Genomic DNA, 144179 nt, shown 5'->3' with positions numbered 1-144179 from the left:
AGCATAATGAGATAAAAACCCATTCTCAGATTCTGAAAAAAAAAACATTCATGTTCAAAAGCAGAGCTAATTAGTTTGACCTCCGCTGTCATAATTAGCATCTATTTGGCAGAAAAGTGAGAAGCAGCCCTGCTTTTCAAGCAATCTATTATTATGCAAAACCGGGTCACTGAGAGGTTGTGCGGCTTTGTGCGGCTTGTGTGTTTGCTCACTTCACTGCTACTCCAACACGTTTAATGAGTGAAGTCAACAATATCTTTACGATCAAGTGCTTTTGTAAACACGTTTATTGATGAAAAGAACAAATGTATTCATGGCAAGAATAAAGGGATGTTTACACGGCAACGTTTTCAAATTTTTTGGGGGGGGACAAAAAATGTATATTTAGAAAAAAAGGTTTCAAAGTGAAAGTTGTGGAAACAACGCTGCGAATGTCTGTGTGTGAACTGTGAAAGCGGCAAATTGTGTAAATGTTAACATCATGCATGTTTATGTGTTAGGAATGCGCGAGTGTCCCTAAAATAATGGAGACACAGGACTTATTAAGAAAGTAAACGTACTGCAGCACTACGATTTATTTGCAAAACACATACACGCCAAACAAAGGGTATTACAAAAGCGCTTTTTTTTTAAGGTGACATCACCAACTACTGACCTGGCATGTATAATACAGAATTTTTACTTGTTTTCGAGGATCCTTGTAAATATCGTTTTGACATTGTGGCAGTGTAAATGTGAAACTGGTCTTGTCCTTTGTTGTTGTGTAAACGTACTTCTAAAGACTTGCATTTTTAATATCAAGAAGTGTTCACCCAAATATAAAAATGCTCTGTGATTTACCAGATGTATATTACTTTCTTTCATCAGTTGACCACAAACTAATAATTTGGAATCAACGCCTCATGTTATCTTCTTATATGGTATACTGTACTTAAAATGGTCGAGCTCCAAAAAGCCCATACAGCCATCATTAAAACAACCCAGACGACTCCAGCGGTTTAATGAATGTCTTCTGAAACAAAAATTTATAATGTAAACAGATATATATCTCATTGGTCCTTTTAATGTGATGTGACAAAACATGCATATAGTCACGAGACACACAAGAACCCGTGACATTCAGACTGTCATTTTGTATGTTATGCTATTATCTGACATAAGGTTTATAAACAAATATTATACCATAACATGTGCATCATTCCGCCAGTAATCAATAGCACGCAGAGCGTCACGAAAACCTTCTAGTGACAACAGCTCTCCCAGTGGGTTATTGGACAAAAAGGGCACACTTTCACTCTCTGGCCTTTTGTGATCTTAAACTCATTTGAAGAGCCAAGCTCTTGATGTGTGCTTTCAAACACGACTCGCTCTCTCAGAAATCCTGTGCTTAAAAGACAAAAGGGGCAATTAAAGAGGGTAGTGTTGTTGTGCATTAAAGGCTCTGTCCTCTCTTGCCGCCTGCTTCTGTTTGGATTATTACACTTTCAGTGGAGGATTTAACCAGAGGCCAGTTGGGCCGTCGCCTGAGGGAGGCCCCCCTGTTCAATGCACTCGAGATGCACTCCAGCCCCCCCCTGCTTTTATTGCCTGCCTTTCATTCTGCCAGGCAATCCCTCTGCAGTCAGAAAGCTCACAGGATAACCTGCCTCGGGCGGTCCCCAAAACCCCTAAATCAGCTCGTCTTATATGTATGCAAACCCAAAATGTGCCTCGCTGCCACCTGATATAATAAAAGAAACGGGAGCTTGTGTCAGCATGTGTCTGCTGTTCTAGTGGCCTGTGCGGTGAGTTCAGTGCTTGGCCAAGGATTTACAAATGTTAAGATAGGACATGACGTGCCAGTCAAGAAAGGCTCGACTGCTAAAAAGAAGACACTGTGATTTTAAACATTTCTATTGGCCGATAGATAACTTTGCAGACTTATACCAAGTTCACACTACACAACTTTAAACGTCAGCCGATCATTGTGCTGTTCTACATGACTTGCTTCCTGTGAAGTCTGGAGATTTTAAGTTGTTAATGTGTTCACACCACGTGAATGATCTGCAACAAGAGGTCACACTACACAAGCTGAAAACAAGTCGACTCTATCCGGTCCCCAAACCACGTTTGTTTTGGAACGGGAAATGACGCAAAATAACATTTGAACCAGGAATTGTTTTTTTCAAAACGGAGATCAGATAAAAAGTGTGCTTCACTCTCCATGTCTTGTGTCCACACTTTCCTTGAAGTCACGTTGCTCCTGCTGCAGATCACTCAGCTGTGAGTGTGAAAGTTTTTTCTTCCTGTGACCTTAACACATGGCTTGCTGTCATTGGCTGCAGCTCGTTGTGACACTGGACATCACATGATGTCGAGTCGGACGACAGCTCCATATATCATGTTAGATATTTGTCTGGCTTGCATCGTTGACTAGTTCACACAGAATGATTGGTGAGTGCTGATCGCACGCTTTTGCCCTCGATCACAGCCAGACCTGTCGGCGAGCTCAATGACTTGCAAATCGGGCTTAAAATGATTTAGTGTGAACTTGCCATTACAGAACAGAGCTAATGCTAAAATATTTACTAGTGTTTATCAGTAAATAAAAGTCAGTTACACTTCAGTATAGGGGGCAATTCTCGCTTTTAACACATCATTAATTACGACTTTTTCCTCAATAAACTCTTCATTTGTTGCTTATTTATAGTTAGTAAGGTCATATTTAGGTTCAGGTATTGGGTGGGATCAGGGATGGAGAGTATGGTCATGGAGAATATGTGCTTTATAAGTACTAATAAACGGTAAATATGCCAATAATAGGCATGCTTATAACAACTAGTCTGAATTGTTACCAAATAGTCTAATTGTCCAACAATCTAAACTGTACATGAAGACATCCACAGAAAACGCTCCAGTTCCATTTTTTCATGTTATTAAAAATATAGAAGTTTCTGAAAACACAACCTGCACCCCTACACATGAATATAAAATGAACATAACATATTCATAAGTAATACTTTTAAAATCTGCCATCTGTTTCTGCCTTCCTTGGGTTTGTAAAAATACCCCATGTCTGTAAATCTGTAGTACATTGTGGATTGTCAAATCCCAGCGTGTTGGAGCGGCTGATTTGGGTTGATGGTTCTATTAAAAGCAGTTTTCCAAGGCTGCTGAGTGACAGGTCTCTGCCAAGCTGGCTCATGTAGAGGGTAAATATTGCAGGAGGCCAGAGTCTCGGGAGCATGTGTGGTCGGGAGCTGTGATCTCTGATCCCGGGGATAGCACACAGCGTGATGTGATTGCTCGCCGTTGCTCGGTCCGACACGAGCATTTCACACTCTCTCTGCAACCCCAAACCTCTCCAGCGCAGCTTTGAATGTCAGAAACATACTCCTGCAGGCTCTCGTTCAGAGCAGCACATCACAGCTTTTAGCTCAAACAACTGCTTGTTGCTGATCACTCAACTCTCCCTGGGCTGCAGGTGAAAGTTTCCGCAGCCATGGTGTTCTGCTGTGTATTGTGGATATTTTAGGTCTTCATAATGCTTATTGCTGTAGAATGCAAAAACGGTCCACGGCAAGACACAATAAAATAATTGTCCCCACACTTCCAGCGTGAAACAGTTGCTGTGGCCCAAGTCAAGTACTTCATGCACTAAATGTGACCCTGGACTACAAAACCAGCTGTAAGGGTCCATTTTTCAAAATTACGATTTATTCATAATCCGTAAAATGAATAAATACGCTTTCCATTCATATGTGATTTGTTGCCATATTTTGCTGAGATACGCAACAAATATATATTTTTTAATTTTCACCCATACAGTACAATGTATTGTTGGCTATTGTTAATATACCCATGCTACTTATGATTGTTTTTTTTGGACCAGGGTCACAAATGAATTTGACACTTTGATGTGAAAATACATACATATGAGTGCATAACTCTTAACAGGAGTGACAATTGTTACCTAGACAATTACATACATCAAAGTACAACTCATCCTGGCATTTAATTGGAAATATACATTTATCGCTTGTCACATATTGTCAGGACATGGTATTAGCTAGAAATCGCAATACAAAACTTCAGAAATAATAGCAATAGTAATAATTATTGTACATTATCATTAATTTATGTATTATTATTGTTAATTTATTTATAATTGTAAATTAATTCAAACTTAGCTACAATTCTGAGGCAGAAATTCACATATGTAATTTTTAATTAGCAATTTTATTTAGATTTATTTATTTAATATTAAGTTGCACATTTTTGATCACTTTGCTTTACACACACGAAGAGAGTATATGCCACATATACTTACCAGTCAAAAAATGGCACAAAGACAAGCTCCTGAAATTTAGACTGACACAAAAACAGGGTGAGAATTATTGCTGAATTTCAGCATTTTTGCATCATTTGCTGCCGGCCTGCTGGTGAGATAAAGGCCTTTCATAACATGACGATAGTGGCATTGACAAGTTGCCCGTGTTACTGTGAAAAATGACTCACTCCGTCACTCGAAACCTTTTAAAAGATAAATAAAAGTGAAGAGGGCTGCCAAAATTAAACAATGCGTTCATATGTAAACACGCGAGCCCGGCACAGGAGCTGAGAAAGATACAAAGAGGTTGAATGGAACATGGCGAATTTCTCCTCCACCCCATTTTGATGCCCGTTTTTTGAGCACATGAATATTTTATGAAATGGGCCGAAACCGAAGCCATATAACATTCCTGCATTCCTGATGCTCGCTAGCACCGTAAGCCATAAACATTAAAGGCATGATTGAGTGCATTAAAATGAACTCATTCCAACAGCACATTGATTACTTGATGGAGAGTCCTTACTACAATAAATACGGCCAACAGAATATTGCCTATTCTGTTTGCATATGGGAAAGGACTTGTGGTACGGTGTTGGGGGGTTGTAAGTGGGTTTGTTTGTGGGGGAGTAAATCCTGGCCAAAATAGGCTCAGACATCCTGCTTGTCTCCTCAAATCTATCTTTTTAATTGATGTGTACATTTGGTCTCAGTGGGAAGTTAATTAGGTCCAGAGATTGCTTCAGGTATTGTTCAGGTAATTTAAAATGTCAGAATACGCAGAATGCCTGCTCTGACCCAGGTACCTCTGCAATATCAGGAGTAGCTAATTATTTCCCTCCTTTTGGTGGGCAGATTTTCTGGTAGAAAGTGAACAGAAAAAGAATAATAATTGGAAATATTAATGAGGTGGGTTTGTTGGACCCAAAAGACAGCAATATATCTCACTGCCAGTAAAATGTTTGCACTCCAGATATTTCTGGTTGAATTAACTGCTTTTGCTATAAAAGTGTTGCCATTGCAATAGTCATCAATTCTACCGTCACTTGTAGAATACTACAGCGACTAATATTGCATTCTTCGAAAAGGGCTGTTACTTGCTTTGCCGCTGTAAGTCGAGGGATACAGTGGTCCTAAAATGTATTTGGACACTTAAGTGGCACTTTAAAATGTATAAGCTTAATTGTTTGGGGACGCGCGGTGTGTGTAGATAGAGATAGCTAATTCTAAGGTAATATAAATAAGGCATTACGTGAAGTCTTCATTCACCCCTGAAGACATAGTATACACGTATATTACATTGCTTTTCTGTCAATTGATCCTCCAAAAAATTACACACTGGACCTTTAACCAACTAGTCTCAAGTTCCATTTTTTATTGGATGAAGTCTGTTAACCTTAAGATCACAACTGACCTGACAGAATAACTACAGGTGTGGTTCCTCACATTCACACAGTGTTTGCCAGTCAGAAACTTAATTTTGTTATAATTTAACAAACAAAATCATACAGGTTTGAAACGACAAGAGGGTGAGTAAACCATGACAGGAGTTTCCTTTTTGGGTGAACTTTCCCTTTTAGGTACATTTTATTGCATTTTTAGTCACAATGCCTATGTATGCATTGTATTTTTATATATTATGTATTTTAGGCTGATTTTTAAATGTTGTGCAAGTGTCCAACTTGTCACTGAAGTTTGATTCCTCGGATACACACAAATAATATGTATGTGCACCTGTTAATGCAAAAAACAAAATACTATAAGGCCAATGCTCTTGTTAATATTGGTACAACATCCACTGAATTGTCTGTTGCATCAAAACACAAAGCTATTAGAATGCTCACTATTATGACTTTTCTCTCCCTTCATGAGAAAACTTTACGATTCATAGATAATTAAACAATAAACTTTGACTGAAGGATAAGCTGCATGTAGAAAAATGTAAAGATTTGGTACCATTAGCCTGATTTTGCCCACATACCCAAATATCTCGAACAATTTGTGATACAGGCATCCGTTACCCATTACAAAATGCAGAGAAGAGTCTTGCATTGAATTTGTTTGCACATATTTAAATTCAGTGAATGAATGTGTCCAGGCCTTAGAGAAAACGATCGAACAAAAGTGATTTCATTTCTTATGATGTAGAATGTTTCCCTGGCATTGTGTTTAAATGAGTTGATACATAATTGGTTTAACATTGTTTTTGCTGAATTATAGATCCACCGCATCAGAGGAATGTGCTTTAACAACACACCACACCACAGTGGATCAATCGCTTTATATGATATATTCTTTCATTTGTACCTGACCACCTTCTTATATACTCAACAGCAATTTACGTACACTACACAACACAGTGTGGCTTCAAATAAGCACACTGTTTACTGTAATAAGACCCACGTGTGGATAAGATATAATAGGTGTAGTTCATCATCATGATCTCTTAAAGGGATAGTTCATTCAAAATTGAAAATGCTGTCATCATTTGCTCACCTTCAGGTTTTTCCAAATCTGTATACATTTCTTTGTTCTGATGAACACAGAAAAATATATTTCAAAGAATGCTTATAACCAAACAGTTCCTGGCCACAATTTATTAGCATAAGGAAAAATAACATATATATTTTTGTACTGTTGAACTCAATATAAGAAGAATATTGAAGAATTTAGGACAGAAAACTGTCTTCTGAGTACCATTGTAATTTGTCCAGAACTGTTGGTTACAAGCATTCCTCCAAACATCTTATGTTCAACCAAACAAAGACATTTATACAGGTTTATAACAACTATAGAGAGTGAGTAATTCATGACAGAATTTTCATTTTTGGGTGAACTATCCCCTTAACCTTGATTTAACTCTTTTTTTTCTATATGTATGAGAATTTCATCGGCATAATAAACGAAAGAATGCCACTCTGCCATTGTCATTCCTATTTAGTGAAGGGAATACTCATTCAACCAGCACATTTTTGATCTATAGGGAGAAAATGGCAAAGATTCTTTTATATTCAAATGAGAACATTATCATAAGGCGCCTGACAATTACAAAGTCGCTTCTGTTAGTGTCTCATTTGAATAGCTCATATCTTCAAGACACCTCCTCGGGACATTGAGTTGGGCTTTCGTCCCTGGCACGGGAAACCGCTGTAGTTGGGAAATGTCACACATGCAACTCCTTGATTCATCGTTAAAATAACTGTCAGGAGTGGCCAAGAGTGATACAAACACGATAGATTAATTAAGATCATTAATGCTGGACACTTGAGTCAAACAACATGCATATGGGTACCAAACACCCTTTTTTTGCACCATTCATCTTTTGTTAACCTTTCAAAATGGGGCACCTGTGGCAGTCTTTATGAGCGTGTGCGTTGGAGACAGAGACAGAAAAGCTGCCCCCGATTAAAGAAGACCAAAAGAATCAGACTCTAGCGTGTCAACATCTTTTAATGTGTGTATCAAGTCATTCAGGCATCTCAGGAAATTCAAACAAAGCAGAAATGACAAGCTAGTGTTTGGCAACTCAGAGAGTGAGGAATCAGAGGTGGGGGCTGCAGGGGAAACTTGTATTTCTCCATCATACTCTGCAGGGAATACATTCACTCCACTGTCCTCTTCTTAAGGCTTCTTACTACAAGACGTTTGCTCTGATTTTGCCCAGATTGTCAGTCTGTGCCAGTCTGCAGATTTGATCAGTTAGTGTGTTTCTATCTGAAACTTTCAAAAGTTCTGCAAGTGTATGATGTCTAGTTTAAATAAAATTTGTTCAGATATGTAGTGTATTCCAGCCATTAGTGAATTTCAATTAATATGTCTTTCAGTTTTTTCCTTTTTCATGTACCTCCCCTACACATGCATAGACACATAAATACGATTCTTTAAAGAACATACGTAAAAAACTATAATAATGCTAATGTTTTACAGATAAACCGTATAGTAACTACAGCAACTATTATAACTATTAATGAGATGTGACCGAGAAACTAGACAAGCATCAAAGAAAATATTTTGTGCTTATTATATTTTTAGTTTAAAAGTAAGTAAATTAATATCAAGGGCTTTGTTAAAGTGAAAAAAAATGTCATTATTTATTAACCCTCGTGTCATTTACTCACAATCTCTACAGTATATGCTTTTTTTGAGAAATTAAGAAAAATCTTTATTAATGAATTAATGTTTCACAAAAAGGTTCTTCGGATTAAAAAAAAAGTTAAGAAAGATATGGTTCTTTGTGAAACCAAAAGAGTTCTTCTATGGCATGGCTGTGAAAAAGCTTTTAAGCACCCTTGTTTGTAAGGGTGATTAAATGATGAAAGATATTCTTTACATATGAATTGAACAAAACACTTGGATTAGACAGATATTTACAGGGACGGACAACACCAGGCACCTTACATGAATAAAAGAATCAAAGAAATGCCTCATACAGGTATACGAAACGACGCGTATAAATGATGAAAAAGTTGTCATTTTATGAAGTGTTCGGATAAAAAACAATGTATTGCAATGTACTTTAACTTCTTACATGCACACTGTCCTTCTATACTTCAACAGTTTCCTCCTTAATGTTCTTTGGTTGAGCACTCCTTATCATCCACGTCTCCTTCCAACCTGGCTTGCTCTAGCCCGTGTGCTGTATAGGCAGGAAGCAGTGAGTCTGATCCAGCCTCATCAGACCGCTCCTCCAGGGGTGTCACGGAGGGCGGGGCAGGGGACTCACACCATATGGCTGACCGAAGCCCTGCAGCCTCCCCAGGGGCGATGAGCAAGCGTGCTCCTGATCAGAGCACGGAGAGTGAATGAGAGGGAGAAAAGAAGAGGCAGGCAGTGATAAAAAAACACATGAACACAAAAGCAGGCAGTACAACCCAGTGAGAGAATTCAAACTCTTTACATAACAGTTTGCTTTATTATTTTCAGATGTTTTATTTTCGCTTTACGAAACGTTTTATTTACTGTATATTAATTTACTAACATGTTACCCCTATGCTATTGTCTGGGGATTATTCATTTGATTCATTTGTTTTCCACTTTCAAGCTTACTTAAAGGTTAAACCCCTTTCTTTTAACAAAAAAGAGACATTTCAGATATCTTTTGTATATGTTTATTGTTTGGGGTCCATTGGGCCCTATAGCTAAAACGTTTTTTATTTTAAATACAGAAAAATACAATACAACCATTTGAAACAGTGACAAGTGTTCACTAGCAAAGCATCTCCACCTGTCACAGTTTTCCATATGAAAATTCATCACATTTATAGATTTTGTTTTGTAATGGGGTCTCTGAAACACCAACCAGAATTAACATTCACAACTAGTTAAAATGTTTCAAATTGGTTCCGATAAGAAAAAATCATAGTTTCTCAAAGCATTTCTCATAGTATTAGAAGGGCATTTGTGTCTCTCAGGTCCCCAAAAGAGCATGAGGTAAAACATCACCATCTGATAAACACATTCCCATAATTTACCTTTCTCCATCTCTTAAGAGTCTCTTTCATAAGAATTTGTCATATGGATTCATCTGTCTCCTTTCGGGCAAAAATTGTTCCCTCGGAGAGCCATTACCTGTCAAGTTAGGGACCCCTCACTGTCTGGGGGCTACTCAACAGGCAGCATCCCATCCCACTGAATCCAGCTGTTCAGGGATGAACCAACTTGCTATAAAATAACCACCCTGACATTTTGAATATGCTTCTGTGGGGCTTAGCAGAGCACCAAATATTTGCATGCCTTTTGTCTCCAAAGGCAAAGGAGATAGGGGAGAGTCAACACCGTTCTCCTCCTGAGATAGACACGTCTAAATGGGGCTCACATCCCCACACCCCCGACAGGTCTCTCATCGCCCTATGAAGCTCACCTCCTGGAGGGCCTAGTGATTGAGTGGAGCCCTTAGCCCAGCTCTTTTATCCTGGGAACGCTGCTCTGACCCCCCTCCTTTACTACTGCCATGGAGAGAAAGAGAGGGATGATGACAAGAAAACACAATTATTTTACGTGATGCTGCAAAACCGAGAATATTGAAATGACGTATTTAAGTCTCATTTAAATTGAAGATAATACTGATAATAATCAGATATGAAAACTTACCTAAATGTAAACTCATCATCAGGATTGTCCTAAACAAGATGTTTTTAGCTTAACATCTGAGATGGCTGTACCGTTATGAGTCAGAAATCAGTGTTTGTGGTGAGGACTGTTAGACAGAATGATACAGGGTGCTAGTCTTTATATGGTTTACAGGGACACCTATTGGTCAGGCCAGAGAAAAATGCAGTCAGAGCATGCTGTCATGAAGGGATGGGGGAAATGTCCAACTGTTTTGTTCATTTTAATAAGCCCAATGGCAATGGCCTGCCAATCAGTCAATATAGTTAAATGGATTTTCACATTGTTATTTAACTGCATAGACACTTTATATTTTGTGTTCTGTCATGAATTGAATCAACTTGTCATGTAATGGTGCTCATTTTGCTCTTTTTTTATTCAATAATAGCAATAACATTAATGGTGCAGTGAAGCATAATCACTGGAAATAAAATGTTCCCTGTGTGCCAATGGTATTAAAGAAACATCCAAAATGTGTATGTAGCCTATTTTACGTATTTAGAGCAATAGAATCATCTCATATTGTAGCATCATAGTTTTATTTATTTATTGGGTGTGTATTTTAATATATGTGACTGAAAGGATAAGGACTAAATTAGCTTTGTCAAATGTCATATCAAATACACTGCATTTAGGATCATCATGTGTAACACTTTACAAGAACAGTGTTCAGCACGAATGAATCCCAGAGTTAATATTAATATGATTATTCATGTTATTTCATTGTGCATTACCAAATGTAAGCAGATACAATGTTTGATTTCATGCAATGTAGTGAATGCTGAAATAAACATGAACTGAGATTGATAAATGGGTTAGTTTATTCTAACTAGCTTTTTGTAAAGTGTTACCAGTTTTTTAAGTTGAAGAATTGAAGCCAAAAATGAAAAAAAGCCAAAATGTCGTTATATATGAATATGTATTTTTTATACATTTAAGTCCACTGAACATGACACTTGATATTTGTATTTGATTAATATTTTGCATCGTGAAGGAATAATTGTAATTAAGCATTAAATTATTAATTTGTTTATTTTTAATTTGTGTTTGTATGTTTCATATTTATTCCTGTTTTGTTTTCATAAAAAAATGTTGAGTGTTGTTTCTGAATCCGTGTCTTACTATTTTGTAAACCTCAAAGATTCTCATGTTTACAAGGGATATCGGGACTAGTTTTAGACCAGCCTTATTTCTTTGGTTCAACCCCACAAAGGCTGTAAATGGAGCAAAAGAAGTCTTTAAAGAAACAGAAGAAACAGAATCTTTCCCAAACAGGACACTTTTCAAGGCTCTGTTTTTTATAACACGCTCATTGCGCTCAACAGGTGTCTTTGCCACCTCATCACCCTCCTAAATGACAGAGTCGTCTTAGAGACGTTTCATCTTCACCTTTTTTGGGAGTGTTACCTCTGAAAACACAGTGTGTACAATAAATGGAATAATTTATGAGTTGCCATTAAAAATGAAACTTTCTTACACTTTCTTTCCTTAGACTGAAGATGAGCTTTGGAATTCAACATAATGGACTCAAGATGCTCTGAAGTTTCCTTTCGCTGCACCTTTCTCATCCCTACCGGCGATGATGGAAGCCTCCAATTCCCTTTTGCCTTTCTTCAGAAAAAAGGCCACCGTTACTTTAATTACAGCAAGATATTCTCTCTCTCCCTCGCTTGCTCTCTCGTCTTTCTTTCGCTTTTTAAATTGACACTCTTATTCATTCTTACTGATATCATCTGACATCCAACTTCTCCGGTTTTGAAACCATCATTGCGTATATGACCAAGATTCACAACGTATTTCTGACAGCAGCCAAAAAGACACAAGACCGTGCGTTTATTTCCAGTCAAGTAACGTTATTTATTTTAAGAACATCATAATTCATTACTTCAATATACAAAATGTTTAAGGACCAGCGTAGTTAGATAAAGCGAACATGGGATTGAAGCCGCCATTCCTGTCAGATATTTCTTTGTCTCAATTATTCATTAATATGAAATTGTGTTTGTCTCAAGTGCAGCTTTGTCATTTCCTCTAGTGACACAGATACTGGTCGATGTCTCCATAGGCCCCCTCCCTTCATCTCCACCCTGTCAAATTCCTCAGCGGAGAAAATTCTTGATTTGTCTTTATCCTAAGACCATTTGTATTACTGAAGACTGCAATAAATAATACACTGTGTATGATAAAGCAGTGCAAAAAATACAAGCCGTGAGAACAAATGGCACTTCATCTTAAAAAATATGTTGTGCTCTGGCATTCACAAAGTGTGAACTTTTTGAGTTGTATGAAAAATTTGTTTTGATGTTCTTTTTCTGGAGGGGGTGACTTAACATGATCAAATCCATCCAGTCAGTTAACCGTATTAACAGATGTTCCTTGAGACGAATGTGCTGAAGTGTAATTACAATTTGGCTCCACAGACATTATTAACAGAGAATCTGCCTTTTTGGTTTCTTCTGAGATGGCCACTAGGAGAGGCAACTGTGATGTAAAAGATATTTCATGTAAGAGTCAATGAATAAAATAAAAGGGGTATAAAAGAATCTGCAAATGACCCTCAGTGGAAGACATTTTTTACATGTTTTAACCTCTCATTTTAGCTAGCATACTTTAATAAGCTCTTATTTAAATGCATTCATTAAACATGGCCTGACTGTAATGTATTTTAGAAACAGCCTTCAGTCGCTCAGATAAATGAGTATTTAGACAAAAGGGTGACCTAGAAGTCGACTGGAAGTGTGATAAAATCGTACAAAGACTTACGATTTTAATTTGTCATACATCACTTCAAAGCACAAAAGTATCGCTTTTAACTGCATGGAACTTTCGCAAAAGTTCAATGGAAAATTGTCCATTTCTACACAGTAAATTGTAACGTTTGATATTTTATCACCGTCTTCTCTGACTCACTTTAAGTATTAGTGAAAAATGTCGTTTTTGTTCAATACTGCATAATTTGCGCTGCAAGTGTTGCATATGCAGGTGAGTCTTTTAATGAGAATTCAAAGTAAATCAAACATCCCACACATTTTGTAGCCCATGTCTTGCCAAATTCCAGTAAGACTGGGGAAGATTTTTTTCAACTAACCCCAAATTATTCTGGATTAAAATATGTGTTGATCTTTATTCATATCAAATTACAAAAACGCCTATTAAAATTGTATTTATGAAATGATGAAAACGTAGCATCAAAAAGAGAAGTAACTTGTTATTTAAAACACATATACCAGCATACATAAATAAGTAGAATGATAAAATAATGGTTTAATACTGTAACTAACTACAGTCAACACAAAATGTATTCAGATACCTCAACATCTCTCACATAATCACAGTTTACTATAATTTAGAAAATAAAACATGACAAGAACTCAGAGTTATATTGATAATTTGTCTCACTGCTCCAGGTCTACATCCCCTTCCGTCACCTTCGGTCTGAAAATGAGCGACGCCTGGTAATTGCATCACAGCGAGGCACCAAATCTTGGAAAACCTTTACTCATTCGCTTTGGATAAACGCGTTTGCCAAATTATTAAATGTAAATACAATTTTTGGTTTGACTATATAAATAAAAATGATTATTAAAAGTGAAATACTACAATTCAATATATTTTTACATATTGACAAGTGATGGGTTGCTATAGCTTATAAATATTTTTTTACGAACATGATTTTTCAATCACATCATTGTACAATGTGAAATCTTAGTAGACAGCACACTATTCACAATAACTGTTAAACAATTCTAACTACTTCTCAAGCTTCTTAAATTAGTATTCATGTTTACACGTCTCATGTTGACCAACCCTGTCATTGTCTCAATTTCAGTCCCTGGCATCAGCAGGAGTTGAAACAGTGAAGATGGGTTAATGAAAAGGGATCAAAGAAGGTCATTGTATCGTAGTATATTTGAGAGAGTATGTTGGGTTTTTCTAGGCAGCTGGCAACCCTCGTCCCCAACGTTTATCAATTATTCCCTTTTCTTGAAGGTTTCCATGCCAAGGGGTCCAAGATAGTTCTAAAGGTTTTCTTTCAGCCACTTTCCATTTTTTTCTGCACTAAGCACAGCCCATTAGAGGCGCATGCAGCGTCTCAAAGGAAATAATTGTTTCTGTGACACTTCCAACTGCTCCATCGCCACTGGAAAATGACCCAAGCACGTATGAGTAGGCCTGTTAGATAAGAGAGGTTTTTATGGTTTTATAAGAATCGGCCAATAGAGCAGTGGGCTTTATATTTATTCAGATATCATTGTCAGTTATTTTTGTTCTCCTCTTTGTGTATTTAGTTGTTTAGATTATTGCCTGGCAATATTTAAGGGACTAAGGAGGTCTGTTTTTTTAACATTGTCTTTTAACTGTCTTTTAACCAAAACATGCAAACTCATAGGCATTTCACGAAGAGAGAGAGAACCGTAAAACGAATCACTTATCCCTGATTAAGCCTCTATTTTGAAGTGAACCTAATTGTCATTTAATTACACATGCACACATTCATTTTGCAGTTTTTTGCTCGATATGGATCCACTTTCCTTTTCAATTAGCCAAATGAACTGAATATTTACATAAGTACAAGGGCCATTCATAATTCATCACAATTAAACCATTTCCCAGTTACACTCTTGACCACCTGTTGGCATTCCTACTAAATATTTCAAATCATTTCACCCAATTTTTCTTAGTTCCACCGCTTTGATGTGTCGTTCCACATTCATTCCCCTCCTGGCATGCACTCCGTGGATATGCCAAGAAATAATCCTACTCGTCTCTTTCGACGCGGCTTGAAACTTTGCATTTTAACTTTTGTCTGGAGATCCCCTTTTCCTCTCCATATGAAATATCATCTTTAATAAAAGTGGAAGCGGAGAGAGAAACACGATAAATCCGCTCTAACCACACAGAGGAGCAGGTCTCATGGAGACTGATTATCGCCGTACCTCGATGTTAGCTTTTTTAATAATTAGAAGATGTGCGGCTGCTTTGGCCTCGATTGTTCTGTCAGGTCAGGCTTCAATGCACGTTTTGCCTTCCGGCTTCTGCAGAGCTTTGCACATGAAAGGTCTGTTAATGTTCTGCAAATGCATCTTGGGAGCGGACACCATGCAGATTTGGGGAAGATGGACGCAGTATGTAATGTTATAATGCATCCTGTGCCTCGCTAGAGGTGATGGGAGTTATGACAAAACATTGACACTAATTCTTTATGTTTTGCTGTTGTCAAACACTGTTGATTGAAAATCAATGCTTTGTTCTCAAAACAGCTTGTTATTGGATAACGTGAAGTGATAAACGCCATCAAGGTTGTGAGTTTGATTCCAAACAAACACACATACTGATTAAAAGTGTATAGATTTAATGCACTGTATGTCGCTTTGGATAAAAGTATCATAAGTGGTAGTTTTGCAGCCGGTTTACCAGTAACTTACTGTAGATTTAATCTAGAGTTTTGGTTTTAAACATAAACTTACGAATTTCTTATATTTTCGTTCGTAAAACGAGACTAAATCTTAGTTCCCTTTTTTTGTTATTGAAATGTATCGTAATTTAAGACATTTTAAATATTTTTGCTAGAAAACAAGACAAAAGTTCTTAGGAAGAATGTTTTTGCAGTGTTGCTGTGCTAGTGCCAGTAATGAGACCAGTCTCCTCTAGCTCATTTTCAATATCAAAAGTCAAAGTCGCAGACTTATGTACCCGCCAGATCTCTACCGTCTGCGAACGAACGACATCTTGTGGTGCCATCCCAAAAAAGTAGAAAATCCCTCTCACGTACCTTCTCTGGATCTGCTCCACATTTGTGATGATCTGCCCGCTGCTACAAGATCAGGCTATTCCGTAGGCATCTTAAAGAATCGGCTGAAAGCATCTCTTACGTCAGCGCCTGACCGTTCAGTTCTGAATTTGATCTCCTATCTGCTCTTTCTATAAAAAAATTACAAACAAAAACTTTGCTCTGTATACGGTGGTATGCTATATGAGACCGGTTTTATAGCGCCTATGCTTTTTGTTGTCCTTATGTTGTTCCAATTGCTTCCATTGTTCACCTCATTTGTAAGTCGCTTTGGATAAAAGCGTCTGCTAAATGACTGAATGTAAATGGAAAGTGTAATTTTGAACTTAAATGAGTTGAAAACAGCACTAATAGGAGAGTACAGGAATCTACAGTTATGGGCAAACCTGCAGCAAAACTACAGCAACGTTTTACAATGATTATGTGATGGCTTAACAAAGAATCTTACAGGAAGATATGACTGGTATGCATAGGTAGTCTAAATCAGACTGTCCTAGATAGATAGATATAGACAGACAGACAGACAGACAGACAGACAGACAGACAGACAGACAGACAGACAGACAGACAGACAGACAGACAGACAGACAGACAGACAGACAGACAGACAGACAGACAGACAGACAGACAGACAGACAGACAGACAGACAGACAGACAGACAGACAGACAGACAGACAGACAGACAGACAGACAGACAGACAGACAGACAGACAGACAGACAGACAGACAGACAGACAGACAGACAGACAGACAGACAGACAGACAGACAGACAGACAGACAGACAGACAGACAGACAGACAGACAGACAGACAGACAGACAGACAGACAGACAGACAGACAGACAGACAGACAGACAGACAGACAGACAGACAGACAGACAGACAGACAGACAGACAGACAGACAGACAGACAGATAGATAGATAGAGAGCAAATGTGGATCTATATTGTTTATCTTGTAATACCAATTGGTAAAGTAGTGTCGCTTATCAGATAATCAAGTAAAAGGGTAGGCTTGATAAGAAAAGGCTGCCGTCTACACCTTTAGGTTAATATGTATTTGTTTTGTTATGGAAAGTTGTTTGTGAATAACGAAATATAGAATGAAATGAAACTTCCTGTTTGAACAAACACAAGCTTTGAACCAAATACGCCCAACAGAATATTTATAACCAAATCAAATGTTAAACGAATTTCTTTAATGTATATAAAAACTATAATATTAAACTGAAACCAGAAGTGTTTTACATCTCCCGAAGTGGTCCATATGCACTCTTTCATATCTACATTCTAGATATCTGTACAATTTGTTGGCCAATCATTATCATCATTCTGAAGACCCTCGGAGACCCTCCTCGAAACGATGGTTATTCTCATCCATTCAGTCACAGTCAAATGCGGCCAGATTTCCAACTAATTCCAGATAATAACATTGTGTTTAATTAACATTAGACAATTAAAGCAGTAATTATTAATCATAGCCGTCTCCCCACAGGCACAAGACACAAAGACGTTTTTAATCTCATTACTGGAGTTCCTCCAGCACTCAGACTGGAGACAATTGTCCTCACAGGCATTGACTTCAATTACATAACAACACTCTTGCTTACGTCTTAATTTGAGAAAGTGTAGTGGTCAGAGGTCTAAAAAGATTTTTTGCTCCTAAGAGAGACTCGGCATATCTCCATTACCGTCTTTTCAATTTCGGGGGCAATTTCACACTGGCAGTTGTGTACATATAATGCCAGCCATCTTATGTGTGGTTCTCTGTATATAAATAGAAATCATTGATTGGTCTGATGATAGCTTTGATTCTTATTAGGGACTATTCGTTCTATGCCGTCGTGGGAATAAGCTATGAAATGCCATAGTGACAGCTCTGATTTGCCTCAGGGGCTCAATGGGTCTGGCTAGCCCAAGGTTATGTGACCTTATTCCATAGAGAGAGAGAGAGAGAGGGAGAGAGGGATGGAGAGAGAGAGAGAGAGAGATGTGAATAGAAGCTTTGAGTTCATAACTCTACCGCACCACCTGCTGTAGATCAGGATTATTGAAGGGAAATATCAATCACTTGTCTAGAAGCAGTATTGCTTATGAGTTTGATTTAGTAAAGAATCAGATCACTGAACTTTAGCATCTACTGAGGATGCCATATTTGCTTGGACAGATCTGTGAGTGTCTGGGGATTTATTTTAATGATGTAAACCAAAACGCTTGATTGGGGAAAAGAAAGCTTGGAGTTGATTTAATTTCTGTTTCGACACATATCAATGCATGAAAATTAGTGGAATCTAGTGATGTTGTTGTGAATTTGGAACCAGCACCTCACTCCACCCCTCCCTTTCAAAGTACACAGAACTAAGATGTCGCACATTTTAGCTTAATTGCTGAAGGAGATATATTTACGACATATGAGTGAGATTTTTAATGTAGGGTGATGTAAATATTGCAAATTACTTTCTTATTACATCATTGTGACCTTGTTATTTTAAAACAAATCTGTTTCACCTACCGATGTTGAGAAACATACGCCATATCCAAAAAACTATCCAGAATTTCCCATATCCTTCATCAAAATTAATAATCGTCATCATACATAATTTAGTTTTCATTCTTTAAGTACATGCCAAGTTGAGGATCCATTAATATGAAAACCCAATAAGAGTGTTTAATACACTCCCCAATTAAACTACAGAGCCCTATCAGCTACATGACAGGCCATCAATGCAAAAGCCCAAGAGCACGTAGCTTTCCAGTGTATCAGAATACCACAGTCCGCCGCTACCCCTCCCCTCGAAGGTGATCAATTTCACGGCCGTTGAGCTGTTGAGAGCACTCCGGCTGAATTTCTCCCCCCGTACTAATAGATGATGATGATGCCGCCCGTCGGGGCACTAATGAGGATGGCGGTAATCTTGATGCATGTTTTGGTCTCGGCTGTTGCTGTCTGCATGCTCCTCGGCCTGCCACAGAGGTGTACTGATGAACCCAAAATCAGGGCCTTCTTAGTAACCGCGCGTTTGGAATTTCAAGTTCCGTTCAGCCGCGTGAAATGGACACATCTTAATTAAATTGCCTTTAGTCATCTGAATGTTGAACAGCAAGTCAGTATTCCTTTGGTCGAGTGTAAAACCGGACGATTCTGAAGAACTTATCAGTGCTATCGGTGTGTCGTGATGTCTGGCTGATGCTCACAGACTGACAAAAGCATAGTCGTCCTTCTGAATCACCGGCGCTCCAATGCACCGTCTGAGCCATACAAGACGAACTACACTCAGTTTCCATAACATTTCTTGTTTCATTATCCTCTGCGGAGCGTGTCAGGAAAAAAAGGGAAAAGATCTGAACCTTTTCCTTTCTGCGTTCGAATTTACATCTTTTGCTCATTTCTCAGCGCCTGCCCCTCACCGGGAGGATTCTAATGAAGGGGAGAGCGAGAACTCTGCTGGGATCCACGAGAACCTGGAGACAGGAGAGAATGCAGGCCGGTGACGGCACAGCTGCTGCGATTTCCATACGAGTACAATCAGTTTGCAGACTTTTAAAGTGAATGTTTAAGTAGCCTAAGAGATAGAGCTTTGATTTGCCCTCTGATCAAGCGCGAGACGTCTCATTCAGAGAATAATGATTTTTCCCCCCTAATTTCACTGTGTTTCCTTCTTATCTCTGAGCTTACAGGTAGCGTAAAACCCAGTGGTATTGTCTTCCCAGAGTTCTGCGGGTGAGAAGGGCCTTTCTTCTGCCAGATTAGAGATATGCGTGCACGGAGAGGGGAGGGAGATGAGAGGAAGAATTGCAAATGGAGTTTGGGGTAGTCATTAGATGCTGGACAGGTTGTCAGTGAGGAGGGTCAAATTCTTTTGCTTGCGTTTTTGGGAGCGGATAGGCCACGGCTTTCTGACTAGCTATATTTAGATTCATTTAAAAAGATGTTAAGGATTATTTTATTGTGTAGAGGTTTATATAAATGTGCGGCTAGAAATGTTATTTGTGGTGAGAACAAGTGGGTTTAGATCGCTCATTGAGCTTTTTGCTTGCACTCTTTGAATTGACTTAAATGGTATAAAATGTCTGAATGTTGATGCGGAGTTAAATCAAGTCCAAAAACACCCTAGATTCAAATTTACATTGAAACTGATGAACTACATCAAAATGTAAGGAATGTCATTTCTGTAAAAAGACAAGTCTCTTCTGACATTACATTTCCCTGATATGCCGTTAATCATTTAAGTCACAGGGAATTTTCCAAACTTTCCTGTTGGACAAACAACCTTCACCGACTGGGTCTTTCCTAGCTGAACCAGCAGAGCCGTTTTGCTATAAGCTATTACTCTTTTGTACCCCCTCTATTTTTCTGAGGAAAGGTGCCTCACCAATTATTTTGAGATGGATGCAGGGATGCAGAATGACTAGAAGCATCAGGTTCTCTTATATTTTTTTTCCAGTGGTCCATGCCTTAGGTAAGGGCAGAATGGCCAGAGGCTACGGAAGCTCCCTAGGGACACACAGGGCTCATAAACTGTGAAACTGACATCTCTCATCTATTACCTCTGCTAACTAGACCTTTACGAACCTTGACAGCCCGTGCTACGTGCCTTTTCCCACCCTACCTGATATGTTTTTGCAAATACAGATCTCAAAATGTTTAGTACTGTCTCGTGAACTTCATGCACAAAAACCTTACACCAATGATACGCTTATTGAACATTTTACTTTTCGGTTAAAGTGATAGTTCACCCAAAAATGAAATCCTGCAGAACACAAAAGATGATATTTTGAAGAATGTTGGTGACCGAACAATGGCCACACCCGTTCGCTTTTATTATATATTCACGAAACCAATGAAAGTCTATGAGTTTTCTTTAAAGTATCTTTGTTTCTTCTGCAGAAGAAAGAAAGTCATACAGGTTGGAGATTATAAGAGTGTAAATTATGAATAGATTATTTGTATATTTCACAAACTTTTCTTTATTTTGTTATGTTAGGATATTAATCTCAATCTAGTAGCAGATGTAGTTTATGATTGAATTGTGGACGTGTGTCTCTTCTCGGTCACTTCCAGCATGCTGACGGCTGTGCGCGAGAGGCTAACACCTTAAAGCCTGGGCTAGCCGCGGCTGCTGTTCCCCTGGCGATGCTGTTCTGAATCCTACAAGCCTTGCAGGACGCCTGCAGGAATGTTCCTTCAATCACAGGGAGACTCATCACTCTCCTGTGCAGGAGGAAGCTGCTCAGAAATGCTGTCACCTTCATTTAGCCCCACGCACATACAAGTCCCACTGCGGCCTCTGCTTGTGGATTTTCAGGCAGCAGACACAAACACACATAAACACGCACACACCATCACACATGTGTCTTTCCACCAGAGCGGTAGTAGGGATATAATTGAACTTGACACGCACACACACGTTCAGTAACTTTTTGTGGCACAACAATTGTCCAAATGAACAATTCGCTTAAAAGATGGACAACGGCGTACATGTCGGCAGCTCAGATGAAATTCTGCTCCATGGGCACTGGCGGAGAACGAAAAAAAGTAAATGTATGTGAGAGATGAAAAGATAAAAAACTTTGAAAAAATACAGATCGCCGTTTCAAAGAACCGCACATTAGAAAGTGACAAAATGAACAATTCGCTTAAACGTATACATTGCAATTGTAGGACTGATAAGCGTTCTAAGGTACACTGTCATTTCAAATGATTCTGAAATGATGAGAAAATTGTGTAACTTGAGAAAAATCTTTAGTAGTAGAGTCAATTTATTACTAATTTAGCATATAAGATTATAGTCTAAGCATGTGCTAATAATATTTGTTTATTGACCGGACGAACAATTTGACATTAAACAGGGGCTTTGAAAGATCAAAGGTGCATGACACACACTGCTACTACAGAAAATGCAAGTGTTTAACTTAACCTAATATAACCTAAAACTATAACAAATTTAACCAAACAAGGTTTTGGTTGAGAGAGCTTGTCAACTTTGTGAGCAAAATAAAAAATCGCCATTGCATATATGAACATATATCTAAGTTAGCTTAATGTTAAACCAGCTTGCCTTGTTTTTTTATGTTTTCTAAACCGTTCACTTTTACACTGTAAAAACCACACAATATTACTGTAAAACACATTAAATATTATTTTATTGTACTACAGTATTATTATTTCGTTTGAGTTGTTTTGTACGTTTTGTGCTCTATAAAGTAAAAAGGTACACTTCTCCACAACAATTCAACATTTTCTTTTATTTATCTGTCAGCCATTCAAACTAAACGCAGTTACATAATTAAAATATTTTATATTTATAAAAAAAAATGTGGTTCAATGTTTTTAATGTTTTCATCACTCCCAGTATTGAACAGGGTCTTACTGGTGATGGCCTTGTTGGGAACAGATGTTTTGGGACTTCTTTAAATGATTGCGTCACTTTTCTCAAGAATTTTACCTGCTGATCAATTCAATCCAAAATCTCACAGCACATTAAAAGTTCACTTTGCCAAACCCAAAGTAAGCCGTGTTTTACAAAAAAAAGAACAAATCAGTAATATGTTGAATTATTATGATACAGTACTTGTGCAATGATTGAAGGATTATGCCGCATGTTGTCAGCAGCAATTCTGCAACTCAAACAACAGCGTGAAATCAATGAGACTGCGAAGAATGAAAAGAATGAAGAATAATTGGCTCCGGATCGATAGCGTTTGGAATATAAATCTGGATTTTGCCATATCAAGAGCGTTATAAAAAGAGTTTATTGGGGTATCTAAGGAGATCAATGCTTACAAGGTCACGGTTGTATCTGGCACTACTCGTGTCATTAGAGGCATTTTAATAATTCATGATGCCCAGAGGTACTGAAAGGAAAAAACAAATGAAGATTCACCAAACCAGGACAATGTTAATCCCTGAAATACTGCTCATGTGGACAAAACTGTTTGTCATGTCTTTTCGGGCCGCATGTGTTAAATCAATATAAGGAGCTACATTACTGCCTACATCTTTTCATTTAGCGCTCTTTCATGTTGAGGTATTTTGATTGTTTCCTTCATGTAATGAATTCCATTTCAATGAGAAATAATTTAGTGTAGTCTGGCCAACAACGACACAGAACAAAGAGAGACATTCATGAACAAAACAAACATATTCCTGTCTTGTGAGGGAAATGAGGAGAGATGAAATGGATTTAATTGATGTGCTCTGTCTGTACTTCATTAGAAAACGTATTGACTTCTTGAAGTATCTCATTAGCCCAGCTTATCCACGAGATCAATATAAATACAGACCAAAAAGTTTCAGGCAGGGCTTCGAAAATAAAAGACGGACAACGGCGTACATGTCGGCAGCTCAGATGAAATTCTGCTCCATGGGCACTGGTGGAGAACGAAAAGAAGTAAATGTATGTGAGAGATGAAAAGATAAAGAACTTTGAAAAAATACAGTTCGCCGTTTCAAAGAACCGCACATTAGAAAGTGACAAAATGAGACGGATAATGAATAAAGAAATAGTCTTACAATTGAATGGGAAGACTAAGAGATAGAGTAACATTGAGCTTTATTGATAAAAGACTAAATTATTTAACAGAGCAAGAATTTATTAAAGACGGGAGCTTTGACAAGCGCTCCAAAAATGGGGACAAGTAGAAATAGGATACAAGCCTCATGTTTTCCTTCTTACGGGCTTTGGATATACAAATAGTAAGCATTTGAATATTTTTATATCGTATAAGCTCGTCGCAGTGAATCCACCAGTGTTGAATCAGTCTCTAAAAGCACGATGAGGATAAAACACTGTATTTGTACAAAGCACATTTTTTCATGATTTACTTTAACTTAAAAATGTACGGAGCACTTTTCAGTCTCTCACTCTCTTTAAATTCGTTCACGGCTGTTACAAATCGAGAAGCCTCATTACAAAGTTTCATTTCAAATAAAATATTTGTGTGAATAATGTCCTGTTTCATTGTTCTGAGCCATATGAGAAGATATGAAGGGTTTGGATAATTAAAGCTTTTGAGGAACGACAGCAGAGATAAAGGAATCACGGGCTCACACCAGAGACCTGTGACACGCAGGATCACGGCAGGATGTTTCATGATTTTATATGAAGACAAACGTATTGCTCGGCATCTATATCTCAGTCTCATATTCAGTCTTGTGGTGTTACCTTAAGAAACCGTGTTGCCTTTTTTTAAATGTACATATAAATGTGCTTTCACTTTTCTGACTTTCGTCAGTTTTCAAGCGATTTAAAAGTCAAAAGTAAAGAAAGTTGTGAAGAATAGTACATGAGAAAATATGACTAATGTTTCTTTAATGGGCTGCTACTTGGTTTCACCTTATTGCAAATTCCGCTCGTAATTTTAAAAGCATTTCATGATGTAATTCAACACTCTTTTTTCCATTTGAATTTATTTGACACCTTATAAAATACTGGTATGCAGTTAATTTTCAATTGAAACAGCAGAAAGTTATCTTTTATTTCTAGAAGTGCTAGAAGTAGAATTAATTTCTTGACATTACACTACATTTATAATACTAAAGGTGTTTTTTCATATGTTGATAATGATTAATAAAAATTAATATAAAGGAACTAGCAATATGTGATGCTATCAGCATTAAAGGAACAGTTCACCCAATAATTTTAATTATGTCACTGTTTACAGTACTTATCCTCAATGTGATTCAAACCTGTGTAAATTCTTTTTTGAACACAAAAAATATATATTTGGAAGAATGTTCGCAATTCTCAGTTCTGGGATATCATTCACTAACATAGTAGAAACAATTATTGTAGATATGTTTTGTTCGGTTGAACACAACATGATAATATTTTGAAGAATGTAGTTCCAGGGCCCCTTTGACTACCATTTTCAATTTTCCTACAAAAGTGGTCAATGATAAGAGCTGAAAATTGCTAACATTTTACCAAATATCTTTCTTTGCGTACAGCGGAAAAAAAGTACTGTATGCAGGTTTGGACCAGCTTAAGGATGAGTAACGATGACAGAATTTTCATTTTTGGGTGAACTGTCCCTTTAAGACAATCTGTAGCCCTCTGATCATGAGATCATTGTGGTAAAATACCTTTTCTGTCTAAAATAGACTGTTATTCTTTCAGACTGGATACCTGGAGAAAAAGAAACATGTTTGGACCAACTTGCCAACTTTTTGAGTTTCTGCAAGTTTGTTGGCGAGCCATCTCAACGATAACCCCAGTGCTCTGCCAGTCCACTACAACACAACTCAGTGTTCACTTCACCGGTCAACTCTATCAATATTTAGGCCCACACCTCTCTCCAAACACACACATGAAAGTCAGTAGATCAGAATCTGAGTTGTTGCCACCTCTCCCACTGTTGCTAATTACCACAGTTTGCTTTGTGCAAAGCCTGCCTGCTATTCTGATTGGATTTGCTTGACAAATAAATAAATGATCAGCATGAAAATATAATGGCCACCCCATAACCTTTTCCTGAAGTTTGGTCTGCAAGCAACAGAGGGCCCAGCGGACATTCCCAGAATCCTTTTGTTCTTCTTTATACGTTTAACCCACTATGATATCACCTGCTCTCTGCTTACACACTTTAAGATGCCTTTCTATACCTAAACAGTTTATTTATAAGTAACTTTCTTTACGTGCGGTGCGCTGCATCTGCCTTATTCATCTATGTGGTTGATTTACAAGATACAGATTAGTAGGGAGTGTACATTTGTTTAAAAGTTATATATTTACACAGAAAGCAATTTCACTCTTTTACCCTTTTGTTGTCCTGGGAAAATACATTGCTAGAACGCAAACAAAAAGATTGTGAAAGGTCCCTGTTATTTAGTAAGCTTAAATGATAATTGCCTATGAAATATAAGGGTGATAAAGACAGCTTTTATTTAAAAAAATAAAAAAGTGGATTTGTATTTACTGTTGTATGTTTTTATGAAATATACTGCATTGGAAGAAGTTTTGAACATATCCTGCAAATCTTAAGAAGTGTGCACTCCGTGTCTTTGGTCACTGAACAGAATATTTTTGGATTGCACTTTGTTTTGATGTTCTGTGCTCTTGGCTTCCTAAAGTATGTCAGTGAGATGTTTTCTACCCTTGATACATCTAGGGTCCTGTGGAGGGACCTGTATTAGCATGTTATTAGCGTTACTGCTTCTACTTGTGTTAGAACCGACCATTCACCCGACGACCACTTGCTCTGCTCTTGCTCTTACTATAACTCTGTTGTTCATTTTAATCTAATTCCAATTTTAATGTGATACATTAAAATGAGTAGACAGAGATGCGAATTAAAGTTAAATGAACCCAATATATGTTTTGTGATGTTTCTCGTGGTTATCAACTTCAAGAAACTGACTGGAAAAACGCCAAGAGTCCATTCATTTTAAATCTATAGGCAAAGGGTGGTTATTCGAAGATGCTTCAATATTATATATATATATATATATATATATATATATATATATATATAATATATTATATAATATAATTTTCAATAATCTCCAAAAAAACTCTACTGATCGACACACAGGTCCATGAAGGTTTTAATGCTAGGCTTTTGTATCAGCTGGTTGGATGGATGCTTTTCCTAACTAAGGTTATGTCAGTATATTTTAGTGTACTTAGGTGAAGCCTCATAAAACCGCAAATAATTCCATTAAACAAAAAAGAAAAGGTCACAGGAGCTCAAAGTGTTCGTAAATCAACAAAAAATAAAAGATGCTGTATTGTCACCAACTGGTGCTTTATTATAGCTCTACTGTCGTTCTAAAACCTTGTATCTCCATATTTTGTGATTTGTATTATTTGCCATAAATGTTTGCCTTATATTCGTCACCCTTTATGTTTGTTACTGGGTTTTGCAAATATTTGACCAATAAAAAGTATTAAAAAGTTCATGTCAACTTTGACTTAATCGTTAAAAAGTACAGTGTTTTTTTCCCTTTCCAGAAAATCTGAGGTTTCAGAAGGAAAGCGATGATATGCTACCACACAAATTCCCGTAGTGGGTCCTTAGGCCAGCTCCATTATACCAGCCTGTCCCGCTGTGAGCCGTTTGGAGCCTTGATGGAATCCACCTGGCATTGACGCATCATACTCAGCACGTTCAGTTGTCCGTGTCCATTTCTTCGCCACTTGTTACAGGCGCTTACTCTGGTAACCTCTTTGCGGGGCCCTGACCGCCACGCGGCTGACTTGTGGGTGAGCGAGCGAGCAAAGCATGAGTCTCTTGCTTCAGCTCCGCCATGACTTTCTGGACTCGCTTGCTCCGCTAATTAGCTCTTTGGAGAGTTCTTCTCGTGGAAGCAGAGATGGAGGGAAGGGGGATGAACGAAACCGTGGCAGACGTGATGGAGCGACTTCATGTTAGAGAAAGAAACGGATAAAGAGAAAAAACCTTTGAGCCCGAAAGATGTAACTCAGTCTACCGCTTCTCCCCCCTGCTTGTTCAAAAAAGGTTTTAATTATAAAATGGATAGATTTAGGCAAATCGAGACAGGAACCAACTCTTTCCAGGCAGCTGCCTCCTTGGCTGCCGTTCCGAACAGCAAGTCTGCACGGCACGGCCGGAGGTTTCCTATCCCCGATATCTGAAAATCCTGGACTAGGTAATGAAGCCGAAACGTGGCCGGATGATTGGTTCTATCTGAAGAGCCCTGGCCAGCATGAAAGATTCACCCCGGCTTTGTCTTCTGGAGTGTAAATATTGTGCTAGCGGAATTTGAAAGTAGTGCAACACTAAGGTACAAAAAACATAGAGAAAAAGATCAAGAGCGGGTCTTACATCAAGGAGGACCCCGAGGATGTCTTTGTTGTCAACTTCAGAAGGGAAGAGAGGAGCAGAGGAGGAAACTGGCAGAAGGGGAAAAGATGCCAGAGAAAGGCTCAAAGGAGCATCTCTGGCCAAGGTGATCGGTATTCCTCGGCAGTGTGCCTCCTGGCTCTGAAGTGAGGGAAAGGAGCTGGCAGCCAAGCCAGAGGGCATAACAGCACAAACACCTTCAGCTCTGCGAACTCGCGTACTTACGCTCTACACATTACCTCTCTGGATCTCTAACACACACACGTGGACGCTTTAACACTGAATGATCTGTTATACTGACTGCGCATATTCATTTTACTCACACTTGGGTCGCTAACAGCAGCATTAAAGTAGTCCGTGTGGAACTTCATAATAGTAATTTTTCGTATTTTGCTGTTAGCAAACTGATATGTATGTATTAATATTTACCCTCCTCATTTTTGTCATCGTTTCTCACAGGATCACTTTCCATAGGCTTCTCACCCGTCGCTCACAATTCACAAAATGTTCACCGCTTTGATGGATAAAAACCAACCATGTTTATTCTGCCGATATTTATGAGGTGTTGTGAAATTCAAATGAATATTCACCTAAAGCACCTTGTTACGCAACGGTAACCTTGGGTTTTGAATAAGCATAAAAATCAATACAGATAATTAAAGCCAAATTGGTTCCATCATCGTTGCTTTTACTTCAACGACACGCATAATCTTCATTGTTATTCCACATCTTCTTACAGTTTTGTCAATATAATTCTTGCGCTTTCTTCAACGAGCACCTGAGAGACCACTCAGAAAACTTGGAAACATTCAAGGCTGGGACGAAATTCAATACCTTACCAACAACGTCAAGAAAGAATCATTAAGGCAACTCAAAATGTGGCTCCCATCGACATTCTGCTTAATCACACGAGCCTCAAAGTGAGAAAAGCACAAAATCTTTGCCAGGTTACGCCGCATCTTGTCCATCCACGCATCTAAATCCCAAAATCTCTCCCGAAGTCCTCGGCTCAAGGTTAAAGCATACGCATTAGTAGAGAAATTAAGTAAATAAATAAAAAGAGCAGCGAACAATTAGCAATGCATCAATATCGAGATCAATAGTGATGTGGGTAATTATCACTTCAGGGAGAGGGGAGATGGCCTTTCCCTATTGATGCTTCAGAAGTGCAGGGTAGATTACAAATACATGATTTTGCCATTTCGATACATAAAACATGATAAACAACACTAACCGTAGTGACGCTCAAGTTTGGTTTCTCTGAACTTTGCCGAAAAAACACAAAAATTGCACAGATATATCACCCTCATATTGTGAGCTGCTGTTGTTTTATTTTATTTTAGAGAAAACGTATTGTATTGCTTAAAACAGCATGTGTTTCAAATGTGTGAAAAAAAATATATATCTATTTCTCTGTTTTGTTTTGTTTGGTTTACAGTTAAAATAACAATACAGCAAGCTTTCTTCGGACAAATTCGAATGATCAAGATTAAAAAAAGATAACAACATACAAGTCTTTGTATAACCATTAAGCAATAATTGCAAACAACAGTGGTTAGTATAGGAAAAACCCAACCAACCAACAAAGTCTCACAAACAATGAAGTAAACTGATTTTAATGGTGCCCACAAGATAACTGATCAAAAACAAATGACAGGACCCTATACAACTACATACAATTCTACTGCAAACGCAGTTAAGACCCAATATTTATCTCATACCATTAAAACATCTCCAAGTGAAATGGAAAAACTGCCCTTATGCATTTGCTTGGGCTATCTGAGATGAATTTTACATCCATTTTATGCTTATTACAAGTTGTTGCACAAGCCCCTATCACACTAATTGAAAAATAACGGGCACGGAAAATGTAAAAGGCCATGTAGCCAAATCCCAAAGCACTTAACCATTCACTGGGCTGCTGTCTGCATAGGCTTTAATTGGCCGTCGGTGTTATTGAGCTTCAATTAAACATTACGAGAGGATTGTCTAGAAGAGCTGAGGATGTATAATTCATCTCTTTTTTCTGTACAATGTAGAAGCGTTTTTGATTAGCTAAATGATTCTTTATTTTTGGGAGGGCAGGTGACTGTGACACAAACAACAATTCAGCATTTTTAGGGTTTATATTATAAAAATATATTTGATGTATTAAACAAAGTAAAATGACTTATGATGGTGGAGAGCTTATTGAATGCATTTACTAGGGCTCTCAAACGACTAATAGAAATTAATCGAGTTCAGAATAAAGGTTTATGGTTACATAATGTATGTCTGTGTACTGTGCAAATACATTTTGTATTTATAAAAACACACACATGGATGAATATATTTAAGCAAAAAAATTTCGAAGAATAAGCATTTATATATATATAAATAAATACATATATTCATTTCCTAAACATGCATAAATGCACGTGCACATGTATGTGTTTATAAATACAAAATGAATATGCACGGTACACAGACATACACTGTAAAAAACAACTATAGGATTTACTTTCAAAAAATGTATAACGTTTCTCACACAGTTTTTTATAGTCAATGTTTCTGCGCAAATGTACACAAACAATTTAAGTAAATCTTACCAGTTGTTTTTAAAAGTGCAATTGTATAAACACAAACTTTTATTCTGGATGCGATTAGTCATTGGACAGCTCTATAGTACACATGTTAAAAATTATAAAGGTAGACGAGTCTAATGTCAAAAATGAAAAAAGTTAATTTTCTCATTGTTTCAGGTGCACGTTTTCTTTTGAATCTGACTTGTTTTATTCTTCTTTGCATCTCAAGTGTCACATCATCATACTAATAACGTCCTCTTGTCGTGTTTAGCCAAGTGCGCATGCTAAACTAACGCTTTCATGAGCAGCTGCTATTGGCATGACACTGATTCCTGATGTCACGTTGTGATTTATTTATTAAAGCAAAACAGGGTGTTCTGATTCAAATCTAATCTGTTCATCAGCAGCTCCAGAAGCTCGTGAAGGCCCGTGTCCATGTTTCTCCATTGACTTTTATATTATATTGTTACTAACATGGGCTTTAATGTAAGGTTAGATTTCCAAGCATACCCATTCCTCCTTCAATAATCAGTTAAATTGTATATGATGGATAGTATAGTCTTATACAGGATATCATCAATTGAAAACACAATAAATTGAACGGCAGGCAAAGATGACCTTAATCCACCAACATGATGAAATCAAAGTGCAACAGGATGGGTTTGACAGCCGATAGGAGCCTAAACACAGCTTTCAATTTTAATTTGTACGTGGTCTTACCATTAGCATGCTGGCTGGATCACTTTTTACCAAAAAGATTCACTAGATGGAGCAAAGATGCCTCTTAGAAAATCTTTCTGTGGATGAACGGCACCAGAGAAAGGTTTGCTCTCAAGGTGCTCTGTGATTCTGAAATGTTTATTCTTGTTGTCTTCTACCTTGTTCAACTTCAAAGGTGCATGGTGGTACAAATACACATGTCCTCAAATGCTCAACAGTGCTGTTGATGTTGAAAAAGGCATGTCTCTTTGATTGGAAAAGCTGTCAAGGGGCTTTTAAATTCACACTGTCCATTTCAAATAGGACATCGTCTCCCGAAGACATTTACAGGGAAGGAACTTAGCAGAAGTCATTTGATGTATTTTGCTGTTGATATTTTTTCCTTCCTATATAAACACGCATGAATGAATAATAGAAGTGTTTTAGATGAATCCTCATGAAGGATAGGCTACATGTTTGTGCAGCTGGAGAAGCAAACAAGACCGGCGCTTCTTTTGAAAGTGCTGCCAGCTGATCTTAACTCTTATCTGACTGGCACAAGCTTCAAACGCACTAATAGATTACTGACATCGGCCAGAGCGACTGCACATTCAAACTGAATTTCCATTTCTTTCCTCCACGTATCTCGATTTCTTCCGTCTTGTTTTTAGTTTAAAATGGGTGCTCCATCTGGTCAAACTTGACAAACTTAAATATACCTGTCAAGTGGTTTAAAGCTGGTGCATTGGTCTCTGCTGAGAGCGCAGAATTCTCAAAGGCTTTAATTAAAGAGTATACGGCACTGTGACTGTGTGTTTGCGCGTTCACTACGATGCGGTCTGTGCTCACTGCACCGAATCAAGGGTCTTGCTCTGGGACCCTGTGAGTGACTTTCATCATGTCTACTCTTAGTGCTATTGAAGATGACAGGGAATGTACAGGAGAGGGAGAGAGAATGGGAGAGCTGTCATTTACTATTGTGCTGCTGATAAAAGTTGTTTTTCCACAATATGTCTTTACTATAACATGACTTCATGCTTTGTGACCTTGCTGACCCTATTAATAGTAGAACAATTAAACAATTATTTAACATTTATTTGTGTTTAGTTTGTAATTTTATTAATCTTTCCATATTTCTTTCTTTTATTCGATAAATTAAAGTTATAAAAATGTATTTGTTTCATAAAAAAATCAGTGGTTCAGTTTATTCTTGTGTCTAACATTCACATCTATGTCTGCATTGTTATAATATTTATTATAATTCTTACCCTATTTAAATAAATAACCTGGGCATCAGAAAAAAAGTGAGAAATTTACTTCAAACTTCATCCAGTAAATAACTTTAAAAAGTCCATCACATAATACTAATTGAGTTAAAATTTTGAAGACCACTTTTAAAGGAGTCAACCCTGACACCAAGTGGTAATGAGGACAAATTACATTTTGCCTGAGAAACAGCAAGTACACGATGTCCTGCTGTATGTATCTACTTCAGAACCAATTGCCTGTTAGCATTTTTAACTCATAAAAAAATACAAAAACAATAATTTATCTCAGCTAGTGGAAGTTTGAAGACCTGTTTGTCAGGACACAATGATAATTAAAAGAAAGACGAGTCTTCAATTGAATGTTTTACGCAGTTGAAAATATGCAGTGATTTTTGACACATCCAGGCAAACTGCCAAATACAAAGACAGACTTGAACCCTTTCATAAAGGTTAAGACGTTCTCATGCTTTTCTCAGTGTTTTATAGTTTAACCGGATTACATTTTTCAGAAAAGAGGAAATTTAAAAGGTTTTTACCATCCTCTGTTTTCCAGAAACTATTGGATTTCATTGTATGTTTGCAGAATTGTAAGGCTATTTGTTGAAATGTCATATTTCGTGGAATTGAATTGTTATTATTGTTTAACATGTTATATTCTAACAATTCAATAATAACAATAACACCAATATTAATAATAAATAACAATGATAATTATTATTATTATTAGTGGTGGTATATTATTTTATTAGTATTACAATTTATTATTAATAATAGTTTTTTTTATTATTATTAACTATATGATTAACATTTTTAACAACTTATTTTTCACCTCACAGAGATTGTCAGTCTTCAGTATGGTGTCATAACCTCAATAAACCTGGTTGTGTATGCTATTCGGTGAAGTCTTTTCTCAAAGTCAATTTTTTTAAATCTTTAAATTACATTTTTTTACTAAATAAATGCAATGTGCAGCATAATTGCAGAAAACCCAAAATAATTAAGAAATAAATGGTGATTAAATTGCGGTTTAGATCAATGCTTTTGCCTTGAATGTTTGTTATTCATTTGTATTGATTTGATACAATCAAAAGCAAGTCCAGTAATATTGATATTTGTAATATGAGAAATGTACAAACTGAATAACTTTGAATTTAATCGTGACTTAAATGGTTTTGTGTTCTCTAAAATAATACATGGGTAAATTCCTGGAATTCACTTTTCATACATAGAGAAAATAATTTTCATATTTTTAGGAGCTGTGGGTCATTTGCACGTGACATGTTTGTCATAACCATTTACATAAAACAAGATAACTGTTTTAGCATTGTGACTATACATAATAACTACAGAAGGATTTGTTTATTGCTGACCAGAGAAGATGCCAAAACCGTTCCTTATAAGCAGCATTTTATTGACAGCTTTTACTGCCAGCAACAAAGTGATTCATGATGTCCCCATGCTCTGGAAAGAGCTTCGTGAGAGCAGGTAAGCAGTTAAGATTTTGCTTTTACATTAGGGTTAAGCCAGATACTTCAATAAATATTTCCCCGCTGTTCAATGCCAACGGTCAATTAAAACCTTTTCCAACTCTTCACTTAAAACCATTAACGTGCAACACATTTTGTGCAGCGGTCAATAATGGAGAGCAAACAAGTACAATTAAACACCCTGATTTTGAGTTCCATCTTAACGTTTTGTGCTTTTTGGAGAGGAATTAAAAGCTGATAATGTTCCATAAATACACGCAGATCCTTTTGTAATAGACAACATGAACTGCTTGTCACTGTTAGTTATTTAAGACTGTTTGTTTATTTCTGTGAGTAGGTATGGGGCTCGTGTTGCATGTAAACAAAGCTTATTTGACATTTACGGTAACGTCAGTAGTGATTTGGGGACATATTACACATACGTGACTACTTTGAGTTCGGGTTCGGGTAGAATCTTAGTTCGGGTAGAATCTTACATATCATTTAAAGTGGATTTTCATGATACAACTGCCATAAAAACATCACATGTGAGTAATTTTTAAGTAGTACTTCACCGTTTTCATCTTATTAACACACTTTTATTAATCACTTTGCAATCTGTTATATGGTAAAAATATGACTTAATAAAGAATACCAACACAGTTATCAAAATATTGTGTTTATATGTAACATTAGATAAAATAAGAAATGCTACGGGGGTTCAATTATGTCAAATACATAAAGAACATGTTTCTCTGCGCCGTCTATATTTTGTAAAAAGCACAAAATCCTCCTCAGGTTAATAAAATGCACACATGGCTTTTCAACATCCCTTTTCAAAAGTCACAGACAGAAGCGGTAAATTCCCCTCTGCTCTGGTTCGACTGTTTTCTTTTGTAACTCAGTCACCCGAGGAAGTTCTCCTGGGACCCGTGTTTGGCTCCGGAGCATTGCCCCGCGGCCATGCTCAGGTCAGGGGGCCACTGGTTTCCGTGAAAGTCTTTTGTGGGATTCAGAGTCCATGCTGGGATTCAGCCTCATGGAAAAAAACTCCAGCTCTGTACACTTCATATAGATATTGTATGAGTCGCTTTGCCCAAAGTAATCCCACACACATATTTATGAGCAGCCATTTTAACAAGAACCTTTAGGCCACCGTGGAGGGAACCTCTACACAAACTTGTGTTTATTATTGAAAGGCTTCCACCGGCTGCTCCCAAGTGCTTTAGCCTCTGTCCTCTGAAAGAACTCTGTCTTCTGAACTCGGACTTTTAGATGTTTTATTTTGGGTTTCAAGTTTTAATAATCTGTGGGTGCGATTAGTTTGTTAACCAGCATCTCAAAGGGGAGACTTGATATTGGTTGGTTGGTCAAGCAGAAGCTTGCAGTCTGCATACAAATAAATACACTAACAGAGCATTATTGGGTAATTAAATGAATATTTGGTATTCATTTGGTGCTTTTGCAAGCCAAGCTCAGGATAAAAGCGTCTGCCAAACACATAAAATCCCATCCTGACACAATCATAATTGAATCATCACCATAATAACACATCTGAATGATGTCATGTCAATGTATTGCAGTTGCAATATCTGGTCATGCGAATAAGAGCTTGTAAAGACCTCCACCGCACTGTGCAGAAATCTCAAGGCTCATTTTATGTGACAGGTTCCCATGCTTAGTCTGTGCAGTAAGAGATGACGGTGGTGCCCTGTTGAACAATACACACAGGAAGTGAAGCTATGCTCTCTCTCGTCATATGCACACAAACACTAACAGATGGAGAAAGAGACTTATTGTTTCAATTTAACACAGATCCGATTCAGATAAGAGACCCTAGACAGGGCAACACACACAATCCGATTTCTCTTTTTTTCGCATTTAGAAATGAACCTACACATGTTTGGATAATGACTTCATCCAAAGCTAATTTGCACATTTCAACCGCTCCGATCTTATTTTTAAACAACGTTCTGCTGGACCTGTGTCTTATGTAAGGGACAACGTACAGGCAGCTGGTTGTCATCTCAGAAATAAGCCTGGACAGTGTGATCAGGTATGTGATTGTATGACACTGAAGGGGCTTATTTCACGATAGCAGCCAGCTGCTTGTACATTATCCCACTTATTATACGGCTACTTGCCACATGAGAAAGAAACTTTTTAGTATTTCATTTTACCGAATGCAGACCTTCCGTGAGGAAAAGCCCTTTACTTTCAGTTTTAAGGTAGAAGCGACGTTCAAATGTCACAAACAGGCAATTTGATTTGTAAATATAATGTCATATATGTTTTTAAAAGACATATTTATATTTTATTGTCAAAAAAACCTCTCAAAATGATTCGCTGCATCCGGGTTACCGTGTGTACCCGGATTGTTATCTGGGAATATCGAATCTGCAAATGTCCCAACCTGCCAATCAGAATCATGCATTCCAACGAGCCGTGTATCAGTATACTGTTTATTCACTTATCAAAACAGCTTTTATAATAGGTTATTTACTATAGAAAGTGAATCCTCTTGACCATGTTTCCACCTTTAACTTGGTTGTTGGGAAAAGGGGCCAAAAAATATTTAAGCTAATGCTATATTGCAGCAGAGAGGCATGCAGACTGATTTGGATCTAAACTCGGAGCAGTTAAGGGAATGTGTGAAGTCCATTCCGGCACGGAGGAACGTTTGCAGCGGTCAGGGTGAGAGACGGAGCAGCAGCCAACAGTTAAGGCAATCCAGAGGTCAAGAACGGAGTACTGATAGCGCAAAGGCGCCCGTTACTCATGTCTAGTGTTCTAGAGAACGCGCTCAGCCAACCCGCCACAACTGTGTAAATACATTTAACAATTTTAGCCAGTCAGCTGTGATTGAAGCAAAAATAATCCATGACCTTCTGTTGTCAGGTACTGTAACTGTTTTGACAGATATGTTCTTTTCAGTCAAATGAGATCGTACCAGTAGAGTGATATTGAAGAATATAATTAATATTAATAGAATGTCAAATTCAGTGTTATACACATGGAGATCTTTTTTCTGGTAAAGAAAACATTAACATTAATTATATCCAATTATATCCATAAACATTTGGATGTAAACATTGTCCTTTAAGAGATACACATCAAAACTTTAGAGTCGACTGTTCATATGTTCTTGACAAACACATTTTTACAAAGAAAACTAATTCTATATACGCACACAAACACGCAACAGTAGCCAATGATTTCCAGACAACAGCAAGGAGAAGAATCATTAAATCGTTACTACTCGTTACTACAACCAGCTACTACTTTTTTGCTTTTTTGACAATCGCTACTGTGATCTCTGAAACCAAATCAACCCATTTTCGAAACCACAGAACAATTTCCCATTTGCAATCATGTAAATATTTCTAAAAGAATCGGGCATTTAAAATAGCAAATAGAGAAATGAGTTGTAGGACTGTCCGTTCTTACTTTAAATGACAGGAACTAAAGAACTGCGTCAGAAGTAAATGGTAGTGAAAGTTCTATAGCGATTACTGTAGAGACATCTGGATTCAATTGAGCTCTTTATGTGGCTCGAGCTTTCATGCGGCTGAATGGTTCTGTGGTTTGGAGGATGCAGTTTAGCTTAGCAGACCAATATCAGGAAAATTAATGGCCTCTTGGATTTCTTTTCTGCATTATCCAAAGTGTTCTGCATCACTGATTGATGTAAGTAGAACAGTAATGTTTATGCATCTCTCATTTGAAGAGAAGGAGAAATTTTGAATTAAGAAGATATTTTTGCAAAATACAAAAATAACATGCCTTTTACTTCACAAAAAAACGAATATTAGATTTATTTCTGGCACCCCAGCTGCCAGAATATTAAAATTTTACCATATTTTTTAAAGCACAGCCGATTCAATGCCTTAAAGGGATCATTTTTCCAAAAATGAAAACTTACTACAGAGACAATCCCCCTAGAGAGACCTAGGGTTAGGTGCCTTGCTCAAGGGCACAATGGTTGCAACCTATAAATCACCACTTCCAGGTTTGTTACAGGCAGATCTTTAACCCTTTAACTACAAGCAGCTCCGTCAGAAGTTTAATATGTGTTTCAATAATTTGTGTCATGTCTCTGAACAAAAAGCTGTTGTATAGTCTGTTTAGATTTTTAGGTACTTAAAAAATAATTTAAATAATGTCTCGGATAAAAAAATGTATTACTCATTGAAATAGCCTCTTTGTTCCTTTTCTAAGTTCACACCTTTTGCCATCAACATGATTGATGTTTATTAAGAATCTTCTCATGTAACAGATTCACAACTACAATACAGTATAGTACCAAAAGCCATATTTGGACGGTAAATGTTTCTCACAGGGACATAAGATATTTTTATCATTTACGGGGTATATCGGTGATTCTATCTCCGTCCGAATCCAAAATGTCTGCGTTATTCTCCCATCACCCGTGGAAAAATCACATGCCAAATAACCTACTGTAATTCTGTAATAACCTGCTGTAAATACTCACCAAGGTTTTGTTGTAATTTAATTGAAGTCCGAAGTAACATCTCTGAATTTATAAAATTGATCAAATACTGTAAATGGCAGAATAAACAGCACAACATGACTCAAATAACGTCACATCACACGCACACCTGAAGTGCCTATGCAAACGGAGAGAAACATTTTTTATACGGCAGAATGTGCATCCTTTTGTCTTTCTTTGTTTTACAAAAGCACAATATCTTAAAGTTATCGTGGGTTTACGCAAATAAATGTAAACCCTTTAGAGTTTCAGACAATCTGTATCTGTATGATGCAGGCTGATTCAGAGTTTAGCTGTTAAAGTGATCACGTACTGTTGATGCATCACGCGTGCACACATAACTTTACCAACTTACTTGACAGATTTTTTCCTTTATAATTATTATATACGTGAGAAATTGTCACGTGACTGAGCACATGAAAACTACACCGTGAATTTATGCTTGTCCGAATGCATTACTTTTTTCACCAAGAAGCCATGCAGGTTTATTTTTACAAGACGTCCTCACGAGAAACAATTACCGACCGAATAGGGCGAAAGACAATAGCTCTCTCTTTTCTCTGCGGTTCTTCTGGATTGGCAATGTAAATACTCTCTGCAATATATATTTTGGACTCTCAGACGTCAGATCTATTTTGTTCAGTGCATCACATTTACATTTTGCCATCAATTTGTTTTACTTTAGTTTTGACCCCAGATGTGCGCAAGGTCACATGCTCACTAAGGAACTTCATTTATCATTTACTCTATAGTGTGTACAGTATCTTAATTTGTGGGTGTTTGTGTTCAGCCCAGCAACTTAATTTAAACAATTTCTTAAACATGTTTATAAAAGACATGATGAGAAACAGAGAGTGAAGGGTGGGGAACGTCTCTTCACTCCTTTCTCACTCTTTTCTAAAGTCTAGACCATGGAAGATGCACCTAATGCCTATTTGGTTTTTGTTTCATAGATTCTCAATCCAGTTCTGTTATTGTTGCTGTTGGTCATCTTTCGCTATGCTGCTCTCTGATGTCCTCTGGAGGACTGTCTGGTGTAAACAGCTACAGGAAATGATGACTTTAGTAAGATGCACGAGGTCAGTTCCAGAATGGTGTGTTTGTGTGTGAGAAAACGAGCCAGGGGACTTTTTACAGTCATGTGCATGTTCAGCATGTAAATGAACAAAAACAAATATTTAGTTTCACAATGCATTGGCATTTGACCACTATGAATGTTTTTGAAAGATCTACACAATTTTTGACATATTGTGTATGTTATTAATATATAAAAAATGTATAACCTCAAATTCACCAAGGATCAATAACAACAAAACTTCTTTCTTTCATAGTGTCAAAGCCTTTATATGCCCACCCAAGAACAGGAAGAACACCGCACAGACGTATGTTTAAAAACACAGTAACCCATCCATGTTTCCCTTTCTCAGCATACAACAAACTGGGTCATGGTGTGCCAACCTCTGTCTTATGTTTGATGGTAAACCCCAGTGGAGTCTGCTGGATATGTAAACATCTGTTTGGGGGATTTTAGTCATTATGGAGATGCTGGAAGTGATATTGAAAGTTCTGTTTACAATCATTATGCTGAGTTCTCATCTTTAAATCACAGACATAATTATGGTCCTGATGAATTATGCAGGTTAACGGTTTACCTCCACAGTTTGTTGATTGTGGTAATTTCACATCTGGCTCATATAGCGTATATATATTCATATAGAGTTGGATTGAATTTAAAAATTCCATTCATGTTGTAATTGGTTTTTTAGCTTTATTGTTCTGTTACAAGGTCTGCTTTTATATTGCCGATAAGTAATCTGGGATAGGAGTTTAGAAAGTCTTCAACTCTACCTCAAATATTTCTCCGGATAAATTTGTCTCCATTAGAGTTTTAGAAGAGGTCTTAATGTCACAGACCAAGCTCAGATTTTCCAAGTTTGCAATCGAAAGGAAATATGATTGTAGATTTCAATACGGAGTTAATCATTTCTCACCATAGAAGAACAGATTATTTCACCCATCCAATCGACATTGATCAGCTTCATACTCAATATATATGCATTAATTTAGGAGTTCAGTAACCTGACATTGTGTCCCAGGGCATTGTTAAATCAACATACAACCCATATCTGTAGTAATAAAAACAATAATACAATTTCTCTGTGATCCTGCCTGTATTGGGTTGGATCTCTAGTGAAATTCTGGGAAGGGGACAATTGGCAAATCGTTGCTCAGAGCTGCGGAAAATCAGGCAGGGCAACAGAAGTTAAGCAGAGCCGATGTTGTTCAACTCAAATAAATGTTCAGTGCTCCTTAAAGGCTGAGGGGAAGATAAAGTCATTGAGAATGCTTCCATAACAGCCCTCTAATGACTTTGTGGTAATCGCCCATGTGGTAAACATCAAAACTTAACGTACACTGTTTGCAATCAAGGAAAAAGGAAAGAGAGATATAGAGAGCAACAGAAAGGGCGACAATTTGCAGAGAAGTGTACTTTAGAGGAAAACCCAACTCTTGACATGAGAACCAGCTTCTTATTCATGGGTGTGGGGTTTTGGGCCCCATTGACGGATTAGGCTCATTTGCCATTGTTTTTACAAAAGCAGCCCAAGTATATAAATTAAGTTTGGGCTGTTCTTGATTTCTAAGTACCTGTAGGCGATTATTTAAAAATGATAATGCACTACTGTTAATTTCCTTATCGAAAATAATGACAAAAATATACGTTGACGAAACGTAAAGTATGGCCATTAACGACAACTAAGACTATGTCAGCACGCAATATTGTTGACAAAATAAAAAATTATGAGAATAAAATGTAGTTATAAAATGTACCATAAAAATAGATGATAAATATTACAGATTATTGTGCTAGCCTCTGCTGTAGGACAGTTCATGCTTGCGGTGGCCAGATAACAGGAGTTCAGTTCCCCACAAAGGGATGAAAGGTTAGAAAAGTATAGGTTTTCTGCCAGTGGGTGACAAATTTTATGCAATCTGGCAACCATACACAAATGCGCTCACTGTGGTCAAGTTAATAAACAAGAGTTTTGCGATCTCCAGCCGGTCCGTGTTCTCTCATGAGAGCTGCACGAGCAGTGATGATCTCCACTACATTGCTTGTTTGCAATTGTGATTTCTGAATAAAGACATCCCACCTTGCGAAAATTGCGAGTCTGTCCGCTAGTAATTTTCGGGAGAACATAAAGGGAAAATTGAAAAATCCGTTATCAATCACTCAAACTTAGGTTGTTTCAAATGAACACAAAGAAAGAAATTTTAAAGAATGTTAGATTTTTAAGTTCTGGGACATAATAGAAAAAAATATTGTATTCTTTTGTTCTGTTGAACACATAATGAGATATTTAGAAAAATGTAGGAAAACAAAGAGTTCTCTGGCACCTTTGACTACCATTTAATTCTGCCCAATATGTTAGTCAATGATGTCCCAGAACTGAAAATGACTAACATTCTTCCAAATATCTTCCTCTGTGTTCATTGGAACAAAGTAATTTATACAGGAATGAAATTAAATAATGGCGAGTAAATGATGACCATTTTTGGGTGAACTATCCCTTTAAGGGAGAGGTTGGAAGTCGAATCCTATGCACTTATCAAACCTCTGTGGAAATACTTTTTAGATGAAAGTTTGTATTGACTAATGGCCTCTCCAGATTACACGATTTTAGCCCAATTTTGTATTTCGTAAATGACATGGGTGTCGAGACGCAAGATTCAATTGCGTCGTCTCGTATAGTTTGCCCATAGTAAATGACAACCAAAACTGCTCATGTGTGGTCACACGACATCACGGCAGAAAGACTAGCATGTAAAAAAAATCCCTGGTCGCTTACGACAGCTGTGACGCTGTAGTGACGTTGACCAATAGAAGCACACAACATTCGAACATGACAAAGTGCAGGAGAGACAGTGGTGTTGCAAGGTGGGATAATGCCATGGAGGAAAAGTTCGTTGAGTAATGGCAACCGTACTCCTGTCTGTATGAATCCCCTAGGGATTTTTTTCTTTTTTTTGCGCTTTTCTGATGCCAAAAAAGCCAGTACAAAACATTTTGCTTGAATTCTCATATCTACGGTTCATTTTTATACTGCAGACGCTTCTTTCCGAAAGTCAGTCAGTCACTATATTAATGCCTACTCAATGACTACACATAGGCAGTCAACGTCACCCACGTCGTAAAAGACGAGAACCCGTTCTCGTCGGGAGAACATGCATAGTCTGCCATTGTTTCATGTGAACAATATGTCAATATTTGCAAAGTGAAAATCGCAAAATCTGACACAGTGACATCAAAACAGATGAAAAAAATCTTGTAATCTGGAGAGGCCATTAAACATGACAAAAATGCATAGACATTTCGTCGACTAAACTTGACTAAACAAAATATCTCACACTTGGAATAGAACTCATCCTTTTAGGCCACATGGATGCAATTTTCGCATTGAAAACTGAAACTGATTCTGCTGATCTCTCAGGTTTGGCTAGCTGTGTTGAGCAGCCATATTGTATCTCATATATCTATAACTGGTAGCAGATGTTTTGAGTCGAACTGTTCAAGGTGAGGTGATACTGAAGAAGTTCTCTAGACTTCTTGAGATTGGTTAAACTTTATTTGTTCAGTGGTGAGGACCGAGGCAGGAACTCGTTTTGGGCTGTTGAAAGGTTGTTCAGGGTCAGTGGCTTATTTTCAGCACATGGGCATTTATTACAGTCTCCCTTTAACTTTCCATGACATAGTAATTGGAATTAGACGTTTGATAGTCAGTCAGTTATTGTCATGATCCTGCCTCTCCTTGTCGTGGTTTTCGAGTCTTGTGGCAGGATCATGTCAGTCCCATGTGTTTTGTGTGGAGAAAGAGCATTGTTTTGGTTTGAGAAGCCATGCTCTCTCTCCGGTGTCACGTCCTTTAGCCCCGCCCCCTTGTTTCCCTGTTTGCAGTCCGTTAGTGTTAGTCTTGTCTCCAGCCCTGATCCATCCTTCCCTTAGTGTTTCAGTCCCCTCACCTGCCTCGTGCAATCCTCCTGTTAGCTTTCCCTTAGTGTTTCATCCTTGTCACCTGTGGCCACTCTCCCTGTGTCATCAGTCCTTGTTAGTGTTTTCCCTTTATTAAGCCCCAGTTTTCCCTCTGTCCCTGGTCGGTTCATTGTCTTTTCGTCATCTCGTTGTCATTCACGTCACCTTGTTGGATTATTCCTGTCTATGGATTATCGTGTTTGTTCCTGTTCTAAGTTTGTGGATTTTGTTGATTTATTATTCAAAGGACTTTGTTTGTTTTGTTCCCCTTGTGGAAAGTTTTAGTTTACATTTTTGTCTTGTTTTAGATCATGTTCTCCCCATCGAGGGTCTTTTGTTTAAATAAAGTTTTTGTTATTTAACTCTGCTGCCTGCGTTTGGGTTCTGTCCACACACCGTGACAGAATGAACCGACCACAGAGAACCCAGCAGGCAGCCAGGGACCGTGAGCAGTCCTCTGCCAGCCAGGACCACCAGCATTGGTGGCAGTCGACTGCTGACTTAATTCAGCGGGGCGATGGTCCTTTCCAGCCTCAGGGAGATAGATCCCTTAGTGAGTATGCTCAAGCGTCTGTGGCAAGACGGGGTTTTCTGCCAGAGACGCTCATGAATGCCTACTTCCTGGCGGGCCTCGTTAAGCCTCCACCGTTGGAGGAACGGGAGAGGCTGATCCGGGGGTCCTTTCAGCAACTGGTCAGCAGTCTTGCCTCCAGCTGCCCCTCGGCTGCACGCTCTCTCCTGCCTTCGATCCCAGAGAGTCGTTCCCTGAGGATTGGGGTTTTGGGCGTCACCACACACTCTGCTCCACCACCAGCTAGCCTCCGTGGTAGGCGTGGACGGCGGGAGTTGTGGGACTCCCCGTCCGACTCATCCAGCACGGAGATAGTGGGGTCCCCCACCGCTACTCTGCAGCCGGCCACACGTCCTGTGAGCCGGTCAAAGAGGAAGAAGCAGAGGAGAGCTGCACCATCCTGCCCTGCCCAGCACCCGGTATCCAGCCCTGCCCAGCCGTCAAGTCCGGTGGTCCCGGTGGTCCCAAGTCCGGTGGTCCCGGTGGTCCCGGTGGTCCCGGTGGTCCCAAGTCCGGTGGTCCCGGTGGTCCCACCTGCACCCAGTCCAGTGTCAAGTCCTGCCCTGCCGGCCCTCCAACCTACAACCCAGTCAGCCTTGCCCCAGCCGTTCCCTACTACGGCCGTCCTGTCATGCCCTACCCCTTCTAGTTCCTCCCACTCCGTGAAAGGTATCCCTACCATGCCCAGGCCTTCCTATCCCATCCCTCCGCCCAGCTCTAGGAAGCAGTGTCCTGTCCCTCCTATGTCCCCACCCAGTTATGTTCCCAAGTTTTTCCCACCTATTCCGCCTCCCCCCTTCCCATTGATGTTTATTTTATTGTCCAACCCCTTTCTAGTCATGTCAGCCCTGCTCCTAGTGTGTTCTGTTCTGTGTTTGTGGTGTCTGTCCTCCTGTCTGTCAGTCTTGTCATGTTTAGTGTGATCTTGAAGAACTCCTGGAGGAGTTCTTTAAGGCGGGCGCTCTGTCATGATCCTGCCTCTCCTTGTTGTGGTTTTCGAGTCTTGTGGCAGGATCATGTCAGTCCCATGTGTTTTGTGTGGAGAAAGAGCATTGTTTTGGTTTGAGAAGCCATGCTCTCTCTCCGGTGTCACGTCCTTTAGCCCCGCCCCCTTGTTTCCCTGTTTGCAGTCCGTTAGTGTTAGTCTTGTCTCCAGCCCTGATCCATCCTTCCCTTAGTGTTTCAGTCCCCTCACCTGCCTCGTGCAATCCTCCTGTTAGCTTTCCCTTAGTGTTTCATCCTTGTCACCTGTGGCCACTCTCCCTGTGTCATCAGTCCTTGTTAGTGTTTTCCCTTTATTAAGCCCCACTTTTCCCTCTGTCCCTGGTCGGTTCATTGTCTTTTCGTCATCTCGTTGTCATTCACGTCACCTTGTTGGATTATTCCTGTCTATGGATTATCGTGTTTGTTCCTGTTCTAAGTTTGTGGATTTTGTTGATTTATTATTCAAAGGACTTTGTTTCATTTGTTCCCCTTGTGGAAAGTTTTAGTTTACATTTTTGTCTTGTTTTAGATCATGTTCTCCCCATCGAGGGTCTTTTGTTTAAATAAAGTTTTTGTTATTTAACTCTGCTGCCTGCGTTTGGGTTCTGTCCACACACCGTGACAGTTATACTGTTTAAGTACATGTTACTGTATGCTGAAGTGTAGTTTAGCCTACTTCAACAATAACTGAACAAAATGAAGTCATCTGGTCCTGTGGTTTTAAATCTTGAACACTGGGACCCAATAATGTTTTAAAACACGAAGAAGCCCTGGTAAAGAACGTGCTTGATATTATCAAACAAATGCAAGAAGACCAGTTCTCAACAACGGTGGTGCTGTGGTTAGCCGACATCCAAGGTGGCCGCAAAATGACTAATAATTTTAAATAAGAGCATTGAAATACATAAAAAAACTAATTTGGTTATTTCCTATAACGAATAAACAGTTTCCCATTGATGTTAAAAGCTGACTCAAAAAGTTTGAGTACCCTTTTCAATTAAAACATATAAAAGCTTGTTTCTAAACTTTCCAATTTTTGCACACATGAGACGGAGTGGTTATTACGTTCAAGAGGTCCCATGAGTATTTATTTAGGAGCTTACTCAGAAAGCATGCTCCAGATATAGACGTGTGCTCAGGCCTTATCACTCCCAGCAATGAGCATGTCTGACAAAAGGCAGATTAGGGAAAGGGTGCATCAGGAATGTGCCTCAACCTCAACTGATTTAGCTTGAGTGCTACGAGTTTACCTTGAGATTTAGAAGTTGCCTAAGGGCTTCAACATAACACCACACCAAAACTGAGATTTATGAATTGAAGACAGACCTTTCAAAGTATTTGCCTAATTTTTATGGACTCGAGAAAGTTACAAATAAACATTATCTCATGCAAACTACAGCTCTGTGAAATGTTTCATGACATGAATATGATTGTTCATGTCATTGCAACAAAAAATCTATGTTGATCAAAGGCGACTCGCTCTGTTTCCACTGGTGTCCAGCTGCTTTGTATAATGATATCCAGCTCTACAGCAAAACAGGTTCTGGTAAACAAGGAAAGGCAGTTTTATGTTAATTATGTATTATTAATTTGAGATATTTTCAACAATAATCAAGCTTAACAAAAGCTTTAAAAAAACTATTATCAGCAAATATTTATCTTCTCAAAACATCATACATGTTGTTTTTGGCTTATTGTAAAGGCCAACACATATATGCATCCCTATCCATCCTCTGTAATTCAAAACAGATAATAGCAGCACTTCTCATGACCTTAGACCTTCTGATGTCAAAGTCAGATGACTAATGTGATCTAACTTTCCAGAAGACTCTTTAGTCTAGAATATGAATCATGTTTTACTCCACAGCAAAGAGACAGATGAGGTTAAGTGGACAAGGAGATGAGATGTTTGGGGCTCCTTTCCAACATTCTAAGTTTTCTTCTGACGTCTAAAACATTTTCTACTCGTCACAGTTAAACAATACTGTGGGCATTGTATGAAAGGAATCAGATCCTGTATTGTTACTTTTAAAAAACACTAACGTTGTCAAACAGAATGGCAGAGCGGCTTTCACGCTTGAGCCATGTTTCAAAGGTATTGGTTCCCGTGTGTCACATGACCAATCACAATGTGACAGGTTAGAATATAAACAGCTGCGATGAGTTTTGAGAACTACATCAGAGGTAAATATTACCTGTAATGGCATTTCAATTTGTTTATCGAGTTTTTTTGGAACACTTAAATATAGTGCACTTGCATGTGCACCTTTTATAATATTAATCATTTTTTCTTTTAAAACACCATTAACTTCCATGCAGAAGCGTTGACATTCTGCCTAAGTGTTTCGCATTTGTAGGTGAACTTTTTCTTTCAATAAAGTTCTTCCTTACAACATCTCCGTGAACTTTTTCTAGAGCTGTTCTCGCCACAGCACCGAACCCTGCACAAGACACCACCATCACAGCCCATGTCAGCATGCCAATCACAGTCACCACACAGACAATGAAATTGGTCTTCTTTCTCAATTTCTCTCTCATTCTCATTCTCGCTCTTTCTTTTGTTTTTGGTGCAAGTGCCCCAGTTATGAAACCGCGTGCATCCCACTCAGTCAGAGGTTTGAGCTCCTGCTCCCTCCCACAGGGTATGTACCAATATGCACGGAGCACAGTTTCACAGATGCCATCAGAGAACAAGCATATGAATTACCAGGCAGCCTGCCATCTTTGAGTTCAGACAGAATTCCATTAATACCAGATGAAGAGCCCAAACAACAACAGCACAACAACATGAAAGTCCAAAACAACTGGGACCAGGTAAAGGTTTCATCATTTTACATATTAATGTCTTGATTAACAAAGACTCCAAACTCCAGTCTCTCTCTCTCACGCGCTCTCATGCTCCCTCTATCACTCTCTCTCTCCATCCCCCGAAAGTTGTGACACCGCTGAAACTACCGGCAGACTTGAGGAATCCTGTCAGCAAATCACGTTACGATTAATAAAAGATATGCCACTGTTGACCATGACTTATTTAAGAGCTATTAAAATTTCATGCCTACAATTAAAGAAAACACAATCGTTTTAAAATTGAATGGCAATAAATATTAGTATTACCTAATTAAGTCAGAATTAATACTAAGCAGGCTGCTTTGCTACGAATGAACGTTCCAATTATAAGATACGCATACAAAGGTAATGAGATGGGAAATGAAATGGCCCATTATGTCTGGTCACATGGAAATATAATGAGAATATACAATAGACGCAATGTGGATGTATAGTATGATATTTTCAGGAACATTCGGAACAATACAAAGTATTTTCCACCTTTGTACTTTGTATTGAATTATGTAGGCATTGTACGCTGTACATTAATTTGTACATTGTACATTGATTTGAGTGTGTTTTGGAATTTTACATGCGATTTTAGCACATTATAAATCATTTTGTGTTGGTTTTGTGTCAAGTTAATAAAATGGACGAGACACGGTTGAGTGGAAAGTGACACAAAATTCGTTGTCCTTAACTAGACGTGGAGATGTGTTCAGTTTTGAAGAGATTGTTGTTTTCAACATATCAGTTTCAGATTGTAATGGCAAAGTTTCTATAGACCAGGATATTCAAGCTGGGGTCCTGGAAATCCGCAGGGGATCTCCAGAAGGTTCTAAGGGGTCCCCAAAAATGTCAGATTTTTTAAAAAGTGTAATGAAACAAGTTTATTGTGTATACATCCTACATTACTCTAAGTTTGGCTTATTATTTGGCTTTGTAAACATAACGTTTTTTTAAACGTATTTAGTTTAAATATAGTGCTTTCAAATAAATAGATGGATATGTATTTTAGGAAGGGGGTAACCCACTAAAGGTTCATTACATTTTGGGGTCCTTGGCATCATAAAGTTTGAAAAAGTTGGAATCCCCTAAAAACCATTTGTAGCGCCTTTATTTTTAACAATGTAATATCAAAATTAAAATGACTTAATACACTTTATACTGTAAAATCCTAAGCTAAAGAGGCCAGATGGATATCCCTGACATCGAACAAACACTCACATGTCAATTTCTGTCAAACGATGTCTAATCTCCATGGATACAGAGGAGCAAAATGAGCTGTGTGTCAGCAGGTCAGTTTTTTATTAGAAATCAGTGCAGTTGCTGTATCAGCTCATTGATAGGATTGTTAGGCGCCTGTTGGTCCTTCTGATAGCAACCTTCCTGCACTTAGACCCCATATTGATATTGGCCCATTTTACTAAGTATAGCCGTACAGGTTGCATAATGGACACTAATGCAGTCATCCAGGCACTTTGCTTTGCGCGAGCGTGTTGTTGCCATCGACTTTCTTGAAGTCAGCTTTTTATGCATTGAGGGCTCATAATGAAAAAGAGTCTTTCGGCTTTCATCCAAAATATCTGCGATTTGTGTAGGAGCTGGTAAAAGCAAACTTGAACCCAGGGCTTATGTGGGCTTTTTGTTCGCATGGTGAAGTACGGCACGGCAATCAAGTTTTCCCGTGAGTCTGACCACCCACATTGCGATATTTTGGGCATTGAAAGTTCAAGGGATATTTGGCTCTCGATCCCAGCAACCCCTTACTCCCCCTGCTTATCCCTCAGAATCCCATCTAAGACACTTGTTGGCGAGTTTGTCAGATGCAAGTATTGCTGATCATCGGGGAAAAGGTTGACACGGTGGCAGGGTCCTGTCAAGGTGTCGATTGAGGGAAAGAAAAACGGGAGACAGAGAGAAAACCTCTAGAGATGATTTGCGATTCCTCCTGATGCTCTGAGCTTCGGCTGGTTGTCGACAGCCAGGCAGGCTGTACCTCGCCGAGAGCTGGCGTTTCCTTTGGGGCCCCCCTCCCGGCTGTGGGGGGAGGTGGAGTATTGAAATCCCACCCGTCAAAGTGCTCTCTCTTAAACACTCACGTACACACACACATACACCAACTCTCCACAGGAAAAGCAAGAGACAGAACGTGCAGCAGCTCTGGTGCGTCGCGCGGTCCAAATGGGATCTTGCTACACTTTGATAGTTAGTTAATTACTCATATGATACCACACAGATGTCTGGGGGGCTCTAGCCGAATTTCATCTCGCTAACTCACAGATTGACTGAATGACGGGATCCTCGGGAAGGCAAACATTTAAGGAGCGGTAGGTGCAAAACCAGGAGGCATTTATAATTCATAAGCGTAACAGTTTACGTGCCGTTAAAGATCCCTGTAGTGCCTAGCTGATGCTAAACTGAGATGCTACTTGAAGGGCTGTCTGCTAAATAGTTCCTTGTGTACCAGGTGGTGGCAGCGGCTTTGAACAGGGAACGCACCTTGGCTCAGAAGCGTTCCTTTGCTGTCAAGATAATGAAAGGGGGTTTAAAATGATTCCAAACAACAGTTGATTAACTTTTCTAACTTGTGCTTCTCTTGCATTAACATAGTCTACTTTGATTTTATGGATAAAGAATATAACATACTTGAAAAAAAAACTTTTGTAAGAATCTATATTCCATATTTTCAAGGAAGCATGTGATTAAAATGAATCGAAATTGTATCTTGCAGCTGTGTTCAGTATATTGTATGATATACGGTTTGTCTGATATCAAATATATGGTGTCTTTGTCCATGGCATGCTTCAAATTGTTATGAAATTGACTGTTCATGACATTTATGACATGATAAAGTGCTGTTTGTTTGGAAAACCAACCGAAATCAAAATTAAAAACAGAGAGGGGCGCTGCATGTTGAGAAAACCAAAATGATGAAAGCCATGCAACGGGCACATTGTTGAAACAACTATAGAAATAAACAAAAGCTTGGTGCTGTGCCACTAGTGCCATGCCAACACAGATAAGTTATTGCCGGGAATGACAGGAAAGGCAACGTCTCGTCCCCAAAGTGTGACAGTAACGCATAGTGGCACCCTCCATCTGTGCATCTCTACTAAATCTCTTTTGAAGTTGTGCTGAAGTTTTGTACACTTTTAAGCAATTCTCTTTGATTTCATTTTATTCCAAAGCCTGTGTCATAATATGCCAGTCTATTTATTATGTGTGTGTGTATGTTATGATAATATGAGACAGTTTGAATGTTTGTTAATGGAACTTAAACTTGCTTTGACCCAGCATGTGTTTTTGACGTCCATTCCCTTTTTTTCCCCAGAAGCTGTGATTTATAGCCAAATTCAGAGTCTTATCACCTCATCTGGATTTTAAACCTGAACTGTGTTTAACAATGTGCACTACGATGCTACGTTTGTTTTTGCTGATGGCCGTCGTGGCCACTAGTGGAATTTGTCGGTCGAACAGCACGGATGGGTCTCGGCACACTTTCCCTCAAGTCTCCACTACCCCTAAAACCAACCCTAAAGTGGATCTCCTGCCTGCCCCTCAGCCCAGCACCCGTAAAACCTTGATGGCTAACAGTACCCGATTCAGGGGCCCTCCACCCTGCAAGGATGAAACCTCCATCAAGGTCTATTTTAAGTACATTAACACCCTTATCTCCTGTGTCGTGTTTGTGGTGGGGATGGTGGGCAATGCCACGTTGTTGAGGATTATTTACCAAAACAAGTGTATGAGGAATGGACCCAATGCTCTTATCGCCAGTCTGGCTCTTGGAGACCTCATCTACATCACCATAGTTATCCCTATCAACGTCTACAAGGTATGGAGCACACACCGCTTCTTTGCCTGCTTTGCTCTTTATGTCCAATTGATAGGACATGACATAATTTTGTTTTTTTCACAAATCAAAACACCAGCCTATACAATAGAAAATAGTGTACTTGAATGCAGGAAAGGGAAACGGGTTGGTAGAGGAAGTTGGGAGGGGTTTGGATGCAGAGGGCAGGGGCGTGCAATTATATGGTCATCCAGAGTTTATCTCTAGGGCCGCCCTGTTACGGTTACAGAGGCTTTTGTGATGAGAGCAGCAGGGATATGGTTTGCTAAAATAAACACCCTCTGTCTGGCACTTAGTCACCAGATAAAGTCCCTTGTGTGATTCACTGCTCATCAGTGAATCCGGTTATCAACAATGTACGGCATCTTTACATAGTCTAAAGAAGAACTTTAGCTGGATTTAAAGAAAGCTGTGAGATTTACAATGCTAAAACACTCACCCAAAGTGTACGGTTCGGCACAGCTTGTGTATCTTGAGATTCCAAGAACTGATAAAACAAACTTCATTTTGAGCGACTTTTCAACAGGATATTGGAAAGAGATGTTAGAAGAATATAATCATGAAATCGCATTTGTTAGGAATATAAGTTAGCTGACACATATGTTCCAAAATGAGAAAACTCTGTTTTATCGTGTTGGTTAGCTGTATTTTATTAGTTATTATGGCTTAAATCAAAACAAGCAAACTGCAGTTTGATTGATATTAAATGGAATGCACAATAAAATAATATAAAAAAAAAGAATCTTTAATCAAATTTTGGACCCAAACTCTTCATATACAGTAGTAGTTCACTGATATTTTCTCTATTAGAATGGGAGGTTTAACAGATAAAAACAATATGTCATGGTCATAATGGAAGCACGCGGGTGACGCACACAGTTAAAACTAGCTTTCAATAAACATCAAACACGCATGAACACCCACTTCTCCAGCTGTACCATTCCCTCGCTGATTAAATAGTGAACTCTTCATACAAACAGGACCAGGATACACCCGTGAACAGTTTCCTTTCTAAACCTGAGCATAATCCGCATACTTTTCCTGTTTAACAAAAGACAAGGTCTTTTCAGAGAACCTTGTCAAGGCCACTTGACTGATTACACATCGCAGGGGTTCATCGTGAACAAACGAGAGAGGTCATATCCAAAATGTGTACTTTAAACAAGGAGAACTGTTTTCAACAGCACAGGTGTCTTCTAAGCTGAAAACTAGCAAAAGTAGCCTACACAATGACCAGTGAAGTGCCTGGGCTGATGTAAACACAGTCATTGAAATGGCACTTAAGCGGTTTCTTTAGGACAAAATGTGTACACTTAAGGCCTAAGAAGGGATTTGAGAAGCAAATGCTTATTTAAGTTCGACACGCTCAGGAAAAGCAAATTCCAATAATCCAGTAATGGTATTTGTATGTTCTAAATGTTCTAGGCATTGTTTTCAGATAAACAAACAATCTTTTCTCAATTTAACATAGTTTTGTCATCTCCATTCAATGCATTCTACTTAAATGATGTCAAATGGCAGAACACTCAGGAATTCTATGTTTTTGTTGCAGTTGCTTGTTACGAAATGGCCGTTTGACGACAGCTCTTTTGGACTTTTCCTCTGCAAGCTGGTGCCCTTCCTCCAGAAGGCATCTGTGGGGATTACAGTACTCAATTTGTGTGCATTGAGCGTGGACAGGTAACTCGCAATTTAACCATTTAATAGCCCTTATGTTGAGATCTTTGAAGATCTAAAAGGCATAGTTCACCCAAAAATGCTAATAATGTCATGAATTACTCAAGTTGTTCCAAATCTGTATCAATTTCTTTGTTCAGTTGAACACAAAGAAAGGGAAGAATGTCAGTAACTGATGTTTCTGAGGCACAATTGGCTACCATAGCAGGAAAAATTATTATACATATATATGTATATACTACCTGCTATGGTAGTCAAGAGAGTGTAGTTTTATTCATCGTGCGTGTAATTATATGTACAAAGGTTTTCATGTGCTTTCCATGATTGGCCAATAAATGTGCACTAAAGTGTGTTATAAATTGTATTGTTGATTGTAAAACAAGGGCTGAAAATGGCCAAGACATATTATATTTTAAAGATGCGGAAAAATCCACATTACCGATGTATGAAATCTGCATAACATTTAAAGGCTAGTGGGAAAACCTTGAAAATCGTCAACATTTTGAACTGTAAGTAGCCTTGAAATTCACTCATTGGACTCTCCCCTCAATTTCCCATTCATATATTATTAAGGCCATAATTTGTGCACAATTATTAGTAAATAAGACCCAGTGTAATGCAAAAGGCCCTGCAGAAACCAGAAATCAAACTAGAGTCAAAGCTTCTAATCCCAGAATTTAGAAAAGCTTTTTTTCATAGCTCATGTAATTAAATAAAGCTTTTTTTGTTCTCTCCCCTCTTGCCCCTAAACCTCTTCCTAATTTGACCTTTAAACTTCAGGCCACAGTGAAGTTTAGTGCTCATATTTCACTGTTGAGGTCTCAGGATCACATTTGGACAAAGGTCAGAAAGTGGGGTTATGATTTTATCCCATGCTACGCTATAGCTTCTGTAAAAAGTATTGATATAAGTAATTTTGACTGAATTACAATCCAATATAACTGATACTTAATGTCTCAATGTCACTGTGCGCTTGTTGTTCATCTTTGAACTTGAATGAATCTCCATAGCAGGTCCTAAACCCTTAATGCTTAGGGTTTCTCTAAATCAAAAACACATGATGCAGACGTTGACGGAATCCATCTGCTTTTACTTTTGTTTTAATTCCGACACAAAGCATTAAGGTGCCTTTCTCATGGCATTAAAACAATATAAAAAAACATTTATATTTGATACTTGGAGCAATTCTTCGATTAAACCACAGTGTCTCTTAAGTAATTTTGTAATTATACAAGTGGAATACTTGTGAAACAGGTTAAGTCAACCGAAAACGGTATTTTATAAAGCATTTAATTTTTTTACTTGGATGAAACAAAAATAGAGCACACATAATGTTTTTTGTCTTGTGGAAGAAAACTTTTCCTGTATCACAATGATCAGGGTGGTTCCTGAAAAAGCTTCACAGGAAATGTTAATGGTTTTACTCATATGGTTTAGGGAAAAGGTCTGTCAAGTTCTGGTCTGAATGAGGGCACTTCCTCCAGTTTATAAGGTCACATCTAATGGGCACCTTTCATTAGAAAGTATTTTACTCATCAGAAAGCTCAAGCCACCTGCCCACCTTTGTTTAATCATGACCACGAAAAGAACAAAATAGAGAAGTGGGTTTTTGGAAGTTTGGAAAACTTTTATTTAACTCTTTAGGGAAGGACCATTGGTAAAATTCACTTTTGGGCAAAATGTGCAGCTGGGCCTCCTTTCTCCTGCTCGAACTGACTATTTATTCATTAAATATTTAACTAAATCCTTATTAATTGACTAATAAATAAATGATTCATTAATAAATTATTAATCTAATAAAATGTTGTATTTTATGTATTTCCTATTTTTTATTATTTTAATGTTTATATTTGGGGAGACGAGGACGGTCTAATTTATATTCTACACAATAAGAGTGCATTCGTGCCACAAATATGTAGCAGCCTTTTGCTGTTTTTAAAGAATGTATCACTCCATGAATCTAAAGTCTGCGCAGATGCTTTCAATTAGTTCTTGAATCACGCAGAGGAAATGTTCAGCACAACTAGTCCAATCGGTGTTCCTTGTGTTGCGTGAGTCTGAATATTATTTCTTTAATTCCAGCTGAGCGTCTGCGAAGTGGCTACATCTCCACTTAGTGAAATATAAATGCCTTATTGTTGTTAAACAGGAATATTCAAACAGGTCATTAAAAAGAAATTTAGTTACATATAAAATCTTCATGCACCATTTTACGGAAACATCCACCAGAGAAAAAATATTAATGAAACAAACAGGCGAACATGATTTGGAAACAAGGAAACAAGCAGCCAGGCGAACCAGTGACTTTATCCAAACAAACAGTTGAAGTCTGTGAGCATTTCTGTAATATGAATATTAAACGCATAGCAGTCTTTTCATTAAACTTAAATCAACCTTTTCTTGACTATCGATGCTGTAAACCAGTAGCCGAGTGTTTTCACAGCTGCACTGGAATATTTTCCCAGAATCTTTCCTACAGGATATGAACCTGATCAGTCAATCGTTGCAGGTGTTGACATAAAAACCTGCGAGAAGGATTAAACATTCTACCCTGAGGTCATTTACAGAGGTTATAGGCTAGCATACAAGTGGAGATGCTGTTTTTGGCTTCATATACTTGACTCCCATGTTTTTTTTACAATGATGAATAATATCATCGACTCTTGGATCTTCAGAGCGACATGTTAACAGTTCTTGTCCCTATTTGTGGTTAAGGTACAGAGCTGTAGCATCCTGGAGCAGAGTGCAGGGGGTGGGTATCCCCCTGTTTACAGCTATTGAGATCTTCTCCATCTGGGTCCTATCCATCATCCTGGCCGTGCCAGAGGCGGTTGTCTTCAACATGATCACCTTCACCTACAACAACCAAACCATCCGCACGTGTATGCTGAAGCCTGAATCCGACTTCACAAGGGTAGGCTTTTTTCAGATGGATGTGTTTTGTTCCCTTACAGTATCTGGAGTATAAATCCTCAAACACTTGAATATAGTTGCAATAAACACGGCATCCTGTCGGGCTGACCTCAAGCAGGATGCGCAGCAAAACATTTTTACCTTTAACAAACCTACTAAACTTTGATCCTGGGACAACGTTTTGTGAACATCGCTGAGAAAACGAGGGATAAGACTAAAATCTTTCAGTCTTCTTTAGTTGTTTCGTGTAGATGCTATCTGAAGATTTATTTTGCTTTGTTCAGAAGAAGTAAATTGATAGCAGACCGTGAGTGCAATTACAAACTGATGCATCTCCCTCAAGCAGAGCCATATGTGTGGATGAGAAACACAGACTTCATTCTTCATGAATCACAGAAACAATGGACAATTCACACACACGATACAACTTAATCCAACACAGATGCAATTACATTATTGTTCGGGTGTGTTTGAAGGTTTTGTGTTGTTTCACATGTGTTAGTAAGGTATAATGTACAGGCAGCCGGTTGTTTTCGCAGAAATAAACCCCGACAGTGTGATCAAGACCTGACGCGAATTGTCTTGTATCACACTGAAGGGGCATATTTCACGTTAAGAGCCAGCTGTTTGTACATTATCCCGCTTAATACACAGCTACTTGACAAATAAGAACTAAATTGGACATAAAATGTGAATTTGAAATCTTTTTTAGCTCATTTTTAACGAATGCAGCCGTTTACTTTCGGTTTTTAGATAAGAACAATGTTCAAAAGTCAAAAACAGGCAATTTGGTTTAATCATTTGTAAATATTATGTCATATATGTTATTGAAAGACATATTTATATTTAATTTGTCCCAAATAAATCTGATAAAATTATTTTTATTGTTGCGTCTGGCCAATCAGAATCAAGCATTCAAACAAGCCGTGTAATAACAGTGAATAAATTATCCATCTTAATATGGTCAATTCAGATCTTGTTGAGCAGCCATTTTGTTACTTTTAAAGCAAAAACCAATAGTTTGCACTTTGCAGGTCATGACCTAATACATGTTTTTCACCTCTCAGTTCTATGTAGATTGGAAAGACTGGTGGTTGTTTGCCTTTTACTTCTGTGTGCCTCTGGCCTGCACAGCCATTTTCTACACACTGATGACCTGTGAAATGCTCAATCGCAGAAACGGAAGTCTTCGGATTGTTCTCAGTGAGCATCTCAAACAGGTAGGAGAAAACTCCTCAATATACAGTAAAATATTGTTGCTGTAGCATAGTGATAGCATGTAGACCTCCAGGATTATATTTTACTTCCTCTATTAACAATTGTAAAATAACTATTTCATTGGTTTGTAGTAGAACCTTTGTTATATACGTAACTCTGAATGATTGCTTTGTTTGCGTTTTGCAGCGACGTGAAGTGGCCAAAGCCGTCTTCTGTTTAGTGCTGATCTTTGCCCTTTGCTGGTTCCCACTGCATCTCAGTAGACTCTTGAAGAAAATGGTTTACGTTCCAACTGATGAAAGACGTTGTGACCTACTCAAGTGAGTAAGCCATTTTTCTACTGAAGAGCATCCGATTTATTTTATACCATACCTGTAGCTCACACTGTATTTTTTCTTCAAGCTAAAGTTACATAGTTAATGAGTGAGTGTCCAAAATTTCAGCTTCCTCTTGATCATGGATTATTTCGGTATAAACTTGGCCACGGTCAACTCCTGCATCAATCCCATCATCCTCTACTTTGTAAGCAAAAAGTTCAAGAACTGCTTTAAGGTGAGTTTTGCTTGTAACTAATTATAACTGTATGTAATTGCTAAAAGTACAAATTAGGGATGGGCACAGTACTCAATCACTCTTGTACTCAAACGTGACAGCGACGCGATCGATCATAAAAACATAATCTGAGTTTAAAAAAAAAGTCCAGTCCAAAGTCCAAACCGAAAAACAGAGAAAATGGCTTTAAAGTCACGTAGTGATGTTTGGCTTCACTTCGAAAAAAAATATGCAAAAACAGTTCGGTGCAAAATATACTGCGCCAAGCTGTCACACAAATCTACCACAAGTACAATGCGTTATCATCTAGTATTTGTACATAAAATGTCTTCCGATACCACCAAAGACCCAACTCAGACAAGCATCGCATCTTTTACCGTCCATTACAGACAGAAATGCAGCGCAGACAGAGGTGAAAAGATAACACAACTAATCACTGAAATGATAGCGAAGGATTTCCTGCCCATTCGTTTTCGCCAATATATTGTAAAATAACATTTTGGTTTATCAAACAGTGCTAATGTAATCCAAAATATTGCAAACATATTACATTGTGATCATTGTCTCCATGATGGACGCTTATTTTATCTCTATTTTAAACAAAAGAATTGTGATTCTCAATTTATCCAGAATGGTGCAGCTCCACCTTGTCAATTCTTATGTCAGACCCTATATGGGCCCCTTCCAGTAACGCATTGAGTGTCATTGCAAAAATATGAAAACGGATTACATTTAAAGCATAATTATTACATTTAAAGATGATGTGTGTGTGTAATTTTTGAAGGATCTATTGACAGAAATGTAATATTATATACATAACTATGTGTTCACGACATTAGCTGGAGGCAAAACAAAAGGAAAACTGGAGGTGGCCAATACAAACCAGCACAGATTCGGCTACATAAGGAGTTTAAAATATCATCTTGTTGTGTTGAATACAGTCTCCAATTTTATATTTTAACACATACCTGCTGCCATTGCCAAACAAAAACACTGACGACAGCTGTAGTAGCTGTAGTTAAATACAAGACAATAGACTATCATCAAAATGCTTGCGTTTCACATTTGTTGGTGTGGATAATGATTTAGGTATGTGTTTCTTAAACTATCTCACGTATGCACACCTAATCAATAACTGGGTAACAAGTGTTAACATTTGACACGTAGGGTATGCTAGCTAACTTTGTTAGTTATACAACTAGCAGTTAACTATCGGCCAGAAACAAAACAAAGGAAACCGTCATCTCTTTTAGTTTAGTTTTCACAAGTGCGTTAGTATAAAGGGAGAGGAAACAGTGACAAGGCTCATGTTATGCGTCAGGTTTCGGTTTGTGGTCAAGTAAATGCATTTGCTAACGTTTGCCACTGTTAGTACACGCAGGCTTCTATAGATGTATAAGCTCTCGTTTATCTTTACTATACACGCTTGGTTTCTCTGTGTGTAGATGTCAGTCAACTTAACCGGAGGTAATCCGGTCAGTTCGTGCTTGGATCCATTGAGTGAGCACTTACAGGTTGTCCAGGTTCCTTGCGTTAAAGTAAACTTTTTTGTTAAACCTTACATGTTAAAATTAATCAGATTTTTTCTAGTCATTGTTAAAAAGCAAGCAAACAAAACTAGCGTTAGTAATGCGGTCAGGGGGATCTTTCTGCCTCCACCTAAGCTCCACCCACAAAAGCATTTCACAATTTTTACTAACAGAAAAGGCGTCTATCAAGAATGAAGCATTGTGTTTTAATACCTTTAAATAAACGATTTATATCTACATATACTGCGTGTGGCCTTGCATGTAAATCGTCATGTTGTTTCTACAGTAGGCCTAAACGGGCAAACTGCTTAACCGAGCGCGTTTCGTAAATACAGTTCACCTTCGACATAGAAGCGTGATAACGTTTTAGTCCTGTGTCAGCCACCATAGTGCTTCAAAAGGTAGGGGTGGAGTGAGCTTGATGCTAGATGTCGCAACATTTCATAAACTGGACCTGCTTACACAAACATATATTTTAATTTTGATATGATTTTCATTTGTTCTGACTCTATTAGTCCTGCCTGTGCTGCTGGTGTTATACGAAAAACCAGGTGTCCAGCTCTGGCCCCATGAACGGCACCAGCATTCAGTGCAAAAACCAGGAGCCCTGTAACCTCAATACTGACAGAAGCCTCCGCAAAGACAGCGACTGAATAATGGATGTGAACCATTCGCAACCGCCTGTCAACATTCATGCTTGAAACATAAAAAAACGGCAGTCAGCCAGTGTCCAGCTTTGTAACTGCAATTCTACGACAGTAAGTAGTGGTCCTCTATGCTCGCCGCAGTACGAGAGAGGTTTTATATATAGCCCCAAATTAGACAATGGACCTGATATATTTAAAGTCTCCCGAAGACCCGGTACAGCCGTTCCCATAGATCTCTAGACTGTTGTTTTGCCGTGTGAGAAATTGTGGGAGTTTAAACCAACAGGATGCAGCAACAAATTCATTCTCATCAGGAACTCAAAGCGTTTTCCTTATGTAAACACTGTACTATGAAAATGCTTCGGATCGTCACTGTCCGATGTAAAAGGAAGTTTCAGAAAGGAAGAGTGAAGTGGTCTGGGTCAATCTATGTTCTGCGTCAATTCTTTTCTATGAGCTTTGCCAAAGAAACTCCCAGGATGCCCTTGAGGAGGCAGTCCATCCTTTAAGTTCAGTGTCCAGTTAACGTGCGTTTGTTTTTTTTAATGGGGCCACAGTTATGGAAGTTTGATGCAAAAGCAACAGGATCTTTAAAGTACAAAGGTTTAATTTTGTTTAGTGAATATGTTGTGCGCTGGACGTCACCTCGGTTTATTTAGTGGGAAAGAATGATAATGTATATATTTTTTCCTGGCTTTGTTTTTTGTTTTGTTTCATGTATATATATGCATGAAAAGTGGCTTTATCTCTAATGATATCTAATGCGTTTCATTAAAATGAATCTGTAAACTCAGAATAACTTAAAAATATGATTTACTGAACCTTGATGAATCATATTAACAACATCTTACAGTAACTTTAACATTTCCCAGCTGGATTCACTAATCATTAGTTCCAGTTATTTAAAGGCAAATGTAATTTTGACCTTGTTGGAATTTAACAGTGATTTCTAGGAAGGCATCCAATTGCAACAAACGCTGGGTTATAGTGTGTTCTGCACACAAAAAAAGACAGAAGGAAAAAAATATTTCTTCATTCTGAGCAGAAGGGCATTGAGCCTTTATGTAATCTAAACAGATATGCCCAAGAGATACAAACATATCCTTGCTTTATTTTGACACTGTGAATTAAATGATAACTGATACATTTTAGTAATAGTTTACCTTATTCTTGCTAATATTTAACGGCCTCAGTATTTCAAACTTAAATATTTTATTGTTGCAAGCAAAAATATACAGGAAAATATAATGAAATCTCATTTGTTTCTTCATATAATTTGAAATACTATGAAAGCTGTTATGAATGAATATATACCATTTTTGACAAATATCTACACTGGTCCTGGTGTTAATTGAAGTGACACTTGTAGATGGACATTTGTTTGTGAGAGAAGAAAGAACATTTTTGAGACTATGATGTCACAGATTAATGATGATGTCACATACGTATACATATTTACTACCACTATTAAGTGAGGAATGTTGCACCTTTATAAACTAATATTTTAACTAATGAAACAGTGTTCTTTACTTCTCTATATGCCATGAATTACCGTGATTAACTATGTATTATGTTACATATCATGATTGCCAGTACTTATAACATTTCAAGACTGATAAAGCCTTAGTCCAATTTTCTAGACAAGCTGCTAGTTATTTTTAAAGATATTGGACTATTGATCCTACCACTTAAAGCAATGCTGTCTTATCTCAAAACGTAATGAGGTTTCCATGTTCAAAGAACGTGCCTTGTGACAGCTGTCCGTTTCTCCCTTGTGAAGAAGCCCAAATATGAGAGTGACTTAAGATGCACTTTGACCCAACAGGCAACACGGCCCCTCTGGGTCATCTGTGTCAAGCCAGAGGATGTGAAAGGCACGTCTACAAAAGATTAAATGTAAACTGTGGGATTTAGATGGAATTTGTTAGCAATGTCTGTCCAGAAAATATTCATTTAGTAAGAAGTCTTCCAGTGGTCTGGTTATTGTTTGTACAAATAAACATGATTTCTATTTGCTTGCGTGGTGTGTCATATAATAAAAGAGTATATATAATAGAAATATTGTTCCTATACTGATTTATTATCAGAAGAGTTAATACACGTTTGTTGCTCTGAGGTAAAGAAAATACAGTAGTGACCAAAGGTAATGCCAAAAGAAAAAATATCAAAATAGGAGTTTTTTTTATGTATTTATTAGACAAATATATTTCACACAAAAGTCAACTATAGCATATCATTATTTTAACATACAAAAAGATACTGCATAGAAAAACAAAATGCTTGCAGGACATGAAGCATACATTGACTCATATTTTTCCAGCTATTCATATTTATTGATCCCATTGTATAGTAATATTCAGCATTGTTCGGAATTTTGGACATCAGTCGTGTGTAATTTGTTTTATTTTTCAAAGTATCTGTAATTCTTTGCATAGTTGAGCTTTAGTTTACAAAGTTTTTAATCTTTATATATTTTATTCAAAATATGAAAAAAGCAATAGCTGGACGTCACTATTGACCACGATCGTATGTTAATGCAATTTTGCTTTAACAGATACAAACGGGAAGGTTGATTTATTTTCTCATTATGAAGTCATTGCAATGCAATGTTCTAGACTGACTGTAAACCTTCTATATACACCAGCTAACACAAGCACTGCCATAATATATTACTTAAAAAAGGCATTTTGTTTGTTTGAAAGACATTCTTTATCACACACAAGAAATTAAAAAATTTGATATGAGACAAAAGACCCAAGAGCCTTCAAGTTATCGAAACGTTGATGAAAACTTCTCATCAGAGGTCTGAGATATTCTTTCTTTTGCCTTTTAAACTCAGAAAAAAGTTTTGGCCTTCAGGGAAAGCAAGGAATGGGTTTGCGTTGGAGGAATTTGGTGGGAACCTCTTGAGTTTGCCAGGGAGGAATCAAATGAAGCAAACAGCAGTAAAGCAAAGCTGATTCAATCATATAAAATCACATTTTTGAACAAAAATCACTTAATTGAAATGTTACCAAAAGAGGCATTTCTTAGGTTATCTGATGGAATTATGTGCAGTGTATTAACCAAACTAAGTGTAGGCCAAAGTGTGTTGCAATTGAAATGAACTGAAAATAACTGTCCTGCTTACAAAATCGATTGTATTGTATTACGTTTCATAGTATTATCTAATCTTTGGAGAAAAAACAATAGCTAATACAGGAACTGTGGGATTATCTGCTTGTGTATTAAAATGGTAAATATTTTTTTCTGGAAACATTTAGCTATTAAAAATAAAATCCTCTCAGCACAAAACTGCATATGTTTTGAGGAAAGACAAAGCTTCTCGGCACGCAATCCAAAGCCAAACTGCCTCCATATTAGCAAACAAAATACTCTATAGACTATATACTTTCTAAGGTTTATCTTTGATGGAATAAAGTAGAAACATAATGTAAAATATCAGTGTTGTGTGAAATCACAGTTAAGAAAACATTTGGATCAAATATCTGGATAAATTGGCCTTGACTTTGAGATATTACCACCCAAGATAACACACTATTTAAACATGAGGTAACCTTATGTCATGCAAGTTATTTAAAAAAATCATATGGGCCCAGCAATACAGAAATATGACAGAGTTCCAAGAATAAATATGATTGTTCTGAGGTGTTTGCTCAATATTAGAAGTATTTTGTCTAGACATTTTATTTAACACGTTGGCCTATATTGTTGTACTTTATAACAACTGTAAACAAGTAGACTGAATCATCTCTTTGGCCAGATGTTTAAGATGAATAAATAATCAAACTTATATTTTCATTTGTTCTGTCCTGAGGGTATCCATCTGGCATAACACCAATTCATACAGATCATAGTTTAAACACATACAAAGACATGTTGCTTAAAATACGTCTTGCAGTTCATTGTCTCAATTAAATCTACACCAAACACCGAAGCAGAACTATAAAGCTGGTGGTCAAGTGAGATGTTAGCTGTGGACGCCACTCTGTGTTTAAACTTTAAATGTGTATCCAATTTTCTCAAACACACCGCCTGTTTGTCTTCCCTGCCCTGACATGGAAGCGTCCCGCGTGCCATTTTGCAGAGCTATCCCTCCTAGCAAGGCGTTTGCATTGAGTGTGGCAACAGTGATTTCTAATTTATAAAAGCCAAAAGGATCGATTCAATATTCATGAACAATCTGTCCCACCACAACGAGCCATTTCTGTAACTGGGGGGCAGTATGACGACAGCACAGCGACATGATGGAAAAGTAAACTGAGTGAGATGCTTCATCCTGCAAATTCGGCCTGGGTTTGCCCTGTCCTGAATAGGGGTAGGACAAAAAAAATCGATATGGCGATTTATCACAATATTTTGGCCCGTGAGACATTATCGACACCAGGTATAGATTTTTTTGCTAAATTCATACCTACACTGCACCTACCGGAACGGCAGTACCCCAGATTTCTTCCAAGATTCCGGATGAACGGAAACCGTAATTCACAGCGAAGAAGAAATACGTGCGTAATGGCAGACCAACAACATATAAGAGATGCTCCAGCGTCTTTTAAATCAAAAGTTAGGGCGCATTTTTCTATTTCTTAGTGACGATACAAAAAAAACTCACTAAAGACTATGTGATCTGCAAGAACAGTCTCGGAATAATTTAATACAATGGCAACATGCATTTTGTAAGGCAAAGCTTCATTTTTCGTTGCAACATAGTCCATTGCCATGTTTATAGAGATGTTGATAGAGTTGTATCAGTCTTTACCGCTGATAGAAATGTGACTTTTCTTTACTATACTTAATGTTGTCACAAACTCATCTCTCTTTCAAATAAGCATGTTCAAGCTTATGGCGATTTGACAGCTGTGTTTGCACTTCTGCACTTATTGTACATTGTTGCTATTATATCAAATGAATGTACTGTTAAATACATCATATTACTTTTTGATGCCTTTTTCATTGACAGATGTCGTGATGTACCCTCATAGAATTGCCAAGCAATATATAGATTATCGCAGTATCTGTGCTTCGTGATATGACGTGAGCGAGCCATGTATCGCGGTTCGTATCGTGAGGTGCTCTGTGATTCCCACCCCTAGTCCTGAAATATTGAATTGAACCCCATTTTTGCGGAATATTGGTTTCCATGCTTGACAAATGTCAGGCAGGCGATGCTTAGTTGTAGTTTGTTTCTTCTGTGTTAAACAGCAACAGCAGAAGAGAGGAAAACACGAGCACTTTGTTTTACAGGTCAAGCACCGGCCTCTGCTTTCATCGTGGAAATGTTCAGCTGTAGTTGATTTTCCATGTAAGAGACCATTAAACTTGTCTTCCACATTTGGTGGATAATTGAAACAGGCGCTTTTGAGGACCGCTGGATAGCACAAGTCGAGACTGCGCTGTTTTTACCTGTACAAAACATGTATGTTTTCGTCTGACATTTTATATAGAAACAGACGCTGTGCAAATATACTAGTGAATATATATAAATATAATACATTTATTTGCTATATAACACTGAAATAAGTCGTTTAGCTGTGTCACAAAGACAACGTGGTCACATAAAAAAAACCCATAATATATGCTGCAAGCATATTTTTCATAGACGGTTTCAGCAGCAACATAAACAAACATCATGTGACGGGGACCAAACTTAACTTCCGGAACACCTTCCGCAAATAATAACTATTGAGTTTAAAAAAAATACCTATTGAGTTTTATATTATAGTTTTAATCCAATACGCATGAATATACAATAAAAATATGAATATAAGAAAAAATAGTCAGAATGATCACCCAACACGGTTCAAGTGCTTATTGCATCCGATAACACCATCTTAACACAAATGTTAACCCCCCAAAAAACATGGCTGCACTTTCTGAACTCCTTGTTGGCTACTACTGACAAAATCTTCTTAAAACAGACACTTTGAAATTATAAAACGGACCAAAGAACTGCAGCAAAACTGCACACAAAAGGGCCGTGGACAGGACACAAACCTTTCTTATCTTATCTATCTATTCACGTTTCACATTGTAACTAACTTACCGGTTGTACGCAGGATTGTTTTTTAATACCGGGTCGTTCTTCGTCTGCCTACTTTCGTGCTGAAACCGCATTTGGTGTGTTAATTAACGCATAAATAAAAATACACTTTCATCAAATTCCAGGAATATTAAAACTTAACGACTGCTCTGTTGTTCGGAAAACAAATGCAAACATGTGGTGGAGTATTTTTTTTCGTCAGAGGAATATGATAACAGTTGGGTCAGTAATCGTTACCACACACTGCCATCTAGCGACCATATTTTGAAATCTCAACTGCTGATAATATTCACATTTGCATTGTGAAGTTCATGTTCTGTTTTTATTTATGCTTTTTTGCTGTTCTAGCATTTCTATGAACATATGCAGCATTCTTTATTTTGTAGCTGGTTACATCCTCCATGCCATTGTTCAACCGCCACACTCCCGACTTGGTTTATTGCTGGATCAAGCTTGAAAATCAAAAGGTGAAATGATGGTGGTTATAAAATCAAAATAGCATATTTATTATAAACGCGTAGGAATAAACATATATAAGACACGAATTATTCTCCACACTTGTTTAGATCTAAAGCGCCCATCGCGAAAGTGCTCCCGTCCTAGCGGTGGCGCAAACGTTCTATTCTCGACTGCTTGACGAAAACAGACGACGAATCAAAAACAGGGACGAAAAGATCAACAGGAAGTTCCACAAGCTTTGTTTATCAGCTTCTCGGCCGTTTTACACTTTTAACCCTTGTCGGGTTTTATGCCATGGCTTTTAGGAAAAGAGTTACATTATGATCGTACGGCGAGGCTCGTGTGTGGTTGTTGAATGGGTGTCAATGCGTGTGAATGATCATGAGAAGGTGTATGTGTAAGTTACAGTGAATCAGCCGATTACTTCACGCGCAATGAACTCTCATCTTTTATATAGATCTGTATCGCGATCCTACGTCTCATATGCATTTACATACAACGACAGCAAAACCGCTAGAAACTTAACGTGGGATAACTTGTAACTTACTTGCCGCTATTAAGCCTCATCTAAGTGTGATGTAAGAGTCGGTAGTGGTCAAGATGCCGTGCACATGTGGAAACTGGAGGAGGTGGATTCGGCCTCTGGTGGCGGTGCTTTATATCCTGCTCCTTTTGGTTGTCCTTCCACTTTGTATCTGGGAAATTCAAAAATCACAGGTCAGATGTTCATTTTTGTCTAAATATTTGCCACGTGGTTGTGTTATACGTCAGGGAATCTAATAATCGTGTCGCTTTCTCCTTGTAATCTCACAGGTTACTGCTCATAACAAGGCGTGGTTCATTGCTGGGATATTTGTGTTCATGACTATACCCATCTCACTGTGGGGGATACTGCAGCATCTAGTACATTACACCCAACCTGAGCTGCAAAAACCTATCATCAGGTATAGTTATGTTCAAAATAATAGCAGTCCATCATCACCAACCAGATCAGTCACTGATTTTTGCTAGAAATTATATTTCTATATGGCAAATATTTTAGATATATTCTAGAATGTTATAGTTTTATTTAAATCAGATTTAAGTCTGATATTTGACCTGTGTTTTGACTTGCATAACCTTGTTTTCTTGTACAGCTGCTTTGTAACAATGAAAAAAACGTGTACTCACTTTTTTTAAACACACTGCTGTTGAACACAACTGCATATTTATAAATAATATGTTTTTTTAATACCATAAAAGTTGTGCCTGTTCAAATCTGCCACAGCCCCTTATCGTTTCCCACACTGTTTTTCTTCCTTAGAATATTATGGATGGTTCCTATTTACAGTCTGGATAGTGTGAGTATTTTTTTTAACTACAACAGCAACTTTGATGTTTGTTTTTGTGCTCATGGTTGTTTGACAGTCAGTTAGTGACAGACCTGATGCTTCTGAGTCTCATGACAACATTAGGAGTTTATCTCAAAACAGCGCCCTATTTGATCAGAACTCTCAGGCACTAATCTGATTTTCAGTAACATGGTGTCTCTGGAAGGTTAAATTTAATTTAGTATTGATTTCTCTAGTCTAGTCCATTTGGTGGTATTACATTATTTTCTTCTGTTTTCACAGTGGCTTGCGCTTAAGTATCCCAGCATTGCCATCTATGTAGACACATGCAGGGAATGCTATGAGGCCTACGTCATCTACAACTTTATGATCTTCCTACTCAACTATCTGGGAAACCAGTATCCCAGTCTGGTGCTGATGCTAGAGGTGCAGGAGCAGCAAAAACACCTCCCCCCTCTGTGCTGCTGCCCACCATGGCCCATGGGAGAGTGAGTTACAGGGATACTTTTATTATCGTTTTTGTTTATACAAGGACAGAGAATATGTGCTTGCATACAGAAATATCTTTTCTAGGCAAATGAAGCTTCCAGTACACACGTGGTAAAATATATTGAATACAATGTATATAAATATGTATGTGCACATACATATACACTACAGATAACAGTTTTAGAATACTTATTTCCACTTTAACTTTCACTATTTGTTTGCTAATTTCAAAGACGTTTTGCTAAAAATATGTAGTTTGTAATGAAAACGTTTATATTTGCAAAATGTGTCCTGAAAAAAACTAATTTTAGAAATGTAAACATACACCTTCATATCAAAACCTTTTTAAGATAATGAGAAACACTTTACTAAAGATGTTTTAAAAGAAAAGTGCATATAAATCTAATGTGAAGAGAGCCGTGAGGACATCAGACATACAGACTTGACAAATGGTTTGACTATAGTAGATCACGTTGCGTTTTATAAGCTGCATTTTTATTTCAGTGTAAAGGCATGGCTGTTAACATTTACTTCATATTTCAAAGAAATGCATTACCCATTTCACCATCTTGTCCCTTGGAGCCATCTCCAAAGTTCTGCATGCCAAATGGAAAGTTCTTATTTAGACACAGCAGGAGTGGATTTGTTTTCATAAATTGCTTGCAGAGTAGGCAACACTTTCTCGAGGTGCCTTTAGCTACTCCTGCCGACAGCAGTGAGTTTTAAATTTATGTTAGTAAACTGTGGTATTGTGGGACCTGTAGAAATGTTTTTAACTGGAATTTGTTTATGTGTAAAGAAGAACCTGCTTTATGCAGAATTATTATCTATTTATTATTTGCCTAAATTTTACTTAAAGCTGAAGCTTGTCGTTTTTGTTCACCTATCTCAGCATAATGAATAGCAATGCAAGTAAGCAGTTTTATGAGGTTTGGGGCAGCACTATCTGTTTGTATGACCAGTGTTAGAATATATTGATGGAATATTATTGATTCAACCGATTAATATATTTATGTTGATTGTATTTTCTTCATTCAGAGTACTGTTGCTGAGATGTAAACTGGGAGTTCTGCAGTACACCGTTGTGAGGCCTGTCACCACAGTCATTGCTTTGTAAGCGTAACTCGGAATCTAGCCTTTACTTTGGTTTGTCATGTTGTGATCGTACATTTAACTGTAGTCTTAAATTAAGCATGCAACAGTTTAAACACATTTTTTTAAACATTTCTTGCAAACAAATTTAACGTAAGCATTTTTTTGTCTCACCGAAATAGGATATGTCAGCTTTGTGGAGTCTATGACGAAGGCAACTTCAGTTCTAAAAATGCCTGGACGTACCTGGTTATTGTCAATAATCTTTCTCAGCTTGTAAGTCTCTCTCTCTTTTTATGAATATTACATAAGACCGTTACATGATCTTGTATCATCACTCCACCCAGCGACCAATCAGCAATTGTTGACCAATCAGGCCTCGCTAGAAATGTTATTACATTTAAACAGTTAAACAAATCGGGCTTTGTATTTAAACCACTCATGTTAACGGGTTTCATCCTAAAAGTAAAATTAATGACACGTAAAAATGTGCATTTATGTCCTTTATTAATTATGCAAACAAGAGGAGCCATTTTAAAGAATGTTGATAGACACTTCCATACATTGACAGTAAATTCGATCATTCATGTTACACCGAAGAAAGAAATTTGTTAGTTTTGACAAGTTTTTCTTATTTATACTATTCAAACCAGACAATATGCAATAAATCATTTAGCAGCAAAAGATAATTGATAAGTCATATTTTGTTATAGTTGTAATAGTTTGTAAAAAAAGTTTTTGAATATAAATTTGCTGCATGCTGCTATTAACCAATCAGAATTGAGTATTCCAATGAGCCATGTAATAATGATAATATAAAACGAACAATCACATTCAAATAGGGAAACAATTAAAAAGAATGCTTGCTGAATTCAAGTTATACAAAATAAGGTGTTTTACATCTTCAGCTAAATACAAGAAAGCATGCAAACCAAAAACTCCTGCCATACGATGATTGGTAGAGACTCTTTGACAAATTGCGAGAGGCTTGTTATTTCCGTATAGGAAATGCATTTTGTGTGAACTGTTCCTTTTAGAAATGTGTACCAGACACATTAGTTATTGATGTACTATCCGGGTTAAATTATAACCTGCCTATGCAACAGTGGGCTAATGGAGCACATGTTTTTCTCTCCTCAGTTTGCAATGTACTGTCTTGTGCTGTTCTATAAGGCCCTAAGAGAAGAGCTCAGTCCAATCAAACCAGTGGGCAAATTCCTCTGTGTCAAGCTGGTGGTCTTTGTGTCATTCTGGTAAATTTCTAGACCCAGTTCTGCTTTATAAATTGTTAATATCATGTTTAGTACCGATAGATACATGCTGTAGCATCATCACTGGCTCAGAGAGTCAAGTCATCCCTATTGTACACCACATCAGGTTATTACAATGTTTTTTTTGGGGGTTGTTTGTTTTGTTTTAGGCAAGCTGTGGTCATTGCACTCTTAGTGAAGGTGGGTGTGATCTCAGACTCTCACACCTGGGACTGGGATAGCGTGGAGGCTGTAGCCACTGGATTACAGGTGCGTGTCATACTTTGGTTTGTGCTCGCCGTTGTCTTTACATGTGTATTAAACAACAATATAAAAATATTTAATGGTTTCTACATTCTAGTCCAGTCAACTGTACATGTCATTCTGCAATTAGAGTTGTATTACTACAGTCTAGACATACCCTTGTAATAGTGGTTAAACGGATCGTAGTTGATCAGTTCGGAACTCACAAAATAATGATGAAAGACAGTTTATGGGTGAGTGCTTTCTCTCTATGTCGGTTAGTTACGTATGAAAACGCTTTGTTGCATATTTCTTTACATATTCTTCAGTGTTAGGCGGGGTCAGTATGCAGTTTGATCACATCTGTATTATAGCGATCAATAATAAAACTATGAGCAAGTGGGCCCTCAACTTCATGGCTGTAGTTTTGATGCACTGCTAGATGACGGGATGGTTGCTGTAGAACTCTTCTCCTCATTCAATGAATGGGATGAGTGCTGTAGGACCTTGCCTTGTGCCCACCTTTTTTATGCACAAAATACTTTTTATTTTTGTCATTGGAGGATCTTTTTTGTGCGCAGAAGACTGTTTCCTTTTATACAGATATTTGAAATGGACGGCATATGCATTGCTAAACTGAACTTTTTGATTTAAGCTAACCAACGAATTTCTCTGAATAACTGTAACAGTCCCTGATTTTGATTTGTTAATAGCTGCATTGTATATGATAAAGCACAGCTTTGACCGCTGCACTTTGAAACAGACACGTCGCGCCACACCCAATGTGGACAAAATTCGAATGGGCTCTGTTGTCTTTTATCATGTTGAAATGATTTTGTGTATCACTGTGTAGCACCCATAACAACTTCAACAAAACATTAATTTGCTGTTCCCAGTTGTTCAGGGACCGTAAGAAATTATTTAAAAAATGACAGCCGTCACTCAAAATCCTTGATATGATGCATTTTGTGATCTGTTTAAACACAAACTTGTAATGTAGGTTGGTACGCATGTCTAAGAAGGAGTATTTTGTCAATGTGCAGCAACATGAATAGACGTGTAGTTTCACAATTGAGAATATGGCTTTAGGATTAAATCTGTTTCTTAACAATAAAGTGCTATTTGGTAACAATTAGTTAATGCACTGGCAAACATTAACTAACAATGAACAATACTTCTAAAGCATCTATTAATCTTAGTTCGTGTTATTTTCAGCCTTTACTAATATGTTATTAAAATCAAACTTAGTTAATGCGACATGAGCTAACATGAATAATTGTACTGACATTAACAAGGATTAATAAATACTGAAAAACGATATTGTTTATTGTTAGCATATGCATTTACTATTGTTAATGAAAAAGCACTTTATTGTAAGCTGTTACTTTTTTGTTCTCACAGGACTTCATTATCTGTGTGGAGATGTTTTTAGCAGCCATTGCCCACCACTTCAGCTTTACTTACAAGCCCTACATACAGGAAGCAGAGGAAGGTTCCTGCTTTGATTCCTTTTTGGCCATGTGGGATATCTCAGATATACGGGCTGACATTTCCGAGCAAGTGCGTAATGTTGGTGAGTCTTGACGGTGTGGATTCTTGTTGACTTTTCTCATATATGGATGTTTAAAAGTTTTGGGTTCCTTTTTTGGAATATGTCCTAGTGCATATTTATCCTGCATTAACAGTCAGTTTTGTTTGATTACTTCAGGGAGGACTGTTATGGGTCGACCGAGGAAAACGTATTTTGGTGAAGAGGCTTACCAGGATGAGAACACTGGACTGCTGTCAGGCGGTTCTCTTGAACCTGGAGCTGAAGCCTCCTCCACTCCTGCATCCCCCAAAGGCCGATACAAAGGCATGGGCCACACCGCAACCCCCCACTCCGTTTCCGCTCCCGCCAACCTCGGATGTGCGGCATGGGAGGGAGACGTGGACGACATCACTCCCAATGTGATATCCAGTGATCATAAAGACCAACAGGGCTCAGACTATGCGGCAATCACTTAGCATGTCATGAGCTACAGCCACCAAAGCTTTTATAATGTAAATGGTGCATTAGCTACCGTCTGGAATATATGCAACCACTGTTAACTCCGGTAACTACTATCAGTTAGATACCAATGGTTAATGTGGGTTCAGAAAGGCTTGGTGGAGCTTTGGTAGCAAGAACATATTTGAAGGACTGTTACAGGTTGGGATATTGGTTTTTATCCTTTTGGCATTACTTTGCTGAAAACAAGACCAAAATATCAACTTTAGAGCCAAGCACACAACAATACTAATTTTAAAGGAATACTCAACCCAAAACAAAAAAATACCCCATAATTTACTCATGCTATCCTATGTTTATATCACTTCCGTTTTAACCTTCTCATTTTTGTAATGACATTGAATTGTGTCCCATTTTGAAGCTCCAGAAAGCCCACATATCAATATGACGGTGTTAACAAATATCTTCGGAAGCAGATAGTAAAAACGATTCATATTTTGAGGTTATTAAGCCAAGATTCTACTTAGAATTTGAATAGCATGTAGATAAGAGAACTACATCTGTGGTTGTGGCACGCTGGCCTCTCAATGTGTGAAATAATTAGATGCGACCTTGAGATTCTTGGAGCTGGCATGCCGCCATATCTTGAGTAAATACGCTCAAAATATGGATAGTTTTGGTAGTTGTTTTATGATAGATCGATGCACTTTTGGAGTTTGGGGCCCAGTTCAATGGCATTACAAACTTAGAAAAGTATTTTAATTAATATAACTGCATTTTTTTAGCTAAAGAAAGGAAGACATACATCATGAATGACAAGTAAAAGGTAATTTGGGGGTAAATTTCATTTTTGGGTGAACTGTTCCTTTAATTGTTCTCAAAACAAGTTGACCATTCGGTTAAGACAGCTGTACGAATGTCGACATATTAATGACACTACTGAATTCTGTTCATGTTATACTGAAGATGCTAGGAAGTTATTTTAACTATTTTGTTTTAATATCAGTGTTACGTTCTCAGTCTATCTGTTAAACGCTTTTTAACCCAGGTTGTCACGAGATTTGATACAGTCGACACAGTTGAATATATGCATGCTGTAGAACATCCACAAGTGTATATAAGCTGTAAAGCACACAATCTAAAGCTCTCATATCTCCGTTCTCTCACTTTAGAGCATAGCAACTGCTCCTGGACGACAGCTTGTCTTCATATACATGCATCCAAACATGATGCTATACATTGTTATTAGATTTTTCTTGTCAAGATTAATTTTCAGGTAAACTTTTTATTATTGTACGGTTTTATCAACTAGAAAGCTATTAAAACAGAGATGTTAAAATCCTGTTTTAAGACCACTTTAACGAAAAGATGCAATGTGTAGATGTCAGCCAAAGTTGTCTTATTTGAATTAAGAAATTGTATTTTTCTTGTCACAAAATCTGTTGCACACGAAAGTAAAAAATCTGCTTCATAGCATACAGCCAGTCATCTATAACAGATGTGGATGAGGTGGGGAATCCTGGTGTTTTATGAACTGTCATATGGCTGTTGCATTGCCTTATTTACCGATGGTCATTACAAATGATTAAAGTTCACACGGAAATGTGTATTGGATGTTTGTTTGAAATGCCTGTATACATTAACATATCTAAAATGTTCAATAAGCCACAGATTTTACAGGTGCAATTTTTTTATTATAAAACAGTCAGTCCCTAAAAATATTAACTTTCGACCATATAGCAATATAACAATACAATATGTTGTACTGTATATTGTGTTGTACCGAATCATAACGCCTCACCTAATGAGTCACTGTTTACAGGCCCCATCTCTGTAATAGAGTCCATGTCTAAAAGCGCCTCCCTGGTGACATCATTAACTCCAGGCCCCTCCTCTCTAGCAGCTATAATGGAGATGATGCTCTTGTTGAGTCGGATGCTGAGCTGGACCCACTCGCCTCTGTTTACCTCAAGGGGGTGCTGGAGGACCACCGCTGCCTGCTTCCAGTGAGAGTCCTCACTGAAGGTGCTGATACTGAGTTCAGAGTCCAGATGGATCTGGTACCAGAAGGGAATGGCAGTCAACTTGCCCGAGGTGCTGACCTGAACCTGGCAGAGAATAAATGGGAGTTAAAACATGCGTAGCTAGCATTATAGATTAAATTGTCCAAGCAACAGGTTCATTAGAAATTACATATAGGCTAATTCATTCACTTTAATCATACTTTTAGGTGTTTGTTTTTGTCATTTTTAAGTTGGACAGCCCTAATCCTCATCAATGTTTCATTATATATGACAAAGAGGGGTCCAAACATTATTCATAATTTCTTATTTTAAGCTCAACAGAACAAAGACAGAAGGACTTAATATGACAAGGTGAGTGAATGATGACAACTGTGTATTATGCTTTTGTCAACGGTGTTATTTCAATGGTATTAGTCTTGGATGAACAGAGACAACCCAAAATAACCAGGACAAAAAGGTTTTGACTCACTTTGACTTCATTGTTGGTGTAATTGGCAGTGCTGTTCATGAGGTCAAGCGTGAGGATTTCAACTGATTCACTAAGATGTGTACATTCAAGAGTGGACAGATCCAAAAACACATGAACAGGTACCTAAGAAAAATCAAGTACAGTTTACACATAAAATAGTTTAGTGGTGATGTCAATGGAATTAATGGTTTTTGCAAGAATAATTGAAAAGTTAAGTTTAGTTGTGCATTCCAATTAATATCAATCAAACTGCAATTGGGTTGTTTTGAATAATAACAATTTTATAATAGTTTTAAAACCATCTTTACAGTTAAAGGGACAGTACACCCAAAAGTGACAATTCTGTCACGAGATACCTACTATCTAGTAAATCTGTATACATTTCCTTGTTTGGTTGAACACAGAGAAATATATTTGGATGAACATGCCCAGGGTGGTTAAGGTACATACAGTGAACTGGTTGATGAATGGTGCAATATTGAACCCAAGGGTCGGCTCCGTTCCCTGAACAGCGCTCTCCTGAAGCAGCGTGTTTGACTCGACAAGCATACCATAGATCACGATTCGCTCTGGAAAAATCTGTCCACCATCCTCCAGCAAACACCTCAAATGGAGCACATTCATCGGTTTATAAGAACATAGCTTGGCCACGCAATGACACAAAATGGACTCCAAGACCTTACCTCGCCAATGTTGCCTTCTCCAACAGTTTCTCTCGAATAAGCCCGCAGGTCTCTATGCAGTCAAGAATGATTGCGCTCCAAAGCTTTTCGATGGCTGGCCGCTGTAGAACAGCAGAATCGTCCTCCACATGTCTAAGCCAGAACTCTAAAGTACTCTCAGGTACACCGTTGTGTTTAGCCAGCAGTCTTAACATAGTCTGATGATGTTCCTTCTCAACCGAACTGTAGGCTAGAACAAACCCGGGGCGGATGTGATTATCTTCATCTGAGCCAACACCTAACTTCGCTGCTATTAAGGAAAGCACGGAGAAGCCTTCAGAGACATCAAGCACGTAGACCGGATCTGAGGAAGGTTTGACATCGGATTCTTGTGACCTCATCGACTTTAGAGAAGCTAGAAGTTTGCTCATGGCCCTTTGAAAGCTGTTATGATACGTTATGTTGTTGAGGAGTGCGATCTCAAAGGATTCTAGTGTAAAAGAGGGAGATTTTTCAGGGGTGGTCTGAAGGCCGGCCAGAGCACTGCACAGCTCCGCTTCAGGGTTTGGGTTGAGGGTCTTTGGAGGTTCTTTATTAACATTGTCCAGATGGAACGTCTGTTTGTCCCTTATGCCAGCAACACAGCACAGTCTCAGATAAGTATCCTTACAGGAAACTTCCACCAGCAGTTCATCACCACGTTTTAAAGTGTCTGAGGGACGACATAAGTATAATCAGAAAATCAGTTTGGTGACTCAAATCCTTTGGATATTTGCGATCTACAAAGCGAAAAATAAATAAAACATCTGATCTGACTTTTAAAAAACTCATCTAAACACGTGTATGTGATTTTGGAAAATGCATTTTAGTTCAAAAAGTCAGATTGGATCTATTCAAGTTGTCCGATGAGTTTACAATTTTGTCACAGGGGCAAGAAGTCCCAACAGAAATTAGCAAAAAAAAAAAACTCTTTACCGATACACCCGATATGAACATACAGGACATGTATTGACTAGATCCAATAAGGAGCTCTTACTCAATGGAGTCTGTACTGGATAAATGGCTTGTTCCCAGCATGTATCTTCCCGCGGGCCAGTGGACAGGTGGTTATCTTGATCCAGGTGCAGCTGAAACCACACGGCCAAAGCATCAAGAACTCCCTCCTGAATCACAGGCAATCTCAGCTGCATCACCTCTCTGGAGCAGAGACCCTCCAGCTCCTGTAACACATGGAATGTTCGAGAGCACATATGATTGATAATTTAATTTGAGTTGATATTTTGAGACAATGAGGTATTCTCAAAGTGTATGATGCAACGTGGTAGTCGCACAGTATGTGATTCTTAGTCTTTTAGAGTGCCATTCCCATTTCTTGCAAAGTTGACAAGCGTGTGATACCTATTATTTCAGAATCCCGGAATCGATTAAATTCACTGAGCCGTTTTACCTGCACATTATTGAAGTCTATATCCAGTGCTGTGAAGGGCTGTGTGAGCTGAGTGTATCCTCCACGCAGACGGCTCAGTCTTTCAGTAGTGTAGGGCTCTGTGCTGTCCTCCGCATCCGCTGAACAACTAACAGGACTGTAGATCTCTCCTACTGAAGACAGGTCCAAACCTCCCACGGATGACACACAAAGCCTGAAGAAGAGAGGAAATGTCAGATGATTAAACAGTGAAGAGGTGCAATATGATCACATGTGGCTTTTGTGTCTTTGGTAACCGAGCAGTTTCTATAGAATTTGCATTTTCAAGCCAAGGTCCTAATAGAATTTCTAATGGGTTTTCAAGTAAAATCAAGTCTGCGGTAACCCCAACTAAAACCTTTTTTCCTAAAATATAAGTTACACAGATACTTGTCAAGCAAGTAAACTCACATCTTTTTGGTAGTTGTAGTCATTGTGTATTCACATGCATGGAAGAAAATACACAATGGTTTTTAAATGTACATGGGGTATGACCGTGTGTCATTTACCCTGTGAAAAAGTAACTGATATAAACTGTACACTTTATCATACTTGTATATTATTCATTATCAGAGGAAACTCGTGGTGAATTGGTATTCCAGGTTGGCCAACTTTCTGACTTAACAGCTCTTTTACGGTTTAATGAATGTGAAGATCCTGCTTCCGACATTCATTATTTCTGTTAAGCATTCATTGTCTGTTCAATCATAAGTACAACATAAATATGATCATTAGAATGTGTCATTCATTCAGAAATAGCCGGTCTCCCACCTCTGATGTCTCCGGATCTCATGACACTGCACAGCCACTCCAAACACAGTTGCACCTGCGGGTATTACCCGGCCAGTTTGTGAGAGATTGTGGTGGGCTTCCAGAGTGTTCTGTTGAGATGTTTTAATGATCAAATGCATTGTTTGATCTATTGTGATCACAAATACACAGTTATGTACATAATGTAGCCACTAGGTGGGCCTATTGGCTCAATGGAAAATGACATCTTTCAAGTACAGGCTACTCCTTGAAATTGGTTTGGAAAAGAGACTTGTCATATTCATAGCATGGGTTTGGGAATTTTGTTCTTGGAAGGCAAGCTAAAAAAAGCCTGCACATGTTGGCAGCAAGGCAACTTGAAGTTTCAGGGTGGAAATCTCAATGAGCGTGGTTGGATAAGAAGGGATAAAGTCGATTGTTTAAGGATTACACTATAAGAATAAGAGTTTAAATTGTGTCATCATGTGACCTAAAGGTATGTCTGGTGAGCAGAGCAAAACTGACACACATGCTGAAATACTAAAGGTGACTTACAGGTGGAGGTAAGAGTAGGTGCTTCCATGCATGAATCAAACTCTCGACGATACCCTCACCGAACAGCCCGGCATCCACAGTCTCTGTTACAACCAGTGAAACTCTAGCAAAAACATAAATGATGTACACACTTACAATACAGGTCAACAAATTCATACTATCTTGTCACTCTAAAAAATTATATTAATATGATTAATTAAAAAATCGATACACTATTACCCGTGTCGCTTGCATAACGCACACAGCAAAGAAATAAACATATATGGGAACATCTGTACCTTAAAACAGATATGTTCAGATGTTTTATCTTCCCAAAGAGGATTTTACTTCTAATGCAGAACTTATTTTAGTTGATAATTTCCTACTGGTATTTTCAAGGATAATTCAATAAAATCAGAAATACACGAAAGTTCGCATACACTGCAGTGTGACCAGCTAATCTTTATCTCAACTACTATTTGGCTAAACATTGTACAAGTTATCACCAGGGACGGATTATGACTTTAAAAGTTACCTCTAACGGCACCCTCCAACAATTTTTCTGTTCTTTCCCTTAGCTGCGCATTCACAGTTATAGAAAGTGAAAGGGATACTTTACAACCAAATCGGATTTCCCCATGTTTTACTCACCCTCAAGGCATCCTAACTGAATATGGTTTTCTTTTGAAGCATAAAGCAGTTATAATACCACGTATCATTCTACTTCGAAGTGGTAGAATGGGTGTTGACTTTTTGAAGCTCCAAAAAGTTCTTCCATGGATCAATGAACTGCTCGACACCGCTCCCTGGTCTTAACAAGGGTCTTCTGAAGTGAATTGATGACAAAACTATCGTACGTGTTTAAAATCAATGAAACGTGCACCGTGTACTGATTGTTCACGTCAAACAAGTTGCCCCAAAAATGACGCGGACTTGTTGCATGTTGCTTTCCTTAGTCTGATACGATGCTCTGCTGAAAAAAGCGACGGAGCTCAAATTATAAAATAGTGGTGTGTTCTGCAACACACAAAGAAGCGGAAAAAAGAAGGAAAAATAATTACACCTAATAAATCGGCCTGCTTTTACAACAGATTCAGAATGCATAACTGCATCTGCACTGATTTCTTTCGATCCAGACACAACCTCTACCTCCACTGGAATAGTCTTTGTACCATTAACCAGGGGCAGTAATCTCATGAAAGCATTAATAAAAACAAAGGTTCAGGATAATACACTGGGGTTTTTCATACAGAAAAGTATGTTTGTGCAACAATAACATGCATAATAGTGCTAATGTAATGTCTTAACATAATATTGCTGTGACAATAAGGGTTGTTTCTATTTAAATAGCTCTGTTTACACATTTAGTATAAGGGGGTCCCTGCTCCACGCATCTCTCATCTAAGGGGTCCTTCCCCCAAAAAACGTTGAAGACACTTGATATAAACCATTTACCTTTTTGGAATGTTTTTGGGAATTTCCATGTCCAGAGACTTCATGTGAATGATCTTGATGCTATCTGCCATCCCATTGGCTGAGACCACCTCCCATGCCAGCTCATACATTGTCTTTGACAGCTCACAGGCATAGACTTCAGCAGCGCCTGCCATCTTGGCACACATTCTAGCATGCCAACCAAACAGTGTCAAAACACACTCACCACTGTATAACTGTAGCGGACGCTTTTTAAATACCAACATTACATAAAACGTTTCATAAAAATCTCACCCGAGGATGCCAGTGCCAGTTCCAATGTCCAGAACGGTGCTGCGCCCTCCCTCAACAGCTTTCTGAATAGCCAGCTGGTACTTGCGGTTCCGGACATGGTCGTTGAGCATTAAGAAATGCCAACGCTCCACCAACCAGTTAGCAACACGGTAAAAGTTCTCTTTTGCCTCTGAAAAATCTGGTCGGAGCTTGAGGGCTTTATAAAAATGGCCAGCTGCCTCGTCCCGAAATCCCATTCTGCAAAGAAACAGTTCAACAGATGACTCATTGAAAATGATGAGTTGTAAATCTACAAAAATCAACACAAAAAATACCTGAAAAGATGCTCTCCCATGCTGTTCACTATCACCTCATCAACCGGAAACAACTCCATAGCTTGTTCAAAACAATCAAAGAGTTCCTGGATGCGTCCCAGAGCGTCCAGCTCCTCTGCCCATTTAAACAGAGTGAATCTAAAGGACTCCTATAGACACAACATATAAACATTTACTGCAGTAAACTAAACAATCCAAACAATGACACCGTGCATTGCAGCAAGGACGGATTTAGACACAATTAAAGGCATAAAAGCAACATCAATATTTACATTTGCAAAATCCTTCAATGCTGGGGCAAGATTAAGAGCCAGGAGATAGTGGGCAAAGGCCGTGCCATAGTCATGACTGAACAGACACTGCTGCGCACTTTCAAAGGATCTTGACACCAGTTCATTCCTCGCAGCATCTTCTCTGCGTGCTCGCCTCTGACGCCTCGACCGTTTTGGTCTCGTGGTCGTGTTGGGCATCGTTTCTGTGAAAGAATGAATTTAGTCAAATCAGCCGCTTTCCTGTATTACAAATGACTCTTGTACAACAGACCAATCATAAAAACACAATATCACAGTTACACGTAAACGTGGAACACGAATACCACCATTACTTTAGGATGCTGCACGTCTCTATATACCTGTTTTACGTCTACCAGTTGCGATCCCGTATGCGCAAAACTACGTACGCTTCCAGCTTGCTGTAACTAAACCCAACTGTATATTAAACATTGTTATATTGCTACATGTCCGAGGATACTTATAGTAATAAATTGATGCCGCTCAGCTTCTGCACTGCGGATCCGTCAAGTGCAGCCCGTCGGGTGGAAACACGAACAACAGATTTTCTGTTCCGTGTGAGACTTAGCCAGCTGACTGTGGCCACCCCAGCGCACTTAATACACCGTAATCGGTTGTTGAAAAACACAAAATGTGTTCGTACGCTAGATAACTTTATTAGGCACGAACAGGGTAGAAAAAGTCCGCAAGAGCACTAACAGCGGCCTGATATATCCAGAATGATCCCGGTTTTCCAGATTGAGAAAGTCAAACGTGATGACGTGATGCACGAAAAGCCCCTGGAGTCGTGCACGCGGGAGGAGACTCGCGCTTGACTGTCATTTACGGAGCAGAAAGCCTGACTGGACCTTTAACGTTTTCAAAGAGACACAGTTGCGCTTTAAATGTGTTTTGTTTTATCTTGCGAGAGGTCACAGCAGTCAAAATCGAGTTTATTTTGACAAGGTCGTGAGTTCGAGGAGTTATTCCCGGGACTCCCGTCGAGTTTGGGCATAAATACGAGGGCGCTACAGAAGTGCCGTTTTTACTTCGGCTATCTCTTCATGTTTTGCGTTTTAATCGTTTCTTCTTTTGTTTTACGATTTTTTTGGAGACTTTCCGACGGGATTTAGACGCTAGCCAGTCTGTAAACTAGCTGAGTCCATCGAAAATGGGTTTACACCCGTTGGAGTTCAGTGAGTGTTACCTGGACAGTCCTGGTTTTAGAGACAAAATCAAAGCCCACGAAGCCGAGCTTGACAAAACCAGCAGATTTATCAAGGAACTGTATAAAGATGGAAAGAATCTCATCAATGCCACGAAACGTAAGTGTCAACTTGTATGTCTGTCACTTTGTTTCTTTCGAGGCAAAATGTTTATTATAACGTTGAACTTTCACGTGTGGGAATATGTGGGTTAAATGAAGACAAAGTTTGCAACTTGGCCTGAAAGGTCATCAACGTGTTGTATAAATATAATACGTGAAGTGTGATATATCATTGCATTAAATCAAAACAGACCAGCCGGCTTTTTTATGGCAAGGTCATCATGCCATTCATAATAATTCCACTGCTGCCTCGAGGAGTTTATAAAGGTTTGAAAATCTCTGTGAAAATGTGTTTGCGTGGCGTTACAGTTGCTGACCAACTACGATCTGTTGGTTTATGATTTACATGCATAATGAGCTGAGCTAACCTACAGTATGTGCGAAGCTGGGTTTCGGTCCGTTTGCTTTGATTTGTGCCTTTCGTGTGCATTTAAGTTCTTTGAAAAGGGAAATATAAAGTCGTTTTAGTTTGTCACAAAACAATGTCCCGGTCAGACGTCAGCAGTTATGCATCTTCATTTGTGGCTTAACACCTTAGTCACGTGACCTTCCCTTTCAGATCCGTTTGTAAAGGCTTCTGTAAACGTGTTCATGCACCATCCCATGTATTTATTTTTGAGCTTTGTTCTTTGAGATTAAAACAAGGAAGGACATATCAGCTAAAAATAAAACTTGCGTATTTCTACAACGGTGTTCAGACCTTTTTTGGACTTAAATGACTAAGATCCGCTGTGTTGAGTCTTATCTTTAAAACTCTGATTCTAGTTGTCCATTTTGGGGCAACTAGGTAGACCATAAGCAATGCGGGGCTCCAGACAAAAAGATCTGTTAAGGAGCCATTGGGTCCTATATGGGAAAAAACAGGTGCCAAAAAGTTTTTTTAGAGCCGCATGCACTTAAATCTTTAAATCACGTACTTTAAGTTATCCTGTTGTGTGTACATCTTCCCATTCGTAGGTATTGCTCACATCAAGTTTTTACAAGTTGTTTTTCAGGCCATACAGAATCCGCAGACTTCTTTGTCAATTCTGTGCTAAAACTTTGGGAAAATCTGCAGAATTCCATGGAATAGTTTTAAATGTGTTTCGTTTGTACACAAATATAAATATGTGTAAATGTGTTCAAATAGTCTTGAAGTGCTGCCCGTCTATGCATTTAAAGGTGTCCTGAACTGGCCGTTTTTATTATTTTATACTGTTTTCTGAGGTCTACTTATGACATTCACGTGGTTTTTACATTCGAAAACATCAAAATCAATAAGTAATAGGCTTTTGTCAACCCTGGTCTTAGGCCGGCTCAAGAAACACTTGGTTGTTGTGGGCGTGCCCCTTTAAAGACATTGAAGTAGACGCCCACTGCTTTGATTGGATAACAATTCCAAAAGACAGCAGTGTGCCAAGTGATGTACATTTCTGTTTGTCTGTTTGACAAGCTACGTGCTTAGTTGGAGCCTTCTGTAAACTTGGTTAGACACATAGGTTACCATAATCATGACATATAAAACGATCTCTAACAAAGCAATAGTGACGCATTGAACAAATATTTTTGCTCGCATTCGATTCCGGTCGGATTCAATATTGAGGGCACAGCATTGCTTTTTGATCTCAGTCCCTCTGCAATCCAGCATCGACATGTGCTTTGTCTACAAAGGAATCCAGGTTGAAATGAAGCAAACAAATGCTCAATGTTTCACCCACGTGAGCAGGAACGTACTTAAAAATAAACTTCAACCACATATTCCTAATATCAGAATCCGAAGGAAGGCACTTTGTTCTTACACAACCAGACGCTGCACAATATTGCATGTTTGTTGCTTGGTCGCTCTGAAAAAAATAACAGTAAAAGAAGTCTTTACTTTCGCACATGTGACACGGGGCTAGCCGCTCTCGAGAGGACTTCAAAAAAGTGACAGGGTTGCTAGATATTCACTGAAAAGAATAAGCAAATAACGACGAAAACGAACCTTAAAATGCAAGCTGTTTATATATTTGTATATGCCTTTCGAAAATAAACACATCACAACGCGTATCAGCAGTTTAGCTTAAACTGACAGACAAAACAAACCTTTAGCCGAAAGGTTCTCTGTTACCAGTTTGTCAATCATCACAAATGCAGGAGTGTGTACTATGTGTGGCTAAAGGGGCTAGAGAAGTCGTTGCACTTTCTCCAAAGCCTTTTCTGAATTATTTGATGTTCATTGTCAAACTTCAGATGAGCCAGGTGGGCCTTCTTGGGCAGGAGGACCTTGCGGGTGCTTCTGGATTTCAATATATTGTGGCATAGCGTGTTACCAATGGTTTGCTTGCTAACTTTGGTCCCAACTGTCTCATTAACAAGCTTCTTCTGTGTAGTTCTGTTGGCAGGCATCTTTTATATACATAACAAGCTGACTTAGGAGTTCTTTCTTAAAGTGACAGGACTAATCTGTGGTCCATATAGGCACATAACCAATCTGTGGAGCCAGAATTCTTGCTGGTTGGTAGGGGATCAAAAACTTGACTTGATATTTTCACTGACTGAAATGAAAATCAATTTATAACCTTTATATAATTTTTCCCCCAGATGTTTTAGTTGATATTTACCATAACAATTACAGACCCTTCACTTCTTTGCAAGCAGGAAAACTTACAAAATCAGCAGGGGATCAAATCATTATTTCCCCCACTGTAAGCAAGTCTACTTTTATGTGTGTGCGCTTACAATAACATCAAAGCATGTTATTTAGTAAAATAAAGAAAATAAACAGGGCGCATTATAAGCCGTCTCCACTCCGCTCACATAACTCATTTCCGAAATGTGTCACTGACCCAAAACTCTGAAAATTCTTATCACACAAACATGAAACATATTTCTAAATAATGCTTAAAAGGTCTATTTTTAAAGGACCCGTTTCAAATGGAAATAAAATATTCTGTGTTTATGTAATAAGCGTGAAATACAGGTACAGTTGTTTTGAGACATTCTTCCAGGTCTGCTCCCATTTATTAACAAGACTTTTAGTCCAAAAATGTGCATATTGTGAGAAATATAGATATACTGAAACACATTTAGTTCATAGTTCTTTAGAGAGATGAGTTTTAAGCTCTGTTCACCTATTAAAAACTCTGTTCCTTTCACGTGACAATATATTAATATGGTCTTAACATTCACCTTTTTTTATAGGTTCAATTTAATTCAGAGTTCAAATTTGGTCTGGTTTAATTAAGTTTTTTAAACTCTGTCTTAGCATCAATCAATAACAAAGCTTCTCTGCCACTTTTAAAATAAGCAGAAACAAATCTGCTATCAACTGCATTAAAATACATAGTATAGACAGTCGGCATTTTAGGACTATTCGAACACATTTACACATTCATATTTGTGGACAAATGTAAACACATTTAATACCAATCCGCGGAAAATTCTACAGATTTTTCCCAAATTTTTGGCAGAATTAACAGGATTCACTATGGCCTTGCTTATGAGGGAAAACAAACATCAATTTCAGTCAGGGAATTAGTTTAGCTCAAAGGAAAATATGTATAAAATCGTCATTAAATATACTTATTTACAGTCTCTAATTAGTTATATCGACTTGTGTGTATTCGTCCAGCAAATGCATCAATGATATTATACACTTAAACGTTGTCTCATGGCCATGCGACTTTACCAAACAGGATTTAGAGCATATGTAGCATTGATCGAAAACACAATTTAAGGGGCCGAGTATGTGAACGTTGGGCACAGAAGACCCATCATAAGTGAATATATGGATGTTTATTAAACTCTACATGCTGACATAATGATCGCTAAATAAAGACAGCACATACATGAAACACGAAACACAAATGTACTAGGAAGTGCACACAGAGAGAGAGAGAGACTGTGAGAGAGGAAGCAAGTTTTCAGAGCACGTCGATATTTAACTTCATGAGAGGAGTTTGAATCGACTAATCAGAGTTGAGCAGGGAAGAGGTTCTTTGTCTTTGGGTCAACTACGGGTCTTAAATTCAAGATGGGCCCTAACAGAGAGACTTTTCACACCTCCTTTTCTAGCTTTGAAGCTTAGGAGTCGTAAATATCCCATGGAGAAACAAAAGGTTCTATACCACCTAGGGATGCACCGATATGTAATTTTTTCCCGATAACGGTACCTGATAATTCTTTATTGTGTATTGGAAGTCCATAAGCAATATATTGTCCGATATATGGTATCTAAATATAAATATTAAATTCCATAAGACTGAAGAGGGAAAAAGTGGACAAATGCTTTTATTTGAAAACATTGACTGCTGAACACAAGGTAACCTTTATTTCACTTTTTCCCCTGACAATCGTGTGCATTTTCACTAGTTAAATATTCTGTAACCTTTAATCTTTTATGGTATATTTTTATTTAATAAATAAATTATAGATTTTCTTCCAGAGCAACCCAGAAAAGTGTTCTTAATAGCCACACGTCTAACAGGTCTCAATACAGAAACAATTCAGACAGCAGTCTGATTCAAACAATATACTTTTGTTCCTATAATTTACACATTTATAAATTCTGTATCTACATACTGTACCTACATCAGCAATGCTTTGCTAATAGCGGAAAGTGAATGAACATGACAGAAAAACATTATTGTACTGTATTTTTACTGTGAGCAGCGTGCAACTCAAGGGGTGAGAAAATTATCATGAAAATGTATGTGAAAGTGAACAATTCCTTTAATGATCCAGACCCAAGATCTAACAATTTGCCTATGCCAGGCTCTACACAGATTGGCCTAATGTTTCCCTGGCAAAACTTCTTACATGGGGATCTGTATACTTTACTCTTGCCTTTTGTCAGGCAATTTTTCCTTGCAATGACTGTGTTGTACATAAACATATACACAATTACTACTTATCATTTCTGCTTATGTAGCTTATGGTTTACTTAAAAAAATATCTTCTGTAGGGTGTTGATACTTGGTAAATGGAAACAGTTAATGCTTTACTGTGTATTGATCTTTGGTCTGTATGAATGAACACCTTAAAACAATTAGTTATGGCAGGACAGTCTAGCAAATAAAATAAACTCCAGCTTTTGTCACTTTCTCTGTAGCAATGCTGGCATCACTCTCTCATACATATATTTCCCAAAGACAACCTATGGATATGACGTTAAGCACATTCACTTAACTTCATTGACCATGGCAAGTCCTGATAAACTGCTGTATGGTCTTGGCCACCATGCTGCAGCTAAGTTTCAGGGTCTTTGCAATTTAACACACCTGCTCCCCATTCACACCTGAGACTTTGTAACACTAAAGAATCACATGACACCGAGTAGGGAAAATGCCTAATTGGGCCCAATTGGGACATTTTCACTTAGGGGTTTACTCCTTTTTGTTGCCAGCGGTTTAGACATGAATGGCTGTGTGTTATTTTGAGGGAACAGCAAATTTACACTTACTGTACACTTACTACTTAACATTGTGGCAAAGTGTAATTTCTTCAGTGTTCTTCAGTCACAAAACATATTTACTAAAATGTGAGGGGTGTACTACTGTGAGATACTGTATAATGGAAGTAGGAAGTACTGCTCGATCTAAAATCACTACAAGATTGAGCTGTTTATGACGTGTATTTGAGAAAGCAACACTCGTCAAACATCCTCATTATAAATATACTTAATTATCATGAAAATACCTGAAAAGGTTTGAATAACAGCGAAATAATATGACCATGGGCATTTCCTGGGACTGTGGCTGTGTCTGAAACCACTCCATCGTTGACTCCTTCACTATATTCCCTATATAGCGAATGACATTTGAGTCCACTATATGGGGAAGAAATGAATAAACATGAGTGAGTGATTTTGGACACTGACGTATATGGCCTGCGTCTGACAGTACTGTCGCAGACGTTCGTCATAAACGTAATGATTAGGATGGGGACAAAACAACGGTCACATTTATTTGCATGCATGCTTATTTATCACGTTTAATAAAGTTATTTTATATATTTAAAATAAAACACCACTGTTTATCTCATTAATTTAATGTGCATATTCTGTGAAAGAATAAAATAACTGTCAACAAGAAAAAAACATAAGTGTGTATAAACCTACATTAGTGGCATTAACGGTCAGTGCTGATTGTAATCAAGTGGTCGTTCCGTGTTGTATCATGGGAAATGGTGAATGAGCGAGTGCACATCGGAAGTACACCCAAAATCAGAGTGCATTGTGGGTAAAAAATAGTGAACGAATGAAGTAGTTCACTCAGGTTTTGGACACCACTACAAAATGGCAGACACCCGATATAGTGAACCATTTACTAGATAGGGAGCGGTTACAGACACAGCTTGTGTGTGTGTAATTCGTTCTTTTCTGTCTGCCATATTCAGAGTTTCTGCACGAGAGCGCCCTCTGGCTATCCGATGTTACTGCATTTAACCGTAATTCATTGAGGAAACAATAAGAATTGCACGATTCAAGTTCAAGCATATTCTGTAGGTGCGCAAGGCTGCACACGATGCATCCTTGATATTGAGAACACATCCGGGTACGTTCATGCATTCTCTGTTCTTGAATATTGGAACCGGACTTTGATGATTATTGATGACGTAGAGCGAGAACACGAGGACACAAGACAGGTATAGAAAGCGTATTGACAGCCCCAGGGACACTTAGTCACAGGTTGACTCAGGTGTATTTTATTAAAGGTTCTAATTATCTTTAAAAGGAGATCAAACATCAACATCTCACAATCATGACAGGATATCTTTTAGTACAATATATTCTGGATGCACCGAATGTTCTGCAACCAAAAATATTCGGTCGAAAATAGAAAAAAACTTGTGATATGATCAAGCAGCAACCTTGTGTGCTTCAGACTGGAGCCGGCGGTCTGACAATAGCCCCGTCGCTCACGGCCAGTATTGGGCATGTAATGTTAGTTTATGCATAGTTTAGATTACATTTTAGGAGACGGGATAGTTCTGGTTTGAAAGCGGACCGCAAGGATAGTTTCACTTTCGCTTTGGAAACGTTATAGTTTTGTGTTACCCTCAGCAGCATCCCTTTTCATCTGTATTCCATCCATTTACAGAACCTTTTAAGTGTGCAAATGTTTAATTGGGCAAATTTCGCAAACAACGTGTAACTATACAATGTAAACAACCACATAACCCCTATAATAACAGCAAAGTTTAGACTTCTTTAACAACTGAATTAGAGGTCGAACTGATACATGGTTTTTGCCGATTGACATCATTCCCCTACTGGCCACTTATACTGAACATTACCAAAGCGATCAGTACAGAATCTATCGTAATGTTCAGTTTGATGTTTATTTGGTGTGTTTTGCTCTGCTTTTGAGTAATTATTATGTATGCATGATATCATGTCAAAGGGAATAACATTGAACTCACTAGCAGAAAAGAACTGCTTCCACCTACAAATATGGCCGTGACACCCAGCATTTATTAGCGCCACATTCTCTATAGCCTACCACATTATAAAGAGCTGAGTTGGAAGTCTTATTTTATTTTTTAAGTAAAAAAAAGATCGGCCTGGTGTTGACGGATGTCAATGTTGTTATAGTCCAACAACTGTAAGTGATCAAGAAGTCAAAAAAAAAGATAAAATATAAATAAATAATAACAACTGAATACACAATTTAAATATAACAAAACACTAGTACAGTAATAGCCTACTATAATATTTACTATAGCATGGTTTGAAACCGAATAGACTCCAGTGTAGCTTCGAAGAACTTTACCACTCTTTACTATAGTAAATGATATTGTGTAATAAAGTAGTTTTCAACTCATGTGAGTTCAATTGTAGAGGGTGATGGGCATCTCTCATTAATTTACGCATTAAAAAAAGTAAAGCGGAACATTCTTCTGCTTTTCTCATTTTTCAGGCCCTGAAAGGGACCGTTTCTAATTCTTTCTTTATCTCTAAAGATGGGCTGCTCTTGGTGTAGCGTGACCATTACGTTGTTTTGAGATACTACATTACCCATAATCTTGAAAATTTCCTCCGTAATCGCGTCATAAACATTATGCAGATTAGCTCACTCTGCTCCTATTTTGATGTTTTGTATTTATTGTAATTTTACTCTTGATTGTTGTGTGGACAGTTTACCCTGTTATTAAATCCTTGTGATTTTTTTATTTCACTGTTTCTTTGATGTTAATCATTAATTTCCCTACGCATGTAGCGCACACTTGTACCTGATCACGTCTGCGCAGTTTTGAAGTTTAGGAGGCCCTCTGTTTGACAATGGGCCCCAGGAAGTCGCCTGTATTGCCTGTTGGACGGGCCGGCACTGATGACAGGAATCAAACTCTAAAATTCTGTTACATTAAAAATGATATTGCGAATGTGCCAGGATGCCAGTGATCAATCTACAGTAGTCAAGCATGGAAGCACTATAACTTAAGCTCTGACATCTCATTTTTCCACCTTTCGGATAACTAAATATGTATCCGGCAGTGGAATCCTTGATTCAGGGGGACATGTGACAACAAGGCTGTCAGCTGGAATGGAACAGGAATCCCTCAGTGAATGAGAAGGACTCAGAGGATGCGCTCCTGTTTTTGTCCGTTTCCTCTGTAGAGCAGCCAGTCTTTGTCACACAACCTCTTGACCTGTCCTCGTATCCTCCCCTATTCCCCAGAGGAGTTGTGATCTACGTTTGACACCGTTCATAGGAAACAAATAGTGGGTTTTGTGCTCCACAGGCAATAAACGCTTACGATAATAGGGAAAAATACATACATCAATGCCATTTAAATGCAGGAATTGTTTTTGCTTTGTTGAAAGCAATAAAGGGGTCATATGGCACGAATATATGCTTTTCTGTGTCTTTGGTGTGTTATAAGTTGCCCATGTATGTATTAGACAAAAATGAAAACAAAAGATTTTTAGCATTTTTACGACGGTTGCCAACTTGCCAAGGATTCAGTTTGCCATCAATACCTGGTCCTCCAAACATCATTATAATATTTCTTTAAGGGAGAAGGAAGAAATACAATGCTGGTCATGAGATTTATATGTTGTGTACAGTACATGTGTTATACTGCAGAGAACAAGCAGACATCCTTTTTCTGCTGGGCGTCTTCACTTTTTTTGTGCTATTTTAATCAAATAAACTATTCATGAACAAACACCTTTTATCCTATCTCAATTCAGCATGAAGATGGCTTGCAGCCCTGGAATAACTAAATGTCTTTGATTGTCTTCCAAAGGAATGATGATATCTCCAATGCATTCAGGGAATTAATGCTGGAACTGAAACAGAGCCCAGAGGGTTGAAGGTGATGTCATTGCTCTGCCTGAAAAAAATATAGTGGTCATTAAACTTGAAGAAACTTCAAGCCAAAAGAGGCCAAAGGAGAAGTAAAGAAAGACAAAGGGGAGAATGGAAGAAGAGAGGTCTGGAAAAGATCACTGAGTGGAACAAGAATGATTGGGGAAGGAAAGTGGACATGTTAAAACAGTTCTGCTCGTAGTTTGATGTTTAACTCTGCCCTCACATCAGAGCTGCAATATGAAGATACAACTATTAATCGTTGAGAAAGTTGCATGCAGCCATAGTTGCAAATAGGTTTCTTTAAGCATTAAAACATAATAGACTGTGACTTTTAGGGTGTAAAATTTGAAACAAGATTCTCTGTTAAATTAATATGTTGATACCTTAAGGGTATTTTCACAACTTAATATTTTATTAAATTCTCTAAACCGCTGATACTATATTAATAAAGCTAAGATTTACATTAGCTGATCGAAAAAATGATCCGATCCATGAACTACAATCTGTAAAATGATCCGAAAAAGTGAGTTTTGTGATCCGTTGCACCACCACAGGAAGCCCCAGAGAGGCACAATCAGCCCCACTTATAAAATAGATGCTTCTGTTCCTTAATTGTGATTGGTTGAGACTTAGCAGACTGTTACTTAACATTCGCTAATTATTCTTGTTTTTGCTACATTTAATGTAACTGTGGCGAGCAGGGTGGGATGAGAGCCGTGAGGGATAGTCTCACTGAGGAGCTCAGGAAGCATAAGAGTGGAGCGACAGGAGTAAATGACGAGAGAAGACCGGGCCCGGACATGTTTTAAGTTTGTGTTTAGGTTTTATGGCCTTTTTCTTCCGTGTTTGTTGTTTATTTAATTTGATTAAAGTTCGCCGGTTCCCGCCTCCTTCCTTCCCTTTTATAGAACTTTGTTACAGTAATATAGTAAGTCTAGAAACACAGAGGTGTTTTTTGTGTCTCAGAAACGGATTTGGTTTGACCTAAAAACACATTCTGGTTATATTGTTACTGAAATACCCTTATTGCATACTTTAATTATGCAATTCTTTGACATTATGTCTCTCTTAGTCTTAACCTGCACACATAGTTAAGCCTCAAAATTCTAACTAGATGTCATATCAACAGATGGTTATGACTGTGACTGCAGAGATAGGCCTCTAAGGGAGATCTTTCCCATTCCAGTATTCCTTAAAAGGACTTTATTGAGGGTGCCAGAGAATGTGCGGAACACTGAGATTATATGGGTATTTATTCAGACCTTTCTGCCTGAAGTTTCTAGGGCTGTCAACTTTAGTCGTTTAGTCGACTAATCGGTCGATGCCGTCTTGGTCGACTGACATTCTCATTGGTCGACCAGTTGCCTATTTTTTTTAGCCTATGTTTCATCCCCAACTTTAAATACTTTAATTTCGGCTATTTAAAAAAAATCACTTAATTTTCAAAGAATTGTATTATTATTATAGTTGTATGTATTATTGATGTCTTTTCGTTGTTGTTTTATAAATGTTCTATGACGATTGTTTAATAAATGTTCAATCAAAATGCAAAACATCGCGTCTTTTTTTTTTTTTTTTTTTTAGTCGACTGATCGCTGCGCAGGACAGGACTTTGGTCGACTAAGCATTTCTTTGGTTGACTACAGCCCTAGAAGTTTCATTATTATGATCACAACTTGACTGTAGTCAAGTGATAAAGGATTAGTGGTCTGATCAATGCAATGAATGGCATAGGCTACTTTCAAAATGCATAAGATCTGTTGATCTCTATAATGGATTAGGGCTAGGGACAACAACTGTAGACTAATCAGGGCGGTATGTTAACTTTTTTTGCACATAGCACAGGTGCTACAGATGCTAAACGTCTTTTTTTTCAATAATGAATTAAAAAGTAGTGTATTGTGCACTTTTATTTTAAAAGTACTGCTATATGAACAAAAGTGCAATAAGATTTGGTTTGCACACACAAATAATGTGCTTTTTTACAACAAAATATTTATTGTAAATCTCAACTTCAACATTAATGTAATCCAATTTAATAGCCTATAAAACCAAAGCTATCTGCCACGGCCAATGTTCTGTCTAGTTTGATATAGAAAAACAAGTTATAATGATAATGGATTTCTTATATACTGTGACTCATCCGTAAAATGTATAGGATAATGCAATGTAAGTCGCTTTGGATAAAAGCGTCTGCCAAATGCCTAAATGTAAATTAGACTCCTTTTACATGGACCCTTGTTAATATTGGAATTTTGACGTAATGTTGTGTTTATTTGTCTATTTCAGAGCAAGAAGACGAGAAAGAGAACTCAGTTTAGTAGTTTAGCTCTGACTCTCTAGGCACACATGTTTGAACATGTATTTAGCCTCACACTGCATACAACCCACGCAACACAATTCGTTATCGTTGCTGTTTTGTAGCCGGTGAAATGTTTGTATTCTGCAGGCTATTGATTTCCTTCCGCTTCATCATCAATAGCATTGAATAAGCCTCTGACACCCGCGCATTTTACATATTTGTAGGGCAAGGGCACTGATAGATAAGCGGCAAGCGCATGGCTGAAGGAGTGGGCGGGAAATTAAGGGGTTTGTTCTATCAACTCCACAACTGGAAGAGATTTAAGTTCTTGCGTTTCCTGATTCATGACATGTGCGCGCTTCAGCAGTCCCCACATGCTCTTATTGGTTGAGTGGTCAACATTCCATCCCTTCTGTGACCCATGGTATGTCTGTAGGTTTCAGAGCCAGTGCGTAGCGGACTAAATATAATTATAAAATAATACTTAAAAAAACTGCATTAATGCAGGATAAATTAATTAATGCGTTAACGCGATAGAAAATTGACCCGATGCAGCCGGAAAACAAGTTTTAATCGCGTATAGTGTGGTTTGTACGGAAGCCGTAAAGTGCCAAACAAAACAACAAATCGCAAAACAAACAATAAATCTAAAAGCCAAAAAACTAATCCCAAATCACAATTACAAATCTGAAAACGCAACACCAAATCTGAAATCACATTAACAAACCATTAAAGCACAACAACAATTCCGGAAACAAAATAACAGATCAGAAAACACAACGACAAATCAGAAAACACAACGACAAATCCGGAAACAAAATAACAAATCAGAAAACACAACGACAAATCAGAAAACACAACGACAAGTCAGAAAACACAACGACAATTCGGTCAAAACGGAAAAGGTAGGTCTTTTGTGTGACTGGGGTTGTTACTGCTGATTGGACGGAACCCCTGTCAATCAAGATAAACAGTCAGGTGTGTGTTTTCATAGAAAATAATGGAGTTTGTTCAGCACCACTTTTAAGAAGTACATTCATATGGCGTGATTCTATATATGCTTCTAACACATCATGATATTAAGATCAGCTTGCGCTCTCTTGAAAGACACCTCAAGAATGCAGGTTTATTCAGACGAAAAAACGATTCCCTATTAATCGATGTCAGGAATGCTTTCAGAGCAGATGCAAAACACCAAATTTGAACCCACAATAAGGACAGTACATTATATATTTGTGTACACTGCCGCCAGCTACTTCTTCTTGTTATTCTGTACCGCTAGCTACAGAACTGTACTTCCTGTATCTTGATTGACAGGGGTTCTGTCCAATCAGCAGTAACTACCACGGTCACACAAAAGACCTACCTTTTCCGGTTTGACCGAATTGTTGTTGTGTTTTCTGATTTGTCGTTGTGTTTTCTTATTTGTTATTTTGTGTCCGGAATTGTTGTTGCGCTTTATGGTTTGTTAATGTGTTTTCAGATTTGGTGTTGCGTTTTCAGATTTGTAATTGTGATTTGGGATTCGTTTTTTGGCTTTTGGATTTGTTGTTTGTTTTGCGATTTGTTGTTTTGTTTGGCACTTTACGGCTTCCGTAGGTTTGCCATTAGTTTACCTCACACACAAACAAGCACAACAATACACACACTTCACACAAACAAGCCTATGTCTAATGCGTGTTCAAAACTGTAACCCTCGCGTGCTACACTATGAAATGTATTCTTAGTACGGACCGATTTTTTTCGTAGCACGTGCAAAATATACAGTATTTCACACTGTACAGCCCTTCTAATGTTGGATACTTCCATCGAAATCAGAGGCATTGTCTATGCATCGACTGCTCATTTAACTGTATTAAATGATTAATGTTGTGGTGCTTTGTCTTTGGTTTAAAAAACTGATTCAGAATCAATGTTTGGCACATATTCCAATTATCTGTACACTTCAACGTTCACTGATATAAAGTTGCGTATTGCAAAAGGTACATTAATCTTAAATTCCCGTTTGATCCCTGAGGTTATGCTCACGTGTGGGTCCAATCACAAAGGCATTGTGAGTGACATCACTTTCCCAACCAGGCTTTCTGTTTTATATTCAGTATGTGACCCAACAGTGGTTTCTTTGTGAGAGTGCATGAATCCAAACCAGACTACTCAGGAAAACTTAACCAACAAGAGTATTAGATAGACCCTTCGACATGCAAGGAAAGAGACATTTTATGTTCTCAAATTCTGATGTACTTAAGTTCTTCAATGACCAAGTCCAGTTTTACAGTGGCATACTAAAGTTACAGTCGCTTTTGTACGGTTCACATTGAGGGACTGTCCATGATTCAGAGCATTACTGAAATCCTTTGGCACGCCTCCAAAGACACTAAGATTAAAGAACGACCCTTCCATTACCGTAAAGTGCTTCAGATAATAAGCACGTGCTAAATGACAACTTACCATGCATGTCTCACTTTATTATTACTCATTATTACTGGTTCACAGTGCATAAGATTGATTGCAATGATTCAGACTCAGACTGGGTGTGTGTCTTTAGTCCACACAAGCAATTTGACTGTAGGAAAGCCCATGCATACTTATTTCTTTAAAAAGAAAACACATCACCTTGTCATAGTTTCTGCCTCTATTGAGAGAATGAAATAACTAATGCGATTTCTCTACACACATTTTCTACTTTCTGTTGTTCAGTACAGTGCTGTACATGCTGATGTGCTGTACAGATGTTTTTAAAACGTGGCTTCCTGTGATAAGCAATGGGAGGGGCATTTTCCTGCTTTTTCCATTCTGGTTTCCTGGGTTCAGCGACATGAACTAGATGAACTAAAGATAAACCAGAAATCTTGACCGAGACATTTAATGTAGGTCTGTCATATAGTGGAATTAACCAATTGTGTCTTGATGTACTTTGTGCAATAGTTGTGCACATAATAGAAGCAATTAAAACATGATAAACTCAACAATGATGTGATTGACTGCCAAATTCCTGTGCCAGTGATCACCTGCGTTCAAAGGCACAAGACAGATCATACATTGAACAAATTACAAAGGAATGTGGGAGGTGTGTCAAGCAAAGACATTTATGTGTTACCAGACGTTAAGAAACAGTGTTCGGTTACGCAATTAGGCTGAGACAGTGTCCTTCATCTTTGCGTGTGATTCCTGCTCTGCTGTCTTTGAAGCTGAATGTTTGGTGAAATGAATATCTCATTTTGCACAACGTTGATAGAACAGAAACCTTATTTGAAACCCCTGTTTGCTTGAAAACCGCAGTGAATACATTAATGTTTTACCAGAGTCAGAAACAGTAAGGTTTTACGTACAGCAGAAATGTAGCTTGTAGTATTGTAATTTTAGTAGAAGGTCATATGGAACTCGGTAAGGTTACATCCTAGGGCTAGTCAACCTGCGGCTCAATCATCTCTACCTGGCCCTCCTTAACATTTCACATAAGTGGAGACACTTTAAATTTGCTTAAGAAATGCAAGAAGACGCCACGTCTTTGAAAGTCCAAAACGCCTGCTGCGTTCAATACAAAAGTAATTTCTGCGGCTTATCACGATATATTGACATCTTATAAAATGATTTGATCGGTCTGACCAAGAAACTTAGTTTTATTTACAACATTATAATTGCCAATCAACAATTGCACTATTACTATTGTACTATTACTATTGTAGTTATATAAGTAAAATATTCACCGAAAAACGGCGCCCTCTGAATATACAGTGGGTACGGAAAGTATTCAGACCCCCTTAAATGTTTCACTCTTTGTTATATTGCAGGCAATTGCTAAAATCATTTAAGTAATTTCTCTCATTAATGTACACACAGCACCCCATATTGACAGAAAACACAGAATTGTTGACATTTTTGTAGATTTATTAAAAAAGAACAACTTAAATATCACATGGTCCTAAGTATTCACACCCTTTGCTGTGACACTCATATATTAAACTCTGGTGCTGTCCATTTCTTCTGATCATCCTTGAGATGGTTCTACACCTTCATTTGAGTCCAGCTGTGTTTGATTATACCGATTGGACTTGATTAGGAAAGCCACACACCTGTCTATATAAGACCTTACAGCTCACAGTGCATGTCAGAGCAAATGAGAATCATGAGGTCGAAGGAACTGCCTGGAGAGCTCAGAGAGAGAATAGCTGCCTAAGCGTTCGGACGTAGCCAATGACGGAGAATTTTCAGTCAACACGACCTCTGGCTCACATTCCAAAATAGCTGTATAATATTTTATCAATATTGTATTCTGTATTTATTCTAACTGTATATCCTGCACTTGCTAATTGCACTTCTGGTTAGACCTAAACTACATTTCGTTGCTCTGTACTTGTATATGTGTAATGACAATAAAGTTGAATCTAATCTAAAAAAAATGCGCTTCATGCCCTTGAGAGTAACTGCTGGAAGGGTACACAATGTGAACGGTTGTCGGACAAGGGAAAACTGTTGTTTTTATTACTGCATTCATTAAGTATGATTTAAACGACTATATTTACGAAAAACAGCTGTTCATCTCCCTCCAGAACCTGCACTTCAAAAGATCTGCCCTTGTAAGTGCGTTGGGCACATGAATGCAATAGGAATTCACAGGAAGAAGCAATAATAGTGTTCAGTTTCTTGCACAGACCAATTGATTCAGTTTAAAAGATGCCGTTTTAACATCTTTAGGGGAAAAGATTACTTTTGTGCTGAAAGTATTTGCATTTTTTACTTTTATTTCAGTAATTAATCAAAATAACTTCATAAATATCTTCTTGAAAAAAAGTTTTGGATGTACTGGAGGACATTTGTGGGTAAACTAACGCATAAAGGAATAAAAAAATATGAATTCATCTTTTAATTAAATAGGAAAAGGCACAAATATTGGATGCAATATTTGTGTGCATGTTTTAATAAATGACCTATAAGCAACAGCAACAGTATAAAGGGAACAAAATGTAATAAATAACAGAAATACAAAATGAGGATATGGTAAAAAAAAAAACTCGCCCTCTTCCTATTTAGACTTTTGAAATCTTGCCCTCAAAGAAAAGTAGTTAAAGACCCCCGGTATATCCTCTGATGCAAAGCAAAATAAATATAACGGTTATTTATTAACAAACATAGTATTGTGTACAAAGGCCATGAGTAATAGGTCAAATATATATCAAAAACCTTTCAAAAATAACTTGGATTTAAAAAACTGAAATAATGAACTTACATTATATTAAAATAACCCTGTTATTTTAAAATCAATGAAACCCCTATAGGTTCCACATGTCCTATAGTTCATGTATTAGCTAAATTGTCTGCAATTCCATTTTTTATCACTTTTGTTTACTACTTAAATATGCATCTCTGCCAGTGCCAAACCTGTGTTAACATTTCCATGGCGTGACAGTGTTGGTTTCCTGGAATGACTGCCTTTTTGTTCAAACCTGTAAAAGCTTTTTGTGATAATTTGTTATCAGACCATTTAACACATTTTACCATGTTTAAATACATTCAACAGAATTCTGTTGTGAACAGTGTGGCGTGTAAAAGGTAAACAATTTTCCCCAAGACCTCGATATGTATGCTTTGTAAAGAGCATTGTAATTGTCACTTAGTCTGTGCCTTAATTTTGACAAAATATTATACTTGGATCAAAACCAGAGTTTGGCTGCACTCATAGCTTGACCTTATAATTACTGTTTCCACAGTGTGTTGTTTTTGGTTTCTGTTTTCGATTCGTTTCTGGTACAGGAAGGAATTCCCTTGGATTGACCAAGACATTTTTCTGAAGATCTTCGCAATGGGCCGAACATTCGTGTTTTCTTACCGTTCACTAGCCTTCTTGATTTTCCCATTACACTTACAGATGGCCTTTCTGATTGCAGATTCTGAGACCCCCTTAGTGCCTTTTCCCCTCAAAATAAATGAGTGCTTCAAGCATTCTCTATGAGTGAGCGGAGTGACTCAAGTCAGTTTCAGCTCTCTGACCTTACTGTGTGTGCCTGCATATTAGGATGAACGCGTAACGTACTGCTGGGTCAGCGTTGTTGTGTTGACACCAGAGTATACAGGGTAGACCAGTTCTCGGATTTCTGAACTACCGGTCTGTGTGGCCTGTTGGTTATGCTGAGGTTGCCTAGATAGGTTGTTTTACTGTCGTGCGTAGATTTGTATTTTTTAGGGACAAAACAATACTGAAGGGATATAATAAAGTAAGAACTAAATATAACTAACAAATTAAATAAGCTTAGCTCATACACTTTTAAAAGAGTAAATAACACTTCTTGTTATCTTGTGTTTGTGATGTGGAAAGGTGCATTTTATGCAAATAAACATGGTTGTTTTTTGGCTGCAGATTCATTTTTTATTTTATTTAATTTCAGCACATAAAATCATAATACACTATAATAGATATTCAGGTGTGATTAATGGACATTTTGTGTGCTTTTCTATTATTACTGTTGTTCGATCACCACTTGGTCATTCTGAAATAATTCTTACATCTTTCATGTTGTGTTTAATTTTGTACTCATTTTGTAGTCTGCGTCGAGGGATAGGGTGACTTCCACAACCACGTCTTTTACAGTATGTTTACAGAGCGATGCCACCTTACTGTACAAAACAAAGGGAAAATAAACGGCTTCCTGTTGCCTCTATTTTAAGACCGACTCAAAGCTTAACAAACAACAAGTTGACTTTGTCCAGAATGTCACATGATGCCCAGAACGCCAGCACTCCTCTTATACTGTGCTCACGTTCTTCCATTTTCCCTTACCAACCACCTGTAGGACAACGGGGCCAACCAGCCCAGCACATACAGTGGGGAAAATAGTATTTGACACATCAGCATTTTATCAGTAATGGGATTTCTAAGTGGGCTATTGACACAAAATTTCCACCAGTTGTAGCCATCAAGCCAAATATTGAATTCATACAAAGAAATCAGAACATTTAAGTATGCAAGTTGAGTCATAATAAATAAAGTGAAATGACACAGGGAATAAGTATTGAACACATGAAGATAACAAGGTGCAAAATGGCATAGAAAGCCACTAGCCAGTAGCCAGTACTATTTGATATCAGCTGCTTTAGTCCCAATTGATGGCCTGTAAAGGCTGCTCATTACCTAGGAGGCACACAGGAAAGACTTCATGGTGGATAAAAGCAAAGAACTCTCTGTAGATCTTCCTAATCTTATCGTTGAAAAGCATTTTGATGGGAATGGTTATAGACGCATTTCCAGAATGCTGAATGTTCCTGTGAGCACTGTGGGGGCCATTATCCTGGAATGGAAAGAGCATCAGTTCACCATAAACCGGCCACGATCAGGTGCTCCATGTAAGATCCCTGTCCAAGGTGTCCAAAGAATAATCAGGAGCGTTCTCCAAGAGCCAAGTACCACTCGGGCAGAACTTCAGGAAGACCTTGCATCAGTGTTGTTTCAAAGAAAACTATAAGCAATGCACTGAACTGCCACCGCATCCGTGCACGCTCACCACACAAGACTCTATTGCTGAACAAAAAGCATGTTGAGGCTCGGTTAAAGTTTGCGAAAGAGCATTTGGAGAAGCCTGTGGATTATTGGGAGACTATAGTATGGTCAGATGAAAGCAAAATTGACCACCACTCCAAGAACACAATACCAACAGTTAAGTTTGGGGAGGGAAGCATCATGGTTTGGGGCTGCTTTTCAGCAAGGGCTACTGGCAGACTTCATATTATTGAAGGCAGGATGAATGGAGAAATGTACCGGGACATTCTGGATAAAAATCTGGTGCCATCTACCAGAATGGATGAAGTGGTTTCAAAGACAGACAATCAAGCTGCTTGAATGGCCCAGTCAATCACCTGACCTAAATCCCATAGAAAATCTATGGAGAGAACTGAAGATCAAAGTTCATAAGAGGCCCAAGGAACCTTCAAGATTTAAAGACCATTTGTGTGGAAGAATGGGCCAGAATCACTCCTGAGAAATGCAGACGACTGGTCTCTCCATACAAGAGGCATCTAGAATCTGTAATCACCAACAAAGGCTTTTCTACAAAGTATTAAATAAAGTGTGTTCAATACGTATTCCCTGTGTCATTTCACTTTATTTATTATGACTCAACTTGTATACTTAAATGTTCCGATTTCTTTGTATGAATTCAATATTTGGCTTGATGGCTATATCTGGTGGAAATTTTGTGTCAATAGCCCACTTAGAAATCCCCTTACTGATAAATATGCTGATATGTCAAATACTTATTTTCCCCGCTGTAATGACCTGAATCTGATCAGATAGCAACAGCATCGGGGGCCAGATGAGGATCTTTAAGATGAGTGTATGTTGTGCAAAAGGTTTGTTTGTCAAGGATCTGGACATCAAAACATCTCTGTGAGATTAGCAGATATAATAAACCATACCATAGGTGAATAAACCAGGATTAGGGAATGGGGGCACCGAACACAAAAACTTTTGCTAAGCTCTAGCTAAAACATAACTTATTTTCTGAGTGACATCGCAATATAAATGCAAGTAACATTATAATAGAAAATGTCCATAGAAAGCCTGCATACGGGTGAACCTTCATGGATCTGATGAAAATGTACAAAACTGACATGGTGACTATGCTGCCTTGGAGAGGGAAATGTAATGTGAAGTCTAGACTTCTTGGAACTTAACATGAGTATAAGGGTGGGCGGATTGACCAAAAATCTATTTCACGGAATGAGTGAAGCAAAGTTTTGCCTCGGCTCGCATAAAGTTGAACTTTATTGAAACTATTAACAGCTATGTGTTACTTTGTTATGGGTGCATAAATTCCCATGTTTTTTCATCATAACTCCCAACTTGTAGAGCACCAAGATAACCACGCCTTTACATTCCGCTGTTGACATTATATTCCGCAGTAACAGCATATTCTGTCATTCCGCCGAGCCCTACATGAGTACATCCAACATAGTGTTTATCAATGACATATATCTGTTGACATTCACAACACTCTCTCCAGAGATGGTACTAATATGCAGTCAGCAGGTTCATTCTGCCAGACTCACATGATTGAACTTTGTTGTATAGTAATCCACATTCACCCCACCCGGGCGCTTTTGGCTCGGACCAGGCGAGAGGGTGATAGTTATATTTTAACTAATATGTTTGAGTTCAGTTGAGTTGACTCATACTTTTAAGTCTGATAAGCCATGATAAACCTTGATATTTAAGTTCAAGTTAAATCTAGAGGAGTTAATTTAACTCAAAATGTTTCATTGGCGTAATAGGCCGTGAAGGAAATTTGTGTCATACATGGATTATATTCAATTTAAACCAGATATATTTTTTGCTTAAACCAGTACTTTCACCTTTTTATCATTTAATTTTATTCACTACAATAAAATTCAGTTGTTAATCAGTGGAAAAGAATCTTACAGCTTTGTTTCTTAAACAGAGCTGAATTGACACGAATGGTTTTAAGTGGATTACAAGCAGACAAAATTGTATCTTTGTACAAGTAAATTTAGAAAGCACCATAGTAAGCAAGAGAACATGTCATTGGTCAGATGCACTGCCAGCTCATTCCACACGGATGAGCCCAGCTGTCAATTTTGATGACGCTGGATACCGCTCATGGTGTTCATCCTAAAATACACCCAGCTCTCTGTCCCACGGACCCCATCGAGAGTTCACTTATATGGGGATCACACTTTGGGAATTCTCAGAATTATAGTATGCTTCCGCTGATTTACAAGTACTTATGTTCTCTTCTAAACTCTAGGAAGGAGAGAGAAAATGCTTTGTAGGTATGCCAGATTTGATTCCTTTCATTTTATCTTTGAATAGCATCCAAATGGGGCCTTTTTTTCTGTTGGGCACTAAGCACAAACTTCATTAGTTGATTTGTCTGTTATAGGAATTAGCAATTTCTTTCATTCTTCTATGAGACGCTAATGAATAAGCAAAATGATAATAATGATGTACTTAAATAGATAGTAGATGAATGGTGCTCGCCCGACAAACCCACCCATGACTTTCTGCCGAGGTTTCCACTGGGAAAGCACAATGATTTCCAGACGGAATACAATTTCCCGGCATCTATAAGCAGCACCTGTATTGATGCTTTTGCCACACAAGAATCAAGCAGGATGTTTGCAGAGCATGACGTTCATAATCAACAGTTCATGTCTGTGAAGGGTGGTGTTCTTTGCTATTCTTCAGGAATTATTAATGTGGTGGTTTGGGTAATGTTCAAATATTTCCAATGCGATATGAAGCTGGATTATATCTGTCCTTTACATTTTCCTGGCTAGGATTGGGTTGCCGAGGTTCATAAAGCGCACATCTTTCTATGAGTGAATGTATATGATGGAGAATTTCTTTTTTAAATAAACATCCAAAAAAGTAATTGACCAACAGAAAGTTTTTTCTGCTAACCTGCTATTTTAACAAAACCTTTTAGTTTGATAAATTGACTTGTGTCGGAGCCTGCGGCTGTGTGGACAGCACTCAAGACATGTGCCGCAACTGTGCCCTGGGAGACCCGAGTTCCAGTACAAGCTCGGCATCCTTTCCCGTTTCTCCGCCCCTCTCTCCTCCCAATAACTAACTGTCTCTTTACACTGTCCTGTAATTAATAAAGGCAAAAAGCCCAAAAATATAACTCAACATCATGAATTGACTGTACTGTGAGATGTTAATCCAGCACCGGCCCAATGGGAGAAGTGACAATAACATCAACCACCCGAAATTCTCAAACAAAAAATGCTGGGGTGCCAGAAATATTCCTTAGAATAAGTTTCTTCCTGTAAAATTACTTGTTTTCCCTTTTTTGTTTTACTTAATTTGCAGTCTTTTTCTGTAATTTGACAGTTTTTGACTGAATTAAAAATATATATAGGAAAAACCTTGATATGTATTCAGTAAAATTACAGGTTTTTTATTACACGTGGTCGAATCTGTAAAAAATAACAGTAAAATTACAGGTTTTTTTTGGGCCCGGGACACACTGGCCATTGTTATGTTTTCATTTCTCCCTGTTTTTAGAGATGCTGATTCTACTTTGTCTGCCTTCCAGAGCTCTCCTTGGCTCAAAAGAAGTTTGCTCAGTGCCTGGGTGAGTTCAAATTTGAGTACATCGGCGATGCCAAAACAGACGATGAAAAGTGCATTGGTGAGTTTTTTTTTCTGCATTTTGTTATTGTTATTATTATCATGCATATATTTACAGGATTAACATGGCTACTGTGTCATGTGAGTAAGATGCATGCTTAATAAAATCTGCGTGACTCTTTTCATTGTACCATACAGCATATTTGTGTATGTGTCTTTTTAGATGAATCCCTGCAAGAGTTTTCATCCTTTCTTCGAAATTTGGAGGACCAAAGAGAGCTAATGGTGAGCAAAACCCGTTGAGACTTGCACTACATACATTCTCTGATATCCATCTCATGCCTGCTAAAATATCTCTTTTGAATTTGTGTTCCTCTGCATGCTTATACCCAGAATGACAAACCTTCATTGACTTTTACCGTGTGGTATACATGGTCATTGCTCTTTTCGCAGATATAAACATATACATTGAAAAGCTACAGCGGTATCCTTTTCATCTGAATGCTACAGTGTGTTACAGGAGTGAATCACTTTGCCGTCAGTTATTTGTGTCCTCTTTCTCAATGACTGTGCGGTCAGTGTTGCCTCTGATATTACACAAGACTACTGCTTGCATTGAGTCATGTCACATTAACTGTGTTCTGTATGAACAGCTCTTTCAGAGACTAAACATTGTAACAGACATTTTTTTTTTCTTTGATATGGTTTTAAAGCAAATTATGCCCTCATAGTGACTGCGAAATCAAGATTTATAAAGGAATCTATAAATTCATTGCTTTGACAGTGTAAAAACAAAAATGTATGGAAAATAGTCAGCCATTACCTAGTTATAAATTCATTGCACTTTGGAATAAATGTGTCACTGTGATTTATGACCCTCTGTTTTTGGCATATTTATGAGGCTTGTTTTTTTGGATGGTTGCATGAATGGAACTTTAAAGTTATGGATTCAAAAGGAAGTATATGTTGGTGAAATGTGTTGCCATCTACTAGGTATTTTGCCTTGTATTGCACAAAGGTCATGTTTTTAGTATGCAGCATTAGATTGCTGAAGGCTTTGCCCATGACTCAAAGTGCAACAGCTGACAGTTGTTTTGAGCTCAGATAGGAGCCCCACCCGTTCATAACACAGCAGCAGGCCAATGACGTTACGGCCCCTGGGCACACTGGGGGCATGTGTGGAAGGGGGCGGGGCCAGCAGGCTGTGACAGGGTCAGAGAGAGAAGGTTATGTTAGGCTGGAGGTTCAAATGGTACGTCTTAATAAGTAACAACAAGCAACAAACAATCTTTTTCAATGCCTCGTAAGAAAAAAATGCTTAAAAAACAAAAACCTATTCACAGAAAAATGATTATGCATTTATTACACATGATAATTGCTATAGAAATCGATAAGCCCTGTGTTTTCACATTTCCCCTTATTTAGCTTTTCAGGCATTACAGGCAACACACAAATAATATGCAGACTTTTTTCCTGCGCAAAAATGCTTTGGTAGTTAAAAGCATTATCAAACTATGTCAAAATATGTAAATAAACATGAAACACATTGGAGAACATCACTCATCCCCAAACATGAAATACATTGGAAAACATCACTCATCCCCAAACATGAAATACATTGGAAAACATCACTCATCCCCTCCCTCTGACAGCTTACATGAATGAACCTAAAATGCAACAAACAACATATCAAGAGGGTTTTTGTTGCTCGGTGCATCATCTGTTTGTAAACAAAGTGCATCTTTTTACCGAAAGTAAAATTTAAAAGATTGTTATATATTATTTCAAATAAGCAATTCTTAATATACTAATATGCATTATATCATTGGGTTACATTGGACACACTGGGCCCAGCTTCACATTTGCACTGCGGTTGTTGCACCTGTGTACAGTACTGTAACACTCAGCGAGTTCAATTCAATTTTATTTATATAGCACTTTTCACAATGTGCATTGTTCCAAAGCAGCTTTACAGGAGAAAATAAGAAACATTTAAAAACACAAAAAAGGTAAAACACAGTACATGGTGTTTATAGAACAAGCAAGATTATTCTAGTAAATAATATCTAATAAATGCAATCTCCCGGTGGTTTATTTAACATATTTTCCATTAAAAGAATGCTTGGCAGAAAAGATGTGTCTTTAATCTAGATTTAAATTGGGCGAGTGTGTCTGATCCTCGAATAATATCAGGGAGGCTATTCCAGAGTTTAGGTGCTACGTATGAGAACGCTCGACCCCCTTTTGTGGATTTAGTTATTCTAGGTATTATCAAAAGTCGGGAGAACTCTAGCAGCTGCTTCAGAACTAACTGTAGTTTGTTTATTGATGGTGCAGGACAACCACTAAGTAGCGCATTACAGTAGTCGAGTCATGAGGTCACAAATGCATGAATAAGCTTCTCTGCGTCAGCAACACATAGATTATTTCGTAATTTGGCAACACTTGTTGTCTCAGGTGCTGCAACAGTGATTGCTTTACTGTTGTTGACCTTAAAACAGCGTTGTGGGGGTTTTCATTTTTATGAAATATGACCCTGTCTGGGAAGTCCAGGCTAAAGTCTTTAATTATGAGATCAGTAGTGTTAAAGTAATCATAGCCATCAAATGACAAAAATAGGTATGTGTGTTTATCGCTGTAAATTATGATTATAACATGGTTTTTGAGAAAGAGTTTTTACATTTTCATTTATTTCAGTTAAACTGAAATAAATTACTTTATTGATATTTGTGATGCTATCTGGGAAAACCCGTCGGATATCGTGCAGGGATGATTTCAGGAATATCAAAAACAGATTGAAAAATCTTTTTTTTGTCAAAAAAAATTTCATTCAAATATTAATCTATAACCTCTTGTCTATCATCTCTGAAAATATCGTGGGAAAATGTTCTTGTCTATTGCTGAATAATAGCGATTTATTGTGGCTATAGCTGATGTTAAAGGACATGCCGGCAGAGCTGCAAAAAATCACTTATAACCTGCCTCTATAAAACTACTAAGACAGTTCACCTATCAAAGACAATCACATAAAATGAAGGATGATGGATTTCCCACCAGTCCTGTGTAAACTAAAAGTGTTTTTATACAACGTTTTTGTGAGATGGCGGAGCTCACCGTCTGGAGCACCGGGAGTTATTCCCGGTCTGCTGCTTCAGGGGATGATCAAAAGTTCAGACACTCTTCCCATGATAAACAATGTAAAACTTGATTCACTACTTACTAGTTGTTGTCCGTAATGTATGCTAGTGTCCTTGCGTAGTGATAGAGCTCTTAGCACTCCTGACAGAGCTCTTATTCTTTAAGTTTACCCGGCACTATTTGCCTTACTTTCGTTTTTTTCAAACGGTTTTATACATTATAATTTTTATAGAGTTTTATTTTTATTAGATTGTTATATAGAGTAAGTCTTTTACCACTGTAAAGTGACTTTTACCTGTGATACTTGACTGTTGTGCTTTTATTTTCATCACCTACCTTTAAACCTGTTTTTCTCGAAATTCCTTTCCTAAAAAACATAGCGTTCAGCAGACTTCATATAACTTTTGTGACATACAAGGTTTGAGTAAAATAAAAACTGATTTGGAAAGTTCTTGAACCCTACTTTCATATAGTATCAAAACTGTTATATTTTGACAGGGTCATAAAAAACACTGTTATCAAATGAACCTTTATTTAATGATCAAATTGTTTTTAACAGATGAGAAACATCACAGAGACGCTGATGAAGCCTTTAGAAAAGTTTCGGAAAGAACAACTTGGTGCAGCAAAGGTACAAGCAGAGATTGTCTAGCATTTCAGCTGCTTACATTAAGTGAATTGCCTTAAGGTGAAAATAAAGATAGATTTTGCAAATTAAAATGCCAAGTTCCTTTATTTTTAAAAATAGCAAGTTCCTTCTTTTTACTGAGGTTTTATCTCACACTGTTTCCAGGCAGAGAGAAAGAGGTATGAGAAGGAAACAGAAAAATACTACAGCTCACTTGAGAAACTTTTGAACATGTCAGCAAAGAAGAAAGAGCCACAGTTACAGGAGGTACATGTTTTTTTTTATACTTGCACACACAAATGTTTCCTAAGTAATGCACTTGTTTTCTGTTCCTTGGATGTTGTTGATTCCCAGGATTTGCTATTAACAAAATCATCTTCATTCAGTTTCTTATTCAATCAGTCATCATCTGCCAGAGGTTTGGTTTTGAGTCAAACGTTTCGCTACATCCTTTTGACAATATGGTTAAGCAGCCTATGTACCCTAATCGCTAATGTTAACTAGCTAGTCACCAAAGACCTGTCAACTCTGAGTTGAATATGTCTTTTTAGGATATGTCACGCCACTTCTTCATTTTATCCTCCCACGGTTTACATCACAGTTTTAAATAAAACTGTCGGCTAATAAAATGGAAGTATCGCACACTTAAAAGTACATGATATTATTAATAGTACAGTACTTCCCTGTTTGATAAGTGTCTTAAAGGACCAGTGTGTCATTTTAAGGAGGATCTTTTGACAGAAATGCAATTTAATATGCATAACTATGTCTTCAGAGGTGTATAAAGACCTTACACAATGAAGCGTTATGTTTTTAATATCTTAGAATGACCTATTTCTATCTACATACACCGTGGGTCCCCTTACATGGAATTTGCCTTGTTGTTTCTACTGTAGTCAGCAAAGAAACGATAACGCGACAACATCTTTGTCCCGTGAGTGCTGTCATAGGGCTTTGAAAGTGAGGGGTGGAGTGAGCCGTTGGTTGCATTTCGCAACCTCACCACTAGATGCCCCTAATTATTCCCCATTGTAATTATGGTCTGCTGTATTAGAATTAAAGGCAGGACCTTTTTTTACTCCAAGCTTGGGAAAATAAGAAGGAAAACATACAGCTGATCTCAAGTTTGGATTGTGCGACATTTGGAGGACATAACCTTTTAAGGCGTGCCTATCATGCCTGTAGGCTGTATACATTGAGTGCAAGGAGCACTAGAGAATGTTGACATTTTTATATTGCAAGCCATTATGTTCCAGTGGACCAATGACGTGTGTTTAGGGTCAAGGGCTTTGCCAAGTCAGTTTCAGATTCCTAGAAATGCTTATTGACAGCTCAGTTGTTCTTGAGTTTAAAAACACTGAAGGTTTCAGGGGTGAGATACACACTGCAGCTACTGTAACTTCTTAAAATGGTGCAGAATAACTCAGTACTGTGAACAACTCAAAACTTCAAATGGTAAAGAACAGAGACCTTTTGAAGCTTTAAGGTTTTTAAGCCTCCAAAACAATGTTTGCTGTTTATTCAACTTCACTGTATTTACACAAATGGAAGAAAGTCATTGCAAGTTTTCGAATGTTCCATTCTCAGTCATATTTTTCCACTTCTCTGTGTGTTTGTACAGCATGGACAAGGGTGGATAGGAAAAATACAGGCACGTTCAGCTGACTTTAGAAAACAGTTTTCCACTTCCATGTCTTAAAGCAGTGATTCTCAACCCTATCCTGGAGCGCCCCCAGCACTGCACATATTTTCTTAGTCGACATGCCCAGTTTAGGTCTATAGAGTTTATACTGCTGATGGGTGCTCAGTATTATCTTCTGTGCTGTTATATAGAAGGGAATAAAAGAAAATAACACTGTTGGGTGCAGTACAAGATGACAACAATGTTACTTTTGAGTGAATTTCTTCCTATAAATCACTTGTAATTGTAATGTGGTCATACACACATACTTATTTTCTGCTTTCTAACTGTGTTTGGGTTTGAGCGTCTCCTCTGTCTGTCTTTCAGGCAGACGTGTCAGTGGATGTGATGAGGCAGCACTTTCAGGAGTCGTCTCTAGAGTATGTGTGCAAGCTGCAGGAAATACAAGAGAGGAAGAAGTTTGAGTGCGTTGAGCCTGTGAGTGCAAAAGCCTTCATTAAGATGCCAAACTTGTCGCACAGCTTTGTTTTAAAAAATTAGGGTAAATCTAAAGAACACATACCCATTTATGCCGTTTTTTTAAGGTAAATATGTCCCTCATGACTTTGATTTCCAGTTTATGGTAAGTGCTTTAAAGGGATAGTTCACCAAAATATAAAAATGCGGTCATCTTTTACTCACACTCAAGTTGTTTTAAACCTGTATAAATAAATTTGATATTTGGAAGAATGTTAGCAATTTTCAGTTCTAGGACATCATCCACTACCATAGTATGTTATATATTTTATATTAAATATTGTAGTTGTTTTGTTCTTTTGAACACAATATGAGATATTTTGAAGAATGTAGGAAAACAAACAGTTCTGGGGCACCTTTGGCTTCCATTCATGTTTTCCTACTATGTTAGTCAATGATGTCCCAGAACTGAAAATTACTAACGTTCTTCCAAATATCTTTTTCTGTGTTCATCAGAACAACGTAATTTATCCAGGTGAGGGTGAGGAAATGATGACGGAATTAACATTTTTGGGTGAACTATCCCTTTAAAGGGATGTTAGTGGTTAGATGTGTTGACAGGTGTAGCGTCTACTTTTTGAATTAATATTACATGCTCCGTCTCATTGTAAAGCTTCTCCCTCCAAAGACATGCATACACCAGATGGCTTGGAGACCATTGAAATCGCAGATGAAGCAGGAGCAAAGCAGCACTTCATCTTTTGGTTACACATAGACTGACCTTAATGGAACTGTGAAATTAGTTGCAAAGAATATCAAGTCTGTTAGTTTTTCAGTATGCTATTACTTTTAGAATATCACTCAAAGCATGTGTAAGACACAATGCAGCGTTGTTTGCATATTGGTTATCTCATTTAAAGTAGGTCCTAATATGAACTATACAAAGATGTGAGATGTCAGTGTTTCTGGAGGATGTAATGAGGATGAAACTCTAATAATCTGCTTTATCTCTCGTTCTTTTCTTCGCTTCCTCTATCTCTGTCACAGATGCTGGCTTTCTTTCAGACTGTATTTACTTTCTATCATGGGGGATATGAGTTGGCCATAGATTTTGACCATTACAAAAAAGCTCTCCAAATCAATATTCAAAATGTAAGTAAACATCTCCTATTTTTCACATTAAGCCTTGAGCTCACCTTTAGCCTTAGTGAGATGTGTGAGAGAGACATTTATCCAGACTGAATAAAATTATAAACTCAACACTTTTGTTTTTGCCCCCATTTTTCATGAGCTGAACTCAAAAGATCTAAGACTTTTTCTATGTACACAAAGGCCTATTTCTCTCAAATATTGTTCACAAATCTGTCGAAATCTGTGTTAGTGAGCACTTCTCCTTTGCTGAGATAATCCATCCACCTCACAGGTGTGGCATATCAAGATCCGGATTAGACAGCATGATAATTGCACAGGTGTGCTTTATGCTGGTCACAATAAAAGGGCACTCTAAAATGTGCAGTTTTATCACACAGCACAATGCCACAGATGTCGCAAGTGTTGAGGGAGCGTGCAATTGGCATTCTGACTGCAGGAATGTCCATAACAGTGATACGAGAAGCCGTGTACCCGTATGATGGGTCCTAAGGATGTCATGTAGATGGGAAAAAGCAGTGGTCCAAGCACCGATCCCTGCGAGCCCCTCCATGACACCTTGAATGATCTGCCGGAGAGTTAGGATTGGAACCAGCGGAGAGGGGAGCCTGAGATTCCGCAGATAGCGCAGACCACGTGTAATCACACCAGCCCAGGACCTCCACATCCAGCATCTGCACCTACAAGATCGTTTGAGACCAGCAACCCAGACAGCTGCTGCAACATTCGGTTTGCATAACCAAAGAATTTCTGCACAAACTGTCAGAAACCCTCTTAGGGAAGCTTATCTGCATGCTAATCGTCCTCATTGGGGTCCACACCTGATCGCAGTTCGTCATCGTAACCGACTTGAGTGGGGAAATGCTCACATTCGATGGCGTCTTGCACTTTGGAGAGGTGTTCTCTTCACGGATGAATCCCGGTTTCCACTGTACAGGGCACATGGCAGGCAGCGTGTCTTGTGGGTGAGCGGTTTGCTGATATTAAAGTTGTGGATCAAGTGGCCCATGGTGGCGGTGGGGTTATGGTATGGGCAGGCGTATGTTATGGACAACGAACACAGGTGCATTTTATTGATGGCATTTTGAATGCATAGAGATACCGTGACTAGATCCTGAGGCCCATTGTTGTGCCATTCATCTACGACCATCACCTCATGTTGCAGCATGATAATGCATGCCCCCATGTCGCAAGGATCTATACACAATTCCTGGAAGCTGAAAACATCCCAGTTGTCAAGAAGAACCTTCTGTTTCAGTTTTTTAGTGCTACATAAACTAAATAAATTTACAACCAACAGAACATTAATGGTAAACATCTTTAAGACTCAATTATAAAACGAAAATAACTGAAACAGGTCATGCTTCTGTTTGTCTAAAGTTTCTATAACTGAGTTAAGTGAGTAGTATTTGTCTCATGTGCATCATCAGTCAGTTAAGAAAACTTTGCATTGTGTGAAATCATTGAAAATAAAAAATGGTCGAAGAGAAAGTTGATTTTCATTCTGCCGGATTATCATATTCGGTCATCTTTCTCTGGCAACACTTGTGTTTGGCTTGAAGGTTGTTGTGAAAATAATGTTAAAGACAGGATACACCAGCGTTTCGAGAAGGCCAGGGGAAAATTGGAAGTCTTTGTTTGCATTGACCTTCTATTGTGTTTCAGTTGCAAGCCGGAGGTTTGAGGACTGACTTCCTCTCTGGATCTGTATGATTGGATCACGTCACAGCCTAAACTGTTTTTTAAATCCGATAGAAATCAGTTAACATGGTCAGGGTCAGAATTTGAAGGACATAGCATGAAAAAGGCAATACAAGCAAGTGGGTGATTCCCAAACATACTGCAAAATGACTCTATGCCAGAATTGTTATCGTAGGTAGTGATGTTGGGTAATTAAGTTCAGAACAACAAAAACTCAATATTTACTTAAACAAACTTATATTTGTATGTTTTTTGTCGTTTTTAGACACGGAATCGCTTTGAAGGCACACGTTCTGAGGTGAACGAGTTATTGAAGAGAATCAAAGAGTCACCACTGGAGTACAGACAGACGAGCCCTATTAGCAGCGAGGGCTATCTGTACATACAAGAGAAACGTATGCTGGAGAACACTTATTATGTCGCTCCCATGTCATGAGTCTTCTCTAGGTTTGCTAAATGTTGTTTTTTCTTTCTGCAGGACCTCCTCCTTTCGGATCCAGCTGGGTGAAACGATATTGTACTTTCGTCAAGGAGCAGAAGATTCTACACATGATTACGTTCGACCAGAGATCAGGAGGGAAGCAAGTAATTGATAATGATTTGAATCACTTCATATCAAATGCATAGTTTAGTTTTTACTCAAGTATTTCCAGCTGTGTAGTACAGAGAGTAAGGGCTTTTTTAGGACTTAACCAACAACTCTGATTAAATTGTAACTAATCTTCACGCAATGATCTGTGTCCTTTCAGGGTGAGACGGACTCTGTCACACTCAAGTCTTGTATTCGCAAAACCACAGACACACTTGACAGGAGGTTCTGCCTTGACATAGAGATCACAGATCGGTACGTTGGTTGCCATAACGGTCACTTGGCTAACTTCTTTTCCACCAAAAAAGATTTTCTCACATCTGATGAATATATAAAAAGAGAAAAAGTTCGAAAGCAAAATTAAGTCGGAACTAGCGTGAAGTCTCATATTTATTTTACTTGTGAACGGAAACAACTTGTTTAAAAGTGGTGAGAACAAAATAGGACTTCAGTTTCTTTTTACCCCTTATTATCACAGAACATGAAAATAAAAAGGAAAGCAATAAAGTATGCCACTATAGACCTGTCTCTGGAAAAACTAGTAAGTTTCCTATTCGAATGGAAGACAAGTTAGATTCATAGACACTGACTGTCATTCATCAGAGGATTAGGAAATCTAAATATTGTGTTCATCCTGGATACACTCAGGGCCTTTATTAATCACAGCCTTCTGCAAAAGCCAAGCCAGGCTGTGTCTATGAAAAGCGTCAATCATCTGCATCATCCGGCATTGGCTAGTGAAGTGTTATGTCTGTTGAAATGAACACAGCACATCCATTCCATCACAATGTTTCCAAATTAGGAGTGCAGTGTTAAATACCACGTCTTCACTGGTTTACTTATGCAATTTTATTTCCGAGTAAAAAACAGTGCTTATATTCATTTTAACTATTGGGAATAGTTAAAAATAGATGCTGACTAGCCAAATTGGCCCAAAGCCCTTCCTGTAGGTTAGTAGGAGCAAAGTATTAATAACAACACCAAAATCACCATCTTTCTCATTTAAAGTGACTTCATGTAAAGTTGATGGTGGTCGGTACACCTGGAGCGATGACCTTGATTTTTTTTGTGCGCTTGTTCTTCTAGATCTGGCATGGCGCTGACAGTCCAAGCACTCTCAGAAGATGACTATAGATTCTGGATACGTGCAATGGGAGGAAAGGAGCCAGTGCGTGAATCCATCACTTTTATTCTGTGAACTCCATATTAAATCCTTTATCTAATTTCAACCTAATTGACCAAAGCTCAAGAGAATGTATATAGCTACTTTGTTGCATTAGAGTTTAAATGCTTTAATGAACAGTAATTGCCTTTTGTTTGGTATATTGATACTGTTCTGTGTAGTGTATAGTGTTTCAGGCTGGTCTGCTGTGTGTATTCAGATGTTTATCTTTGACACACAGATGCAGGATCTCAACCTGACACATTCAAGAGAGAGAGGAAGTGAGTCAACTTAAATCAATAACTTGTGATGTGACATTGCTACCATTAATTGTACAGTTTATGCAGAATTGTCTATATGTTTTAGTACTGGTACGTGTGTTGTGACATTGGCTTACAGTTAATAGTTTTTTTTGTATCTCTGTAGTTGATGCCCAGCTTGATGACATGGGAATAAGCTTTGTGAAAAATGCAATTAACGCCATTGAAGCCAGAGGTAAATGCCCATTAGTGTATATGTAGTAAAAACTGACATCATTAATTTACCATTGTGTTGTTAAATACTTGTTGATTCACTTTCTTCTGGGGGACACAAATCATTTTGAGAAATGTCTCTAGGGTCTCCAGAGTGGTTTTGTGTCTATACAGTGGAAGTCAAAGAGGGCCAATGCTTTTTTTGTTACCAACATCTTGGAAGATCTAAAGAAGAAAGTTAGTCAGACATGTTTGGAATGACATGGTGTTCAGCAAATGATCAACAGATTTTAATTTGGGAGTAAACTTTAGTATCCCTTAATTCAGCAATTATATGATACTTGATTAAGATAAAATGAATGAATCAGCATATGTGTAAAATCAAAACCGTTAACAGCTACTTTATAAAGTAGCAATATAAACATTTGATGTATTGGTTATGAAATGCATCAGAATCCTGTAGGCACGGGATTTATGTTGTCTGGAAGCAAAGCATCTCCTTCCTCTAAAATGTGAATATTTACAGCCTGTGAACACTAGGGGGCAGACTGATCTAGCAGTTTCACTACTTTTAGTACCAACAAGTGGTCTTCGTTCAGTAAGAAAGAAGAAGCTTGCTTGTGTTGTTAGTGTTTGGTTTGAAACTGTTAGCAAGACTATGAAGAAGATGGACCCTACTGCTTTATAAATTTATCACAAAGTGACAAGTCTTGTTTTCTTATTACAGGTATCAATGATCAGGGTCTGTACAGAGTGGGAGGAGTCAGTTCAAAAGTTCAGAAGCTTCTAAGTTTAATGATTGGTAAGTTACACCTTTTTTATTTCATTTATATTTAGTTTGTTCTGTTCTTGTCGCCAGATATAATAAATTGTACAAAAACAGATTTGGATTATACTCAGTCCTGTTTGGATTATAAATGTAGCTAGAGCTAGTGCTGAGTCTCATTGGCATTAAGATGTGCATCTAGTCTGGCGTATGTCTGTATGTCCCTTTGTCCTGTCCTTGTAGGTGACACTTGGCACTATTACTGCAGGCAGGCAATCAGATTTCCGTCCGCCTTCTCTCTGTCGTGCTCTCCTGCTTTTCCATGATCCTATTTCGCCTCTCCCCAAAACCAAACTCAACACACTCTGATCACCATCACTCTGCTGTTTCTTTCTTTCTCTCCTGCAGTCATAGGATGAGCTGATATCTCTCTGCTCTGAATGTTAAATGCCGTGTCGAGTCGGCTGGCTGCCTGAGCCCCTGCTGCTACATGAACTCAGCCACTCCAGAGTCTAATAGCCATTAGCGCTCTATATGGATCCACCGTCCTCATCTGAGAACAGCCTGAACTCTTGTAGTTGGCTCATTCACTAAAAACCTGTAAATTATCCAGAGCACAACAAATCCTCCTGTCCTCTTACAATTTAGTAGCCTACACTGTAATGTGCAGGTCCTGAGCTCAGTTTTGGGAATAATTCCAGAGGTGCTCCATATTAAGGCCTACAATTGACATAGAATAATCATGATGTAGAATTAAGTGAATCTCAAGTAGGCATGATGGGAAACAGCGGCATGATGGGACAAAAAAACAATACACTATACTTAAGTTGCATACAGTTCAGTTTCTCATTGCAAATGTGACATCATCTTGAATGGCATGACTTGTACAGTAAGTCAAGTAATATTCCCTTTACCATAAAATAGTTCAAGGTCGTCGTTCAGTATTCAAAGTCTGGCACATACGTGACCTTGATTCTCTGCTGCTCTTTAGAAAAATCACTCCGACATTACCATGGTAACCGCTAGCCAGACAGAGATGTAATTGTCTGTGAATACTGAATGGATGAATTCTTTAAAAGTGTCAAAGCCCTGAAGTTACACACTCACAGCGAATCATTTTCCACATGCACATTGCCCATCGTGCTTGCAGGACAATATTTACCAAATAAACCCCCTTGGTGAGCTGATGCTTCGTACAGGCTAGGATGAGTAATCAAATAAATACATTCTGCAGAGATCTACCCCCCACATAGTCTATACCTTGACCTCCTCTAAATTCTCATTAGCATAACCAGTTACAATGAGAAAGGGAAATTCACCCAGCCTTTTTCAATTTCAACTTTATGTCCTTTGTTTTGAATCTTCAGATGAGAAGAGCTGCGACATAGATTTAGCAGCCAGCGAGGACTGGGATGTGAAGACAATCACTAGTGCTTTAAAGCTTTACTTGAGGTGAGTTGTGTTTGTAGATAAGAAGACGCATCATCTCTATGTGAACGCAAACGTGTGTTACTTTTCACCGAGTGCCCCAAACTGTTGCTTGTTTCAGAAGTACTGTAACTTAATTCATTTTCAAACAGCCAAATGTCAAGAGTAAAAAAGCAAGTTCCTTTTGACAGCAAGGAAACAAAAAAATGTACCCACAGGAAAAAACCTGTGTACCTCCTTAGTCATAAATCAATCAAATCGTTTAAGTATGCATATGTTTAAGTATTCAACAAATTGTGGTTAAAATATTTTTTACATACAACATGACTTTGATGTGCCATGGTAACGGATGTTTCAAAGGCCCCCTGACATCACATATTTTACGAGAACAGTGTCGCACCTATGCCCAAATACACAGGACTTAGGAATGGTTCGCACAGAACCTTCTTTGCAAAGAAGTTGGTTTTAACTTCGCTGAGAGGTATTTTGCATGCTTTCCTCAGAGAAAAGTCTTCCACAACGTAATCCTAATCCAGATGCCTCACAAGACTACATTCAATGGCCATTGAAAACCGTGAACTGAGATGCCTTTGAAACATTTCTGTTGTTTAAACTCATTTTGTTATCTTGCCTTCTAATTTCTTCTACACGTCACTTTTGCACGCTTATATTACACACTAGCTGAATAACGTTTGAATTCGCTCAAAATTGTTTCTCTCATTCAGACAGTACTGTCGCTTACATTCGTCATAATAATTATATGAGATGCTTATGTTACACCTGTGTGGTTTTATTCATTGTTTTGTAAAATGGTAAAGTTCATTTTTACATAATTTGTCAGGTTTATTGAATTAGTTTTTAATAAAGTGAACAAAACAAATTTTTGCCACGATTATTTACAATTACATTTATTACGTTTAATAAAATAACTTAATATATTTAAAATAAAACACTGCTACATGTAACATTCATATAATCACAAGATACTATAGAATAAACACAAGTGTAAATGTACATTTGTGGCATTAACGGTCACTCTCATCCAGCTGATTCCTATCAGACGGTTGATGCACGTTTTATCATGGGTAATATGAGTAAGCGAGTGTACAAAATCAGAATGCATTGTGGGTAAAAAAAAAAAGTAGGGAACAAATGTGGGGAATGAGTTGTTAACTCAGAATTCGATATTGGTTTGCTAGGCTCATTTTGGGGTTACTGTGTTGGGATGTCTGCCAGAATCCGGGCGAAAGTACCTTCAAATGAACTTCACTGTATGTGTGTGTGTGCGTTTGTTTCATTTCTTGTGACGATCAGCCACATTAATCATGGTGTTGTGTCCAATAATGCCTAATACAGCCAATAAATCTCTTCCTCTCTCTCTCAAGGAGCCTCCCAGAGCCGCTAATGACATATGAGCTGTATAAGGAGTTCATCGTCCCTGCAAGTAAGGTCTTTGTCCTTGCTCAGAAAATAATCAAGCAAATCCCAAATCAATTACTTAAAACTCTGTAAGCCAAGCAGAGAAACATCAATTCAGTATTTACTTTTGACATTGATAATCATGGGATATCAATACAATTAAATTAACAACTCAAGACACTTAAATATATACTTGCTTCGGGATGTATTTAAAAAATAACTTGTCAATCTGTCTATACAGAGAGTGGAAGTCCAGAATCTAGAGTTCAGGCCATTCAATGTCTGGTTCATAAACTGCCAGAGAATAACAGATTAGTGCTCAGTTTGGTTACCAAACATCTTGCCAAGTGAGTACAAACCGCTCTCTCTCTCTCTCTCTCTCTCTCTCTCTCTCTCTCTATCTGTGCACTAGTCTGATTTAATCCATAATTTGTATTTGTGTTTACTCCCTCTCTTATATTTCACCATATTTTTTGTCTCTCTTTATTAACTTCAGTCACTTTGTCAATAACTCTAACTTTCCATCTCCGTCTGCTGTGCTTAGCATCACTACACAAACACACACACTTCATGCGTGCAGCACCAGTAGAAACATCCTCATCTTAATGTAGGCTGCCTCTGTTGCTCGGCAACAGAGCAAACAGACAATTTAGCATCTCTTCTCTTTCTTAGCTTCCACTTTCTTTAAGAAGAAACTATGACGCAAACTAACAAAATGTTGTCTGGAGCAAACCTTTTTCTTCTCGAGAGAATAACACCTCCCGTTTTCATTGACCGACCGCCCATTTAGAGAGAAGCGTTATGTAAGCGCTTACTTTCAGAGATTATATCGGGTAAGAGATTTCCAAGTAGCGTTAGCTATCATTACGAGGCTTTAGGTCGAGCCCCTCACATTTTTATATGATGTGATGGTAAGCAAATTTAAGGTAAGCGCATAATCTCCCTAACCTCCAGCAGTCGGCGACTGAGCATCCGCATCTCCTCAAAATATAGAGTGGGATCTGCTGGCAGCAAGGGATGTGCCATATAAAATTAAATTCCGGTTGTCCGCCACTAAATTCCTCTTGCATCTAACCCTCGCAAAAACGCTTCAGGAATTGGCTCCGTTGCGCAACCGTCAGTGATGGAAAGGGAAAAGCCACAATTTACCCGGCTATCTGAAATAGGATTAGAGAGGTGATTTATCGGAGATATCTGTTAGTTTTCAAAGTGCAGCCTTGGATGTGGTGATCCCATGAACTACAGCTTTAGACAAGTTGCTGAGATCTTCCCTTTTAACCCGTCCCAGGGAAGTGATGACTTTTTGACCTTACAGAGAGTGGTCAGGTAACTTTTTATCATCCTTAAATCTACAAGAAAAGTATGATTTGTCGTTTAGATGTAGCCAAAAATAAATTGAGAAAAATATGCCAACTCAAAAATAGCATCATACGTTATTTATGTTATGGCGTTTGGCCAACTTTCTTACTTCCTTGAATTGTTCTATATTTAACCTAATAAGATTTGACTTAGCAGAGATTTATGATCAGAGGCAAACCTACATTAAGTGGGGGCCCAAGGCAAAATTATTCAAAGAGGTCCTACTGACATTTTTTTGTGAATATTTATTTGTCCTAAAAAATAGAATTGCACATTGATAAAAACACATGTGATATAACAAAATGTTTACTTTCACAACATTCAATGTCAATGCCCAATACATTGAAAATTAAGGCCATGGAAAAGTTTTTCTTTTGCGGTTTTGAAAAGTTTAACTTACACACCACAACGTTATTAAAACAATCCGCGTTTACACAGATCTGCAAAAATGACTAAAACGCTGTATTACGACATCACTTTGTAAAGAAAAAATAACCGAGTCCATGACAATTAATTGACGAAAAGCTTGTACATTCGAAAGATTTCCTTCCATTGAAGCTCGTCAACAACGCCATCCACAAAGTTGTACCACCATCTACTCGTCCTCCCGGGTCTAATCCAAAAGCGCCGTTTAAAAACCCTTCGGTGCTGTGAATGAGTGTTAAGATTTTGCTGTAGATAAAATGTTGTCTCCGTTGGTGGTTATAGCACTGGTGTAGTAAATCTAAACTACGCTGGAGAAGCGTTAACAAACTATTGCGCACAAAAAAAACCCCATGTAATCCGCCATTGATGTATATATTTCTCCTTTGTTGTGTTTGGATGTACACGCGCATACCACACCCCCACACCTAATACACATGCGCACAATGTCGTTTTCTCATTCTTGCGTACTTCGGGGTTTACACGGAAATGAGAACACTGTGGTTCTCAAAAACTTGCACTTTGAAACCCATTTGAAAAAGTTTGCGTTATCAATCCCCTAAAACGCTGTTTCCGTGTAAACGGACAGCCGAATCGCATAAAGTTTTGCCCTTTTACTTGAAAACGCTCTCGTGTAAACGGCCCCTAAGAAATGCTCCTATAAAGGTATTGTTAGCATTAATTTAGTTTTACACTTTTTTTATTAGTCTTAATAAATGTATAATCTTAATAAATATAAATGTATCTGTATCATCCCTTTCACATTAAGTTTAACAAACTGTATCATTCAAAGGGACAACCCGAACACAAATCTCTCTAATGAATGTAATCTGCTGCTGGGTCATTATTTATCAGTAAGGAATAGTTTTCTTTCTTTGCCATCGACTCTGAGAAGCATATATGCGAGTGCAGTCTGTCACTTCTGTGCAAGACTTTGAGTTGACAAAAATGTTTTAAATCATGACGCAATACCTGATATTTAAAGGTATTGCATCATACAATGTGATGTCATTTCTGTGTATGTAGTGTTGCTGCCAACAGTAAGCAGAACCTGATGACAGTGGCGAATCTGGGAGTGGTGTTTGGGCCCACACTCATGAGGCCACAGGAAGAAACTGTGGCAGCCATCATGGACCTAAAGTTCCAGAACATTGTGGTAGAGATTCTCATAGAACAGCATAACAAGGTAAAACTTCGCACACGGTCATACAGAAAATCTCAAAAACTAGAGCTCGCCACCTTGGAATTATTTTTGAGGTCTTGAGTTTCGAAGTGTCTTGCATTTCATTTGTCTTTGTAAATAGAACCTTTTCGTTTTTTTAAGTACCAAAATATACACAACGTAAGGAAAAACCTAAAATAAATGTTAAGATCATATTTACAAATTAAAGCGTAAATTCAATCGCCATAAGTAAATAGTTAACGTAAGGCTATACACAGACTAGACTAAGATCGCTCGATATCAACATCACCACCGAGAGGTTTTGCTTACCACATACCTTATTTTAGGCATTTAACCAAAAACCCTATTGACTTTGGGGCGATGGAGCCGTAAGTGCTAAAATGCTAACTCGCTTCTGGATTTGGCATACAAAAATGCATCATCTCTGTGTTACTCTATAGTGTCTAGGGAGGCATCTTACTATGTTTTGACAAATCTACAGTAGCTTTTCATGTACAGCTAGCTTCTCTGTCCATATCACACTACTGAAAGCAGATACTTGGTGAGATCTGCGTATCTGAGCTGAAAATGTCAATCTAACATTTATAAAACGGATATAGTTGTAAAACTTTGCAAAAAGCTCTTGCCATGTTTCATTCGGTGTACTTCTCTCTGCAGCCAGGAGGGGTAGCTATGTGTGTTTGCTCAGCTTCTCCATCTGACGGCTTACTTTCTGTTGGACCATGAGATTCATTTGACTAAAATACAGGTTAAAAAAACGATTTAATCAGCTTTAGATGTCAGAAAATCTGGTTAATCCTAAAAGAGTTCAATTCTAGGGACGAAAGGAGAACGAGTGGGAATAATATCTCAGAATTATTTTGGAAGCATTTTAAACAGGCTGAAAGAGTTGCTTGTTTAGTAAATCATTAAGCCTCATTCACAAAATTCTGATGATCATATTTCAATTCCACACTTAAAACAAAATGCATTTCTGTAGAAGCCATAACATTTATTTGAATAATTTAAAGCTAAGCAAAAGGAAATCACTGTTAGCCTGTGTTATGCAAATATTTCATCTTGTTTACAGTAAGTCCCGCTAGGAGTTGCAATAATCAAAATAGTTTTGTTCCCACCCCAAAAAGCTATTCTGATGCAGCATGCAAAATTGCACAAGGGAGATGAATGCCTAATATACAGCGTTCCTATACAAAAAGATATTGCAGATGACCTTGATGTTAACTGGATGTAAGTAGAAATAAGTGATCGATGTGTTGAGATTCAAGGGAAGGAATGACTTCGCAGAGCGGCAGACTGATTAGCTCCTCTCCAGACTGCTGATACCCCCAGATGCACTCAACAGACAGTGTTTTGCATTCAGGTCCATCTGCAGAGAGAGTGAGTGAGACGGTGAGAGAGACAACGAGAAGTTGAAAAAGTTGCGAGACAAAGAAGAAACGTGGGGAGAAAAGTATGTCGACCGAGGGCAAAGTGAGAGGGTACCGGGAGAGAGCGCGGACGGAGAAAAACAAGAACGTTTGAGAGAGAGAGCGTTGCTGTCGTCTGCAGATTTCTATCCCTTCTACCAGCTCTCTAGTTCTTTTGTTCATCCCTGTCGAGACTTTCACACTTCAGTTAACCTTTGTCTTTCACACCACTGTCTGCAGTTCAACGTAAACGCCAAGTGACTAAAATTGAAACGAGGATATTATAAAAATGCGTTATGATGCTAATGCCATCCGTTCAGACGTTAGACGTCAGTCTAACCTTCTCAGAATTCACTGGGCAAAATGTCCCGTCAGTCTCCTTCATTTGAATTCTTCTTATTTCTTATTGCTACCAAAAATGGCAGTTAGTTGACGTATGCAAACACTTCTTTTAAGAAACAGGTCTAAGCAACTTCCTGAATCATTATTTGCTTCTGTTTTTACCACGCATAATCACACTCGCACACATAACCATTGTTAGTTCTCCACAGGCGTCTGCTGCAAGCAAACTGTTTATTTCTCTGTTTATATTTACACACACACCACATACTCAGTCTAGCCAGCAAATCCCACTAACTTTTTTCTTTTAGACATTTGGGGATGCTCCGAGCATCTCTGCAACCTTAGCAACTACACCCCTCTCCGCGCCAACCAGACAATCCAAGAAGCTCATCCGACAGAGTCGCCCGCTGGCTGTGTACAACCCACAGGTGCTGGATATTCAAACAGGTACGAAAGAGTAATCGGCTTTAAGCAGAGCGAGGTCAAGCAAACAGCACAAGGATTTATCAATGTCCACCGCATTAGATGCATATGCATATTTATGTAACATAGGTACTGATGTATACTGTAAAGAGAGGAAACGTATGGAAGCTTACAGATTTTGCCCCAAAATCAATGCAGCAAATTGGAGAATCGAATATATAATCGATTCTCATAACAGGAAAACATTTATGAATTATCAGCCTTTATTTAAAAAGTGACCGCAAAAAAATATTACTTTTTCATTAATAACAAAGAGATTTTGCGGCCATTAAAAAAGTAAAACTGGTGTTAATATCCACAATGATTGTATTTTACAGTCCAAGCAAGTTTATTCCCCTGTGGTGTCTGACCGGCGAGGGCTCATGTCAGTCTAGGACAGCTGCCCGCTGAGCATTCAGATGTGATGCTCTCCTAAAATACACTGATTAGCCATTGTCAGGATGTAGTTTGCCGGTCCATATTTAGGTGGATAACTGATGGCTTACTGACCCTGGTCTGTCTCGAATGCTACTCTATATTTAAGTTCTTTATTTGAGTTGAACATGAATTCAACAGGAATGATTTCATACTGAGATCAATGTAGGATTAGGCTGGCAAAGTTTGAAGCTAAGCATTTTTATTTTTAGGAAAAGACAAAGCAGGTCTTATCATAGGTTCCACTTTCCAGTTTTCCAGGATTATGTGGTTTTTACATCTTTACTCGCCCATCCTTGTAACAGCTGTGCAGGTGCACTCTGACAAGTATTGGCTCTTCTTCCAAAGTGTATTAGCATACTTTCCAAACAGTGTTGGGTTTCGAGAACGCTGCAGTTTTCAGGGCCTTGCAGAGTAAAGGGAATTTTTTGTTTGTTTAGGATCCCTGTGCGTTGCGTGGTGTTACTGTAGAAAAGGAACCAAAATAAACATGATACTTTAGAAAGATTATTGATTTGTATAGTAACGCCGACTGTTTGGATTTCAGGGTTGACGGACCACACCCTTTAGGTCATTATGTACTGTAGAACCTAGATCCACTATTTAAGGAAGAAACATATCTCAGATTGATTTAACTAGCTGGTAGGGTATGTTAAAGGGTTAGTTAAAAAAAAGTTATCTAAACGATGTCAATATTATGCTAATTCACTCAAGCACATGTCATTCAAGCTGTCCGTGTGTTTATTTCTTCTGTCGAAAACAAATTGAGGCTTTTGAGGAAAGCTTTCCAGGGTTCGTCTCAATATAATGGACTTGAACTGGGCTGTTGGCTAAGGTCCAAATTTCAGTTTCATCGCAGCTTCAAAAGGCTCTACACGACACCAGCCAATGAATAAGAGTCATTTTCCAAGAAAGCGAAAAAATGATAACCTTTTTAAACATAAATGAATATGATACCTGATATGCACAAACTGACCATTTTAAACAATAGTCTTGCACAAAGACATATAACGTGTAACTGGTGTTGTGTAGAGCCTTTTGAAGCTCTGACGAAACTGAGGTTTGGACCATAACCAAACCCCCCCCCCCCCCCCCCGGTTTAAGTGCATTACATGAAAAAGAACACTGGAAAGATTTCCTCATTTCTTCTATCGATAACAAATTGAGACTTATAAGCAATGAAGGTGTGTGAATTATCATGAAATTTCAATTTTATAGCTACTCCGTTAATATTTTAAAATAGAAACATAACTGTTCTTCTTGAAAGATCCAAAAATTATACTTTAAACACAAGAAATAAAAATAAAGCATAAAAAAAAGAAAAGTTTTACTTTTGGATGTATTGTCATCTTTTAGGTACATGAGATAAAAACATTTACATAATAATTTAAATAATACTCATTGCAAACAGGTTGTTTTTTTATGACATTTACAATCTGATAAAGTCCACTGTACTTTATCAGCTGTTTATACTGTAACTGTGCCCAGTCTATAAAGACTGTCTATTGAAACAAAGACGATAAAATGGGTCACAATCTGCAACTTCGTGTGTCATGAATACATTAGCACATGACTGCCCACTTTTATACGTCAATGACACCTGTTCTGTTGGTCTTCTAGGTCATCTTGAAGTAGCATTGCAAGTAGGATAGATGTCATGTTATCTAACCACTAGAAGATGTTATTTATTTTCTGTTTGGCATATTATCAGTGATTCTGTATGAGTAATATAATGGAAGGCTCCACAAAAATGTTGTGCGTTCTGGGATAACATGTAGCTATGTACTGCCTACTGTTTCTAATGGAGCCAAGTTAATTTTTTTCTTTTTCTTTCTAAACAACTTTACTAACATAAGTGAATCTCAATGAAAAAATTATAAAATATCCCCCTATTTCTTGCATTCTATTTAATCCAGCTGTCTCCCCTTCTGAGAGTCCAGTCATGGTTAACGATGACACATCAGCCGGTAGCAATGAGTCGGTCTCCTCCCAGTCCTCTAACGCCTCTGGAACACCTCCTGAGAAATTTAAGAATTCTCACAGCAGCGTTACCATGTGCCTACCAGAGAGCACGGGGTATGTAGTCCTCGCCTATTTGCACAACTTATATATTGCACATGTGAAATGGATTTATATATTAAAAGTATTCAAAGCTGCCTGCTTATATGCTGGTCACTGGGCTGCTTTTCCATTACTGCACAATTAATATTATAATCAAAATCTGCTAAGATGTAATAATGAAACCATGAAAGATTATTTACTACAGGATCTGAATTTCCATGGGTTTAAATAAAGCGTTTTGTTAAAAGACTAAAACATGTTTGTGAATCAAATTCGCTCTTTTTGTTTTGTTTTGAAATTCACATTATTTGAATATCGTGACATCAATGTCTGTTAAAAAAAGAATGTGCGCAATTACATTGAAGTATTTCCGAGCAGCAGAATTCCAGAAAGTACACACATTTTCTGGATCACTGTCGTCTCAGTTGCGTGAAAGTTCGATCAAACGTGTTTAATGTTGATGATAGAATGTTACATAATTTGTAGCGGGTTTTGACTCGCTACACAAATAAAAAAATGATACATGGGTTTAATTTAAATGTACTGGACAGCAGCAGGAAATATTAAGAGACGATTCCAAATTTGTATATTTAATCTGCATTTCTAGAGTGTCTGTTGAATTTCAACAAAATCAAACCTCAGGAGTGACAAAGTCATCTAACAGCAATGTGAAAGACTGACAGCATGACACGACACATGAATACTTTAAGGAAAATCAAGGTTATACATGCATAGTTTCTCCAGCTTTCCTTTTTTCTACAAATAAATGCAAATTGAAACAATATTTTTTTTTATTAGAAATTTGGGGCAGATATTCACCGAACAAAACAAAAATTCAGATTTTACCTAAACACATACATATAAATAGTTAATTTTTAAATAAAAAATGCTGATTTTGAAATGGTCTCTTAATCTTTTCTGTGGCTGTACAATATATTGTTCCACATATGTTTAACCAGCGTCCACGCAAAAATATGAATGATTTTTTTCAAACCTAAACCTTGCACATCCATTTAACTGACCCTTATTAAGGTCCAGTGTGTTGTTCTGTCTCTGGCACTGCATCAGGCTCTCAGCACATGAACTTACATAAGCTGACAAGTACATGAGTCCAGTGTTATTTGCCAGAGGTTTTGCCTGAGGTACCTCAGCTCTTTTATTGTTCCTTAGATGCTGTGTTGTTGTCTGGAGTTCCTTTCTTGAATGATGATGGGGGATCAAGTATAACGTTTGATCAGCTGGCGAATATTCCCAACACATCTTGCAGTGTCACCTGGACATAAACCTTATGTTTCTGCACATCTGTTCACTTCTCCCTCTACTGTACTCTCAGCCACAGATTGTCATTTTATGAATTATACAGCACTTTATCGTCATGGTTATGCGCTCATTTACCTCCTATTCCCCAAATCCCCGATCACTAGTTAATTTCCCCACATTCCCCACTTTTACAGTGAAGTTCATCTTTGAGTCACTGCCACTCTCTCTTTTTGGCCTGCGGTCCTGTGCGCAGACGGCGCTGGTCTTATGTAACCCTCTGCTTCCCTCCCTTCCGTTTCTCACCCTCTGCCATCAGAGGAAGCGGCTCCCCGCACGCCTGTAAATCCTGCCTGCTGTTTGTCCGAGGGACAGGTGGCCGCGGCCGCGCTCAGCAAACACTATTGACATAGAGAGATGTTCGGCTTGTTTACTCTTCAAGCGGCCACTGCCACGCACGGATCTACTCCTGTCCATATATCATGCAGACGTCGCCTGTTTGACTGTAAATCTTTCAAGCCCTTGGCCTTGAAGTAGAAGAGCAGAGATCACAGTTTTAATACTGTAGTTGTCTTGTCAAGCCAAATGCTGAATCGTGTTTTGACACTTGGTGTAATGAATTTTCACATGCTGAAGGGTGTTGACCACTTATGTTCTCTGTTAATGGTCCAGTGTATGGGCTGGGAGAATGAGTCCTTTTATTTAATGGTAACGATCCCCCATAAAAAAATGATATCTTATACATAATTTTTCTTAGATCAATTTACTTGATTGATTACAGTTCATTTGAAATACTTATCATTAGTACATTTTCATAACTTGCCTACATTATGTCATATTAAGTTCTGATAATGAGATTTGTTATTTATTTTTCTTCTGTCAATATCATATGTACAGTAGGAAAATAGACAACATGTAGAACAATGAAATATGAATATATGCACAAACAATGAGAGTACAGTATATGACTGGTGTTATAAACTGGTGTTCATGGAGTCTGTACTGTAGGTCTTCATTGCTCTTCACTCTCAATTGTTGCACAATTTGAGTGTGTTGAGAATCTCTGTTTTTAGGTTTGTTTATTCTCGCGCTTGTCTTTGCACTGAGAGTCTCTGGTGACTCCACACGCGTCTCCCAAAACGGGTATTAAGGCGGGGGTCACGTCAAAGCGCTCACGAAAGTTGAACTTTATTAAAACTATTAACAGCTTTTCAAAACAATCTGACTTTTGAAATACGTGAGAATGAGCTTTGTTTATATGCACAAGCACTGTGGGTGAGAGGAGCGCCGGATTGGAGCGGATCATGAAGCTACAGACTGAAAGAAGGTCAAAAGAGTATTTGATTTCTACATTTGTTATGGGTGCATTGATTCACGTTTTTTCATCATAACAGCAAACTTGCAGAGCGCCAAGTTAACCACGCCTACTTATTTACATTCCACAATACACAAATCTCTTACGGTTGACATATTATTCTGCGGTGACGGCATATACCGTCTTTCCGCCGAGCCCCTTGTCCAGTATATGAAATAGAGTGGCATATAATAACGGTGAGGTTTCGAATTGTAACCACAGTTCACTCCACCCCTCATTTTCGAAGCACTTCGAGGGCTGACACAGGACACACTGCATGTAGAAATAGCTCATTCTACTGTACTAAATACATAGTGCTTTATTATGTTCTTATAGTGAAGCATTATAGTGTATATTATATTACATTTTTTTCAATAGATTACACAAAAAAATACAATTAGAACCTTTAAAGATAATGTGTTGCCAAACAAAATGTTGTGTCGCAGCTAACAGGGTTTTTTAATCATTAATTCTCAAACATTTGATGTCCATGCATGTTCCGTGACGTTTACAATTACGCATTTGGCAGACGGTTTTATCCAAAGCGACATACAGAGAGTTCAGGGAGCCATAAAGCGGTATGTCATACAGGAGCAATAAAACAAAAGGTGCTAATACCTAGTTTCAACAAAAGCCAGAACAATACCTGTTGAGAGAGGGTTAGTTTTCTTTTTTTTTCATTTGTCTGTCAAGTATTCACAGAACAGATGGGTTTGAAGTAGTTTTTTGTGGTTGACCGGACTGAGTTAGAAAGAATGTTCCACCAGGAAGAAGTTGTGAAGGAGAATGAGCGGGAAAGCGATTTACCGGCCCTTATGAGAAGGCAATACAAGATGGCGCTTGTGTGCTGAGCGAGGGCTCTTCGTTTGGGTGTAAGAGTGTGTGAGCCGTTGCAGATCCAGTGGTAGTCTTGTAGTCGAGCATAAGTGACTTGAATCTAGGGCTGCAACTAATGATTATTTTGATCATCGATAAGTTCGGATATACCGTTTAATTACATATTTGGCTTATAACTAAATCAGAGATGGGAAAAGTAAACACAACTGAACTCATCAGCCTTCTACCAAAATGTTGTGGATGTCCCCCTGATGAACACAGCACAGCTTATGAGTTGTTTCAGGTGTGTCATATTAGAAGCAGCATTTTGATGTTTTGAAATATATGCCATGGTATTATACAGAAAGTTAGGAGATCGGTGGATAATTAAAAACTTTTGCAGCACTTGTCACGAGTAAGTGTAAAATATGTTATTTGTATTGTTTAGGGTTGTGCCGGTAAAGGATTTTAGGGCTGTAGTTGGATTCTTCTCATCATCAGCCAAAACATGTAGCTCATCTTTTAATGGAAATGCTGTCAATTAACAATCTTTTTATTAAAGATGGGGTAACACGCAGTTTCTGCCAATCTCATTAATCTCGAGTACCTATACAGTAGTATTGCATATGCCGTATCTTAGAAGAGTATTTAGTTTGATCACATTTATAAAAGAGAGATATAGCTGTACGATTATTTCTGGATAAACACGAGCTGCTGGAGGCTGGCAGGGTGGACAGAACTACAGCACTAACACACAATATATCATCGCAGATTATCAACAAAACACAGACATATGACTTAGTTTGACTTACCGCGTGCAGTTCACGTCTGGCATTCTTTTAGCGCTGGGACCGCGCCATCTATCAGTTTCAAACGATCTCCAAATCCAGCGTTATATCCACCGTTTTATATAACATTCATCACTGATGCCCTGAACAAACAACCACACCTTAAACTTCTCTCCCTATCGCAAGAGTAACGATTTGAAGCTGCAGGCCCACAGCGCAGCCAATCTTGATAAGAGGGTCATCCTATGTTTGGCGCACGGGTGGGCTTTTTCCTTTGCCGTACCGTTAGCGTGCTTTTCAGAGAGAATTGCCCAATAAAAGGAATTAAAAGAAACTTCCCGAAACAAGTTTTTTAACAAGTTGATGTCAGAAGTCAGATGCATGATGCATGACATAGCATGTCTTAAACATTTAGAACATATTGCATAAGGGAAAATCTGTATTGGAAACCAAGCTAATGAAACTGACAAATTGTGTTAAAAAATAGAAATATATAATTTAAAGTTACTAAGATATCAAAACGAACAATTTGCCTTAATAAATATAACATTGACATTGTTTTATCAAAATCGAGTTTTCCACATATTCTTATTCTTATTTACATTGTTTTTTTCTTTACATTGTGTACATTTTGGGACTTTCTTAGAAAACAAAAAGTTGTTTACTTAGTCAAGTAAAATGCAAGAGCTTTAAAACTCAATATCTCAAAACTGCTCAGAATCCAGATAGAATTTGATGTGGCGTCATCATTTTTAATCGAAAACATTTATCTCCGCTCCCAAATTACATCTCTTCTCTGCATAACATATGTATTGATTGTCCAATGACCAGTCCACAAGCTTACAACAGTCGGATCAATTCCCAAAGTAGTCCTGCGACAATTTTCATTCCAGAAGTTTACTCAGATATACGTCACAATAGAGGGGAAAACACCATTGCAGTCTCAGTTTCACGCCAATTTTAATTGCCAGTAAGGACTGTATACAGTACTACATGAAGTAAATGAATGTGCTGTTGGCAGGTGTGACTATAGTATATTGTGATTTTGATGTAAAATGTTGTTGAATTACAAACATTCATCTCAACCTCCCGACCGTCCGAATTGATGCCTGGTCTTTACAGATATAATTGAACTACAAGGATAATAAGGAAATGAATTGACTTGATAAATAGCCTGTGTTTAATTTGGGACTGTTTATGGTTCTCTGTTAAATACAAATCCTATTTCAGGATCCGAAAAGATGAACTGTAACATGCAATTCCATCCAGCTCAACAGGAAAGCAATTTTTCTCGGTTTGGCTTGCTAGTAATTGTAACACCATTTTTGGGGAAACCATTTTCCTGAGGATCTGCTGGTTGCCAGGGCAACCTTATTTTTCATGGCGTTTTAGCTTTCCTTAAGAGTTTGACGACTTCCCTGTTAACTTTTTTGTAATTTCTGGAGCGATTCTTGTCACCCAAGTGACACATAGCGTATACAGTAGGCCTATATCTGTTCACCGTGACACATCTGCATAACCATAATGTGTAAGACCAAGCGTATGTTGTGAACTGTGAGTGTGTATGGTGTGAGCCTGTGAGGTTAATGAGTATATCTGCTGCACTGCAGCTCTGCTGGAGTCTCATGCTGATGTGCAGCAGCTGCAAACTCACAAACCCACTGCAGAGTCATAAATCACTGCATCTCTCCATACATATATATATATGAAGAGTTTGTTTCCAAAATGAGTAAATCCGATTGAAAAAAAATCTAAAATGATGATTTATATTATTTTATCATGTTTTTATTGTTTTGTGTTCTTTTTTTTGTTATTCTGGCTTAAATCAAAACAAACTACCTGCAGTTTGACTGATATTCATTCAGATGCAAAATAAAAAAACAGAGTTATCTCTTTTATTTATATATATATATATATATATACACATACATTTCTCTCACTCCCCTCCCCTCTTTGTCTGACTATCTCCTGCTGGACCGCCCTTCTCCTCATTTGCCCCTGTTGCAGCTCCACTCAGTCCTTCACTGCCCTCACCTTCAACACAAACACACTGTGATACTGTATATGCATTAAGAAAGCAGAAATCTGGCCTCTTTCATGTTCACTTAAACCCGCTGTCCACTTTTGCTAAGATTCCATTTGCATCATTTGCGTTTTACATCTGAGTCTTAGGGATGCTCTAAAGTTTTCCCTTTAACGTTCACGTCTCTCTCTGTCTCTCTCTCGTTCTCTCGCTCTCTGCAAGAGCAACGTAAGATAGAGCAGCGAATAATGATGAAGCAGGTTGTGTGTGAGGAATGGTGCAGAAACTCTGTCTGTCTGTCTGTCTGTCAGTCTGAGCTCACTTTTAACTCTTCTTTGTTGTCTGTCTGCAGCCTGACCCATGTCTGCATAATTGATCAAGTGTGTGTGTTTTGCTGTGCTGAATTTGTTTTACTTTCTGCCTCCTTTTAGTTTTTTTCCTTCTTTTGCTCAGTAAGGCCAGAATTCATTACATTGCTTTGAATTACCAGCACATACTAACGTAAAATCGACCAATCCCAGAGTTCTTTTGTTCCTGCACAACATTATACATTTTAGAAAACAACAAGCTTTTTAAGCAGCGTCCATTTTTGATCAAACTCCTTACTGACAGCATTTATCGAATCAACAGATGACAGAAATGTCGTCGCTTTTTTCCACAGGTTATGCTCTGCCACAGCATCATGGATGAATTCTGACTCCCCTACGACGCTCATGCTGATGAACCTCGAATCAGGGGGAACGGAAACGAGTAAACCCGCGGAAAGGTACGGACGTAAACACAGTTTAAAAAAAAAGATACTTTGGCAACCCAAAGCATATCCACTGTACACTCATCCACACCTCATTTCTCATAACATGTCATTCATTTGTTCCAATTCACGTCGGTTTAAGTGTAAGGCTTGACCGGTTCTGTCTCTCTCTCGCTCTCGGCTCTCACTGTCTCATTGATTCTTTCACTCATGCTCAAAGTCTCACTTAAGCTCTCAGCTTCGGGCTATTAACTCAATCACACATGCATTCACTCACTCTTCATCTGTCATTGTTTAGCCTCCAACTCCACACTCACCAGCCTTCTCTTTCCTCCTACACAACTCTCGCTCTAGATTTCTCTCTGTCAGCTCTGCTTTCTCAGCTCTATTTCCAACACTACACGCTCACCTGCACACACACACACTTTTTGTCTCACACTTTCAAAACAGAGACCACTGTTGTGATCTATAGTTTAGATCCGGGCAAATAATGAAGTGAGTGATGCCCAACAGCAGGTGATGAGAATCTTTCATTTGAAGTTAATCTCATCTGTTGAAAACATGTTGGCGAAATGTGGTGACCTTTTGAGAATGACGTCTTTACTGTAACTTTTCATTATTAGAGCGGAGTAAACTTTCTTGTTCGAGTTGTGTTTTGAGTTTGGGATATGTGTTGTTCTAAGGTAATGTTCTTAAAGCATTTATCAGACTGTCAGGTGTTGAATTGGGTTGAAGAACTAATCAGTGATTCTTGCACTGCTAACAGTGGCGTTCTCGCACTGCTGAGTCTACAACACTGTGGCAAAATATTTGATGTTTCACCCGAGCTGTGTGCTTGCCATCTGAATTGAGTGTGATGAGATTAAAACTTCAAAATAACGCCCAAAAAGCTTTTCTGATTCGCTGTCTGTGTCGGCTGTATGACAAAAGTAAACGCACAACGTGATTAGTATAGTCTGATTTACACACAAATTATTCCTGTTAGATTTGTTTGCAAGAACCTGTGAATCATTTACTAAATGAAGTCACTAAATCCATCTGAGCGGTTACTGAATTAAAGGAAATTCTGTCATCATTTCCTCACACTCGCATCATTTCCAACCTGTATGATTTTCTTCCTTCTTCAGAACACAAAAGAAGATATTTCAAAGCACGTTGATAACCGAACAACGGCAGTACCCATTGACTTTCATTGGTTTTGTGTCCATACAATAGAGGTGTTGTTCGGTACCAACATATCTTCTTTTGTGTTCTGCAGAAGAAAGAGTGACAAGAGGGTGAGGATGACAGAACGTATATTTTTGGGTGAACTTTCGCTTCAAAGTCTGGGTAAAGAGAATTCTGAGAATTGGTTCTAAACACATTATAAATGTCATCAATGTTTTGCTGAAACACATTACAAAGACTTATAACTATGTAGTACTGAATTGTGGAGTTAAACCGTTGAAACAGTTTTTCGTCTGATGCTAGGCGCTCTAATGATAGCGGAGTAGCAATGCATGCCTGAGCAGATGCCTGATGCTAAGCTTCATTGCATCAATCACAAGCTCAGGGTTGCCAGCTCACGCAAACGCTTTCAGGCCCCCTCACGCTCTCACCATGCCCAACTAAGCATATATCACGCCAACTAACAAGCAAACGGTTACGCCGACGTGAATGGATGGAGGGGAACAACGCGTGATCGCGACGTGCTTCAGTGATTATCTATTGATGAATTTTGCACGCATTGATTTGCGCTTGTTTCAATTAGTAAACTAAGAAAGTACAATATTCTTACAGTGATTTACTTAAGTATTAAAGGTTAAACATGTAGTGGAGTGAAATGTTTCTTATGTGTGGTAAGTAAGTGCTTTCCAAAGTAAAAACACTCATATAGTTTGAATACTTGAAGATATACTTGAGTAGACTAAAAATACTTAAGTACTGTACACCTCTTACCTAAGGTTCTTGAAAGTTATATATAATTATTAGGGGTGTGACGAGATCTCATAGCGCCAGATCCGATTGGTCTCGCGAGAACCCAATATCCTCCCGCAATTGGCATGATGGAGTGCTGGACTCGAAATTGCGACCATTTTAGTCGCTATGCTCCCTAAATTTAACCAAAATGTATTTGGGAGCATTTGTGTAAGTGGACATTTTGTTGTGGTGCGACCTTTTCATTACTGTACAGAACACGTTAATAACTACACAAAGTATGTGCTTGCTGTGAACTACAGAACACCTGTTATTCATAGACAACGTGTTTTCCATCCCGCTGCGCTATAATTTTCTCCATTTCTCTCTGTAAACACGTGCTAGACGGATGGGTTTCAACCTTCACGCGCGTCTTTTGTGTCTAAAAGTACTAGTGTTTACGGCGGTTGGCACTGCCAGGGAGTGCGCTGCTGAACATCAGCGGACTGTACCGCACGTAGAGAATAGCAATTTCAAGTTTACATTACGTTAATTTAAATACAATCACAGGCAAACCTCTTTAAAAACGGAGTATCCGTCCCCTACATGTGTGATATGTTAGCATAAAACATGATGTGTTTATGCAGTTTAACCGTTTCTCTGAAGGCTATGAGGGTTCAGTCAGTGGATGAAGGAGGATTGACAGTGTAACATGATCACCCGCTCTGATAATTCGAGCACTATGCAAAATCATATAAAGAAAACAACCACAGCTCTTTACTAAAAGCTGCACCTGTAAAGCTAACAAAGCATAATTTTTGTGCAATTCCTGCCTGTCAGTTGAGTTTGTGACAAAACATTTAGCAGTGTTTACATATTGTTTATACCGTATAATATAATTCAAGAAAATATAATTGTATTTGTTTCATGAAGTACAAGATGATTATAGAATGCAACATTTTTTTTGGCATTTTCTGTTTTTAATGTGAATGAAAGACTTTCCCTTATATATTTCATCATCAAGGATTTCTTTAAAAAAATCTCATCTCGTTCTTGTGAACTCAGTCTCGTCACAACCCTAAAAATTATCAATAAAATTAAACATTTCATTCAAATAATGGATATAAACCAATATTACCGCTTTTTATACTTGTAGTTACTCTAGGACTAGTCATGGTGGTTTGACCCGTCTGGATTGACTTTTGGCTCATTTATTACATTGCTAAACTATTCATTGCTTCTTTAAAGTGAATGTTCTTTTTATTAGAATATTTCCTGCATATGAGTTTCATTTCTTCAGAGATCATGCATGTTTCATATCCATTCCTGAGGAACTTTAAATAATAGACGTGCTAGGATATGCTCGAATGCTCCCCTTGTTTTGCTTGCTTGCGAAGCAGAACTATATTTGCTTTTTGACTCTTTATCTTCCTTCCCTACCTCATCCAAAACTCATCTCTTGGATTTTCACAGACAGATGTTAATCACGCAGACCACTTCCGTCGATAACTTCTAAGTCCTTATCCCACCCTTCCGAATAGCGAGAGGCCCGCTAACTGATTGCCTCCATTTTTCAGTGTCACCTTCATGAAAGCAAAGGCTGTGTACCCCTGCGAGGCTGAACACGATTCCGAACTCTCTTTCCAGGTCGGCGCAATCTTCCACGACGGTAAGTGTTAACGTTATCGCTGGCAAGGCCGCTCACCCGAATCCGCAGACATATTGGATTTGCCAGGTTCGACCAGAACACAAAAAATCTGATCCTATATCAGCTGGGGCGGTGAGAGAGAAGAGAGGAAATGGGGAAGGGGTGTGTAACGTCTCTTTTAATCAATCCACAAAGACAAGACGGCGCTGTAATCACACGTGTAGGAAACGAAGCCATTTACTGCTGTCACAGCCCTTGTTTTCTTAAGCCATTATCTCAAGTTCAGTTAAAGCTTTACATAAAGACTTTCTGCATTTGAAGAACAAGCGCCCGATTACGTTGAGCTAAATAAATAGAATTTCTTTCTTTCACGTGTATCGCAGATTGCAACAATACAATACAATACATTACAATACAGTTCTCTCCTTCATGCCAATTTTACACAAGTGTTTGATGTTGGTAAAGTTTAAACCTTTGAAAGTTGTCCGAAGGGGAGAAAGGTAAAAATACGAAAAGGATTCATTTAAAAAAGAAACAATAGAAAAGAAACAAACAAACAGTTTAAATAAGACCTATAAGCTATGCTTGTTTAACAAATTGCTTTGTTTTTGCTTCAGTTTTTATAACTCAATTTGTAACATTGTCCTTTATTTATCATTCAGCAGGCTGTTCTAATGAATTAAATGTATTGAAATGATCAACTTTTTGCATGTAACCTGGATGAGCAAGCTTTATCCATTCAGGCTTATTTTCATGGCTTCTATATACACTGTGCCGTTCTGTTTGGACATCTTCAGTATACAAGGATAATTACCATTCACATATAATAATAAGAATCTCTGTTAATATCTGTTGACAATGTCTGCACGCATGCAGCCAATGTTGTCACAGAGAAAAATGAATTTGTCCTACACAATCTTTTCAACTGAGACTTTTCTTAAGTAACTGCTATGTTTTCGAAAGGTTTCCTTTTCTAAAGATGATCATGACATGTTTGCAACATGTGCAACACAAGTTTGCCATCATCAAAAGCAATTACTTGTACATACTGTAGGTACTCTCGGGTAGATGAAACCCTAGAATGTTAGTCAACTTGATATATGCTTTAAAAACAACATTCTGCAATGTGACAGACGGGCGGCCATAAAAGTTTTACCTGTGTGTCCGTGTTTCTGCTCTGCAGTGACTCTCTCCAGGGAGCCTGGATGGCTGGAGGGTGTGCTGGAGGGAAAGCGAGGACTCATCCCTGAAAACTATGTGGAGATAGTGTAACTCTGAGAAGAAAAATCCACACACTTCACTTTATATACATGGTATCCATGGTCTCGGTGGCTCTTTCACGATCGCACTGCACATCACTTCTCCAGCCCTCTCTGCGCTAAAACAATTCGAGAGGGTATATGTATACTGAATCTAAAACACAGATGTTGCTATCACAGGTTAAAGTTCAAGCTCAGATTTATTATATACATACAAAGAGACTGAACCTTTAGTCCCCTTGAGGTTATTTAGCTTAGAAATGTAAATATAGTTCTATGTTGTTTGTGCTGCCCACTTTTGAATTGCATGAGCAGTTTGGGTTGATACACGAGTACCATTTTTTTATTTAATATTTCATGTTGCAACACATGTGGGTGCAAAATTATGTGTCATAAAAATTATCACATGATAATCATTTTTCTTTGGTTGGTTGAAACAAATGAGCGGCAATATTAGTAGCTACAGTACCAGTTCTTGATATTGGCTATTTGAAATGAATACTGTATGTCATTGCTTCGAGTAAATGGTGCTGATGTGATGCATTCATTTTGCACGGGACGTGTGACGCTGTTCAAATGTTCGAACTGAGCATCTTGTTTTATATTCTGTACATAAGCTTTAATGTTTTTAAAAACACATGTAACCGTGACTTCAAATATTGCCAAGTCTTACATCTGTGTGTATGTGTAAAATTATTTTCCAAAAATGTAAAAGCCTTGTTTTGTGTTCTCCAAAGTGGTTAAATGTGTAAAGTTACATTGCAAAAAGGGCAAAGACCTTCACTGCTGGTGTTTAATGAGATCACTTTCATTTTTCTAAGATCCCTTGTTCCTGAGGTTCATAATTGCGACCGGGTTGTGATTTAAGACAATGATTTACGACAACTGCAAAGGTCTTGGCATCAATATCATTTTTGTGGTGTTTGAACGTCTGTTGATCCATGTTAAATAAATAAAGTGGTTATTCTTAAACCTTTTTTTGTATTTCTGTTGATATGCCAAACTAAGTGTCTAAATATAAGGGAAGCCATATGCTTATATGCTCTATGACCTGGGAAATAAAACATCCTTTTTTTTTATTGGCACGTGAATCTTTTGGCATGGGAAACAATTGGAAAAATGTCTTTCACCTTAACTTAATGAGACTATTTGTTGCCTTCTGTCAAGTTCAGAATTTTATCACTCTGTAGTTCTCAGTCTGCGAGCAATGGCGAGAAACTTGCGTTCACAACCCCTTCCTGTTGTGTGCAAATGAAGTGAAATTTGTGATGATTGCATTGCACCTCAAAGTTTATCGGCTCATTCTCTCTCCCACACACACTGCTGGGCCCGGAGCTGCTTGCAGCGTTCACATTTAAACCTCTTCCCTTTTAAGTGGATTAAATACTCATTTCCTACCACATTTGGATTGGCGCCTCATACTGTACATTGGACTTGAACTGCATTCTGTGTCCTTACCATACTATACACGAACAGTCCCTTAAACCACTTGCATCAAAGACCAGACTGTATTTATTTAAGCTGTGGTGTAGTGGTCAGGTGTGGTGCTAATGTAAGCGATCTGGATTGTGTCATTTCCTTTAGCCCAGTACTGTATAAGCACGCATGATATGAACACATTCCCTGCAACCACTGTAGGAGATCCTGTAACTCAATTGGTAGAGCGTTGTGTTAGTGACACGAATTTCAAGGATTTGATCCCAGACTTTTAACCTTGCAATGCACTCTAAATCGCTTTGGATTTGGAAGCGTCTGCCAAATGTGTAAATGTACAATAAAGCAAGTGGAACAGGATAGCGAGCAACTTAAAGAATGAGTTCACCCCATAATTCTGTCATCATTTCCTCACCCTCGAGTTGTTCCAAATCTTTATTAATGTCTTTGTTTGGTTGAACACAGAGAAAGATATTTGGAAAAATGCTTATAACCAAACAGTTCTTGGCCGCCATTGACCTCCGTAGTGGGAAAATTGCTTCCTAAATGTCTTTGTTCTGTTGAACACACAAGAAGGTATATTGTAAGAATATAGACAGCAAACAATTCTGGCACACTTTTGACCACCATTGTCATTTTTCCGTAGTCAATGGTGCCCAAGAACGGTTTGCTAAGTCATTACACTCTGATGAAAACTTACAAAAGTAAGCACTTCTTACACCAATGAGTCACTTCCAATAATACCAAGGAATCATGAATAATGGGTACATTTAGATTTTCTGCTGACTTTTAAGTGTAGAAACAGCCCCTTTCTAATTAGCTTAGAAATCACCTCCGGACTCCGGTGTGCATGCGCTTGTGTACTGTATGTGTTATCACACTTCATTGCACTGTACCCATCATTAACACGCAAATGTCTTTCAGACTGCTGTGAGAAGTGTGTCTCTGAATACATGTGTGCGAGCGCCTTGTATTACATAATTATCATGACACGGTGGAGTCACACACACCCATTATCTAATAGAGCAGATGATGGGACGAGACTCGGAAGCGTGCTAAAAATAGAGTAAATGTCCAAAAGAACGGGGTGATTACATAATCAAATGAGCTAATGAGATGGGCAAAACTTACCTTGTGTGTTTGCCATTTACGTCTGTGTCCTTCAATGTTTTTTTGTTTTTTTACTGGTCATGAATTATGACTGAAATAGTGCATGTGCTGAGATATTTCTTTTGTTTGTCTTTATGTCTGAGAGCCCTTCAGCAAGTCTGTGAGAAACAGAAAGAGGAAAAAGAGAGCGAGAGAGCGCAATGCAGCACTGCATTCGATCGCCCATGTATACAGTATGCTGTTGGGTACTTTGCTTTTATCCGCCAAACACCAAATGTTTTCGTTTCGTTTTCTCTTGAGTGTTTCGCTCGCGGCCAGCAGCTCTTTTTGTAGTCTGCAGCCTTCTGCTCGGAGAGAATCTGTACCTCTGTAAATCCCCAAATCTGATTATATTGTCTCCACTTTTTAGTGCTTTATGGTAAAGGCACAAGACTTCCCACTTTATGGTTAAGTGGAAGCATTGTCCACTTCTGACTCCACGCAGTTTCCTGCCCTCGCCTTGGAATCTGTGGAGCAGAGGAAAATGATAATTTTTTCGTATCTCCGAGGAATGGCACTGCGAGAAGGTGCGACTTCCAGAAAAACAAAACAGGAATGGAATGAAAAAAGAGAGAAATGTCTGCAGGCAGAAAATCTGGGGCACAGAAGCTGCCATGTGTGAAGCCACAGCCCTGAAATCTGCCTGATCCAATAGATTCTGTTTATCTGGCAGGACTACACAGTTTGCGCTATTGACAATCTGGGAGAGATTTGGAGTGGGCTGCGGATTTGCGCAAAAGAGCAAAAGTAATACCGTCTACTCTCACAGTCTGGCAAGCAGGCGCATTTTTTTTTAGATTGAGCCTGTAACAGGGTTAATGGCGAATTTTCTCTCTGGTGGCGTCGAGGTGTTACATTGTTAATGCTTGTGCTCCCATTCGGAAGATCTCGCTCTGTAGTGCTGTTTTCTGAAGGGCTTCCCATCGCTGCTCCAACAGGAGATGATGCAGAGTGATACTTTCTCATGTATTATTACTGCTGTGATAACTTACTCCCTCATGATTGGCCGATAAACTTTACTAAAACTATATACAATTATAATTTTCCATCTTTCCTGTTTTAGTTCGGCATACATGTTCTGTGCATGTTTTCCAGTGTATTTTGTCACATGCTGTAATCACCTATTTTAGTTTGCCTTCCCACTGCTGCTGTGTCTTTCCACTCCCATGCCAACCACCAGGATGTCTGTAGCAAGGGATCTCAAACTTTTTGGGGCTAAGGACCCCTTACAGGGGAGGACATTTTCCAAGGACCCCCTTATAATCCTCATGCCGATTAAACATATGTTTATTGACATTTTTACCCCAAGTGTCATGATTCTGCTGCATCATGTCCTGTTTCTCTTAGTGTAGTGGCAGGATCATGACAGAACCTCATGTTTAATGTGGAGAGAGGCAATTATTATGGTCTTACAGACACTCTCTCTGGTCTTTTAATATTAAAATATGTTAACCCCGTACCCGCTGTCTGCACCTGGGTCCTCTCTCCGTGTCTCACCACGAGAATCATGACACCTAGATGCCGTAGGAATTATTTCTATTTTAAACTTTTCAACCTAAATACTTAAGGCGAGTTTCATAGAAATTAACTTAAATTTAATTTGAATAAATAAGTATTAATACCATTTGTATACTTTTAAACACAGGGTCAGTTTTTATTCAGATTACAATTTGACCTCACAGCATTTCTAGTTTTCAAGTAACCGATCTCAAAGCTTTCTTGAGTTTATTAGCTGCCTCTGTCCCAAGCACAGCTTCACACATTTCAGTAATTGGATTAGTATTTTTGTTTTATTACCCTGTGGTTCCCATGTGTACTTAGGCAATTTTTTATGATGTGGCGTAACTTTCATAATTTATTGCAAATTTATTGCAAAAGCTATGGCTCGGGGACCCCAGTTTGAGGACCACTGGTCTTTAGCATCCCCATGACTTATTCCATCCTGTCATCCTAGTGTCATTCGCTGCAGTTCACCCTTAAATCTTTACCACACCTTAAAGGGATAGTTCACCCCAAAAAAATCTGTCATGAATTAGTCACTCTCTTGTTGTTCCAAATCTCTCTACATTTCTTTGATTGGGACCAAACTCCAAGGATAAATGGAGAAAAAAAACTCTGGAGAAACCAGTCTCAGCCGGGAGAGCCAGGACTCCTCTGA

The 144179-nt window shown here is 38.2% G+C and overlaps 4 protein-coding genes across 11 annotated transcripts; 3 read left to right on the top strand and 1 right to left on the bottom strand.

Moving 5' to 3' along the window:
* Nucleotides 1-50033: 50033 nt before the first annotated feature.
* On the top strand, nucleotides 50034-62381 carry ednraa (endothelin receptor type Aa). Of its 3 annotated transcripts, none has more exons than XM_079462426.1 (8): nucleotides 50034-50263; nucleotides 51268-51771; nucleotides 53342-53469; nucleotides 56182-56380; nucleotides 57447-57599; nucleotides 57784-57917; nucleotides 58041-58149; nucleotides 60194-62381. In XM_079462426.1, the coding sequence occupies exons 2-8, from the start codon at nucleotides 51340-51342 to the stop codon at nucleotides 60329-60331; spliced, it is 1293 nt and encodes a 430-aa protein (XP_079318552.1). In that variant the 5' UTR covers nucleotides 50034-50263; nucleotides 51268-51339; the 3' UTR covers nucleotides 60332-62381. The 3 variants fall into 3 exon arrangements, with proteins under 3 accessions (XP_079318552.1, XP_079318550.1, XP_079318551.1); XM_079462424.1 differs by having other exon boundaries at nucleotides 50075-50263; nucleotides 51271-51771; XM_079462425.1 differs by having other exon boundaries at nucleotides 50081-50099.
* Nucleotides 62382-67000: 4619 nt separating this feature from the next.
* Nucleotides 67001-75321, top strand: tmem184c (transmembrane protein 184C). Of its 2 annotated transcripts, XM_079462286.1 has the most exons (11): nucleotides 67014-67155; nucleotides 67282-67541; nucleotides 67638-67768; nucleotides 68128-68164; nucleotides 68438-68643; nucleotides 69683-69757; nucleotides 69919-70012; nucleotides 70877-70989; nucleotides 71157-71256; nucleotides 72631-72802; nucleotides 72938-75321. In XM_079462286.1, exons 2-11 carry the CDS (start codon nucleotides 67425-67427, stop codon nucleotides 73234-73236), a joined length of 1344 nt encoding a protein of 447 aa, XP_079318412.1. In that variant the 5' UTR covers nucleotides 67014-67155; nucleotides 67282-67424; the 3' UTR covers nucleotides 73237-75321. The 2 variants fall into 2 exon arrangements, with proteins under 2 accessions (XP_079318411.1, XP_079318412.1); XM_079462285.1 differs by having other exon boundaries at nucleotides 67001-67541.
* On the bottom strand, nucleotides 74896-82252 carry prmt9 (protein arginine methyltransferase 9). Its single transcript, XM_079462279.1, has 13 exons — nucleotides 81797-82252; nucleotides 81438-81640; nucleotides 81166-81314; nucleotides 80852-81088; nucleotides 80579-80746; nucleotides 79145-79247; nucleotides 78611-78720; nucleotides 77822-78014; nucleotides 77411-77594; nucleotides 76396-77086; nucleotides 76163-76316; nucleotides 75713-75835; nucleotides 74896-75327 (listed from the first exon to the last, which is right to left on the bottom strand). Exons 2-13 carry the CDS (start codon nucleotides 81633-81635, stop codon nucleotides 75007-75009), a joined length of 2631 nt encoding a protein of 876 aa, XP_079318405.1. The 5' UTR covers nucleotides 81636-81640; nucleotides 81797-82252; the 3' UTR covers nucleotides 74896-75006.
* On the top strand, nucleotides 81990-140515 carry arhgap10 (Rho GTPase activating protein 10). 5 transcript variants are annotated; one of them, XM_079462280.1, is made up of 23 exons: nucleotides 81990-82759; nucleotides 105390-105485; nucleotides 105648-105709; nucleotides 109122-109193; nucleotides 109356-109457; nucleotides 111199-111309; nucleotides 112336-112440; nucleotides 114404-114533; nucleotides 114617-114723; nucleotides 114888-114982; nucleotides 115814-115895; nucleotides 116131-116170; nucleotides 116316-116384; nucleotides 117090-117164; nucleotides 118496-118580; nucleotides 119942-120000; nucleotides 120217-120322; nucleotides 122784-122943; nucleotides 124997-125135; nucleotides 127502-127661; nucleotides 134546-134650; nucleotides 138109-138200; nucleotides 139363-140515. In XM_079462280.1, the coding sequence occupies exons 1-23, from the start codon at nucleotides 82606-82608 to the stop codon at nucleotides 139449-139451; spliced, it is 2295 nt and encodes a 764-aa protein (XP_079318406.1). In that variant the 5' UTR covers nucleotides 81990-82605; the 3' UTR covers nucleotides 139452-140515. The 5 variants fall into 5 exon arrangements, with proteins under 5 accessions (XP_079318406.1, XP_079318407.1, XP_079318408.1 ...); XM_079462284.1 differs by having other exon boundaries at nucleotides 82253-82759; nucleotides 105359-105485; XM_079462281.1 differs by lacking the exon at nucleotides 138109-138200 and having other exon boundaries at nucleotides 139363-140407.
* Nucleotides 140516-144179: the final 3664 nt, after the last annotated feature.

Source organism: Barbatula barbatula, assembly GCF_947034865.1.
Source record: "Barbatula barbatula genome assembly, chromosome: 8".
NCBI lineage: Eukaryota > Metazoa > Chordata > Actinopteri > Cypriniformes > Nemacheilidae > Barbatula > Barbatula barbatula.
This window is presented reverse-complemented; position numbering and strand designations above follow the sequence as displayed.

Excerpts from the sequence above, each read along its gene's own strand:
- prmt9 (XM_079462279.1), bottom strand. The coding sequence starts at position 81,635 with ATGCCCAACACGACCACGAGACCAAAACGGTCGAGGCGTCAGAGGCGA. Across the intron at positions 76,317-76,395 it reads GAGAAGGCAACATTGGCGAG|GTGTTTGCTGGAGGATGGTG; the intron begins GTAAGGTCTTGG and ends GCTCCATTTGAG. Across the intron at positions 75,836-76,162 it reads CATTCATCAACCAGTTCACT|GTACCTGTTCATGTGTTTTT; the intron begins GTATGTACCTTA and ends GATTTTTCTTAG.
- ednraa (XM_079462426.1), top strand. The coding sequence starts at position 51,340 with ATGTGCACTACGATGCTACGTTTGTTTTTGCTGATGGCCGTCGTGGCC. Across the intron at positions 56,381-57,446 it reads CTGAATCCGACTTCACAAGG|TTCTATGTAGATTGGAAAGA; the intron begins GTAGGCTTTTTT and ends TTCACCTCTCAG. Across the intron at positions 57,918-58,040 it reads AGACGTTGTGACCTACTCAA|CTTCCTCTTGATCATGGATT; the intron begins GTGAGTAAGCCA and ends CCAAAATTTCAG.
- tmem184c (XM_079462285.1), top strand. The coding sequence starts at position 67,425 with ATGCCGTGCACATGTGGAAACTGGAGGAGGTGGATTCGGCCTCTGGTG. Across the intron at positions 68,644-69,682 it reads CCACCATGGCCCATGGGAGA|AGTACTGTTGCTGAGATGTA; the intron begins GTGAGTTACAGG and ends TTCTTCATTCAG. Across the intron at positions 70,990-71,156 it reads GTGGTCTTTGTGTCATTCTG|GCAAGCTGTGGTCATTGCAC; the intron begins GTAAATTTCTAG and ends GTTTTGTTTTAG.
- arhgap10 (XM_079462280.1), top strand. The coding sequence starts at position 82,606 with ATGGGTTTACACCCGTTGGAGTTCAGTGAGTGTTACCTGGACAGTCCT. Across the intron at positions 120,001-120,216 it reads GGAGTTCATCGTCCCTGCAA|AGAGTGGAAGTCCAGAATCT; the intron begins GTAAGGTCTTTG and ends CTGTCTATACAG. Across the intron at positions 134,651-138,108 it reads ACGAGTAAACCCGCGGAAAG|TGTCACCTTCATGAAAGCAA; the intron begins GTACGGACGTAA and ends TCCATTTTTCAG.